Source organism: Apodemus sylvaticus, chromosome 22 (genome assembly GCF_947179515.1).
Source record: "Apodemus sylvaticus chromosome 22, mApoSyl1.1, whole genome shotgun sequence".
Classification (NCBI taxonomy): Eukaryota; Metazoa; Chordata; class Mammalia; order Rodentia; family Muridae; genus Apodemus; species Apodemus sylvaticus.
Window position 1 is genome coordinate 4,431,817 of NC_067493.1, and position 140,173 is coordinate 4,571,989.

The 140,173-nt window shown below is 39.4% G+C and overlaps 1 pseudogene; it reads left to right on the plus strand.

The window, feature by feature from the left end:
* The first annotated feature begins 40,282 nt into the window (after positions 1 to 40,282).
* Positions 40,283 to 120,481, plus strand: LOC127673166 (zinc finger protein 709-like; annotated as a pseudogene).
* The last annotated feature ends 19,692 nt before the right edge of the window (positions 120,482 to 140,173 follow it).

The window sequence follows — 140,173 nt, forward strand, 5'->3', positions numbered from 1 at the left end:
TACAGGATTTCCTCACAATGGCTTTTAGGAATGGTGAAGTGTATCCTGTTTATATGAAGACATGATGTGGTTTTTGTTTTTGAAAATATATGTGATTACTATTACATGATTGGATTGAACTCAGAAGAGACTTTGAACTTTGAACTCCTTTAACATTTTTGAGAGTGCTATAGAGGACAGGGACTTTTGAAGTAGGAACTCATGTATTCTGCATGTTTCAGTATGATCCCTATGCACTCATGTGTTTGTACAATCATATGGGTGCCAGGCAGTGGAATGTAGTAATTTAAGTATGCTAAGCTAAGTGGGTGACATTATGAGGTAGAATGGCCTTGTTGGAGGAAGTACATCACTGTGGGTTTGGGCTTTGAAATTCCTACCAGTGCTGAAGAGACCCCCATATTAGGTCCCTGGAAGACAGTCTCTTCCTAGCTGCCACTGGATAAAGATGCAGAACTCTCAGCTTCTTCTCCAACATCATGTCTGTTTGCCTGCCTACCATTCTTCCTGCTCTGATGAAAATTGGCTAACCCTCTGAAACTATAAGCCAGCCCCAATTAAACTGTTGCTTTTATAGGAGTTGCCTTGTTCATTATGACTTTTCATAGCAATGGGCATGATAAGACAGAAACACCGTGAATTCTTTTAATGTGGTCAAGACTTTGCACAATTCTGTAGTCTTCATTTTCATGAAAGAATGTGTGTTAGATAGAAACTTTATGAATGTGTTTAGTATAATGAAACCTTTGTACACCTCTATAGTCTTCATCATTACGAAACTATTCATACTGGAGAGAAATTTTATCAATGTTCACAAGGTGGTAAAGTCTTTATGTTATGGGAACCACTGAGTTCCATCACATTCAAACACTAGGAAAATGCATATGATAAGAATCTTTTGTAGTCAAATATTTAGTGATTAAAGCATCCTTGAAAAACTATATTAATTTTTCTGAATCACCCATTACATCTCCACCCTGTGCCAGAATCTGATATATATTCCAAACCTGAAAACCACAAACATCCATGCTAAGTTACAACTTTATTTCCCACCAATGAGGATTTTCTTCACTTGTTACTCTAGGTTAAATGATACAGAATGTAAGTTTTATGGTTTAGCATATAACACCCACTGGTTATTTTGTAGTTAGGAACAGGACTTTTATTTTAAGGAGTAAAACATGGGTAACAGAAATTATTGCTAAGAACAGTCATTATGTTTTGGGGAATAAAACAAATGATGAAAGCTTGCCAAATATTTTTAAGTATGCAGGTCCCCTATGACCTGGGACTTGAACTTAGTTACAACTCATGATTAAATGGAGGTTGGCAACCAAAAGGCAGTTCTTAGAGCAAGTTTCTTTTGCCTGTTCCGAACCATTGTATATCATAGTCATCTTTGGATATATAACAGACCACATATTGAAGAGAAATCTTATAAATACAGTCAATGTGATAAAATATTTCACCATAGTTATATGTGAATGTATAAAAATACATCCTGGAGAGAAATGCTATGAATATGCCATTTGATAAAATCTTTGCATGGAGCAGTTCTCTGAGAAACCATAAGAACATGTTATAATGCAGAGAAACCTCATAAACAAAGGCAATGTGTTAAAAATTTTACTTTCTAGTATCTTTATAGAAGAGTAAACTCTTTTGCATGCAATTAATCTATTAAAGCCTTTGCATATCACAGTAGATTTTGAGAACCTCCAAGAATACCAAACGTAATCTGTGACTTAAAAGATTTTGGTAAGTTCTTTTCCAACACACCTATATTGAGTTACTCAATGTTATTTATTATGTTGAAAAAATGTGACAAGAGTCAAAAATCAATTAAAATTTTATATCTCTCTATTTGTAATTGCAAACTCATTTTTACCTAAAAGGCCACTAATTTTTATTTTCTTTTTTAGTTAACCATGTATCCAACAACACATTGCTGACAGTGTTCATCAGCTCTAGGGACTGCCTTTGTGAAGTGTTGGTTCACTAATGCAAACTATCATATCATGCCAAAGAAAGATAATTTTACTTTCTCCATATTACCTTCCTCTCCATCAGTTTTATTGCTCTAGCTAAACTTTCACATAATATAGTGAATAGAAAGTTATAGAGAGAATGGTCCACCTTGCCTAGTTTGGGATTTACTGGAATTAATTAGAATTTAACTCCAGTTAATTTAATTTTGGCTCTAGGTTTGCTGTAAAGAGACATTTTTATGTTTAGGCATGTCTCTTGTATTCTAAATCACTCCATGAATTTTGTCAAAAAGTGGTGTTGAATAATGTCAGAGAATTGATCTCTGAGATGATCAATTCTTATTTTTTCTTACACTTTAATCCCAGTATGCTGAATCATCAATGTGTTTCTAGAATAAAGCCTTCCTCATTTATCATGATGGATGATCTTTTGATGTGTTTTATATTTTATTCTATTTTTATATCTATTAAGTATTTTTACATATGTGGTTTGAAGGATAATTGGTCTGTAATTCTCTTTAATTGCTTAGTCTTTCCTGACAGGATATATTAGTAATCAGGGGGTTCAGAAAATAAATTGACTAATATTTATTTTACTTCTATATTGTTGAGTACACTGAATTCTTGTTAAATCCTGTTTGGAAATCTGGTAGGATTCTACCCTAAAACTCGTGTATGTGGGCTCATATTGGTGGTGTATTTTTCATGAATTCTGTTTTCTTTCATGTTTATGTCTGTTCAAGTACATTTTCTTAGTTTAATTTTGGTATGTGGAATCTTTTGAGGAAATGATCCATTTGTTTTATAGTTTTCAAATTGGTGGAGTGCACCATTTTTAAAACTATGTCTTTACCATTCTCTGTATTTTTTATTGTTTTTTATCTAATCACCAATTTCATTTTAGATTTCATCAATTTGTATAGTTTATATTTTAATAAGTGTTTGTTTATCTTGTCTAATAAAAGGACCAAAAGACTAACTCCATGTTTCATTAATTATTTGAATTGTTTCTATTTTATTGATTTCAGGCTCCAGCTTGAAAATTTCTTGATGTCTCCTCATTGTTTTCTTTGCTCCCTCACTTCTTTTTGTTATAGCCTTTAAAACATGCTGTTAAATTGCCAGCATGGGAGTTCTCCATTTTTTTCATGTAGGCATTTTGTGCTGTGAACTTTCTTTTAGCTCCACTTTCATTTTCTTTGTGTTCCATGAGATTGTGCATGTTACATATTCATTTCCATTGAACTCTAGAAAGTCTCTGATTTCTTCCTTTTTTCTGTGTAGACCCATTTTCTCTCAAACATTAGTTTGTAGTCAGTTAGCTGTCCTCCCCCATCTCTTACAACACTGAGCCATCAACAGGTTTTTGGCCCAGATAATATATTTTGTCTCATCAGAGAGTGTGGGGACTCCTGGGTCTGGTGCAATCAAGGACATGAGGAACCCAATTTCTAGGAGCCACCCACTGGGCTTTCTTGTTGCTCTCTGGGATGGAGTTTAGTCCTTCCCCATCAGATCGGTCCTCTCCTTACAAATGGACCCATGGATATGAGAGGTAACAATAGCACACCAGCCATGTGTGTCTTGTCTTTTCTCAGCTCTAATGACATTTTCAGAGCTGCCAGTTCAGCTTCCTGGGCTGACATTCCTGCCAGGTGTGGTCCTCCACATGTTTTCTCAGTATTTGACACTACCGCTGCCCCAGCATACCCCTGTCCATTCTGAATGGGGCAGTTGCCATTGGTGAACCCTGTTACCCCTACTTCTATTTGAGCAGTCATACAGAGGCCCATCCAGCGAGATCAGGGTCCATCAGCTGGCAATGAGTCCTTCTGGTATCATTTTTACCCAGAAGCCATTGTGACTCAGGTGTAAATAGAGTGGTTGTTAGCTTGTGCCAATTGGTTACACATTGGCCATTGTCTAACGCCAGGACCCCTGGTCTGAGTATGCAGTCCACAGGTCGACAAAGGTCACCTGAAGTTGGCAAAGTAAGGCTTTTTTTTAGCAGAGTCTTAAATAGTCTGATTTTTTAAGGCATCTACGAAGTACTCCATGCTTGTTTTGTTTCTGTAGCCACTGGGAAGTCACTTGTAAACTGGTGAAGAAATTCTATCTGTCTGTTTTAGCAAAACGGAATGTTGAATTTTATCAACAAAAACTGGTGGGTTTACATTTCACTTTTAGGGTTACCCTGATCTTGTGGTGGGGCAGTTTTGATTCTCAGATCCCCCTCATCTCCTTTATTGAGGCTCCAGTCTGTTGCTTCTGTCCTCCCATCTGCGTCTCCTCTGCAGTCTGTCCTCCATTAAATACTCTCTTTGCCACTGTCCTTAAATCTCTTAGACAACTCTTTCCTAACTACTCCACCCTCTGGGGCTTTGTCTTCATAGCTGGTGTTCCCTGATTGACAAAATCTCAGGCCACTGCTGCCTTTGCTTCTGGTGATTCAGGATCCATGGGGGTGTATTGTCAAAAATGTCTCCATGACACAATCTAAAAAAGCTGTAAGGCTTTTATTTTCTCTCTTTATTTTTTCATACACTCTGGCCAAATTTGTGAGCCATCTTGTGGCTACCTTGAGATCTGCCAGCATAGCCGGACTGTGGACAAAGGGCCTCCTCTTAACTTCAGTGTTGTTGCAATAACAGTTTGGGTGAGTTAGGGTAATGCAAGCATATTGGGGCCAGTAACCAGCTCATGTACCAAACCCAGACACTATTGTGGATGCCAACAAGTGCTTGCTGACAGGAACCGGATATAGCTGTGTCCTGAGAGTCTCTGCCAGTGCATGACACACACAGAGGGGGACACTCTCAGCCAGCCATTGAACTCAGCACAAGGTCAACAATGGAGGAGCTAGAGAAAGGACCCAAGGAGCTGAAGGTGTTTGCAGCCCCATAGGAGGAACAACAATATGAACCAAGCAGAAGCCCCAGAGCTCCCAGGGACGAAACCACCAACCAAAGAGTACACATGGAGGGACCCATGGCTCCAGCCACAGGGGTAGCAGAGGATGGCCTGGTCGGACATCCATGAGAGGAGAGGCCTTTGGACCCATGAAGTCTCATTGCCCCTGGGTAGGGGAATACCAGGTCAGGGAAGCAGGAGTGGATGGGTTAGTGAGCATGGGGAGGGAGGATGGGATAGAGGGTTTTCAGAGGGAAAACGAGGAAAGGGGACAACATTTGAAATGTAAATAAAATATAAATATAAACATATGAATATATAATATAAAATATATAAAAGTATAAATAAATATAAAAATAAAAAAATTTAAAAAAGCACTTGGGAAGCAGAGGCAGGTGGATTTCTGAGTTTGAGGTCAGCATGATCTGCAGAGTGAGTTTCAGGACAGTCAGGACTACACAGAGAAACCCTGTCTCAAAAAAGAAAAACAAACAAAAAAAATAAATGTAAATAAGAAAATATCTAATAAAAAATTCTTTAAACAAAACACAAAATTACCTCTCATAGTGACCTTGAATGGATAAAGGTCAATTCACAAGAACCTTAATCACTGCTGCTGCTTTGATAAAATACTCTGTCAGGAGAACTGGTTTATTCCAGCTCACGGTTCACAGTAAAGTCCCTCATGGTGGGCAATGCCACTCTGAAGTGTGAAGCAGCTGCTCACTCACATCAGGTGTGTAAATAATCAGGACGCCAAGAGCAATGAATGCCTGCTGTTGCTCAGACCCTTTACACACACTGCCCAGGATACCACCCAGGGAATGGTGCTGCCCACAGTGGGTGGGGCTTCCCATACCAGTTAAGATGACCAAGGCGGTCCCTTGCAGGCACGCCCTGAGAAACCTCCCCCTTGTTAGGATTCTGTCTAAGCTCCACCCCACAGTTACCTGGCAACAGCCAGAAATGCCCCAACCCACCGTTACCTGGCAACAGCCAGGTCGGTCTGGTGCACTATAAAAGGGTCTGCTTGCCCCTCACCCTCTCTTATCCTCTCACTCTCAGCTTCTCTCTTGCCCCTTCTTGGGCTCCCCTCCCTTCCTCTTCCCTCCCCCCTCTCTCCACATGGTCATGGCCGCCTCTGCTTCTCTACTCTATCCCTCCCTCTGCCTTTCTCTGCCTCTACTTCCCTCTTAACTCCCCTCTCCATGCCCTGAATAAACTCTATTCTGTACTATACCATCTTGTGTCTGGTAACCTCAGGAGGAAGGGGTGCCTTGGCGTGGGCCCAGTGAGGCATGCCCTTCCCCCACACCGTGGTTAGAACACAGTCTCTCTCCTCTTTCTCTTTTTATGATCACAACACCCCTGGCCACTCTAGATCTTATCAAGTAGACAGTTGAGGTTAACCATCACTGTAGGTTTGAAACTCGGGCTATTTATCTAGACATTGCGGTCCTCTGTCTTGCCTTGCAAGAGTATATGCAATCATTTTCTCAGATTAACTATAATATATAATAATATATATAATGATATATAATATATTATAATATGTAATAATATATATTATATAATATATTATAATATAATATATATAATTAATAATATAACATAATAGATTTTATATTAAAATATTTTATATTTCTAAAATCTATTTATTAGAATTTGTGCTTGTACTAACTTTTCCACCAGATATTAAATGTATTGTGTGACTGTGCCTGACAAAATAGACATTCAAAAGTTAAGGGGCGGGGTGGGTACAAACCAGGCCTAGAGACTCCTATATATTGTGCTCCTTGCTGGCCTCTCATTTCCCTCCTCACCAGGGGTAGTATTTTCCTTCATTACTGTAATCAATATGGCTGCCCAGTGGCTTCGTTCCACATAGATCAAAGTTCTTCATAAGCTTTACCTTGGTTTCTCCCCTTGGTCTGGGAGGTGCAAATTGCTAGTTAGCCTAGGATGACCCCTCCCACTCCACAGATGAGATGAGAACAAGGGCAAGGACTCAGGAACTGACCCGTGGGTGGAGGGAGCTCCTGGTGGCAGCCCTGCCAGGGAAACATGGCTCCCTAAGGACTGTGTGGGTGACTTGGGTTTCCCAGATGGCATTGCCACTGTGAGCAAAAATGGTGTCACCCTCCACTCTTTCCCCATAGTGACTCCACTGTTGACTTCTTCACATCTCTGGGTAGGGTTGTCAGTGTTGTGTTTTGTAACAGGAAGTCAAGGATGTGTTTGGTGGAGGTGCAGTGTGGTGTGCGGGAAGGGGGTGACACTGCGGACCATGCTAAGGCACTACTTCCCCCTGAAGGACGAGACACAGGATGGTATAGTGTAGAATAGAGATTATTTAGGGCATGGGGAGGGGCGATGAGGGAGTAGATACAGAAAGGGCAGAGACAGACAGAGAGAGACCGAGAGGAAGAGGAGGAGGAGGACTGGTTTTTCTTGTGGCTTAAAATGTAGATATGCCTGTGCAAGAATCAATTTCTAAGACCAACTCCCTTCCCCCGTTCTCCTTCCCGGGGCATCAAGTCTGTACAGTGTTAGGTTTGTAGTCTCCCTCTGAGTACACACAATGCCGTTCTCACCCACATGTGTTTCTGGGACCGTGCACCAGCCCATGTGTGTTCTCAAAGTGATGGCTTAGTCCCTGGGAGTCCCCAGGGATTTGGTTTACTTGGTCCTCTTGGTCTTCTTAAGGGAGTGGCTTCCCCACAGCTCCTTCAATCCTTCCCCTTACTCTGCATAGGGATCCGTGACCTGACTCCAGTGGATGACTGTAAATATCTGTATCTGTCTCAGTTAGTTGCTGGTAGAGCCTCTCAGAGGTCAGCCATGCTAGGCACATGTCCACAAGTCCATAGATATTTTTCCTTCTCAAATGGCTGTCACCCAAAGTAGTCTTTCCAATGTGGCAGAACTATGCATTTCTCAAATAAAAAATGGGGTTTACAGGCACACCAGGGCTTAATGTTGATTATAACTCTGTAATGACACTTTGAGCAGCTTGCTACTGACCTGTTTATTATTATTATTATTATTATTATTATTATTATTATTATTATTGCTGTGAGCATGTGCAAAATGACTGGTTGTGCACCACAGTTGTCTCCTTTATTACAGTTTGGAGACAGATTTCTAGACAAACCTGGTGAACAAACTTAAGAATCCTAACATCCTACTCTAACTGGCCTGCTTATCATACTATCTGTGGGGTGTTTTAACTCAGGCCTCTATCAGAAAAATGCTACTTACATCAGCTAATGTTATAATTTTCTAAGCTTGGTAAGTACTTTACATCATCAAATATTTTCTTCTACTTCTCAGTTTAATATTACAGTGCCAAGCAACACATGAGAGGCCTTTTAAATGCTCCACAAAATTAATTGCAGGTGGATCTTACATCTTAGAGGTAAATGCCAAGGGCAGAACTTGTAGAAAATTCAAGAGAAACTAGGGCTGTCCAAGTTTGGCAACCTGCCCATGACATTTCTTTAATCAATTCCTGGTCGAAATGTTTTGAGCAGATTCAGCCCTAATAGTGAAGTTATTCAGAGGTCACTGCCTTATCTAGCACGTGAAGAACACCACAAGGGACCTCTCAGATGCAAACATCTGGATACATCTGGCTAATTTTCCAATCCATCCCCAGAGATTGCCCGACACACAAGATCTTGCTTCCCATCTCCCTTCTCTTCATCAACACGGGCAGAGAGCCTGTGCTCAACATGTCTCAAAAACAGAACTCACTTGAAGTTCTTTCACACTACTCAACAGCAGGACTCAATGCAGGACAGAGAACCATTCAAGCCTGTGCAGCCAGGCATCTGGAAGACCCGCCTCTCAGTCTGACTGGCAGGTCTGACTGGTGTCTTGATTGGCCAGTGAGTCTTACCCCTCCTCAAGGTTAGAGTGTGCTTCCAGTCCTGGGCCAGACCTCTCATATATCTCGGGTCAGGTTTGCACTCCCATAGCATTTGTGCCTGTCCTCCAAGAACCTCATCCATCTGCACTCCCACCCAGCACTGGAGGACACACCATTGCAACTGAGGCTGTGAGGGGTGGTTCAGCTGCTTTCTCCTCCCTTTGTGGGCAGTGATCCTGCACTCATCATGACCTGACTTCATAGCTTGCTTGAGAATTCATCACAGCACTTCCCCTTCTTCTTCTTCCTAAAATCAAGGAGGATAACCTGTTACTCGACTTGCATGGGTGATATAAAGCTGTCCCATCAGTGGATCAGTTCTCAGGCTTTTAACATTAAAGAGGGATTTTAGGAAACACATGTTTTGCTTTGCGGCTTCATACAATTCCATTCCACCAGATGATAGGTATGAAACAACACCAGGAGAAAACCAGGAAACAGATGACAACAACTGTGGACCACCGTTGTTAGTCAGCAAATCTTTTTCAATGGCACGGTTGGGAAACACCCACAGTTGTGTTAGCACATGCTTTCTATATCAACATATCTCAAATAGAGAGTGAATTTTTCTGTGTATGTAGGAAGATTTATTATAATGTCTCAGAGACTTTTGTCCTTTTCTTCCAATAATGGCTGTCTGCCAAGGGAAACTTCAAAATCAAGGACTTATCTTCTGGTTAAAGGGAGCTGCAATTTCCCTGAGTTCAGCATGAAGCCAAAAAACAAAAATCCTGTTTTCTAAAGTCACCCCTTAAAGTTAATAGCCTGAGCACCCTTCCGCTTGTGGGTCAGATTGATACCTCCACTGCACCTGAGGAATGGGGCTATGCAAGCTATTCACTTTGATTACAGGAAGAGGAAGGCAAGTGCTGTGAGGAAAGCTCAGGCAAGGTTTGAATTTAGGTCTTCGTAAGTGCAGGGTCATTGCTTATAAGGAGAGGAGCAGGCAGCTTAGTAGTCTGTGCTGGAATTGGGGGTTGTCCCCTAGGGCTGAATGGTGTGAGAGTCCTCTTGCAAGGCAGGCACAACAAATGCTAAGGGAGTGCAAACCACTCCTAAGATCTGGAAAAGAGTTTGGGCCTGAACTTGAAGCACATTTTAACCTTGAGGACTGGTAAGGCATACTGGCTAATCCAGACCTCTGTCAATCGAAGAAAGTGGAGGGATCTTTCGGGAAATTTTGTGCAAATTCCCCGTGGCTGTGCAGGCCTGAATAGATCGCTGTTTCCTGCTGTGAAATCTGCTGTTCGGTGCTGTGCTGTGAGGGGACCCCAGGGAAGCTCTGAAATCGAGACATGGTAAGCACAGGCTATCTGCCCACAGTGGGGAGGAACAGGTGGCTGAGCAGTGGGTGCTAACGTGCAGGGTCCTACCAGGGGTTGAATGGGAAATTTTAGCCACATATGACTGTGTGAGGTTTCTACTGGTGCTTTTTACTTGCTAAATCAGGCAGTGACCTCTAAATATCTTCCCTATTAGGGCTGAATCTTCCCAAATCATTTGGACCACTGGTTTCCTTTTAGAAATATCACAGATGCTATATATATATATATATATATATATATATATATATATATATATATATATATATATATATACATATATATATATATATTCTGCAGCACATTTCCAAAACTTTTTGTGTTTTACACTACACACTGAAAGGGCTGATATGAATCTAATAGGTTTATTTTAATATGTGACTCGTTTTTCTTTTGTTTTGTTTCACAATATTCCTATTTCTTTCCATGTATAGTTTTTTGAATATTGGGTGGCATGGGGACGGGGACATTTTTTGTTCCAATCTGTTCGGTATTTTGGATTCTTTTTGTACCTTAATAGGAATCAAAGTTTTAGTTTAGAAATCATTCATTTAGGATTTCATTAAAACTACTTATGTGTCCTCTGAGCTGATATTCATCTTCTATAACAGTCAACTATAGAATTTGCTTTTGATATGTTGCAGTGGTCCTGGTTATTGAGTACAAGGAAACTTTTAGACTCCAAATATTTTATGACCAATATGTCCATTTATTCTATTTTTCTCCTTTCCTGTTTGGTATGTGAACCTTGCCTCAGTAGTGGTATCAGAGCAGGCAATTTCAATGGCCTGCTCTCAGGGACTTAGCACCTGCTTAAATCATTACCTGCCTCCATCAAATGCTGCTGTTGTCAGGTGTGCTCTATATACATGGAGCACTAGCTTCAGCTGCTCTCTATATTTGTTCCCTGTTTCTGTTATCTTCACAAGCCCCCTCTATAGTCTTTCTCTACTCTCAACCCACTCTCTCTGCTCCCTATATGTGTTACAGTCTGTAGGTCCTCTTGTGTACCTCTATCCCTTCCCCAGGTTCTCACTCCTGTCCTTTCAAAAAAACAACCTCTTTTGTATCAGATGTCTTGCGTGTTTTAACTTTTGTAGACCTGCTGTGATAGGATAAATTGGATTTCTTGGTGAAATATTTCCCTGGCTTTTCTTCATTATGTTCCAATGCTGATGTATAAGTACCTGGGTTTGAGGTGATAATAGGTCTAGATACTGGTCTCTGGGTTTGTCTTGCTTGGGTGGTAATTTTATTCCTGAGTTACTTTTTTTGTCTGTATTTTCACTGGATGTTGGCTGAGTGTAGCCCCTTTTACTGACCTGTTTTGTAGGTATGTTCAAGAGGGAATGCTTGCTAATGTTGAAAGTTTGAAGAAGTGGCAGGCAGGAAGATATTGTCTTAGCAATCCACCAGGAGACATAGTCAGGAGAAAGGTTAACCTGTCTCTGGTGTTTGTATACTGTTAGGGAGAACTGTGTAAATTGCATGTGGGTTAATAAATAGTATGGTAAATCTTATAGAAATCCTACTTTGTCTCCTGGCAGGCATGGCATGTGGTTGAAAAAGGAGTGTACATTCCTGTCTACTGGAAGAGGAAGGGGTATTCTGTACCCTTGTATGATGGAAAGATAGGACTTACTTTCTGATTTTAAAAGATTCGACTTTCAAGATATTACTTTGAGTGTCAGATATTTGACACTTTAGACATTTGAACCATGTAGGAGCTCCTGCAGACTATTAGGATCACTGTAGACTAAATGCATTTTCATCACAGGATAAACATGAGCTTATAGCATCCAGGGTCAGAATGGAGTTGATTGGGTCTCCTGGATATCCCCACACTGTGGGTCTTCAAGTTTCTGCTGGGTTAAGAGCATCCTCTCAAAATGAGGCCTGATATTGGAATTCAGTTAAAGGAACAGTTACCAAAGATATGCAGCAGCTTTAGGGACACCGCCTGTTCCATTTGTTGGAGGACCCTCATGAAGACTAACCTGAACTTCTGCTACTTATGTGCCAGGGGCTTTAGTCCAGCCAGTGTCAGCTATTTGGTTGGTGGCTCAGTCTCTCAGTATTCCCATGGTTAAAGGTTCATTGAGTCTGCTAGACTCCCTGTGGAGATCCTACCATCTTCAGGGCATTGAATATTTCCACAACTCTTTATTAGCAATCTCCAAGCTCCCTCCCATGTTTCACTGTGGTTCTCTGCATCCATTTCAGTCAGCTGCTGGGTGAAGCCTCTCATTGGTCACTTATGAAAGTCTCCTGTCTGGAAGCATAACATTATATCCATAATGATGTCATGGATTGGAGATTGCCCATAAGGTGTGTCTCCAGTTGTGCGAGTTTTCATTGGGCATTCCCTCATTCTGTGTTTCAGGTGTGCCCTTGCCTTTCTTTTAGATGGGACAAATTTTGTTCTATGTGTCTACTGTGCTGTAGTTGAAACTGATCCATCAGGTTTCTTCACATGCTCCCATACAGTCAACATTTGTACTCTGTCCATAAATCACATAAAATGCTTTAAACCCATTTGCATTTAATGCTAAGCTATTTTTCAAGACCAGTGATTTAATATTTTTTAAATATTATTTCTTTGTTTTTGTTTTTCAAGACAAAATCTCTCTGTAAAATCCTTACTCTCCTGATAGTCGATATAGGAACCACATAAGCCATCTGACATGGTTTTGAAAAATAAGGATATACTTTCGTGGAACTTTTAATGCTCATGTATCACTATGAAATTTGGCCAAATATATAGGTTATATTCTATTTCTCAAGTTGATATATGTTCATTATGTCAATACTACCTGGGCTTTCAGGGTCCTTGGATTCCAGGTGTATGATGTACTTCCTCACACTTGTGATTGTTCTGAGATGTTTGAATAAATTATATTTTGCCTATGTGTATGAATATGTATATCATGTCTCTTCTTTACTCTTGTCATAAAGTGGCCTCAGAACTCTTGATCTTGAAGTAGTTGTTGTAGTAGTAGTAGTTATTGGCCCCCATGTGTATGTGAGAAATTGACGAACACAATGTGGAAGACCAGCTAGAGCTTTCCACTGCTGAGCTTTCTCCTGCACTACATTGCTTATTTATGATCAAAATTTATTTTACTATATTTTGATCTATTCCTTTGTATCTGTTTAAGCATGCATTTCCTTTTAGTAAAACTTTTATTAATATTATAGTTTAAACTGTGGCACTTCATGTATCTAAAAGATGAATATGGATCTGAAGTTAATGTATAATCATTTGTGGGATCTTTTAGCAAAGAACTGTGAGTTCTCTATCATTTTTGTTTCTTTGGTTGATTTTTGTAGGAATTGAGGGACTTAATATATAACTTTTCCTCTCCTAGAGCACATTACATAGGCCATGCCGGCATCCAGTTCTGTGACATACACCTTCCTGTACCTCTGTGATTACAGACATGGGCAAATACACCTGGCTTGTCACAACTTTTGTAGTTAGTAATTGTTCTTACAATTTTTCAGATGCATGCCCAGTATTATGGAATTTCCTGTGCATTTCTCTCTCAATTTGCATTTCTCTTGCAAGGCTGTATCCTATTCAAAGTGTCCAAATGAAACACAGGTGAATCTTATTATTGAAACTCCTTCTAAAATGACACAGTGATTGTAAATTCTGAGTTAGTATATAAGTGGAGCAATGCCAATATTATATGAATACGTTTTTGAAGAGACATGCATTTCCTTTACATTGATGTTAGTATCATGCTGTGTGTTGTACATATATATGGGATATTTAGGATGCAGTGACTTTTGATGATGTGCATGTGAACTTCACTGAGGATGAGTGGAATTTGCTGGATCCTTCCCAGAAGAATATCTACAAAGATGTGATGTTGGAAACCTACCTGAACCTCAAAGCTATAGGTTAGATTTATTTTTTTCTAAAGAAAACAAATGTTTATTGTTTATTGATGGTCTTCAATTATTTTAATTGTGAATAATGAGGATAGAACTGAATAATTCAGTTTCACTAAATTTTCAATGTATCTCTCATTGTGCAGTGAAAATTCACAGTACCTTGAATTTTTTCCTAATTTCCAAAAGAATATTTAATTTCTAATATTGTGTTTTAGGCTATAACTGGGAAGACCATCACCTTGAAGAACATTTTCAAAGTAGTTCAAGACATGAAAGGTAATTTTCGAGTGGAAGATGATACAAATTTGCCTCCAAGGAATTTTTCATATCTTTTGGAATTTCCAGAGAAAAGCAAAAGTATAAAATATCAGTCCTTTAAGTGTAACTATGATTATAAGAGCCAATATCTGATTTGTTTATCCCTTTGATAAGTAGCTACGGTAGAGCTGTGCTGTGGACCTGCCAATTTATATAGTCCCATAGTACTTAGATATTGCACATGGAATATTGATAAATTTATATCCTAAACATTCTAGTAAGCAAAGAGTCCATAGTAAAATTGGTGATGCTCATATTCTTTTAGTAATGTGGTTAAGTTTTGTGAGATGGCATTTTATGAGAACCAAGAATGCTGTTGTGGAGAAACATTAATCTATATTGCACATGTTATGAGGAATACAAAATCAAACAGTGTAAATGCAATGTGTAAGCTTTTCATTTGTCAATTTTTTCAATGAGGTATATCATGTGTCCCGATGGATAGAAAGCATGTGAGCATAGGGATATTGTGAGAAGCAACATATTTTTTTTTCTAAAACAATGAGAAGATATGGAGTATTCTGCTTTTGATAGACATAAGGAATATGACAGATATTTGAAATTAATTGTTTTTCTAGTTTTATGGAGAACATCCCCAAACTCATAGTATAGAAAAAGTCGATGTGTACTAGGAATTTGGAAATTCTGTGTGTCCTGCTTCACAGTCAAATGTGTTGTATTTCACATTACAGTTAAAACTATGAATATAGTCAGTGTTATAAAGACCAGATTTGTTCAAAGTTTATTCAAAAAGCTGAAATGCATCATATAAAAATCCCATATTAAAATAGCATGTTATAAATATGAGCCATGTAATAACCATCACATGTGTCTTGACTAATTCATGATGAGGGAGAGCACCATGAACATACAAAGTGCTAAAACCATAAGATCTAATGCTTCCTTACCATTAGACCAAATTGTAAACATAATTCATATTGATTACATGATTGGTCATAATAATGAATGTACTAAAGATTTCACATTTGTTAATTATCGTTGCAGTGTCATAAGAAGTCATAGTGGAGAGAAACCCTATGAGTGTAATCAATGTGGTAAAGCCTTTGCAAGACCGAGTGATCTCGAAAGACATAAACTGACACATACTGGAGAGAAACCTTATGAATGTAATCAATGTGGTAAAGCCTTTGCTAGACCCAGTCATCTCCAAAATCATAAAAGAACACATACTGGAGAGAACCCTTATGAATGTAATCAATGTTTTAAAGCCTTTTCACATCACAGTAATCTCCAAAGACATAAACTGACACATACTGGAGAGAAACCTTATGAATGTAACAAATGTGGTAAAGCCTTTGCAGGTCACAGTAGTCTCCAATATCATAAAAGAACACATACTGGAGAGAAACCTTATGAATGTAATCAGTGTTTTAAAGCCTTTTCACGTCACAGTAATCTCCAAAGACATAAACTGACACATACTGGAGAGAAACCTTATGAATGTAACCAATGTGGTAAAGCCTTTACAAGACATAGTGATCTCCAAAATCATAAAAGAACACATACTGGAGAGAAACTTTATGAATGTAATCAATGTGGTAAAGCCTTTTCACGTCACAGTAATCTCCAAAGACATAAGAAAACACACACTCGAGAGAAACCTTATGAATATAATCAATGCAGTAAAACCATTGCAACACCCATTCATTTCCACTATGATCAAAGAACACATACCAGACCGACATTTCTTTAATGTAATCAATGTGGTAAATTATATTCAGAAGGGCAATATCTGCAAATTCTCTGTGCTAGAAAGAAACCTACTGAAAATAATCATGAACTAAGTGGGAGTCAGGGGGCTATCATATTAGGAATATGATAGACATTGGTACTTGGGATTATTTCCACTCTGGAGATGGTTCTTTGGATTCCTTGGCAAAGACGATCTGCGTTTTAACCTTGTCTGAAGGTTATAATCCTTGAGGTTATGTGAAAGAGATTTTTTTGACAACGTAAGTCATTAAAATCCCCACAAAGAATTTGGCCTTACAGTTTTTAACAAGTATACAAAACTAAGAAATGAAAAATACAAAATGTAAGGTTCAAAATGCAAGGCATCATCAGGACATTGAAGGAAGCTAAATCCTGTGATCAGGGATATTCAATGGTTTTAAAAGAATGGTTGCATTAGGGCAAGGTTCCAGCTAAACATATGGATTTGCAGTTGTATGAAAGTGAACTATATCATTTTAGGAATTATTATTATTACCTGGTTATTGTTTTCATATGTAGATATGACGATACAAGTATGTGTCAAACTGAGACGGGAACTTGATTGCTATTCTGGGTTTTCAATTTAATATCTGAAAGGAAAAGCTTAGGTCCAGGCATGGTATTGCATGATTTTTATCCCAGAGATCAGGAGACAGAGCCTGGAGATCTCTGAGTTCAAGGTTATTCTACTGAGCAAATTCCAGGACTGCCAAGTTTTGACTGAAATTTTTGAAGAATAGAAATTGGGTGATAATATAATAGAAGTGTCGAGGTTTCAGCCACATCAAGTGGGAGAACTCAGCAGCTTTGTCTATGTGGCCCTGGATTTAGAGGCAAGAATAGCAGGGACTAAGGAGACAATTAATGCTGGATAGCTGTAATTCAAGAATTAGCGGTGATGGGGAAGAAATAAGCATCTCTGAGGTAACATCTTCTGGGTAGTTTTTCTGAGTGAAAAAGAGGGTATGTTCCAGAGATAGTCAAGGTTGGACTTAGTGGTGCAGCTGGACTTGTTCGTGTGTAAGAATCACCCAAGAGGTACTGGTTTTGAATGCATGAAATTGATATGCAGAGAAGCTGAGGCTTGGCATCATTCAGTGATCATAGGGAGGCTATGGGTTATGCATTTTTGCAGCAGGAGAACCCAGCATCCTGAAGATGCAAGTACCATGGGATGAGCAGCAAGAACAGCAGGAGCAGGAGAGTGGAGTCAACCAGAACTTAGAGTGATAGAGAGGGCAGAGCTGTAAAAGATACCCAGTCTCTTTAGAGGACCTGAGATGATCATGTGTGGATCCGAGCCATTGAAACCAGAAACTGTGATATTGAAATTACCATGTGAATACTAATATTTTGAGATGTTAAAACTGTGTCACCTGCTCAGGAAAACTGCTTTAAGGGAATAAAACCACTCAAACTGAAACAATTGTGCTTCAGTAAACAATGAAGAAGTGAGTTATAGATCAGAAGAATGCTTTGACATCAGACCTGGACTTGCAGAGTTTAGAGATTTCTCAGCTGGCTTTTAGTCTTTTTTTAGGTACAGGATTTCCTCACAATGACTTTTAGGAATGGTGAAGTGAATCCTGTTTATATGAAGACATAATATATGGGTTTTTTTTTTTTGAAAATAAATGTGATTACTATTACATGATTGGATTGAACTCAGAAGAGACTTTGAACTTTGAACCCCTTTAACATTTTTGAGAGTGCTATAGAGGACAGGGACTTTTGAAGTAGGAACTCATGTATTCTGCATGGTTCAGTATGATCCCTATGCACTCATGTGTTTGAACAATCATATGGGTGACAGGCAGTGGAATGTAGTAATTTAAGTATGCTAAGCTAAGTGGGTGACATTATGAGGTAGAATGGCCTTGTTGGAGGAAGTGCATCACTGTGGGTTTGGGCTTTGAAATTCCTACCAGTGCTGAAGAGACCCCCCATATTAGGTCCCTGGAAGACAGTCTCTACCTAGCTGCCACTGGATAAAGATGCAGAACTCTCAGCTTCTTCTCCAACATCGTGTCTGTTTGCCTGCCTGACATTCTTCCTGCTCTGATGTAAATTGGCTAACCCTCTGAAACTATAAGTTGGCCCCAATTAAATTGTTGCTTTTATACGAGTTGCCTTGTTCATTATGACTTTTCATAGCAATGGACATGACAGGACAGAAACACTGTGAATTCTTTTAATGTGGTCAAGACTTTGCACAATTCTGTAGTCTTCATTTTCATGAAAGAATATGTGTTAGAGAGAAACTTTGTGAATGTGTTTAGTATAATGAAGCCTTTGTACACCTCTATAGTCCTCATCATTATGAAACTATCCATACTGGAGAGAAATTCTATGAATGTTAGCAATGTGGTAAAGCCTTTATGTTACAGGATCCACTGACTTCCAATACAATTCAAACACCAGAACAATGCAAATGATTAGAAGCTTTTGTAGTCAAATCGATACTGATCAATACATCATTGAAAATTATATTAAGAAGCTTATCTGAATCACTCCATTCCATCCCCACCCTGAGCCAGAATCTGATATAGATTTCACACCTGAAAATCAGAAACATTCATGCTAAGATACAGCTATAATTCTCACCAATCAGGATTTTCTTCTGTTGTTATTCTATGTGAAATGATAGAGAATGTGGGTTTTATGGTTTACCTTCTCACAACCACTGAATCTTTTGTAGTTAGGAACAGGCATTTTATTTTGAGGAATAAAACATGAATAACAGAAATTAGGGTTAGAAACAGTCATTATATTTCAGGGAACAAAACAAATCATGAAATCTTGCCAGATATTGTTATGTATGCAGGTCCCCTATGACCTGTGACTTGAACTTAGTTTCAACTTATGATTAAATGTATGTCAGAAACAAAAAGGCAGTCCTTAGAACAAGTTTTTTTTGCTTGTTCCCAACATTTGTGTTTCATAGACATTGTTGAATATATAACAGAACACACACTGAAGAAAAATCTTACAATTATAATCATGTGATACAATATTTTCATAACAGTTATCTATGAATGCATAAAAGATACATCCTGGACAGAATGCTATGAATATGCCAGTTGGTAAAGAAAGCCTTTGAATGCAGCAGTAGTCTCAGAAACCATAAGCAAATATCATAATGCAGAGAAACCTCATAGACATAATCAATGTGTTAAAGTTTTGTTCCTTCTAGTATCTTTAGACAAGAGTAAACTCTTTTGCATTTAATTAATCTTTTAAAGAATGTGCATATCATAGTTTTTTAGAACTATCAAGAATACCAAAAATAATTTGTGATTAAAAAGATTTTGGTACGTTCTTAGCCAACACACCTTTATTTAATTACTCTGGGTTATTTATTTTGTAGAAAAAATGTGACAAGTGTCAACAATCAATTCAAATTTTATGTTATCTCTCTATTTTATTTACTCTTGCAAACTCATTTTTACATACAAAGGCCACTAATGTTTATTTTCATTTTTAGTTAATCATAAATCCAACAACTTTGCTGAGAGTACTCATCTGCTCTAGGAACTGCCTTTGTGAAGTTTTCCTCACTTATACAAACTATCATATCTTCTTCAAAGAAAAAGTATTTTAGTTCTGCCTTTGTAATTTGTATTACCTTCTAACTTCCTTATTGCTCTAGCTAAACTTTTACATAATATATTCAATATATAGATATAGAGAGAATGGACCACCTTGTCTAGTTTTGGAATTACTGGAATTAATTTGAATTTCTCTCCAGTTAATTTAATGTTGGCTATAGGTTTGATTTAAAGAGACATGTTTGTGTTTAGACATGTCCCTTGTATCTTTCATCACACTAAGAATTTTATCATAATGTATTTATATAAGAATATAATAATCTTATGAAATGTTTTATATTTTATTTTATTTGTTTTGTCTATTAAGTATTTTTGTATCTGTGGTTTTAGGGATAACTGGTCTATAATTCTCTTTTATTGCTCAGTCTTTCATGACTTGATATATGAGTAATCATGGGTTCAGAAAGTAAATTGGCTAATATTTCTGTTGTTTCTATATTGTTGCATACACTAAATTCATGTTGAATCCTCTTTGAAAGACTGGTAGGATTCTACCTTAAAATTCATGGACATGGGCTCAACTTGGTGGCATATCTGTAATGAATTAAGTTTTCCTAGGTGTTTATTTCTGTTTAAGTTGGTTTTCTTAGTTTCCTTTAATTTTGGTATGTAGAATCCATTAAGGAAATTATCCATTTCTTTTTTTTATTTTCCAGTTTGGTGGAGTTCACCCTTTTTAATCTATGTCTTTACCACTCTCTAGATGTCTTCATTGCATGTTATTTTGTCCCTATTTCATTTTAGGTTTCATTAATTTGGATATCTTTATATTTTAATAAAGGTTAATGAATCTTGTCTAATAAAAGGCTCAAAAGACCAACTCAATGTTTTATTGATTCTTCTTCTTCTATTTCTATTTTATTGGTTTTAGCTCGCAAAGTGATAATTTCTTGATTTCTCTTCCCTGTTTTCATTGCTTCCTCAATTCTTTCTGTTGTAGCCTTTAAATCATGCTGTTAATTTACCAGCATGAAAGCTTGTTTTTACATGTAGGAATTTTATGCTGTGAACTTTCTTCTTAGCTCCACTTTCATGTTCTTTATGTTCCAGGAGATTGTGCATGTTGCATATTCATTTACATTGAACTCTAGAAAGTCTCTAATTTCTTTCTTTATTTCTATGTAGAATCATTTTATCTCATAGAGTTAGTTAGTAGTCAGTTAGCTGTTCTTCCACATCTCTTACAACACTGAGACATCAACAGGTTTTTGGCCCAGATCACATGTTTTTTCTGATCAGAAAGTTTGGGGTCTCCTGGTTCTGTTGTAATCAAGGACATGAAAAGCCCAGTTTATTGGGGCCACCCACTGGGCTGATTTTTTGTCTCTCTGGCATGGAGTTTAGTCCTTTCTCATCAGGAGGCTCCTCTCCTTATAAAGGCTCCATGGATATGAAAGCAATGGCAGACCAGCCATCTGTGTCATGTTTTTTCTCAGTTCTAGTGATGTTTTCAGAGCTGCCAGTTCAGCTTTCTGGGCTGACATTCCTACTGGGTGTGGTTCTGCACATGTGATCTCAGTATTTGACACCACCGTTGTCCCAGCACACATCTGTCCATCCTGAATGAGGCTGCTGCCTTTGGTGAATCTCGTTACCCCTGCATCTATCTGAGCAGCCATACAGAGGCTCATCCAGTGAGGTGTGGGTGTGGCAGCAGGTCAGTTGCGAAGTTATCCTGGCGGCATTCAAGGAGGGAGGCTGGCAATGAGACGTTCTGCCATCATCTTTAACCAGGAGGTCAATTGGTCATCCATAAGATATCAGTAATTGGAACTGAACACAAATCAATCAGTAACCGATCATCCATCGATCAGTATTCAGTCAGGGGCCAATCAAATGTCCACCTGCCAATCAGTCACTTGATTGGTGATCAATAACAGACAGGCAGTCGATGACCAGCCAGTAATGAGCTACCAATCTGTCAAGGAATCAATGATCAATAAATAGTAACCAATTGATTGAATATTAATCAATGATCAATATTTAACACATGGTGAATCAATTGATAATTTATCAACAATCAATATAATTAAACAACTGACAATTACTCAATTACTTTGGTCTTCACTATACCAAAAACTGACTCGATTGATTGCTGATTGATTGTGAACTGCAGGTTCGTGCGTGACTATAGGTTGATTGATTGATTAATTGGTGTCACATTGGCCATTGGCTTATGACAGGAGCCCTGGTCTAAGTATTCATTCCCCAGGTCTACAAAGGTCACCTGTAGTTGGTAGAGTAAGGCCCTTTTCAGCAGTGTCTTAAATAATCTGAATTTTTCAAGGCAAATAAGAAGTCCTGCATTTTTATTTTGATTCTGTTGCCACTGATAATTCATTTATAAAGTGATGAAGAGAGTCTATCTGTAGGTTTTAGTAAGACATAATGTTGAACTTTATCAACAAAAGTGGGTGGGTTTCCATTTTACTTTTAGTGTAACCCTGGTCTTGTGGTGGGGCCACTTTTGATTCTCAGGGCCCCCTTATCTCCTTTTTAGGCATCACTTATGGTCTTCTGATTTGGCCTTGGCTGACAACAGGGTCTTTCCCAGGTCTCCAGTCTGTTGCTTCTGTCCTCTCATCTGTGTCTCCTGTGCAGTCTGTCCTCCATTAAATACTCTCTTTGCCACTGTCCTCAAATCTCTTAGACAACTCTGTCCTAACTACTCCACCCTCTAGGGCTTTGTCTCCATAGCTGGACTTCCCTGACTGACAAAAGCTCGAGCCACTTCTGCCTTTGCTTCTGGTGATTCAGGGTCCATGGGTGTGTATTGTCAAAAATGTCTCCATGACCCTGTATAAAAAAGCTGTAGGGATTTATTTTCTCTCTATCTAATATTATTCACTCTGAAAAAATTTGTGAGCCATCTTGTGGCCACCTTGAGACCTGCCAGCAGAGATGGACGGTGGACAAAAGGCCTCCTCTTACACTCAATAGTGTTGGAAATTCAGTCTGCGTGAGTTAGGGTAAAGCAAGCATATTGGGGGGACTCCCTGCTGGGGCCAGGAACTAGCTCCGTGACCTCTTGTGTAGTGAAGGGAACCTGAGAAATATGGTAGATGTAGACTGTCTCACATTATAATATGCATCAAGTCAAAGTCAGTTTATCAAGTCACCTCATCTAAGTCCCTAGGCAAGGTTATCCCTTAAACTCATATTTTCAAAGTCATCTTGTTCTGAGAAACACAAATGCAGCACACAAAAACACAAATAAAAACTTCCCTCTTTAAAAGAGATACAAGAAAGAACAAGAAAATGGCACTCATGAGAAAGACCTCTCCCCAAACACAAGTCCATCTTTTTCTCTATCAGGCAGACATGAGAAATAACCAGGAAGTGGTGCACACCCATAAGAAAAGAACCAGAGTGGTGGGCATCTCTCTACTGCCCTGAGCCCAGGATAAATTAATGAATTTGCATGAATCATTTAATTTGAATAAATTTGCATATATTAGTAGCTTTTACTAAATGTATGTGGTATGTGTGAGCATGTGTGTGAGGCTGGGGCATGACAGTGAGCAAGGGGCAAGAAGTGAGTTAATGATTAATCAATAACCAACAATTGACCAATTAATAATCAATACCTAGTCAAAGATCATTGATCAATAACCAATAATCAATCAATTGATAATCAATACCTAATTGATGATCAGCCGATATTCACGTACCTCAGACTGAGTCTCAGGATTCCCCCCTTGTCCTGTCATAGCCACAGCTCCCAGATATGTCTTTACTCACTGACACCTGCCACAGAGACAAAATCAAGGCCTCGTTCCCAGAAGGATGTGACACTGTGTAGAATCAGGGAACAGATAAAGGCACAACCAGAGACAAAATTCAACCACAACCATAAAAATACTCAGCTTGTAATAACACAACCACCCAGCAGGTGGCGCTCACAGAAAACGAATGTGGCACCACTGAGCCCTGGGTGGAAAGGATACAGCCTGCAGTAACAAGGACCAACCAGCAGGTGGAGCTCACGCACACATTAATTCTTACAGAATGTGTATGTATTTGCATATATATGCAACATATATTGGTGTGTGTATATATTTGCATATATATATTGGTGTGTGTATATATTTGCATATATATATATTGGTGTGTGTATATTTGCATATATATATATTGGTGTGTGTATATATTTGCATATATATATATATATATATATATACTGTAAAATTGCATATATTTATCTTCTGATGGTCACATAGCAGTAAAATAACTCTTAAATTCATTCTGCTGTACTTAAATATCAGGGTCTTGATCAGCCACCATCAGAGAATTTTCCTTCTGTAATCGATCAGATCAAATTCACAACCCATAGCCAGACAATTTTTAGGATGTGAAAGAATTGTGAACATACACTCACAACTGGGATGTCTCTATAAAATCCCTTTCCTCAGGACTCAGGATATATTGGGGAAGTGTAGGTTGAAGTATTATTATCCATGCCAGAGGGGATTGAAAACATGGAAACCAGGGTTTCTAAAACAACAAAGATGGACGCACATGTGAAATTACAGAGACCGCGGCAGCACGCACAGGGCCTGCACGGCTCTGTTCAAGATGGTGTCTCAATATCGAGAGGGGAACAGAACTGCACCCCCCTTCCAATCCGGTTGACATCCATTTACATAAATCAATATTAATAGTTTCTACAATATATAAAATGCTCTGTGAAATGAAGGATGACGCCGTACTTTGGCGTCTCTCCCATGAAGTTGACGATGACATCCTCTGTGTAGACATCACTTTCTAGAACCATCATGGCCGCCGGACGAATGAAAAAGGAGACATGAAAGTTCCCGTCTGGATTAAACACATTTTAACACACTTGCGTTCTGGTGTGGTTGACAAGAATCTCTTGTCTCACATGCGGATCATGGTTTCCCGGGTCGCCTGGAAGGGAAACTGAGGCTGGGGACGGGGCGACTGGAGAAACATGGAGGCAAGACGAGATTTCCTGCTGCAGACACAAAGTTTCATGGCTGACTGAGAATCTAGAGTTTGGGGCCGAGACCCTTCCCCCCCAGGTCCGAGAGACATGGTGGGTGGGCGTCGGCTGCCACGCTGCCCCACAATGCTCTGCGTTGGGCGGGCGGCCTGCTGAGTTCAGGAAACTGCAGATCTGGAAGAGCAATGGACTTCTCCTTTTTCCATGCTCTCCACCCCAGGTGGGGGAGGCTGGGGGGAAACTGAGGCCTGGAAATTTCCGCTAAGAAGGCTGAGGGGGAGGGTGTGGTCTCTGAGCCACTCCCCCATCTTCCCCTTCACCTCCCCATCTCTTCTAGCTGTCTCTCTGTCTCTCTGTGTCTCTGTGTCTCTGTCTCTCCCCCGTTCCTTCTCCCTCCCTCTCCCCGCCTTTACCCCACTCACTCCTCCCCTCCCCACACCCTAAAAACACTCTACTCCACCCCACACCTGTCCTACGGTCTGGGTCTAGATGGGCGGGACTCTGTGTAGACACGCCACATTCTGAGCCCCGCCCACCTCCCCTGTCAGTGATGCCCACAATGACGTCCAGTCTCACTGAACCCCACCCCATCCCCTGTAAGTGACGCCCACAATGATGCCCAGTAGCGCTGAGCCCTGCCCACCTCCCCTGTCAGTGACACCCACAATCACGTCCAGTCTCACTGAACCCCACCCCCATCCCCTATAAGTGACGCCCACAATGATGCTCAATAGAGCTGAGCCCCGCCCACCTCCCCTGTCAGTGATGCCCACAAAGACTGCGAGATACACTGAGACCCGCCCACCTTCTCTGTCAGTGACGCCCACAATGACACCCAGTTGTGCTGAGCCCCGCCCACCTCCACTGTCAGTGACGCCCACAATCATGGTGGTTCTGTCATTTTCTGGAACTCGGTGAACTGTGCACACCCAAAAAATGCTTGTGTGTGGTGATGGCGATGTGTGGACACGGTTGATGTGTCCCCGTGCATCCAGTGCACGCACTGAATACGTGCAGTTTTAGCTAAACTGTCGCCACGAGTCGCCTTCCAGATATTCAGTGGATATCTACGGAGACACGCCAGGCATTCAGTCAAATTTTAGTTTGTATATAATATTTATACATAATATTTATATATAATATTTACATGTAATATATTATATGAATATATAATATTTATATATAATATTTATATAGATTTTTTGTATGCTAATAAAATATGTAAATAGGCACAATTTAAATAGTGGCAGGAGACTGTCGCTATTTATGGAATATGGAATATATATATACATATATATGTATATGTGTGTGTGTGTATGTAAATGTATAATAAATCTTTAAAATAAAAAAGAAGGTATCAAAGTTGTGCTGCAGAGGTCTTGCAGAAGCCATGCCTCATGCTAAATAAAGCTCTTAAGAATAATGTATATATTTACATTTTGATCCAAATATACATTTATGTGTTTATGTATTTCTGTATTTTATATATATTTATATTTATATATTTTATATTTTAAATAAATTATAAATATAAAAACATAATTATGAAATATAAATATATATAAATGTAAAGTGTATTTTAATAAAAATATAAATATAAAAATATATAAATGTTTTAAAATAAATATTTAAAATGAAAGAAAAACTATGTATAAATGCTGTGGTGGGGAGGTCTTGAAGAAGCCATGCATTATGCTGAATAAAGCTCTTAAGTATAGCATATATATTTACATATTTATTCATATCTTCATTTATGTAATTGTGTATTATATACATTTGTATTTATTATGTATTTTATATTTTAAATGTAATTATGAAATATAAATATATTTATATAATATATTTATAAATATATAAATATAAAATATATTTTTATAAAAACATAAATATAAAAATATATAAGTCTTTTGAAATACAACTTTAAAATGAAAAAAGTATGTGTCTAAGTTGTGATGGAGGTTTTGCAGAAGCCATGTCATAGACTAAGTAAAGCTCTTAAGAATAGCATCTTGTGAACTACTTACAGAGGGAAAAAGGAAATGGGAGACTTCTATGAAGACAGCAGAAACAATCAAACAATAGGACACACTGGGTGGGGGAGTCTCAACAATGCTGCACTAGGAGAATACACCATATCTCAACAACATTACTACCCAAGCCTACAGTGGCCTTAGGACTGACAACCGCAGCCCCATATGGTGGACAGAGTTGGGCTCTGAGGATATAAAATGTCCTGAAGGCCCTGGCCCCAGACCATTACCTGCTCTCCTAGCATATTCCTGGCTTTAGACAAGGAGCTCTATTTTATTCTCAGTACATTGTGGCCTCAGGAAAAGCTCCCAAGGCCCAGGCCCCAGGCTGTTATTGTCTCTGCCAAGTGTGTGCCTGGGTTTGAGAAGAGCTATCTCAGTCTACATACATGAATACCTTATGGAAAGACATGCTGGATAAGGCTAGCCCTCCATACAATAGTCTCTCTCTCTCTCTCTCTCTCTCTCTCTCTCTCTCTCTCTCTCTCTCTCTCTCTCTCTCTCTCTCCTCTCTCTCCAAACCCCTCTCAATTGTTTTTTTACTTACATTACAAATGTCGCCCAACTCTCCTGTTCCACCTCCCAGCATTCTTTACCCCATCCCCCTCCACTTTTACTCTAAGAGGTGCTCCAACACCCCAGCCTCCTGGAATGTTGTCATTTCCTGTCTTCTATTTTATGAATGAAAGAGGGCTGGGAGTTTGAATGTGCTCGTTGGTCAGAGGTGTGGCAGAGGCCAGAAGGAGGTGAGCGCGCGCATTTTGCGACTGCTGCGATTGCTGAGCTTCCCGGGCTCTGAGCAGCCGGGTCTGGAATTGTGGAAAGGGACCACATTCCCAAGCGCATCCGGATGAAGATAGTGCTGCATGCTGCGGGTGTCTGTGAGCTCTCAAGTCACACCGCGCTATCCTCCCGTCGTCTCCACAGAAGCAGTCTTTAAGTTTGGAGAGGCCCAGCAAGACGCGGGCTTCCTGCTCTGTAAAGTTTACAGTGGGGCGGAGTCCAAACCCTCTCTGTGTTCTGGGCAGGGACAGTGGACGGGCAAGGTGTGGGCTTCCCGCTCTGGAAAGTTTGCAGTGGGGCGGAGTGCAAACCCTCTCTGTGCTACTGCAAGCAGGGACAATGGCCGGGCAAGGAGCAAGCTTCCCGCTCTGCTCTGGAAAGTTTGCAGCAGGACAGAGTACAAATTCTCTCTGTGCTCCAGGTGTGGACAGTGTACGGGCAAGGCGCAGGCTTCCCACTCTGGAAAGTTTGCAGTGGGGCAGAGTGCAAACCCTCTCTGTGCTCCAGGCGGCGACAGTGGACGGGCAAGGCGCGGGCTTCCCGCTATGGAAAGTTTGCAGCAGGGAGGAGTGCAAACCCTCTCTGTGCTCCTCCAGGCAGGCACAGTGGCCTCCTAGCAAGGCCCTCCTGTGGGAACCGAAGCCGAGCCTGGCCGCCATGGATCGCTGGGCTGTGCGCCTGTCTCTGGCTTCTGCCTGTGAGCTGGTGAGACAGGTAGGGGATTCACAGGCCAATAAACTGCATCCTGATCTTTAATGACACAGGCTGGGCTGTGACATGACAAAGACCTGGTAGAGTTTACAGAGGTCTGGGCTGGCGCTTTCACAAGGAACATAAATAATCAGGTTGGAGCTGGCTGGGGTGAAAGGCTGTGGGATGGACGTGGCTAGGTCCCAGGCTATTTTTTTTTTCTTTAGTTTTGTAAGTTATTTATGTAGTAATTATTTATATTGTTTTCCTTTGATGTTTGCTGTTTTGATTACTGTGCAGCAAGGACACTTTTCTACAATCTGTTTGATATTTTGGATACTTTTTTTACATTAACAGGCACCTCCATTAGTTTAAGAAAGTTTTCATTTATGGTTTTATTTGGAAATGTTTTCTAGACGTTTATGCTGATTCGGCGTTTTCCCTGTGGCTGTGCAGCTTGAATGCTTCTCTGTGTCCTGCTCTGAGCTCTGCTGTTGTGTGTTGTGAGGGGACCTCAGGGAAGCTCTGAAATCAAGACATGGTGAGTACAGGATATCTGCCCACAATGGGGAGGAACATGTGGTTGAGCAGTGTGTCCTCTACGGGCTTGGATTGGAATGATCATCCAGATGTGAACACCTGTGAGGTTTCTAGTGGTTCTTCTTACTTGATAGTTCAGGACATGATCTCTGAATAATTTCAGTATCATGGCTGATTTTTAATTCTGTCCAAAACATCTGGACCAGTTGCTTTCTTGTAGAAGCATGGGTGGCCTCTGAGACTATGCAGCTGCTTTTTGTCTTTTATAATATACAAGAAGAAAGCAGGAATAGACCTGGAGAGATGGCTCAGAGGTTAAGAGCTGTGGCTGTTCCTACACAGTTCATGAGTTCAATTCTTAGCAACCACATGGTGGCTCACAACCGTATGTAATGGGATCCGTTGCCCTCTTCTGGCCTGCAGGAATACATGCAGGGAGAACATTGTGTGTGTAATGAATTAATTCCTTAAAAATAAGATGGATATTCAGCTAATAGTTGTGATTTAATACATTTCTAGATTTTGTTTTGTTTAGTTTGTTAAATTTTTCTGCTGCAGTTTTTTTTTAATATTTCCTTATCTTATATGTTTAGTATTTTGATTATTATGTTTCAAAGGGACTTTTTCTCAATCTGTTTAGTATTTTTGATGGTTCTTGTACATTACCAGACACCTTCTTTAGTTTAGCAAAATTTTCATTTATGATTTTATTGGAAATATTTTCCAGACTTTATCCTCCTCCTGCTTCTTCTCCTCTTCCTCCTCCTCCTCTTCTTTTTCTTCTTTTTCCTTTTCTTCTTCTTCTTCTTCTTCTTCTTCTTCTTCTTCTTCTTCTTCTTCTTCTTCTTCTTCTTCTTCTTCTTCTTCTTCTCCTTCTTCTTCTTCTCCTTCTTCTCCTTCTCCTCCTTCTCCTCCTTCTTTCTTTTCTTCTTCCCCTTCTCCTTCTTCTTCTTCCTCTCCTTCTTCCTTTCTCCAATTGTTTGTAACTTTGCTTTCTCATATGTTACAGAACTCTTTGTTGTTTAGTCCCAGTAAGGTTTGATAATCCAGATTTATTTTTGACCATTGTATCCAATTTTTTTCTATTCATTTTTTTCTTTTTTATAATATATTCTTTATTTACATTTCAAATTTGGTCCCCTGTCCTGGTTCCCCCTCCCCCAAAAATCCATTAAGCCATCTTCCCTCACCAATCAACCCTAAACTGCTCCTCTTTTCTGATATTCCTCTACACTATGGCATCAAGTTTTTCCAGGGCCAAGGGCCTTTCCTCCCTTTGGTGTCTAACAATACCATCCTCTGCTGCCTATGCATCTGGAGCCATGAGTAATTCCATGTGTACTCTTTGGTTGATATTTTGTCCCTGGGAGGTCTGGGAGTACTGGGTGACTCATTACTGTTCCTTCTGTGGCACTGCAAAGCCCTTCAGCTCCGTGGGTCCTTTCTCTAGCTCCCCCATTGCAGACAAATGATATCTCACAGTTATTAACAGGAACTATACAAAATAGTCTGTCCAACTCTAGTGCTTTAAATCTTATTATAAATACCAAGTCTTTTGTGTCTTTTACTTGGAATACTTATCATTCAATTGTGGTAAAAAATAATAATAATATTTACCGCAAAAAGGTGGCTTAAATTATTGTTTCTGTCCAATGATTGGGATGAAAAATAAGATGGCCAATGATACTCATTAGTCTTGGCTCTTTTTCTTTCTAGAAAATGTACTTTCAGAAAGCTTTTTAAGAAGAGAAAAGGATGGCCTTGAACTACAACTATATAGGATCAGAATAGAAGACATAGAAGTCTCTATATATCAATACTTCTTTTTTAAGACGGTTAAATGTTAAAACCAAAAGTTAAAATAGTTTTAACAAATAAATCCACAATTTATTGTCAGAACATTAATTCAGGAGTGGGGAATAAAATATTTTTATTCCCCTTTTCTAAGTTTCAATGATACCACATTTTAAACATATCATAGTTTATCAAAGGATAAAAGGTAAAATTATTGTTTTTCCCTAAAGAAAATTGACCAAGCATTTCTTTAAGAACAGATGTATTTATTTATTTCATATATGGGAGCATAATATCCCTGTATTCAGACACAGAAGAAGAGGGCATATGATCCTGTGACATATGGTAGTGATCCACCTTGTGGTTGTTGGGAATTGAACTCAGAACCTCTCAAAGAACAGCCAGCGCTCTTAAATGCTGAGCCTTCTCTCCAGCCCTGAATTACAACCTATACATCGAAAACAATTTACTCAGGATATCTTTAGACAAATTCACATAATCTAACTAGTTATTCCCCCTACAAATTATAGAAATATTGGCCACACATGTCCTCTCATTTCACAGACTTTTATTAACATTTAAAAAGACCTTCTGTGATTATATTAATTCAAGGGAGTTGAAGATATGAAAATGGTTGTTGTTTAATTTAGACAATAAGTCAGAAGCCCTGTGCTGATCTTTCTATCTTAGTATATTTATTGGTTTTTAATGAGGCATTTTGGGAAATAAATATTGTTTAAATTATTAAAGTGTTTTTGTCTATACAAATATTTACACGTGTATATTTCATTTTCAAAAGCACTCATGTATCATTCTTACATTGAGTGAAGACAATATCCAATATAAAAAACAAATCCTGCTCTAGGAAAACAAAAATCTTCAAAACTAATTTAGAACCCTAAGGGATAGTGACCATGTTGTGTACTAGAATTGGGATAGGGTTCATAGAGATATCACTGTGACCAGATCTGTATGTTTACATATATCAGGTACTTAAAAGTAGACATTACAATTTAAATATATATCCTCATGTTATCCATTACAAATAAAGATTCAGAGACATAATATCATTTCATATTTATTTTACCTGTGGGGATTTATTGATTAAATATACATTTGTCTATTCATATTAATTTTTAAGTTTTATTTATTCCTAATAAAAATAACTTAGTCTACGTTAACCAGTTTACTTTACTTGTAATCTATTTGGTATTAAGAAAAAGATGTGAAGAATAAACCATGATCCCATGTGGATATTCTATATATAAGTAATAAAAGACAAATTTCATTAAGCCACAAATTTATGTTTATTGCTTGTCCAAGACTTTTTCCATAATTTTCATGATCATTTTGTGAAAACTTCACAAAAAAATCTTTAGTAAGCATATTTTTAATTTGGACAGAAAGTAAACCATACATTTCTAGAGCAGAAGAGTACTGAAGGCCATTTTATCACTAAGGGGATTTAGCTGCATAAATAACTGACACTGAGACCCAACACAGAGTAGCACAGATATCCTTTGCTGGCAGCAGTCGGTCTTGCCCTTGGCAACTTGTCCCTTGCTTATCTGTCTGATTTTGTGAATATCAGAGTCATCACTTCCTTTTTCAGTATGCTAGTTTGGAAGTGGTATGGATAAACTTTTAGGTTCTTTAGAGAAACCATTGAGTGAATAAGGTAGAAGCTATCAGAGTAAGAACAGAACAAAACATTAAGATATAAAATGAATAGCTTATAGTTGTGGTATTTTGTGTAATTGGCTTCCTATTGACTCAGTAAGACCAGCAAGTGTAATGATGGAGACCATTTTGTCTTGTACAATTTGGTTATATTTACTAAAGCTGTGGTGAAGACAAATGGCCCAAGCAATACTTATGATATTACCAAAGAGGGGCACCAAGTCCCATGATTTTGTACATCTTATGAGGATCCCCAGATGAAACTTAGAAAAACTAAAGGAGTAGTGGTTTTCTGTTGTCTGTGAACAGGACCTCATAATAATACAAAGATATTTCCCATCTGGGAATTCTAGATTCATGGATAACTCACTTTCCACTTCACTGCGACAGGAAAGATTTTGATATCATAAAAAATGAGGACTAGGAAGGCAGATGAGCAAAAAGATAGAAACTGAGTTCACATACAACAACAAACAAATCCTTTGACCTGATCCTGAGACTGACCACAACCCTAACATTTCTTCGTTGTGTAACAGGGATACGATTGACTCAGTGGGACCATCAAGAATAATGGGGGCCACCTTAACCCTAACCCTGAGGCTAACCCAGGAACTTTTCCTAAATCTCTAATCCTATCTTAACCCCTTAATTTCCTAAGCATCCTAACCCTAACAACCCTTGTCCTGATCCTAACCAGAACCCCCTAATCCCCTAACCCTAACTCTCACCCTGCTTAATCTGGGGGATGTTTCTTAATTATACATTTTGAAGTGAGAAACCCTTTCTTAATCTTGATCTTTTGAGATGTTCTTATCTACTTTTGATCTAGGCTATATGTGTTTTTTGCAACCTACCTATAGAAGTGTCATGAAAAAGCAGTTCTTTTGTTTTGGTACTTGTACTATTTAATCTTATAAAACAAAGGTGATTTGTTTCTTTTTTTTTTTTTTAAACTGGCATTAGAAAGTACTTATATCTTAAATATGCTGGCATACACTGAAGATCAGCTGTAATAATCTGCAACATGAAATCCACCAGTCCTTGATTTTTCTAACTCCCCTTGACTGACAGCCTTTATCAGGACATCTGTTAACTACCGTTTCTATATACATAGAAAGATTCATTTTTCTCTATGATTTGAGATAGGCTTATCTATAAAATCTGTACTAATCCAACTGTATTTTGTTTTTTAATTTGCCACTGTTGAAAATGTGCTGACTAGTAATAGTGCTCAAGAGTGTTTCCCTTATTTTTCGCTTATGTTTCTGGCTTTTCTTATGGTGTTGTTTGGGAAGGGAGCTTCAGTTTCCCTGAGCCCAGGATTTAGACAAAACAGAACAAAACAAACAAAACAAACCCCACTTGGTTTGTTTTTGTTATTTTTCTTTCTTTCTTTCTTTTTTTTTTGGGGGGGGGGAGACAAGTGCTTCTCTGTATAGCAGAGGCTGACCTGGACCTCCCTCTATAGACCAGGCTGGTGTTACATTGGGTCATCAATTCCTGGGTCAGATTGATACATCCAATGAACCTTCAGTACTGGAACCTTCAAACTTTTCATCATTTTTATGGAAAGAAGACAAGTGCTTTGAGGAAAGCTCAAGCACAGGTACTGGTAAATGCAGGGTCCTGGCATCAGAGGGGGAGAAGCAAGAAGCTGACCAGCCTAAGCTGGAATGTTGTTCCTCCCTCAGGGCTGTGTGGGGTGTGATGCCTCTTGATGTCTTATTTCAAATGTTAATGGAATGCAAACCACTCCTGAGATCTTGAGTAGGTGTGGTCCTGAATAGGAAGCACACTTTAACCTGAGACTCACTGGCCAATCAAAGGGCACCAGGCAGACCTGCCAGGCAGAAAAAGAGGTGGGATCTTCAGGGTGCCTTTTGGTGTGTTCCCTGTGGCTATGCAGTTTGAATGATTCTCTGTGTCCTGCTCTGACCTCTGCTGTTGTTTGCTGTGAGGGGGACCTCAGAGAAACGCTGAAATCAAGACATGGTGAGTACAAGATATCTGCCCTCAATGGGAAGGAACATGGGGCTGAGCTGTATGCACTGGGGTGGTGGGTCCTCTATGGGGTTGGATCAGAAACATCAGCCAGATGTGACTACCTGTGAGGTTTGTAGTGGTGCTTCTATCCTGCTAGTTCAGGCAATGACCTCATAATAGCTTCAGTATCACGGCTGATTGTAATTCTGTCCAAAACATCTGGACTAGTTGCTTTCTTGTAGAATCTTGGGTGGGTTCTGTGACTATGCAGCAACTGTGTCCAAAGCTTTTTGTCTTTTACAATATACATTAAGAAGGCAGGTTTAGGCCTGGAGAGATGGCTCAGAGGTTAAGAGCTCTGGCTGTTCTTACACAGGCCATGAGTTCAATTCTCAGCAGCCACATGGTGTTCCATGATCATATGTAATGGGACCTGGTGCCCTCTTCTGGCCTGCAGTAATACATGCAGGGAGAACATTGAATAAGGAATGAATTTATTCCTTAAGAAAAAGAACACAGATATGAATCTAATATTTCTGATTTCAAACAATACTAGTTTTTCTTTTGCTTGGTTTGTTAATTTTTTTCTGCTGTATTTTTTTTTTTGTTTCTTTAACTAATATGTTTATTGTTTTGATTATGATATGGCAAATGTCTCTTTCCCAATCTGGTATTGTTGATGCTTCTTGTACATTAATAGACACCTTCCCTTAGTCAATGAAAGCTTTCATTTGTGGTTTTCTTGGAAATATTTTCTTTATGCTGATTTTCTTCTTCTTCTTCTTCTTCTTCTTCTTCTTCTTCTTCTTCTTCTTCTTCTTCTTCTTCTTCTTCTTCTTCTTCTTCTTCTTCTTCTGCTTCTTCTTGTTCTTCTTCTTCTTGTTCTTCTTCTTCTTCTTCTTCTTCTTCTTCTTCTTCTTCTTCTTCTTCTTCTTCTTCTTCTTCTTCTTCTTCTTCTTCTTCTCTTCTTCTTCTTCTCTTCTTCTCCTTCTCCTTCTCCTCCTCCTCCTCCTCCTCCTCCTCCTCCTCCTCCTCCTCCTCCTCCTCCTCCTTCTCCTCCTCCTCCTCCTCCTCCTCCTCCCACCTCCTCCTCCTCTTCCCCTTCCTCTTCCTCCTCTTCCTCCTCTTTCTCTAACATGTATTAAGAACTTAAAACACACAAGAGCTCTGATACAAAAGTGTTTTTTTTGTGGAAAAGGAGAAGAGTGAGAGCCTGAAGATGGTGACTTATTTTCCTGGCTGGTATTACAGATCTTTCTATGCTGGTCCTAGGTATTTGCATTTTTGGTGATTATTGGTCTAGGTACTAGGTTCTCAGTTTGTCTTGTTTTTGAGGGAGTGTTATTCCTGTGTTACAGTTTTCTTTGTAGATTTTTAGAGTGTTGGCTGAGTGCTGGCTCTTTTACTGACCTGTTTGTTATGTTCAAGAGAGATTGCTTGTTGATGTTGGAAGCTAGGAGAGGAGGTGGGCCGGGTAAGAAAATCCTAGCAATCTATAAGGAAACATAATCAGGAGAGAGGTGAAGTTGATAGCATTTCAACCTTTCAGAGCTACAGTCATCTGAAGGATGAAGTGAGTACAAACATGCATGTCCCTTTGGGTCTGGGATAGTTAACTTAGGATGATAGTATTTAGTTGTATCCATTTGCCTGCAAGATTCATAATGTTCTTGTTTTTACTAGCTGAATAGAATTCCATTTTGTAAATGAACGACATAATCTTTATCCATATTTTGGTTGAGGGACATCTTGATTTTTTTCACTTTCTAGCTGTTATAAGTGGACCAGGTGAGGCAGAGTCCATCACCTTAGAAGCCAAACTTAAGGGGATCTTTCATATGGTTTGGCTTCTGAAAACTGATAGATGATAAATTCGAGATCCTGGATTCTTCCTGTATGGTTTCAATTTGGCCCGATTCCAGCCATCTTTTGGTGGAGTCAGAGCTATAGGGAAGACTCCATGAGAGTTCATTGCACTGAAATTATGAGGATGATTCTTGAGTTGCATTTTGCGACCACAGCTTGTTGAGATAACTAAGACATTGGTAAATCTGCCATGGAGAGATGTATACAAGGAGAGGATGTACCCAAGCTGTTACAAAAGGTGACCTTCAAGATTTTGCCTTGTGTGTCAGAAGAGACTTTAGATGTTTGAACAGTGTAGGAGCTCCTGCAGACTGTTAGGATCCCTGAAGAAAGACTGAATGCATTTTCATCACAGGATGAATATTTGCCCATAGTGTCAAGGGTCAGGATGCAGTTGATTGAAACAAAAAGCTTCTAGATAGGATGATGTCTTTGGCTGCTTGTCTGTCCTGTCTGGCTTTCTTTGTGAAGCTTGTGGAAGATCTTCTGGTAGGAGCCATTCCAGATACCTTCCAGGATAATGTTTATAGAATGAAAATTTTATTTTTTCTCTCTATTTTGCTTTTCCAATAATTTATTTATTCATTGTCACCCTTATCACTATCCCCATTATATGTCCCTTGCTATGGCAGAGTCCCTCCCCCAGTCTCCTCTGTTTTTCTTTGAGAGGTTGTGGGGCCCCCATGTATTCCGAAAATTGGTACATCAATTCTCTTGTGAGTTAAGTACATCCTCTCTCACTGAGGCCAGACATGGCAGCCCAGTTAAGGAAACAGATTCAAAAGATATCCCACCCCCACAGCTATAGTGAAAGCCCTTGCTACAGTTGTTAGACGACCTTCTGAGCCTGTTAGCTGCACATCTGCTATATATGTGCCAGGGGACGTAGTCCATCCTGTGTATGCTATTTGGTTGGTGGCTTAGTCTCTGAGTGTCCCCATGGGTGCTTGTTACTTGAGTCTCTTGGTCTTCCTGTGGAGTTCCTATCCTCCTCAGGGGTTTCAATCTTCCTGCCAACTCCTGCCCAAGACTCCCCAAGGTTCATGCAAGGTTTGACTCTGGATCTCTGCAGCTTTTTCAGTCAGCTGGTGGGTGGATCCTCTCAATGGACAATTGCTCAAGGATTCAGTATGGGAGCATAACAGAGTGTCATTAATAATGTCATGGATTGGTGCCTGTCCATAGGATGGCACTCTCAAGTCGGGCAAATTTTCATTGGCCATTTCTTCAGTCTCTGCTCCAGATTTAACCCACCATTTCTATTAGAGGGGAAATATTGTGTTAATGGTGTCTACTGTGTTGTGGTTGAAACTGACACTTCAGCTTTCATCTCATGCTCCCAAACCTTCACTAAAATCTCTTTCCTTAAATTATATAAAATACAGTAGAAACATTTGCTATTCAATAATAATCTATTTATTAGTCTGGTTGTTTTATATTTTTAAATTTGTGTTATTTTTTTGCTTTTCTTTTCCAAAACATATTTCTCTGTGAACCTCGTCTCTCTTTAACGTAGTAAGAGAAACCGCAAAAGACACATGTCTTGTGCTTGCAATATAAGCATATTTTCGTGCGATTTTTTCCTCCCCATCTTTAGTGTTGAAATTTGGCCAAATATATAGATTATATTCTATTTCTCATAATGGCATATATTCATGGCATCAATATTATCTGAGGATTCAGGTTCGTTAGGTTTCACATGAATGCTGTTCTTTCTCAGTCTTGTGTTTGTTCTCAAATGTTTGAATAAATGGAAATATTTTGCCTGTGTGCATGAATATGAATACCATCTTTGTATCATCTTTAGTGTTATCAGAGGATAGCCTCAGAACTCCTGATCTTGAAGTAATGAGTAGCTGTTGGTCCCACCATTATGTGGAAGCAGCACGTGCTTTCCAATGCTGAGCTCTCATACCCTAAGTTGCTTATTTATGATCAACATTTATATTACTATTATTTTATCTGTCCATTTGTAACAACTTAAGCATGTATTCTCTTTTAGTAAAATTTTATTAATGTTATAGTTTAAATTGTTACACTTCCTGTTTCTGCCAGATGAATTCAGATGTGCAGTGAATGTATAATTCTTTGCAGGAACTTTAGTAAAGAACTGTGATTTCTATATCACTTTTATTTCCTTGGCTGATTTTTGTATGGATTGAGGGTTTTGAAATATAGCTTTTAGTCTCCTAGAACACATTACAAAGGTCGTGTCAGTGTCAAGTTATTAGACATACACCTGCCTGTGCCTCTGTGATTAAAGACATGAGCAAATACACCCAGCTTGCCCATCATGTTTGTAGTTAGTAAATGTTCATACAATGTTTCAGGTGTGTTCTCAGTACTGTGGATCTGTTTCCCCTGCATGTCCCTCTCAGATGGCATTTCTCTAGCAAGGTTGTGTCCTATTCAAAGTGTTCAAAAGTGACAGAGGTGTCACTTATAATTAAAAATCCTTCTAAAATGACACAGTAATTATAAATTCTGAGTCAGAAAATAAGCAGAGCAAGCACGAGAATTATGTGAGTACATATTTGAAAAAGCATATATTTATTTTCCAGTGATGTTAGTATCATGCTTTGTGTTGTACATGTATTTGATATTTAGGATGAAGTGACTTTTGATGTTGTGCATGTGAAATTCACTGAGGAGGAGTGGAATTTGCTGGATCCTTCCCAGAAGAGTCTCTATAAAAATGTGATGTTGGAAACCTACCTGAACCTCAAAGCTATAGGTAAGACTATATTTTTTCTGAAGGAACCAAATGTTTCTTGGTTAGTGACGATCTTCTATTATTTTAATTGTATAAAAATTGAGCTGAATAATTCTGTTTCACTGAATTTTCACTGTAACTATCACGGTGCAGTTAAAATTCACAGTACCTTTAATTTTGCCTATTTTCCAATACTATATCATTCATTATCTATTACTGTGTTTTAGGCTATAATTGTGAAAAGTGTCAACTTGAAGAACATTGTCAAAATAATAGAAGTCATGAAAGGTAATTTTCATGTGCAAGCTGTTACAAATTTGTCTCTGAGGAAATTTTAATATTTTATGGAATCTCCAGCAAAAAGCAAAAGTGTAAAATAACAGTCCTTTAAGTGTAGATATGATTAAAATATTCTTTCAAAACCATGGACCTCAAGATCCGATATGTGATTTGTGTATCCATTTGATAAGTAGCTCCATTAGACCTGTGCTGTGGATCTGCCAATCTGTATAGTCTCATAGTATTTAGAAATTACACATTGAATAGTGATAAATTTATATCCAAAACATTCTAATAAGCAAATAGTCCATAGAAAATTTGGTGATACTAATATTCTTGTAGTAATATGGTTCAGTTTGGTGAGAGGGCATTTTATGAGAATCAAGAATATTGTTGTGAAGAAACATTAGTCCATATTGCACACGTTATGAGAAACAAAAATTCAAACAGTGTGAATGCAATGCATAAACCTTTCATTTATTAGGAATATCATGTGTCACAATGGATAATAATCATGTGAGCATAGGGATATGGAAAGAAGAAACATAATTTTTTTGTTCTAAAACAAGAAGATATGTATTATTCTGCCTTTGAAAGAAATTAGGAATATGAAATACATTTGTAATTAGTTGGGTTTTTAGCTTTACAGGGAATATCCCAAAACTCATAGTGTAAAAAAAATCTTTATGGGTACTAGGAATTTGGAAATTCTTCTGTATGTCCTGGTTCCTAGGCACATGTGTTTTAATTCACACTAGAGGAAAAATATGAATACAATCAGTGTTATACAAATCAGAGTTTTTCTAACTTTATTCAGATAGCTAAAATACATTATATAAAAAGAGGGTATTATAAATATGAGCCATGTAATAATCATCACAGGTGTCTTGAACAACTCATGATGAGGGAGAAAAACATGAACATATAAAGTGCTAAAACCTTAAGATCGGTTCTTTACCATTAGATAAATTGTAAACATAATTCATATTAATTAGATGATTGATCAGAGTAATGAATGTGGTAAAGATATCACATGTGCTAATTATCATTGCAGGCATGTAAGAAGATATACTGGAGTGAAACCCTATGAGTGTAATATATGTGGTAAAGCCTTTAAAAGATGCAGAAATCTCCAATATCATAAATCAACACATACTGGAGAGAATCCTTATGTATGCAATCAATGTGGGAAAACCTTTGCATGTCACAGTACTTTCCAATATCATAAAGTAACACATACTGGAGAGAAACATTATGAATGTAATCAATGTGGTAAAGCCTTTGCACGGCACAGTGTTCTCCAATATCATAAAAGAACACATACTGGAGAGAAACCATATGAATGTAATCAATGTGGTAAAGCCTTTTCACAGCGCAGTCATCTCCAATATCATAAAAGAACACATACTGGAGAGAAACCTTATGAATGTAAACAATGTGGTAAAACATTTGCATGTCACAGTTCTCTCCAATATCATAAAAGAACACATACCGGAGAGAAACCTTATGAATGTAATCAATGTGGTAAAGCCTTTGCAAGACCCAGTGATCTCCAAAGACATAAAAGAACACATACTGGAGAGAAACCTTATGAATGTAATCAATGTGGTAAAACCTTTTCAAGACCCAGTCATCTCCAGTATCATAAAAGAACACACAGCGGACAGAAAACTTATTAATTCAATGTGGTAAAGTGTTTTCACTAGGAATAAGTCTTCAAATTCTGTGTGCTGGAGAGAAACATAATGAATATGATCATGAATTAAGTGGGAATTAGGGGGGTATCATAGTAGGATATGATAGACATGGGTGCTTGGGATTATTTCCACTCTGGAGATTTTTTTTTTTTTTATGCTTTTGCAAAGAAGTTTGCTGCCCTCATCTGAAGAGTTTCCTTGAGGTTAAGGTAAAGATGTTTACATTAATTGTATTGACAAAGTAAGTCACGGAAATCACTGCATAGTAATTGGCATGAATATTTTTAACAAACATAGAAACTAAGAAAGGAAAAATAAAAAAGATAGGTTCAAAATAAAAGGCATCATCAGGAAGTTGAATGCCATTTAATCTTGTGATCAAGGATATTCAATGGCATTAAAGGAATGGTTCTACTAGGACAAGATTACATTCAACTAAACATATGGATTTGCAGTTGTATGAAAGAGAACTGTATCATGTTAGGAATTATTATTACCTGGTTATTGTTTTGATGTAGACATATGAACATACAAGTATGTATCAAATGGCCAAGGGATATACATACAAGTATGTATCAAATGGCCAAGGGATATATTTGAATTCTGGGTTCTGAGTTTAAAATATAAACAGAAAAGCTTAGTTCCAGGCATGGTGTTACATGCTTTTTAACCCACCATTCACGACACAAGAGTCATGCAGATCTTTGAGATCAAGGTAGATCTCTAAGCAAGTTCCATGAAAGTCAAGATTAGGCAGTGATATATTTGAAATATTGAAAGCTGCTGATAATGGAATAGGAGGAGCCATGTTCCAGCCCCAGTAAACACCAGAACTCCGAGAATTTTATCATGAAGTGGTGTTGAATATTGTCAGAGAATTTTATATTACCTCATGAGTTGATCAATTCTTGATTTTTTTTTTACACTTTAATCCCATTGTGTTGAACCATCACTGTTTCTAGAATGAAGCCTTCCTCACTGTTAATGGTGAACGATCTTTTGATGTGTTTTGTATTTTATTTTATTTATCTTTTAAGTATTTTGAATCTGTGGTTTTAGGGATAATTGGTCTGTAATTCTCTTTAATTGCTCAGTCTTTCCTGACTGGATATATGAGTAATCAGGGGTTCAGAAAATAAATTGACTAATATTTATTTTGTTTCTATATTGTTGAATACACTGAATTCTTGTTAAATCCTCTTTGAAAGTCTGGTAGGACTCTACCCTAAAACTCATAGACGTGGGCTCATATTGGGGACATATTTTTAGTGAATTCTGTTTTCCTTCATGTTTATGTCAGTTTAAGTTGTTTTTCTCTAGTTTAATTTTGGGATGTGGAATCTATTGAGGAAGTTAGCTATTTCTTTTAGAATTTCCAAGTTGGTGGAATGCATCCTTTTTAAACTATGTCTTTACTACTCTCTGGATTTCTTCATTACCTGTTAATTAATCCCCCATTTCATTTTAGATTTCATTAATTTGTATATTCTTTATCTTTTAATAAGGGTTTGTTTATCTTGTCTAATAAAAGGATCAAAAGACCAACTCCATGTTTCATTAATTCTTTGAATTGTTCTCTTTCTATTTTATCAATTTCATCCCCAACTTGAAAATTTCTTGATGTCTCCTCCTCATTTTCTTTGCTCCCTCACTTCTTTTTGTTGTAACCTTTAAAACATGCTGTTAAATTGCCTGCATGAGAGTTCTCCAATTTTTTCATGTAGGCATTTTGTGCTGTGAACTTCTTTTAGCTCCACTTTCATTTTCTTTGTGTTCCATGAGATTGTGCATGTTGCATATTCATTTCCAATGAACTCTAGGAAGTCTCTGATTTCTTCCCTTTTTTCTGTGTAGACCCATTTTCTCTCAAACATAGTTTGTAGTCAGTTAGCTGTCCTCCCTCATCTCTTACAACACTGAGACATCAACAGGTTTTTGGCCCAGATCATATATTTTGTCTCATCAGAGAGTGTGGGGACTCCTGGGTCTGGTGCAATCAAGGACATGAGGAACCCAATTTCTAGGGCCCACCCACTGGGCTTTCTTGTTGCTCTCTGGGGTGCAATTTAGTCCTTCCCCATCAGATCGGTCCTCTCCTTACAAATGGCCCCATGGGTATGAGAGGTAACAATAGCACACCAGCCATTTGTGTCTTGTCTTTTCTCAGCTCTAATGTCATTTCAGAGCTGCCAGTTCAGCTTTCAGGGCTGACATTCCTGCCAGGTGTGGTCCTCCACATGTGATCTCGGTATTTGACACCACCACTGCCCCAGCACACTCCTCTCCATCCTGAATGAGGCAGTTGCCATTGGTGAACCCTGTTACCCCTACTTCTATTTGAGCAGTCATACAGAGGTCCATCCAGCAAGGTCAGGGTCCAACAGCAGGGCAGCTGAGTAGATTCTCTGGGGAGATTCAAGAATGGTGGCTGGTAATGAGTCCTTCTGGTATTATTTTTACCCAGAAGCCATTGTGACAGAGGTGTAAATAGAGTGGTTGTTAGCTTGTGCCAATTGGTGACACATGGGCCATTGGCTAAGGCCAGGACCCCTGGTCTGAGTAGGCAGTCCACAGGTCTACAAAGGTCACCTGAAGTTGGCAGAGTAAGGCTTTTTTTCTTTGCAGAGGCTTAATTAGCCTCAATTTTAAGGCATCTAAGAGGCCCTCCATTTTTGTTTTCTTCTGTAGCCACTGGAAAGTCATTTATAAACTGATGAAGAGACTCTATATGTAGGTTTTAGTACAATATAGTATTGAACTGTATCAACAAAAGATGATGGGTGTCCATTTTACTTTTAGGGTTACCCTGGTCTTGTGGTGGGGACACTTTTGAGTCTCAGGGCCCCCTTATCTCCTTTTTAGGCATCACTCATGGTCTTCTGATTTGGCCTTGGCTGACCACAGGGTCTTTCCCAGGTCTCCAGTCTGTTGCTTCTGTCCTCTCATCTGCGTCTCCTCTGCAGTCAGTCCTCCATTAAACACTCTCTGTGCCACTGTCCTCAAATCTCTTAGACAACTCTGTCCTAACTACTCCACCCTCTGGGGCTTTGTCTTCATAGATGGTGTTCCCTGATTGACAAAAGCTCAAGCCACTGCCGACTTTGCTTCTGGGGAATCAGGGTCCATGGGTGTGTATTGTCAAAAATGTCTCCATGACCCTGTCTAAAAATGCTGCAGGGCTTTTATTTTCTCTCTTTTATTTTTTCATACACTCTGGCCAAATTTGTGAGCCATCTTGTGGCTACCTCGAGACCTGCCAGCATAGCCGGACTGTGGACAAAGGGCCTCCTCTTACCTTCAGTGTTGTTGCAATAACAGTTTGGGTGAGTTAGGGTAATGCAAGCATATTGTGGCCAGTAACCAGCTCATATACCAAACCCAGACACTATTGTGGATGCCAACAAGTGCTTGCTGACGGGAGCCTGATATAGTTGTCTCCTGAGAGTCTCTGCCAGTGCATGACAAACATGGAGGTTTGGCATTCAGTCAACAATTGAAGTGAGCACAGGGTCATAAATTGAGGAGCTAGAGAAAGGACCCAAGGACCTGAAGGGGTTTGCAGCACCACAGGAGGAGCAACAATATGAACCATGCAGTACCCCCAGAGCTCCCAGGGACTAAACCACCAACCGAAGAATACACATGGAGGGACCCATGGCTCCAGCCACATGGGTAGCAGAGGATGGCCTTGTTGGACATCCATGAGAGTAGAGGCCCTTGGACCCATGAAGGCTCATTGCCCCAGGGTAGGAGTATACCAGGTCAGGGAAGCAGGAGTGGGTGGGTTAGTGAGCATGGGGAGGAGGGATGGGATAGAGGGTTTTCAGAGGGAAAACTAGGAAAGGGGATATTTGAAATGTAAATAAAATATAAATAGAAACATATGTATATATAATATAAAATATATAAAAAATATAAATAAATAAGTAAATTTAAAAATAAAAAAAAAAATTAAAAAAGCACTTGGGAAGCAGAGGCAGGTGGATTTCTGTGTTTGAGGCCAGCCTGATTTACAGAGTGAGTTCCAGGACAGCCAGGTCTACACAGAGAAACCCTGTCTCAAAAAACCAAAAGCAAAAAAATAAATGTAAATAAGAAAATATCTAATTAAAAAATTATTTAAACAAAACACAACATTACCTCTCATTGTGACCACCTTGATTGGATAAAGGACAATTCACAAGTATCTTAATCACTGCTGTTGCTTTGATAAAACACTCTGTCAGGAGAACAGGTTTATTCCAGCTCACGGTTCACAGTAAAGTCCCTCATGGTGGGCAATGCCACTCTGAAGTCTGAAGCAGCTGCGCACTCACATCAGGTGTGTAAATAATCAGGACACCAAGAGCAATGAACGCCTGCTGCTGCTCAGCCCCTTTCCACACACTGCCCGGGATCCTAGCCAGGGAATGGTGCCGCCCACAGTGGGTGGTGCTTCCCACACCAGTTAAGATAATCAAGGCAGTCCCTTAGAGCCACGCCCTGAGGCACCTCCCCCTTATTAGGATTCTGTCTAAGCTCCACCCCACAGTTACCTGGCAACAGCCAGTTATGCCCCTCCCCACTGTTACCTGGCAACAGCCAGGTAGGTCTGGTGCACTATAAAAGGTGCTGCTTGCCCCTCCCACCTCTCTTATCCTCTCACTCTCAGCTTCACTCTTGCTACTTCCTGGGCTCCCCTCCCTTCCTCTCCCCTCCCCCTCTCTCTCCACATGGTCATGGCCGCCTCTGTTTCTCTACTCTCTCCCTCTCTCTGCCTTTCTCTGCCTCTACTACCCTCTTGACTCCCCTCTCCATGCCCTGAATAAACTCTATTCTGTACTATACCGTCTTGTGTCTGGTAACCTCAGGAGGAAGGGATGCCTTGGCGTGGGCCCAGTGAGGCACGCCCTTCTCCCACACCGTGGTTAGAACACAGTCTCTCTCCTCTTTCTCTTTTTATGATCACAACACCCCTGGCCACTCTAGATCTTATCAAGTAGACAGTTGAGGTTAACCATCATGGTAGGTTTGAAACTCGGGCTATTTATCTAGACATTGCGGTCCTCTGTCTTGCCTTGCAAGAGTGTATGCAACCATTTTCTCAGATTAACTATAATATATAATAATATATATAATGATATATAATATATTATAATATATAATAATATATATTATATAATATATTATAATATAATATATATAATTAATAATATAACATAATAGATTTTATATTAAAATATTTTATATTTCTAAAATCTATTTATTGGAATTTGTGCTTGTACTAACTTTTCCACCAGATATTAAATATTGAGTGACTGTGCCTCACAAAATAGACATTCAAAAGTTAAGGGGCGGGGTGGGTACAAACCAGGCCTAGAGACTCCTATATATTCTGCTCCTTGCTCCCCTCTCATTTCCCTCCTCACCAGGGGTAGTATTTTCCTTCATTACTGTAATCAATATGGCTGCCCAGTGGCTTCCTTCCACATAGATCAAAGCTCTTCATAAGCTTTACCTCGGTTTCTCCCCTTGGTCTGGGAGGTGCAAATTGCTAGTTAGCCTAGGATGACCCCTCCCACTCCACAGATGAGATGAGAACAAGGGCAAGGACTCAGGAACTGACCCGTGGGTGGAGGGAGCTCCTGGTGGCAGCCCTGCCAGGGAAACATGGCTCCCTAAGGACTGTGTGGGTGACTTGGGTTTCCCAGATGGCATTGCCACTGTGAGCAAAAATGGTGTCACCCTCCACTCTTTCCCCATAGTGACTCCAATGTTGACTTCTTCACATCTCTGGGTAGGCTTGTCAGTGTTGTGTTTTGTAACAGGAAGTCAAGGGTGTGTTTGGTGGAGGTGCGGTGTGGTGTGGGGGAAGGGGGAGCCTCCGCGGACAATGCTGAGCACCACTCCCCCTGAAGGACCAGATACAGGATGGTATAGTGTAGAATAGAGTTTATTTAGGGCATGGGGAGGGGCGATGAGGGATTAGAGATAGAAATGGCAGAGACAGAGACAGAGAGGAAGAGGAGGAGGAGGACTGGCTTTTCTTGGGGCTTAAAATGTAGACATCCCTGTGCAAGAATCAATTTCTAATACCAACTCCCTCCCCCATTCTCCTTCCCGGGGCATCAAGTCTCTACAGTGTTAGGTTTGTAGTCTCCCACTGAGTACACACAATGCAGTTCTCAGCCACATGTGTTTCTGGGACCGTGCACCAGCCCATGTGTGTTCTCAATGTGATGGCTTCGTCTCTGGGAGTCCCCAGGGTTTGGTTTACTTGGTCCTCTTGGTCTTCTTAAGGGAGTGGCATCCCCACAGCTCCTTCATTCCTTCCCCTTACTCTGCGTAGGGATCCATGACCTGACTCCAGTGGATGGCTGTGAATATCTGTATCTGTCTCAGTTAGTTGCTGGTGGAGCCTCTCAGAGGACAGCCATGCTAGGCTCATGTCTACAAGTCCATAGATGTTTTTTCTTCTCAAATGGCTGTCACCCAATGTAATCTTTCCCATGTGGCAGAACTATGCATTTCTCAAATAGAAAATGGGGGTTTCAGGCACACCAGGCCTTAATGTTGATTATGATTCTATAAGGACACTTTGAGCAGCTTGCTACTGACCTGTTTATTATTATTATTATTATTATTATTATTATTATTATTATTGCTGTGATTATGTGCAAAGTGACTGGTTGTGCACCACAGGTGTCTCCTTTGTTACGGTTTGGAGACAGATTTCTAGACAAACCTGGTGAACGAACTTGAGAATCCCAACATCCTACTCTAACTGGCCTGCTTAGCATACTATCTGTGGGGTGTTTTAACTCAGTCCTCCATCAGCAAAATGCTACTTACATCAGCTAATGCTACAATTTTCTATGCTTGGTAAGTCCTTTACATCATAATATATTTTCTTCTACTTCTCAGTTTAATATTACAGTGCCAAGCAACACATGAGATGCCTTTTAAATGCTCCACAAACTTAATTGCAGGTGGATCTTACACCCTAGTGGTAAATGCCAAGGGCAGAACTTATAGAAAATTCAAGAGAAACTAAATCTGTCCAAGTTTGGCAACCTGCCCATGACATTTCTTCAATCAATTCCTGGTTGAAATGTTTTGAGCAGACTCAGCCCTCATAGTGAAGTTATTCAGAGGTCACAGCCTGATCTAGCACGTGAGGAGCACCACAAGGGACCTCTCAGATGCAAACATCTGGCTACATCTGGCTAATGCTTCCCATCCATCCCCAGAGAATGCCCGACACACAAGCTCTTACTTCCCATCTCCCTTCTCTTCTTCATCATGGGCAGAGAGCCTGTGCTCAACATGTCTCAAAAACAGAACTTACTTGAATTTCTTTCACACTACCCAACAGCAGGACTCAATGCAGGACAGAGAACCATTCAAGCTTGTGCAGCCACAATGAACTTGCAGCAAGGCACCTGGAGGGACTCTCCTATTAGACTGGAAGGTGCACATGGGGTCCTCGATTGGTCAGTGAGTCTTACCCCTCCTCAAGGTTAGAGTGTGCTTTCAGTCCTGGGCCAGACCTCTCATATATCTCAGGTCAGTTTTGAACTCCTATAGCGTTTGTGCCTGTCCTCCAAGAACCTCTCCATTTGTACTCACACCCAGCACTGGAGGAGGAAACACCATTGCAAATGAGGCTGTTCAACTGCTTTCTCTTCCCCTTTGTGGGCAGTGATCCTGCACTCATCACGACCTGACAACACAGCTTGTTTGAGAATTCCGCACAGCATTTTCCCTTCTTCTTTCTGATATCTAGGGGGATAACCTGTTACTTGACTTCCACTGGAGGTATAAAGCTGGCCCATCAGAAGAAGAAGCCCAGTTAAGAGCCAAGGCTCTTAACATTAAAGAGGGATTTTAGGAAACATGTGCTTGCTATGTGGCTTCATACAATTCCCTTCTACTAGATGATACATATGAATAAAACCCGGGAGAAAACAAGGAAACAGATGACAAACTGTGTGGAACACTACTTATAGTCAGCACATCTTTCCCCATGGCAAGGTGGGGAAAAACCCACAGTTGTGTTAGCACAGATTCTCTAGATCAAAATATCTCATAGAGAGGGTGAATTTTTCTGTGTATGTAGAAAGAAGGTTTATTATAATGTCTCAGAGATGGTTGTCCTCTTCTTTTAATAATGGCTGTCTGCCAAGGCCAAGGGAAACTTCAAAATCAAGGACTTATCTTCCAGTGAAAGGGAGCTGCAATTTCCCTGAGCCCAGCATGAAGTCAGAAAAGAAAACTCTTGTTTCCGAGAGTCACTACTTAAAGTTAATAGCCTGGGCACCCTTCCCCGTGTGAGTCAGATTGATATCTTCAGTGCACCTGAGGAATGGGCTATGCAACTTATTAACCTTGATTACATGAAGGGGAAGGCAAGTGCTCTGAGGAAAGCTCAGTCAAGGTCTGAATTTAGGTCCTGTCAAGTGCAGGGTCATTGCTAACAAGGAGAGTAGCAGGCAGCTGAATAGCCTGAGGTGGAATAGTGGGGTCCTTCCATAGGGCTGCTTGGTGTGAAAGTCCTCTTGCAAGGCAGGGCACAAATGCTAAGTGAGTGCAAACCACTCCTAAGATCTGTAAAAAATTTCACCCTGGACTAGAGGCACAATTTAACTGTAAGGAGTGGTCAGGCTTACTGGCCAATCCAGAACTCAAGCCAGACCTGCCATTCAAAGAAAGAGGCGGGATCTTCCGGGTACCTTTCTTCAAGTTCCCTGTGGCTTTGCAGACCGGGATTATTCACTGTTTCCTGATCTGAGCTCTGCTGTTCTGTGTTATGCTGTGAGGGGACCTCGGGGAAGCCCTGAAATCTGAACATGGTAAGCACAGTATATCTTCCCACAATGGGGAGGAACAGGTGGCTGATCAGAGGGTGCTGAGGTGCAGGGTCCTATCAATGGTTGGATGGGAAACATCAGCTAGATGTGACTACCTGTGTGGTTTCTAGTGATGCTTCTTACTTGCTAAATAAGATGGTGACCTCTGAATATCATTACTATCAAGGCTGGATCTTCCCACATCATTTGTACCATTGGTTTGCTTGTAGAAGCATCATGGATGCTTTTCTTGATTCTGAAGGATCTGTCCAAAACACTTTGTGTTTTACACTACACATTGAGAGGGCAGGTATGAAACTAATAGGTCTATTTTAACCTATGATTTGTTTTTGTTTCATTTTTTATTGCAGTATTCGTATTTCTGTACATGTATAGTGTGTTGGATATTTTGTGGCAAGGGAACTTTTTTTGTTTCACTATATTTGGTATTTTGGCTGCTTCATGTGCCTTAATAGGAATCTTTATCTTTAGTTTAGAAATTATTCATGCAAGATTTCATTAAAACTATTGTCTTGACCTTTGAGCTGTTATTCTTTTATTACAGTCAATTGAAGTCTTTGCTTTTGATACATTGCAGTGTTCCTAGTTATTTAGTGCCAGTAAAATTTTATACACAAATTATTTTTTGACCAATAAGTCCCTTTATTCTATTTATCTTACTTTCTTGTTCGGTGTGTGTGAACCTTGCCTCTGTAGTTGTCAACGTGCAGGCAATTTCAATGGCCTGCTCTCAGGGACTGACCACCTGCTTAAGTCATTACCTGCCTCCATCAGCTGGTGCTGTTGTCAGGTGTGCTTTATATACATGGAGCACTAGCTTCAGCTGCTCTCTATATTTGTTCCCTGTTTCTGTTCTCTACACAAGCCCCGGCTATAGTCTTTCTCTACCCTCATCCCAGGCTCTCTGCTCCCTATATGTGTTCCAGTCCACAGGTCCTCTTGTGCACCCCTATCCCTTCCCCAGGTTCTCACTCCTCTCCTTTCCACAAAACAACTTCTTTTATATCAGAACTCTTGCACGTTTTAATTTTTGAGGACCTGCTGTGACAGGACACCTTGTATTTCCTGTTGACGTATTTTCATGGCTTATGCTAATTATATTCCTATGCTGATATCTAAGTATCTGGGTTTGTGGTTATATGTCTAGATACTTCTCTCTGGGTTTGTCTTGTTTAATGGTAATTTTATTCCCAGGGTATTGTTTGCTGTCTGTATTTTCAGAGAATGTTGACTGCCTTTTTCCCATTTTACTGACCTGTTTGGTGGGTATGTTCAAGAGGGAATGCTTGCTCATATTGAAAGCTGGCAGAAGTCTCAGGCAGGAAATTATGATCTTAACAATCCCCCAGGAGACTTAGTCAGGAGAGAGGTTATGTTGTCTCTGGTTTTTGTACAGTGTTAGGTAGAGCTTTGTAAATTGCTTTCTGATTTTAAACGATTTGACTTTCAATATATTGTCTTGAGTGTCAGTCGACACTTTAGACATTTGAGACATCTAGGAGCTTCTGCAGACTATTAGCTTCACTGTAGATTGAATGCATTTTCATCACAGAATAAACATGAGCCTATAGCATCCAGGTTCAGAATGGAATTGATTGGATTCCCTGGGTATCCCCACACCGTTTCTGCTGGGTTAAGTGCATCCTCTCCACTGAGGCCAGACTTTGGAGTACAGTTAAAGGAACAGACATCAAAGATAGGCAGTAGCTTTAGGGGAAGCCCCTGTTCCAGTTGTTGCAGGACCCTCATGGAGTATAACCTGAACTTTTGCTACTTATGTGCCAGGGGCTTTAGTTCAGCCGGTATCTGCTATTTTGTTGATGGTTCAGTCTCTCAAGATTAAAGGGTCATTGAGTCTGTTAGACTACCTATGGAATTCTACCATCTTCAGGGCATTCAATACTTCTCCAAGTCTTCATTAGGAATCTCCAAGATCCATCCCATGTTTCACTGTGGTTCTCTGCATCTATTTCAGTCAGCTGCTGGGTGAAGCCTCTCATTGAAGACTTACCAAAGTCTCCTGTCTGGGAGCATATCACTGTATCCATAATAATGTTAAAGATTGGAGATTGCCCACAAGGTTGGTCTCCAGCTGGGCGATGTTCATTGGGCATACCCTCAGTGTCTACTCCAGGTGTGTCCCTGCTTTTTAGGACAGGACATATTTTGTTCTGTGTGTCTACTGTGCTGTAGTTGAACCTGATCATTCAGGTTTCTTCTCATGCTCTCATACATTCATCATTTGGACTCTGCCCCTAAACACATAAGATGCTTTAGCCCCATTTGCATTTAATGCTAAGCTATTTTGCAAGCCTGGTGGTTTAATATTTTTAATTGCATTCCTCTTGTTTTCATTTTCAAGGCAAATTTTCTCTGTGAAGCTATTTCTGTCGTCTTGAGAGTCAATGTAGAAACCACATAAACGAGGTGGCATGCACAATAAGCAATAAGTTTCTCAAGATGACATATGTTCATGACATCAGTACTACCTGAGGCTTCAGTGTCATTGGATTCCAAAGATAGGCATCAGTTTTAGGGATAGTCCCTGCTCCAGTTGTTGGAGAACCCCCATGAAGAATTCCCTTAAATTCTGCTACTTATGTGCTAGGTGGCCTTAATACAACCGATGTATGCTAATTGCATTTGTATGTATGTATAATGTTCTTCCTCACTCTTTTGGTTGTTCTGGAAATTTTGAATGAATAGGAGTGAGCATGAATGCGAGTATCATGAATTCCTCATCTTTACTGTTGTCAGAAGATGTCCACAGAACTCCTGATCTTGAAGTAATGGGTAGTTGTTGATATCCATGCATATGGTAGAAATTAACCCCCATTATGTAGAAGACCAACGAGAGCTCTCCACTGCTGAGCTCTCTCTCCTGCCCTACATTGCATATTTATGATCAACGTTTACACTGCTAGTATTTTCATCTGTCTATTTGTAACTGTTTAAACATGCATACACTTTTAGTAAAATTTTATTAATGTTGCAGTTTAAACTGTTGTACTTCAGGTTGCTGCAAGACGAATAAAGAACTTCAGTGAATGTACAATTCTTTGTAGGAAAATAAGCAAAGAATAGCATGTTATCTATCCTTTTTGTTTCCTTGGTTGATTGTTGCAGGGGAATGAAGGCCTGGATACATAACTTAATCTGTCCTGTAACACATTACATAGATATGCTGGCATCCAACTTAATGACATACACCATTTTGTACCTCTTTAATTAAAGACATGAGCAAATAAACCCAACTTGCCCATCATATTTGTAGTTAGTAATTGTTCCTACAATTTTTGCAAATGTGTGCTCAGTATTGTCGATCTGTTTCCTCTGCCTCTCCCTCTCAATCGGCATTTATCTGGCAAGGTTGTATCCTATTCAACAAGTTCAAAAGTGAAACAGGTATATCTTATAATTCAAGCTCCTTCTAAAATGGCACTGTGATGATAACTTTTGAGACAGCAAATAAGTGGATCAAGACAAAAATTATATGAATGTTTTTGAGAAATCATATATTTCCTTTACAGTGATGTTAGTATCATGCTTTGTGTTGTACACATGTATGGGTTATTTAGGATGCAGTGACTTTTGATGATGTGCATGTGAACTTCACCGAGGAAGAGTGGAATTTGTTGGATCCTTCCCAGAAAAATCTCTACAAAGATGTGATGATGGAAACCTACCTGAATCTCAAAAGTATAGGTAAGACTGTTATTTTTCCTAAAGAAAACAAATGTTTCTAGGTTATTGATGATCTTTAATTATTTAATTGCAAATAATGTAGATTCACCTGAATAATTCACTTTCACTGAATTTTCATTGTAACTTTCACAGTGCAGTGAAAATTCACAGAAACATTCATTTTCCTGTATTGTGTTTTAGGATATAATTGGGAAGACCATCATCTTGAAGAACATTGCCAAAGTAGAAGAAGACATGAAAGGTAATTTTCTTGTGAAAGCTAATACAAATTTGCATCTGAGGAAATTTTAATATCTTCTGGAACCTCAACCAAAAAGCAAGAGTATTAAATAACAGTCCTTTAAGTGTAGATATGATTATAATATTTTTATAAAACCATGTACCTCAAGAGCTGTTATGTGATATGTGTATCCATTTGATATGTAGCTTCATTAGAGATATTCTGTGGAACTACAAATCTCTATATTAGTACTTAGATATTGCACATTGAATACTGATAAATTTATATCCAAAATATTCAAAGAACTAGGCCAGATAGACCATAGTAAATTTGAGATACACATATTCTTGCAGTAATATGGTTAAGTTTCGTGAGAGGGAATTTTATGAGAAACAAGAATGTTGTTGTGGAGAATCATTAATCTATATTGCACATGTTATGAGAAACAAAATTTAAACAGTGTGAATGCAATGTGTAAGCATTTCATTTGTCATTCTTTTTTATTAGGTATATTATGTGTCATGTTTCACAATGGATAAAAATCATGGGAGTATAGGGTTATTGAAAGAACAAACAAAGTATTTGTTCTAAAACAATGAGAAGATATGTAGTATTCTGCTTTTGAGAAAAATTAGTAATATGATAGACATTTGAAATTAATTGGTTTTCTAGTTTTACAGAGAACATCCCCAAACTCACAGGGTAGAAAATCTTTATGGGTACTAGGAATTCAAAATGTTTTTCTATGTGTCCTGGTTCACAGTCAAATGTGTTATAATTCACAGTACCAGAAAAATTATGAATACAATAACTGTTATAAACATCAGAGTTGTTCAACTTTCTTCAGATAGCTAAAAATATATTATATAAAAATCCCATATAAAATGAGGGTGTTATACATATGAGCCATGTAATAACCAACACAGGTGTCTTGAACAACTCATGATGAGGGAGAACACCATGAACATGCAAAGTGCAATAAACCTTAAGATCTCGTGATTCTTTACCATTAGACCAAATTGTAAACATAATCCATATTGATTACATGATTGATCAGAGTAATGAATATGGTAAAGTTTCTCACATGCTAATTATCATTGTAGGCATGTAAGAAGTCACAGTGGAGAGAAACCATATGAATGTAATCAACGTGGTAAAACCTTTGCAAGACTGAGTAATCTTCAATGTCATAAAAGAACACATAGTGGAGAGAAACCTTATAAATGTAGTCAATGCGGTAAAGCCTTTGCAAGACTGAGTTATCTCCAGTCTCATAAAATAATACATACCGGAGAGAAACCTTACAAATGTAGTCAATGTGGAAAATCCTTTACACAGCACAGTACTTTACAATATCATAAAAGGACACATACTGGAGAGAAACCTTATGAATGCGATGAATGTGGTAAAGCTTTTGGAAGACCCAGTCATCTCCAAAGACATAAAATGACACACAATGGCGAGAAACCTTTTGAATGTAATCAATGTGGTAAAACCTTTGCAATACTGAGTAATCTCCAATGTCATAAAAGAATACATACTGGAGAGAAACCTTATAAATGTAGTCAATGTGGTAAAGCCTTTACACAGCAGAGTGCTTTCCAATATCATAAAAGAACACATACTGGAGAGAAACCTTATGAATGCAATCAATGTGGTAAAGCTTTTGCACAGCACAGTAATCTCCAATATCATAAAAGAACACATACTGGAGAGAAACCTTATGAATGTAATCAATGTGGTAAAGCCTTTGCACAGTGCAGTGCTCTCCAAGGACATAAAATAACACATACTGGAGAGAAACCTTATGAATGTAATCAATGTGGTAAAGCCTTTGCAAGACCCAGTCATCTCAAAAGACATAAAATGACACATACAGGAGAGAAACCATATGAATGTAATCAATGTGGTAAAGCCTTTGCAAGACCCAGTCATCTCCAGTATCATAAAAGAACACATACTGGAGAGAAACCTTATGAATGTAATCAATGTGGTAAAGCCTTTTCATTTCAGAGTAATCTCCAAAGACATAAAAGAACACATAACAGACAGAAACCTTATTAATGTAATCAATGTGGAAAAGTATATTCACAAGTGAGAAGTCTCCTAATTCTCTGTTCCAGAGATAAACCTAATGAATTCAATCATGAATTAAGTGGGAGGTTCAAAACATAAGACTTCATCAGGAAGTTGAATGAAGTTAAATCCTGTGATCAAGAATATTCATTGGTATTAAAGGAATGGTTACATTATGGCAAGATTCCATCCAGGTAAACAAATGGATTTGCAGTTGTATGAAAGTAAACTTTATCATGTTAGGAATCATTATTACTTGGTTATTGTTTTCATGTTGAAGTATGAAGATTCAAGTATGTGTCAATCTGACAAGGGATGGATATTGATTGCTATTCTGGGTTTTCAAATTAAGATCTAAAAGGAAAAGCTTCTGTCTAGGTTGGGTGTTGAATGCTTTTTATCCCAGCATTCATGAGACAGAGCCCTGCAGATCTCTGAGATCAAGGTAGATTTCTGAGTATGTTCCAGGACATCAAAGCTTATGGTTATGGATCAAGCCTCGTTGCAACAAAAGACCACAACACACTAAACATGCAAGGACCATGGGTTGATAAGCTAGAATAGACGGAGCAGTAGATTGAACTCAATTACAGCATAGGGTTATAAAGAGGGGAGATCTGGAGAAGAGACCCAATCTCTTTGGAGGATCAGAGATGATCATTTGTGTATCCTGGACATTGAAAGAAGAAGCTATGATATTGAAGTTACTTTTGGTACCTCAAGTTTTTGAGATGTTAGAACTGTGTGATAACTGCCCAATAATGGAATAAGACCAGTCTACGAGAAAGAATTGTACTTTAGTGAACAAAGCAGCAAGGAGTTGTAGATCTGAAGAACACGTTGACATTGGACATGGAAGATGCAGAGTTTTGAGATTGCTCAGCTGGCTTTGGTCTTCCTTAGCTCCAACATTTCTTCATTATTACCTTTAGGAATGATATAGTATATCCTTTGAATTTTAAGGTATATAATGTTCTTTTTGTTTTTGAATGTATGGATAACACTTGCATGATAGGATTTATCACAGAAGAGACTTTGACCATTGGACTTTTAACATTTTTGAAACTTTGACCAATAATGGTGCCTTTTGAGCACTAGGGACTTCTAAATTATTAATGAATTTATTGTTCCTTTACAACTTACATTATTCCTTTATTCCTGGCAGAGAGCCAGCACAGAGGCATTCAGATTTCTTGGAATGGGTTTGAACTTGCTGGCTTTGGCTTTGTTGGAGTAGGCATGGAATTTTAGAATTAGATGTGTCCCCGTTGGAGTGGGTGTGGCCTTGTTGTAGTTGGTGTGTCCCTTTCCTTTGGGTATGATCTTGTTGGAGTGGGGTAGCCAGGTTGTGGTGGGTGTGGCCTTGTTTTAGTGGGCATGTCCTTGTTGGATTATATGTGGCACTTTTGGTGTGGGTGTGTCCTTTTTGGAGAGACAGTGGCCTTGTTGGAGTAGCTGTGTAAGTGTGGGTGTGGGCTTAAGACCCTCTCACCCTAGCTGCCTGGAAGTCAGTCCTCCATCTCCAGCCTTGAGATGAAGATATAGAACTCTCAGCTTCTCCTTGCTCCTCACCTGCCTGGATGCTGCCATGCGCCCGCCTTGATAACAGACTGACCCCTGACCTGTGAGCTGCTCCGATTAAATGTTGGCCTTTTAAGAGTCGCCTCACTCACGGTGTCTGTGCACAGCAGTGAAAGCCCTACTGAGACACATGTCTTTCTTTTCCTTTTCAGAAAATGCTTTTTTTTATAAGAAAATTGTTTTTAATAATAAAATAAACAAGCTGGTCACTCAGAATGTGAATAAACATATTTTAAAAAAATTTTTTATGGTATGTGCATTGCTGTTTTGCCTGCATGTACATGTGAGGGTGTCATAAGTGCCTAGTAATTTCATATATACACAATGGAAAAGAAATCTATCTTCATTAAATAGTGCTGGTCTAACCAGCAATCTGTATGTAGTAAAATGAAAATAAACCCATATTTGTTATTTTGGACAAAGCTTAAGCCCAGGTGGATGAAGTACCTCTACATAAAACTGGATACACATATAATAATAAAAGAAAAAATTGGAAAGAGGCTTGAATTCACTGGCACAGGGGTATATTTCCTAAACAGAACTTCAACTGCTCAGGCACAAAGATCAAGAATTCATAAGTGGGGCCTCATGAAACTGGAAAGATTTGGTAAGGCAAAGGGCATAGTCAAGAGGACAAATAGGAAACCTACTGATTGGGAAAAAGTCTTCACTATCCTCCATCTCAATTTTATCAGAAAATGTTTCTAGTTTATTTTTCAATCACTTTAGGAATTTTTTATGTCTACTGTTTATCTGTATTGTTTTTCAATTAAAACCTTCATTATTTCAAGTTCTACTTTATTTTTTCACACATTTTCAGTGAATGTTTCTACTACCTTTTTCAATTAGTTTAGAAATAGTTTATATGTCTAATATTTTATCTGTATTATCTTTTCTGACATCTTCAATTATAATACATTTCCTGTATATTACTTCAATTGTATTAGAAATATTTTCCATCAAAATCTTCATTTTATCAAAAATTTTTCTAGGTTATTGGACAATGTTCTAGGTATATTTTCTATGTTTACTATTTTACTCTTATTATTTTCCAATTAATTCTTCAATTTGAACACACACATATATCTTCAATATCACTACAGATATTAGTTAAGATAAACTTTAATTTTATCAGAAAATATTTCTATATAAATTTTCAATTATTTAGAGATGTTTTATGTACACAAAATTATCTGAATAATTTCCAGTGAAAATCTTCAATTTAACACTATTTTCTATATATTGTTTCAGTTATATTAGAAACAAATTCCTTGAAAATCATGAATTTTATGAGAAAATGCTTCTAGGTGCTTGATTTAGTTCGTGGAGGGAGAGGTAGGCAAGTTGTGTCAGAAATGGACACAAACACAGTCATCCTACATCCATTCTTCTCTCTTCAGCCTTCATACTCACACTTTCAAGTAGACAATTAATTGGCAAGAGTGCATATGTTAAAATTATAAGGGACATTTATTTAAGTTTTATATTAAAATGCCAAAGAGCACAGTCTTAGAGTTCCATTGCTGTGAAGACACCCCACGACTATAGCAAATCTTTTTGCAGACAAAACCTGGCTCATAGAAATAATAACAATCACAATGACACAGTTATGTCAATTTCTTGCTCCACATCCAGATTAAAGGCCTTTGTCTTTCAAGATCAAAGAGATCTGCTTTGATTGGAGTGTTCCTACTTCAAAGAACCTGATTACATTTTACAAATTAAACAATAAATCCCTTGAAGTTGTGTCCTTAAGTTTTGGATTTTGCATAATTTGTGATGTAATCAAGTAAAAGCGATTTTGAGAACAGCCCTGGTTACACAGAGAAATACACTCTGTGGTCTCTACTGTTCTCTCCCAGAGAATGAACCTGGCCAGGAAATGAGTCTGGCCAGAAAGATAAATGTTTCTTGGCTCTGAGCTGCAAGCCAATAACTATTTCAACTTGAGACTTGCAGCCTAGCTAAATTCCACTAGGCTGTCAACAACTCCACCCTGAAATTCCATAATGATTTCAAACCTCACAGGTGATTTTCTTTCTAGGTGCTATCCTTTTGCCAATGAGATCAGACCCTACCAGGCAGGAAGCAGTGGGATTCTGTCCAAACCCAAGATCTGGAACCCATGCACCAATACACTGACCAAAATTCTTGGTATCCTACTGTGAGTGTGCAGGAGATGTGATGCTGTGCTGTCAGCAGGCTGAGAGTAAATCAGACCTTGATTGCAAACAACATAGTTGATTTTGTTTCTATGTGCTTTACTCTTCAAATGGATCCAGACTTTACCAGGGAGGCTCTAGTGAGATCCTTTGTAAACCCATTTCCAGGGTTTACAAGGTGTGGAGGAAACCCTGGATGAAACCCCTGGCGCCCATGTGCCAGTATACAAGAAATGTGATCAAACATAATTTCATTTTGTTTTCAGGTCCTCTCTGTTTGCCATCATTTCTAGATATCTCTGGGGTGTGTTGAATCTCTAAACTCTCAGAATAGTTGTCATCCATGTTGATTCAGCACAGGCGTTTCTCAAAGTTCTCAAGGTTTCTCCCTGTGTGCTGGTTATATTATGTTCCAGGACACATGAGAACCAGGTTTCCTAAGACTACCTGAAAACTTCTGTTTAATAGAATCACCATTTAGTCCTGTGACCTAGGCTTAAAAGTTAAAACAAGCAAGAAAAAGGTATGTGACACTTCTCAAAGTAAGATCCTATCACTCTGGATGCAGATGTCTAGAGTAAAACATAATAGAAAACTAATTAGATGCAAAGGAAAATGGATAATTGGCCAACAAATCTATTTGGGGTGTCTAGTTTAGAGAACAGTGTATCCTGATGTGTTTCCACTCCACACTTCACCTTTTACATAGGTCCATTTCAAGAATACAAATTTGCAGCATTTCAAGACTTTTATTAAGAAAGCTGTAAAAAACAAAAAAACAAAAAACAAACAAACAAACAAACAAAAAACATGTAGTAGATGGCTGCAAAGATACAGCTGCCTTGTGAGTTCCTTTGCTGTAATAAAGGAGCTGACAGAAGATCCCTAATTGCAAGTCTTAGCAGGCATCAAGGTTCCTGGGCCCCAAACAGAGTTCTTGGTGAATTTTTTCACTTCTTCTTCTGGCCGAAAGCCCTTTGATAGCATGCCCAGCAGCCTAGATTCCTGTAAATATCAGAAGCAGGATCCTGGTCAGTGCAGCCTCCACCATCACAGTTCTCAAGTTCCAGGCCTTTCTCCCTGAGCAAACTTGTCAAGGGTTGGTCTGGATCCTCTATACCTTTGTCTGTTTTTGTCCACATCACTTAAGAACACTTGTAGCTCCCTCTGACTCTTAGTCTGGAAGACCTCTGAGCCCTTCATGGCACAATTCAATCTTCTGCTGTATCTCAGGTTGTCCAAGCTGTCAAATACATAGTAAAATGAGTATAGACCACAATCAACAATCCAGCCATCCTTAAAGCCGTGTTTTGGCTCTCCACAGAAATTAAGTGGCTGAGACATGGAAGATCCTGTACTCAGGTTTGGTAAATGCAGTCAGTAGTCCATGCTCTTTAGAATCTGCTGAATTTTTGAAAAATTGAGACAGTACTCCCTCTGAACCTTCAGGTTATCCATGGAATGCCGAGGGCAAGTTTTTGACCTGATACAGAGAAATCTCCAGTTAGTTAATTATACCCTCCCAAGCATTACACTGTGGAAAATTTGGTGGTAAACCCAAAATACTAGCTTCTATTTGTATTGCCTAATGAGTCAAGATTCTGCCATGTCTGGTGGTGCAAGACTTTAGTCTCAGCACCTATAAGAAAGAAGCAGATTGGGGATAGAAGCAGAAGCAGTTGGATCTCTGATCTCAAAGCCAACCTGGTAGTCAGACCTAGTTTCAAGCCAGCTAGGCCTACAGAGGAAAACCTAGGCTCAAAAATCAAAACAAGCAAACAAGAAAGAAGTGAAGCTTCTCAAATTAAGATCCTATGGCTATGGGTTGTCCCAGGGGAGGTGTGTAATATGGAACTGTCAGTGGATGGAACATGAGGGTGATAAAAATGGACTGTAAAAATAGATTAAGAATACATTTAAAAAAGAAGAAGAAGAAAGAGTCCATTGCACTCAGTGTAGATATTTTTGAGGAAAAATATAAGGTAGTTCAAAAATTCACAAAATTAAATTCAATGCTCCATCTGTGTCACTCCTTGTAGCCTAACCAAGTTACATAAATTAGCATAACAGACATACATGTGTGTTGTTGCGATCTTACAGAAGGCAGGACTGTTTCAAAACAAAGACCAACTAAACATGAATTGAAAATAGAATTTATATACTAATATTAGCAATAAAATTCTCTCTCATAAATGACACCCAAATTCTTTCATTCCTTTGAGTAAAATGTATGAAATTCTTCTCAATCATTAATCAGCAATGTTGCATCAAATGCCATTTATTGCCAGGGACTGATTATCAGGCAAAAGATCAGCATAATATCTCAGTGAATGTCTGCACAGGTACTGATATTGGACAGAATGGGTGTTGAATATTTATAATGGAGTCATTTTGGATTTAGCATAATCACATATTCTCCACATGACAGGAATCACAGTAAGTTTGAAGATATTTTGTAAACATGACTAGCACATGATAGTATATGAACAACAGAGAGAATGTTCAACACCTTGCTCAATTTTTCATGTGAGGCTGTGCTTCCCTACACTAGATAGTGTAAGACATAATGTCCCATGATTCTTCTCAGAGTGTGAATGATATTGAACTTTTATTATCTTCTAAACTCTTGTCTATGAAAGTGCTGTTGAAATTCATTGTGTTTTTCCATATGGCTGTTGACATGTATTCTGGTCCAATCTGCCCAAGAGTCCTTGGGAATTATTCAATGCATATGAATGAAATCATGGCACCTGAGCATGGAGGAAATGATCTCCAAAACATGCTTTCAGAAATATGAATGAAATCATGGCACCTGAGGATGGGGAACGTGATCTCCAAACTATGTTTTCAGAAATGTTTTGATCAAAATTTTCAGACTTCAGACGTAGAGCTTGAGGCCAGAATTTTTCTCAAGATATCCAGGGACCATGCCATAGTTTGAATGGAAAGGAATTGTAAATAAGATTATGTGGGTCTCCAGACAGCAGTAGCCTTAAAACAGACACTTAGTTGTAAATGTCTGTGTGATTTCTGTCTTTATAAGAAATGGATTTCACAATTGCTCCATCTGAGAGCCTGCCTAGCAGACATGAAGAAGCCTTGTGCATTTACTATTTAATTTTTGTTCCTAAAATTTTCTTTCATCCTGTGCTGTTTGACAAGACCATTTTGCTTTTGACCATTTTGCTTTTGGAGGATAAAGAATAGTGAAGATAATGATGGAGATTTGAGAAGTGACTGTGGGTTTTTCCTTAGGCCAATGGAGGTAATTGGAGACAATTTTTATAATGAAGTTATTGATTTTAGGTAAATCATTAATTTTTTTCATGCATCAGAAATCTTTAGCTGTGTACACAAACTGTTGGTTCTTTCCTGTTTCTCCACCTATAACTTTAGAAAACACTAAAATTTAATTATAACATCAATAACTCTTTTAATAGATTCAAATGTGTCATGGTTTAGTTTGAATTTAATACATTGGGCTCCAGTTCACAATTCTGGAAAATGAGACTGTCTGGATTCTCTCTGTTGAGACTTTGTCAATATCATATGTCAAATATCTGCCTTGATTTCACAATTTCCACTTTTGTCAAGGGCCCAATATGAAAAAACACTGCATCACAGACTATATTCAATTGTCGGCCAATGATTTCTGTGTGAGCACGTATCAAAGTGTCTTCATAAAATGGTATCTAATTTTGGCAACATTATCCAACACTTGGGGACACATTAATTAATTCAAACATTTGTGTATGTATTGGTATATGATACTCAATTATATGCATGTATATGTATATATATATATATATATATGTGTGTGTGTGTGTGTGTGTGTGTGTGAATATAAATATACTTTGCTTTATAAAATAGTCTTTAAATGAGCCCCACCTTCAATTCTAGATTTGATACTGAATGTGGCAAAAGACTGCCAGGGTTCATATTCTGTTATGACAATAATCTTTTTGTCCAAGTGTACTACTGCCCAGTCACAGATTAGGCTTATTATCAAAATCAAATTTCTGGACAATATTTCTATTAACTTTTGAATAAATATACATCAGAGAAAATCAAGGAGATTAAATATACTTCTATTGTCGTAAGAAGCTATTCTCAATATCTGAGATCTCAAGTGTGAGATATTATCATTTGTCCTTGAAGATCTTGAGGGAAGATGTGTTGAAATATCTTATCTTTTAGCTAATCAATATGTTTGCGACTCCTTTCTTTCATGAACCAAGTTTTCCTGTGCTTTTCTGTTTGTGACTCTCATCCCATCTCTTACTTAATGTTCATGTCTTTGGTATTTAAAGAATATATTTTCCAGTTGGTAGCCACAGTGCACAGTACACATTGCTAGTGATGGCTAATTCACATTATTCTTCTGTGTTAGGTTAGCTGTTTAATCCACCTCCTTGCTCATACTGAACTGGAAGCCCAGGTTTAAAGACACCTCACCCCAGGACAGCACAGTCTCTGAAGTCCTGATCCCAGTGTATCCTTCCCTGCTCTGGGCCAGGTGCCCTCCTCATTTTCTTCTGGTTGAGCCACAACTCTGCCTCTCTCTTGTGTTAGCAGGGCAACCTGTAACTGATATGGTTATCTGTCGAATTTGAAAGTGGATAGAAAAAAATATCACATGAATACATACATTCACACATATCCCTTTCTACCTTACATTTTTATATGTGTGTAACAGCAATGGGAAAACAAGTGGAACCAATAATAGAATATTAAAATAAATTTCAGAGGGGAATTTAAGTTCCACTTTTGGGTTTTCTCTTTTTCATCTGTATTTATTCATTTTCTGTATCAAGCCTAGACTCCTTGTCAGTTTAATCAAAGGCATAAACTGTGACAAATAGTCTACACAACTTGAGTGCCTTCAATGTGTAATAATTTCATTCTTATCCCAATGCATTTTTAAAACATTATTTACTAAATACACATTTGTGGTCCAGCTGCAGAAGTCACATATGGATCTGGAGGGTCTCTAGTAGGAGAACACCAAGAAAATCTGCATTGTAAAAGATAACTCACACAATGGCCAGCATGAGATTTTTAGTTTTTTCATTAAGCAGCAGCAAAGGCTGCATCATAACAAGACACTGACTTTGCTTCTCGGAAGAAAAGCTTAGTAAGGTGAAAGCAGAGCTTGAGAGATGGAGAAAAAACATCTGAATATGAGCAAGGAATCAGAAGCCTGTAGAGCAGTTCATAGATGACAGGTCAGCAGTGGGGTGAACAGTGAAGAGAGGAGGCAGCTAGGTATAAAGGTGACTTAGTGCCATCCTTACCTCAGCAGATGAGCACATCTGTGGAACATGGTGTGCAGTTACTGATCTAGTAAACACCTTTTTCTATTAATTTGGATTCACTGGAAACCAATAAGTGCATCAAAATTAAAAAAAAAAATCCAACTAAAATTTAGCAATCTTCTAATTGAGTAAAATGCTTAAGAATATAGTGGTGTAGGGTACACAGTGACATTAATTAGACGGTGAAAGATAAGTCATTGCACTTGGTCACTCCAACAACAATAAAAGAAGCACAACAGGTAGTGTGCTTATCAGGACTCTGGAGACACCACACTCCTCACTTGGATTTGTTACCCCAGCCAGTATACCGAGGAGCCCAGAAAGCTTCTGGCTTTCTGTTGTTGTCTAAACATAGGAGAAGGCACAGTAACAGGACCAGGCTGCTGTGCAGGCTGCCCTACCAGTTTCATTGTCAGTTAGAAATGTTGTTTGGAGCCCTTGTCTGGACCTTATTGTGAACCATATGTTTTGAATATTGGACCAGTGCTCTATCATCATTGCTTCAATCCAACCATTTTTTATTTTGAAGACACGTCTTAGCCTGCTATTCCATCTTAGTGGAAATTGAGTACATTGAGCCAGGGGAATACTAGTAATACCACCACCCCCACCCCTGAAATATCACTCTGGAGATGATCTGATGGAACTCAAAACAGGGTCCTTATTCTATTAGATCTAGCTTGGGATCCCTCCTCCTATGCACCACCATTGCACATTATGGTTTTGTGGGGGTGTCCCTAATGTCTATAGGGGCAAGGCTTTATGGTAAGCGTCAAGCAGGGAGTACATTTGCAAGCATCTAATTGGAAAGCTACTGTGGCCTTTAACATAATTGACCAGTGCTGGGAGTCATATCATAAACTTGACTTCTGTTCCCATCTTCATTGAGAGCCTTTAGGCAAGGTATGGGCCTGTAACCTGGGATGTAGGTTTGTTGTGGGGAATATACTGAGACCACCGGTCTTGTTGAGGGTGTGACCTGGAAACTCTGGTCTTGTTGGGGATTAACCTACAGCTCAGGCTTTGTTGGGGGCAACTTGGAAACTAGTGCTAGATATCAGTCTCTGAGTTTACCTGAGTTCAAACATATGTGTGGTTCTCTAAAATGAATTCTGACATGAAAATATTTGGAACTTTAGTGAGGAATGGAATAGCAAATGTTTTAGCTATTGTAGGCCAAGAACTGGCACCACACTCACCTCACATTAAATCAGGTGACAATAGATTCTTGTTATCCATGATTTTACAGCAACAGTCTGGAGACACACAAGATCTCTTTTCCTATGCATTGACTCTCTGATTCGCTGTCAGTCTCAGCAATAAGATTCTTTCTAGGGATCTTCACAAGAAGAGATCACTGGAATAAACAGTTAAAAAGATAAAGATATTTTATATGAACATTTTTTGTCTGTATAAAAATTCATAAATGTATATGTCATAATTTAAACCATAGATATGTTATGAGTGAGGATGTGTCCGATATGAATAACATCTCCTAGTCTAGGAGGTGTCAACTTTTTAAAATTAATTTAGAACCTTAAGCAATACAGACTGTGGTGTGGACATATAAATGTGATATTTATATGTTTATATATAAATATATGTAAAGTAGACATTAAAATTTAAAAATATATCCTTATGTTACCTATTCAAAAACTGAGGACCATATTATTTTACCTATGTTGATGTATTTATTAAATATGTTTTCATCTTTCCATATAAATTTATAATTTTAATGTCATAGGGAACAAAATGAAATAGGGCCACATGAGCAAGTTTAATTTACTTGTAATCCATTTGCTATTATGTACATTATATTAAATACAAACATGATCTCATGTTTAAACTCTCTACATAATTAATAAAAGGGCATATTTTAGTAAGCCATGAATTTGTGTTTATTGCTTGTTGGAATTCACTTTCAATAATTTTTAGTGTCAATTGAAAATTTCACATACTTTTCTTTAGTAAACACATTGTTAGTCAGGGCAGAAAGTTAACTTGACATCTCTAGAACAGAAGCATACAAAAGGGCATTTTATCTCAGAGAAAAATTAGCTGCAGAAGTAGCTGACAGTAAGATCCAGCATAGAGTAGTGCAAGTGGTCATTGCTGGAAGCAGTCTGTCTGGCACTAGGCAACTAACTCTTTGATTATCAGTTGGGTTCTCTGAATATCAAAGTTTCTACATCTTATGTTAGTATCCAACTGAAAGACTAAAGTCTTTCCTGAGCTGGAAAAAGTATCCAGTCTTGGATTCTGTGAGTTGTTTCGTTGCGTTAGAGATTTTCAGGCAGTCAATCTGCTGATTCAGGAAACTCAGGGTGTCATTCTCATGGATAAGTTTGTCAGAAGAGGTCTTAGAATGTAAGGCCTCAAAAGAATATTTTGCTATGAGTTACTGTAATTTAATAGCCACTGTACCTAGAAAAATAAGCTGGGAGTTGAACTGATATGAACTCAGACATATCATTTCCCACCTGACGCTTTATGGTCTACTTATGTCCGAGGTTACACCTGAATGACCAGTAAAGGGGAAAATATAAAAATTCACAGCCAGAATACCTGTGGAATAGCCTGCTCCTGTCTATGGGAATGGACAATCAAATGTACTAGAATACTTGCCTTTCAGTAATTATGATAATCAGGAAAGTTCACGAGCTTCACAGTGGCACCATTTCCTGTTACACACTCCTGGGAGTAGAGGCTCACAGATGCCTACTTCAGGAATTTTCACCTCACTGATCCATGAGGCACTGTGCCTTTCCCAGGACCACATCTTCATTGCTGGTTTACAGTGAGATGGAAAGTCAGCTTCCTTTGGCCTCTTAATTCTCTAAGATCTCTATCCTTTCTCTCAAGCAGACTCCTCCTCCATCTTGCAGACATAAATATGGGTGAATTCTCTAGGGACTAATTGAAAGCCCTGAGAGCAGTGGGTGCTGTGACATCACTGGTGACATCACAGGGATGCCTAGAACACTCCAGGATTCACTAGAATGTTCAGACAAGGGCAACAGGCTTTGCCTTCCTGCTAATGCTCTCCCTCTACTGAACAGAAGCTGAGGGGCCCATTCCGGGAGACTGTCCTGGGACACAAATGTTGATAACCCCCCTTTCAAGAGCCAGAGGTCTCAGCCACTGAGATTTGTCAGTGTCAGAACAATGGGAAAGTGCTGTGCTTTATTTCCAAATGTGTTAGCTGTGGAGAACTGGGACAGGATGGAGAGAAGAGCCAGCCCATCACGTTAGCAGCAGAAGACTTGAGATGTCCACTTTCTTCCTAGGCTTTGGCTGCATGAACTTGTTAGAAGGCAGTTCCAGGGTCACCTTCAGCATGTGGAGATTCAGGACAGGAGGGACGTTCTCAGGACAGTCTTGCTTGGAGATGATGGCTGCGGGCAGGGATCAGGAAAACACAGTTACTCAGATCTGACACTGTGACTGAGAGATGAAAATAAAGGGTATAGTGCATTCTCTGTATTCTATGCTCTGTAAGTCAGGCTGTGAGAGACTCATCTCACCAGACACTCCCAAACAGTCGTGTGTCCAAATTTGTTTACAAATGTCCAAATTCTCCATTTCCCAAACATCTCAATGTTTGTTTTTATAGGAGATGCCTTGTTCATGATGTCTCTTTATATCAATAGAAATGTGAAGACAGAAACCCCGTGTGTGGTTTTAATATGGTGAAACCTTTGCACATACCTGTAGACTTCTTTATCATGTAATAATTTGTATTGGGGAGAAACCATGTGAATATATTCCGTATACTAAAGCTTTTGCACACCTGTATCGGCTTCATCTTTATGACACTATTCAAACTGGAGAGAAATTCAATGAATTTCAGCAATGTGATAAAATCTTTAAGAGGTCCACTGAGGTCCAACACAATTACAATACCATTACAATGCAAATGATAAGAATTTTTTTTTTTTGTAGACAACTTGCTACTGACTAAATAGGATCATACCAATATAGTCAGAAGGTTAGTTGCATCAACACACCCCTCCCTTTCCCTAAGCCAGAAAGTGATATAGATTTCAAATCTGAAAAGCAAAAACATCCATGCCAAGTTAGAGCCATGTTTACCCCCCAATCAGGATGTCTTTTTCCTGTTAATCTAAGTCAAATGATACAGAATGCAGGTTTTATGGTCAAGCCTATCATAGTCATTTGTTCTTTTGTGGTTAGGAAAAAATAGTTCATTTTTAGGAATAAACAAGAATGCCAGAAAATTATGATTAGGAACAAAACATGAATAAAAAAAATTTTGGCCAGATATTGTTAAGTACGTAGGTCCCCTTAGACCAGAGACTTATACTTAGTTTCACTCATGATTAAATGGATGTTGGCAAGAAAAAGGCAGTCTTTAGGTCAAGTTTCTTTTACTTGTTCCCAACCTATATATAACAAAGTCATCTTTGAATATATAACAGAATACATATTGAAAATAAATCTTAGAAATGTAATCAATGTGATAAAAACTTTTCAATACACAGTTATCTATGAATACATAAAAGAACATATCCTGACTGAAAGGCTATAATAATCAGTGTGGTAAAGCCTTTGTCTGTAGCAGTAGTCTTAGAGACCATACGAATAATTCATAACACAGAGAAACCCTATAAACAACAAATATTTGTGTAGAGGATAAATATTCTCAAGATAGAACAGTTGACCCAAGGTGAGGATATTCTATATACCTGTTCCATATCAATCAGCTCTCTAAACCGTGCCTGAGCACAGATCTACCAAAATTTTTTTTTTTTTATTCTCAAGGCTGACGAGGCTGACAAGACCAAGCTGTGAGGGATAACAGTCTCCATCACATTTAGCAACGCTTAGTCCAAATCCCACAAAATTATCTGTTGGGAAAGAGGCAGGAGGCATAAAATAAGGGCTAAAGATTGTGCAGTCGAAAAACAAAGGCAGAAACGACCATTCCACAACTGCTGGGCTCCTGAAAGGCACTTAGCATTAGAAGCATTTCTTCTTCTTGAGCTTCCTGTGGTTTCTCCGAGGCTTCATTGTTCTCATTTTCTAATCTCTAGGTGTGATATTACCTGCTTATGACCTAACTTCAGCTACTCATAGAAAGAATATGCCCTGTGATAGGACAAGTCCCTAGGAGTGTAGGCTCCCATGAACACTGGCCTAAAACATCACAACAGCACAGGTTGGTCCTCAAATAATTCATACCATGGGTGAAATATCCTTGGTCCAGTGTACTGTCAAATTATCCTATCCTGACACTAGGCAGATGAAAGATATGTATCCAACTGGAGGATTCCGGGTTGCATGAGGTCAGTCATTAGGATTTGTAATGCAGTGTATCCGATTATGTTCTCAGAACAAAGTCAGTTTGAAAGTGCAAACTATTGTGGGGATGCAAACCACAAACAATACAATAGCTAAGTGTTTAAAGTGTACCAAAGTACAAGTTATTGTGGGGATCAAAACCAAGAACAAGGCAACTCCATAAACTGCTAAGGGAGTGCAAATTACACCAAGGTACACAGTTCCTTGGAGAAGCATTTATGGATATGGAATTAGGTATAGTGACATCCTGGAGGTGCCGCAACTTAAAACAGAAGACTTCAAAAGTATAAGATGAGTGAGGCATTGGAGACCCAAGAAAGACACCATGAGATTTGTAACAATGAATAACTACAGTCCAATAATCCATCAATGATAAAAGCCAGGCAATCTTGCTGGTCTTTTCTCTTACTTGGCATCTGGTGAGTGTTCAGATTCTCCATTTACTTTTCCTGCTTCTTGGTAACAATAGTTGGAAGGGGGAGCTTTGGGGACTACCCCTGCCTCTGTAGCTAGAGGAACACAAGTGCACTTGCAAAGTGAGAAGGCATAGAGAATGCACAGAACAGGCTGAGGAACAAACAGAAAGAAAGCACACCTGGAATCCAGTGAGACATCAAAGACTTTGGCACAGGCTTGAAATGCGTGCTCTGTGGCTCTCAGCTCTTCCATCATCCTGTAGAGATTTGGGTATCTAAGCAGCCAGGGGTTTTGTCTTCCTACCTATACAGTCTTATGATGTCCAAAGAGATGGCCTCTCCAGGCTTGTTAACATCTGCACAGGGTACAACTTGGCTTCAGAGCCCCCAATCATGAAGCTACAGAAACCAGGAAAAATGGCACAGTCTCCAAGCACTCATATGTAGTGTTCATAAGCAGCTGCCCTGTCATGTTTTCTAGGATCAGGACTGTGGATTAAATAGTTGCATATGAAAAAAACATCATCAAAAGACTGAAATGTTCATCTAGCTGGAAGACTAACACAATCATAAACTGGAAAAAGTATCCAGTCTCTGATTCTGACGGTTGTTTGGCTGCATTAGAGATATAGCTGACACCCAATCTGCTGATTCATGATGGTGTCTTAGCTTTCTTCAGACAGGAACAATTCTGGTTTAAAGTTTTGATATGGACAGGTGGGCCCGCCCCTCAATTGGTGCCCAGGCCTATCTATGGGCGTGGTCTCTACGGGTTCCGTCTCCCCTTTGTAAGATACTGTGGCTGACGTCATTCCCCTTGGGCCCTGGGAACCTCTCACTTCCCTGGTATCTGGGACTTTCTAGAGGCCAATCCCTCTGCTAGGGCGTTTCCCCTTCCTCCAGTGTGACATATTTATATTATTTCCTGACCCTCTGTCTGTCTCTCATCTCTTTGTGCACCTGATCCTGACCACTTTTTTGTGTGTCCCCCTGCCCACTCCCTCCTAGGTACCCACAGAGTGATGTCATTGGAAAATTTCACTTCAGGGAATGGCTGCTTGCCTTGCAGTGTAAACAAATATTTTGTTGCTTCTTCCATACAAGACTTTTTAGGACTTTTAATCATTATGTGTATATTATTCATTACATAGATATTTCATTAGCTGATCCCTCTGTAATCCCTGAGCCTGGGAATCCTGACCCCATCACCCTGCCTGAGCACTGCCCATCAACTCCCCGCTAGTGCCTGACCCTGTGATATTATCGTGGGTGACCCCCGTTGTCAAATATCAAAGCCTCTGAGCAAAATTAATGAAATTCTTAATGATGAAGTAACATTGGAAAATAGAAACAAATAAGATATTAGAGGAGTGGCACATAAAGAAAACAAAATAAAAAATTAACACCAACAATTGACTTAAAAAATAAATATATTTTAAAAAACACATAGTTATACTAACTTTGAAATAGAGCAGGCATTCCCTGGTAGAGGGAATGACATTAATAAGACAGTATTTGACCTTGTCCCTATGTGCAATGTTACTGCAGACAAACACAGCACAGCCAATGGTTTGTGTCTCAAATTTCTGAGCTGTCTTAACTATACCTGTGAGCATTCCATATGTCTCCGCAGAAGAGTCCCAAAATTGGTAATTCAATATTCAATGGCTCAAACTACTCTACCCAAATTGTACACCCCCACAATCTTGTCTGTTTTCCATCACATCAGTTGACATTCTTAAATTTTAAACTGTGATGTAGCTATTGCCTATCCTACTTCACCGTGCTGTGTACACAGAAACCTGATTCTCATGTCCTGTTCTGAAGGTAAAAGCCATGTTTCACTTGCAAATCCATTTTTGTTGCTGCAATGCACACTTCACTACTTGATTCCAATGGGTAATTTTAAAACTCTGTTGTGGTAAACGGATTTTTTACCTAAAGAATGCAGGAAGTTTAATAAAGAGGAAAACAAGGTGATTTCCCTGGGGAGCGTCATGCTGGTATGCAGGTGACCTGAGTCATCATAATGTTTTTTGGAAATATTTTACTAAAAGGCTGAAGATACAACTGTCTTAGAATTAATATAATTTCACATGGAGAAATCACTATATATAAAATTAAATATTACTTAAAAATGTCTTTAATGACAGCATGAATGTGGCTCTGGCTAATGCCATTTTAGTTTTAGGACCCACGTTATACTTCAGAAAATTGAAAAGGGATAGGATATTGCAAGTGTAGTCAACTAGGGAAACAGAATATTCACACAGAAAAGATATTCCAGAAATTATTTCTAAATTTTATGAATACCCTAATACAAAATGTCATTCTTCAGTCACAGGGTCATAAGTCAGAAGTGTCAGATGATGGAAAAGAGAAAAAGTATAAGGTAAGATATATAAATGTTGTGGGAAGGTCTTAGAGAAATGATGCCTTATGCTAAGAAAAGCTCCTAAGAATAGCATCTTGTGAACGTCTTACAGAGGGAAAATGGAAAGAAATTGGAGACTTCTAGGAAGCCAGCAGGAGCTATCAAACAATAGGACAAACTTCGGGGGAGTCTCATAGGCAATGCTGCACTAGGAGATTACACCATATGTCAGGAACATCACTGACCAAGCCTACGGTGGCCTTAGGACTGACAACCGCAGCCCCATATGGTGGACAGCGTTGGGCTCTGAGGATATAAAATGTCCTGAAGGCCCTGGCCCCAGACCATTACCAGCTCTCCCAGCACATTCCTGGCTTTAGAAAAGGAGCTCTATTTTATTCTCAGTACATTGTTGCCTCAGGAAAAGATCCCAAGGCCCAGGCCCCATGCTGTTATTGTCTCTGCCAAGTGTGTGCCTGGGTTTGAGAAGAGCTATGTCAGTCTACATACATGAGGACCTTATGGAAAGACATGCTGGATAAGGCTAGCCCTCCATACAATACTCTCTCTGTCTCTCTCTCTCTCTCTCTCTCTCTCTCTCTCTCTCTCTCTCTCTCTCTCTGTATGTGTGTCTGTCTCTCTCTCTCCAAAAAAACACTCTCAATTGTTTTGTTTTGTTTTTGTTTTTGTTTTGTTTTTTTGTTTTTTTTGATTTGGTTTTTTTTTTTTTCAATACAGGGTTTCTCTGTGTAGCCCTGGCTGTCCTGGAACTCACTCTGTAGACCAGGCTGGCCTCGAACTCAGAGATCAGCCGGCCTCTGCCTCCCAGAGTGCTGGGATTACAGGTGTGCGCCACCACTGCCCGGCTTCAATTGTTTTTTTACTTACATTACAAATGTCGCCCAACTCTCCTGTTCCACCTCCCAGCATTCTTTACCCCATGCCCCTCCCCTTTTACTTTGAGAGGGTGCTCCATCACCCCACCTTCACTCCTGCTATCCACGTACCCAGAACCACGTCACATCTGCCGTTCTCCTTGATGACATCAAGTCTCTGCAGGATTAGGTTATAGTCTCCCACTGAGTACACACAATGCGGACCTCTGCTACATATGTTCCTGGGGCCATGCACCCGTCCATACATGCTCTGTGGTGGATTACTTAGTCTCTGTGAGCTCCCAGGGATCTGGGTTACTAGACACTGTTGGTCTTCTTAAGGGATTGGCGTCTCTCAGAGCCTCTTCATTCCTTCCCCTAAGTCTTCCCCTGACTCTGACCTGAGTCCAATGATTGGCTGTAAGTATTTGCATCTGTCTCAGTTGTTGTTAGAGCCTTTCAGAAGACAGTCGTGCTCAGCTCCTGACTGCGAGTGCATAGGTGTTTTTCCCTCTCAAATGGCTGTCAGCTAGTGTAGTCTTTCCACTGAGGCAGAACTATGCTTTTCTCAATTAGAAAATGGGCACTTGAGGCACACCAGGCGTTAATGTTGGTTATGAAGTTGTAATGACTCATGGAAATGTTTATTACTGTCCTGATTTTTGCTATGTGCATGTGCCAAGCAAATGGACATTTGTGTTGTACATTACAGTTGTCCTACCTGCTACAGTTTGCAGCCATATATTTAGACAAACCTGGTGAACAAATATGTGAATCCTAGCATCCTAGTTTCTAGCCGGCCTGCTTAGCACACTACTCATCTGTGGGGTGTTTTTGAGGCAGTCGCTATCAAGTAAATGCGACTTATTGTCACTATTTCCTAAGCTTGGTAAGTCCTTTAATTATAAATTCTACTCTTCTCCATCACAGGTTAATATGGTAGTGCTCCCCAATATATGAGATGCCTTTTAACAGCTCTACACAATAAACTGCACGTGGATCTTACACATCAGTGGCAAATGCTGAGGGCAGAACTTGTTTAAGAATCAAGAGAAACTAGGGATATCCATGTTAGGCATCCTGCCCATGACATTTCTACAAACAAGCCCCTGGTCCAAATGTTTTGAGCAGATTCAGTCATGGTAGTGAAGTTATTCAGAGGTCACTACCTGATGTACCAAATGAGGAGCACCACAAGGGACCTCACAGATGGCCACTCTGACTACATACGACTGATGCTTCCCATCCAGCGCCAGGGAGGACCCACAACCCAGATCCAGTGCTCACCCACATTCTCCTCGTTATGGGCAGAGACCCTGTGCTCAAAATGTCTTAAAACCAGAACGTACTTGAGGCCACCACACAGAACCCAAGAGCAGGACTCAAGTCAGGACACAGAGGCCTGTTCAAGCCTGTTAAGTCAAAATAAACTTCAACAAGGCACCAGGGAGAAACCTCCTCTTAGTCTGACTGGCATGTTTGCCTGGTGTCCTTGATTGGCCAGTGAGTCTTACCTGTACTCAAGGTTAGAGTGTGCTTCCAGTCCTGTGCTAGAACTTTCTTATATCTCAGGTCAAGTTTGCACTCCCATAGCATTTGTGCCTTTCCTCCAAGAATGTCATCCATCTGCACTCCCACCCAGGCCTGGAGGAGGACACACCATTGCAACTGAGGCTGTGAGGGGTTGTTCAGCTGCTTTCTCTTCCCCTTTGTGGGCAGTGATCCTGCACTCATCATGACCTGTCTTCATAGCTTGTTTGAGAACTCCGCACAGCATTTTCCCTTCTTCTTTCTGATATCTAGGGGGATAACCTGTTACTTGACTTCCACTAGAGGTATAAAGCTGGCTCATCAGAAAAAGGAGCCCAGTTAAGAGCCCAGTTCCAGGCTCTTAACATTAAAGAGGGATTTTAGGAAAAATGTGTTTGCTATGTGGCTTCATACAATTCCCTTCTACTATAATATTCATATGAATAAAACCAAGGGGAAAACCAGGAAACAGGTAACAAACAGTGTGGAACACTACTTATAGTCAGCAAATCTTTCTCCATGGCAATTTGGGGAAAAAAAACACAGTTGTGTTAGCACAGATTCTCTAGAACAAAATATCTCATAGAGAGGGTGAATTTTTCTGTGTATGTAGAAAGAAGATGTATTATAATGTCTCAGAGACAGTTGTCCTCTTCTTCTAATATTGGCTTTTGTCAAGGGAAACTTCAAAATCAAGGACATATCTTCCAGTGAAAGGGAGCTGCAATTTCCCTGAGCCCGGCATGAAGCCAGAAAAGAAAACTCTTGTTTCCTAAAGTCACTACTTAAAGTTAATAGCCTGGGCACCCTTCCCCTTGTGAGTCAGATAGATATCTTCAGTGCACCTGAGGAATGGGCTATGCAACTTATTAACCTTGATTACATGAAGGGGAAGGCAAGTGCTCTGAGGAAAGCTCAAGCAAGGTCTGAATTTAGGTCCTGTCAAGTGCATGGTCATTGCTAACAAGGAGAGTAGCAGGCGGGATCTTCCGGGTACCTTTCTTCAAGTTCCCTGTGGCTTTGCAGACCAGGATAGTTCACTGTTTCCTGATCTGAGCTCTGCTGTTCTGTGTTGTGCTTTGAGGGCACGTCGGGGAAGCCCTGAAATCTGAACATGGTAAGCACAGTATATCTGCCCACAATGGGGAGGAACAGGTGGCTGATCAGAGGATGCTGAGGTTCAGGCTCCTATCAGTGGTTGGATGGGAATCATCAGCTAGATGTGACTACCTGTGCGGTTTCTAGTGATGCTTCTTACTTGCTAAATAAGATGGTGACCTCTGAATAACATTACTATCAAGGCTGGATCTTCCCAAATCATTTCTACCATTGGTTTGCTTGTAGAAGCATCATGGATGCTTTTCTTGATTCTGAAGGATATGTCCAAAACATTTTGTGCTTTACACTACACATTGAGAGGGCAGGTATGAAACTAATAGGTCTATTTTAACCTATGACTTGTTTTTGTTTAATTTTTATTGCAGTTTTCATATTTCTTTACATGTATAGTGTTTTGGATATTTTGTGGCAAGGGCACTTTTTTTGTTTCACTCTATTTGGTATTTTGGATGCTTCATGTACCTTAATAGGACTCTTTATCTTTAGTTTAGAAATTATTCATGTAAGAATTCATTAAAACTCTTTTCTTGATCTTTGAGCTGATATTCTTTTATTACAGTCAATTGAAGTCTTTGCTTTTGATACATTGTGGTGTTCCTCGATATTTAGTGCCAGTAAAATTTTATACACAAGTGCTGTGAGGAAAGCTCAGGCAAGGTTTGAATTTAGGTCCGGGTGAGTGCAGGGTCATTGCTTATAAGGAGAGGAGCAGGCAGCTTAATAGCCTGTGCTGGAATTGTGGGTTGTCCCCTAGGTCTGGATGGTGTGAGAGTCCTCTTGCAAGGCAGGCACAACAAATGTTAAGGGAGTGCAAACCACTGTTAAGATCAAGAAAAAGTTTGGCCCTGGTCTAAAAGCACACTTTAATTTTGAGGATTTGTAATGGATATTAGCTAATTCAGACCTCCAAGCTGTGAACCTTTCTGCAAGTTCACTGTGACTGTGCAGGTCAGAATAGTTCACTGTTTCCTGCTCTGAAATCATCTGTTCTGTGCTGTGCTGTGAGGGGACCTCAGGGAAGTTCTCAAATCGAGATATGGTAAGAACAGGATATCTGCCCACAGTGGGGAGGAACAGGTGGCTAAGCAGTGGGTGCTGGGGTAGAGGGTCCTATCAGGTGTTGGATGGGAAACATCAGCTAGATGTGGCTCTGTGTGAGGTTTCTAGTGGTGCTTCTTACATTCTCAATAAGGCAGTGTCCTGTGAATATTCACTATCATGGCTAAATCTTCCCAAATCAGTTGGACCATTGGTTTGCTTGTAGAAACATCAAGGCTGCTTTTTTTGATTCTGCAACACATGTCCAAAACATTTTGTGTTTTACACGGCACATTGAGAGGGCAGGTATGAATCTAATAGTCCCATTTAACCTGTGGCTTCTTTTTGCAGTATTTACAATTCTTTACATGTATAGTGTTTTGAATATTGTGTGGCAAGGGTATTTTTTTTTTTCAATCTATTTGATATTTTGGATGTTTCGTGTACCTTAATAGGAATCTTTGTCTTTAGTTTAGAAATTGTTCATTAATGATTTCATTACAACTATTTTCTTGACCTTTGAGCTGATATTCTTCTTCTATTACAGTCAATTGTAGTATTTGCTTTTGGTTTTTTGCAGTGTTCCTGGTTATTTATTGCCTGGAATCTTTTAGATTCCAAATATTTTTTGACCAATAGGTACAGTTACACTATTTATCTTCCTTTCCCTGTTGGGTGTGTGAAACTTGCCTCTGTAGTTTTCCATGTGCTAGCAATTTCAATGGTCTGCACTCAGGAACTTAGCACCTTCTTAAGTCATTACTTGCCTACATTAACTGCTGCAGTTTTCAGGTGTGCTTTATATACATGGAGCACTAGCTTCAGCTGCTCTCTATGTTTGTTCCCTGTTTCTGTTCTCTACACACGCCCCCTCTATAGAACTCTCATCATGTTCTCTCTGCTCCCTATATGTGTTCCAGTCTGCTGGCCCTCTTGTGTACCTCTATCACTTCCCCAGGTTCTCACTACTGTCCTTTCCATAAAACAACCTCTTTTGTATCAGATCTCTTGCATGTTTTAATTTTTGAGGATCTGCCGAGACAGGACAAATTGGATTACTTGGTGGCATATTTCCCTGGCTTGTCTTTATTATGTTCCAATGATGATGTATAAGTACCTGGTTTGGGGGCAATAACAGGTCTAGATACTGGTCTCTGGGTTTGTCTGGTTTGGGTGGTAATTTTATTCCTGAGTTACTTTTTGTTGTCTGTATTTTTACTGGATATTGGCTGAGTGTAGCCCCTTTTACTGACCTGTTTGGTGGGTATGTTCAAGAGGGAATGCTTGATAATGTTGAAAGTTGGGAGAAGTGTCAGGCAGGAAGATATGATCTTAGCAATCCACCAGGAGACATAGTCAGGAGAGAGGGTAAGCTATCACTGGCATTTGTTAGGGACAACTGTGTAAGTTGCATGTGGGATAAAAATAGTGTTGTAAATTTTATAGAAACATACTTTGTTTCCTGGCAGGCATGTCATATGTTTGAACAAGAAGTGTATATTCCTGGCTAATGTAAGGCGAAGGTGTATTCTGAACCATTGTACTTAACAAAGACATGACTTGCTTTTTGATTTTATAAGATTTGACTTTCGAGATATTGCCTTGAGTGTCAGTTGACACTTTAGACATTTGAACTGTGTAGGAGCTCCTGCAAACTATTAGGATCACTGTAGACTCAATGCATTTTCATCAAGGGATGAACATAAGTGTATAGCATCCCGGATCAGAATGGAATTGATTGGGTCCCCTGGGTATCCCCACACCGTGGGGTTTCAAGTTTCTGCCTGGTTAAGTGCATCCTCTCCCACTGAGGCCAGATTTTGGAGTACAGTTAAAGGATTCACATTGGAGTCCAGTTACCAGATACCAAAGATATGCAGCAGCTTTAGGGGCAGCCCATATTCCAGTTGTTGGAGGACCCTCATGGAGACTAACCTGAACTTCTGCAACTTATGTGCTAGGAGCTCTTCATCCAGCTTTTGGGTGCTATTTAGTTGATGTCTCTGTCTCTCTGTGTCCCCAATAATCCAGGTTAGTTGAGATTTTTGGTCTTCTTGTGGAGTTCCTATCTTCTTCAGCGCCTTCATTCCTTCCTCCGACTCCTTCATACGAGTCCCTCCAGTACATTCAATATTTGACTCTGGATCTCGGCATCTGTTTCAGGCCATTGCTGAGTGGATCCTCTCAATGGATAATTATCAAGGCTCATTTGTGTGAGCATAGCAGAGTATCCATAATAATGTCATGGATTGGAGCTTGCCCTTAAGATGGTTTTTCTGTTAGGCAAGTTTCCCTTGGGCATTCCCTCAGTCTCTGCTCCATGTGTCCCCCTGCATTTCTTTTGGACAAGATAATTATTTTCTTTGTGTCTACTGTGTTGTGATAGAAACAGATCCTTCTGCTTTTTTCTCATGCTCCCATGCAGTCACCATTTGGACTGTGTCCCTAAAATACAGTATAAACATTTGCTATTTCAGTCTAAACTATTTTGCAAGCCTAGTGGCTTAATATTTTTAATTTTATTCCTTTTGGTTTTGTTTTTCAAATTTTTTCTCTGTGAAGCCCTTCCTGTCCTGATAGTTGATATAGAAAGTACAAAAGCCAACTGAAATGCTTTTGCACAATAAGCATATGCTTTTGTGCAACTCTTCATCCACACCTTTAATTTTGAAATTTTGTCAATTACATTGTTTATATTCTATTTCTCAAGATAGCATATCTTCATTACATCAGTACTAACTGAGGCTTCAGAATCATTGTTTCCAGGTGTATAATATTCTGCCTCACTCTTGTTTATTTTTTCTGGAATATTTGAATAAATTTTAGTATTTACTCTGTGTGCATGGATATGAATATCATGTATGCCTCATCTTTATTTTTGACAGAAGATGGTCTCAGAACCCTTGATATTAAAGTAATGGGTATTTAGTTATTCATTCCTATGTGTATGGTAGAAATTGACAACCATTATGTGGAAGATCAGAAAGAATATTCGACTGCTAAGCTCTCTCTCCTGCCCTCTGTTGCTTATTTATGATCAACGTTTTCATTACTAGTATTTTCATCTGTCCATTTGGAACTGTTTACACATGCATTCCATTTTGGTAAAATTGTATTAATGGTGCAGTTTAAACTAGTGCAATTAACAGTTCTGAAAAATGAATACAGAACTCCAGTGAATGTATAATTTTTTGTAGGAAGGTAAGTAAGGAACAGTGAGTTCTCTATCATTTTTGTTTCCTTGTTTGATTTTTTTGCAGGGGATTGAAGGTCTGAATATATAACTTTCTCTGTCCTGTAACACATAGACCATGCTTGTATCCAACTCAATGATATAAACCTGTCTGCACCTCTGTGATTAAAGACATGAAAAATTACACCCAGCTTGCCCATCATTTTTATATTTAGTAATTGTTCATACAAGTTTTCAGATGTGTGCTCAATACTGTTGATATGTTTCCCTTGCATCTCCCTCTCAATTGCATTTCTCTTGAAGGGCTATATGCTATTCCGAGTATTCACAAGCAACACAGGTGAATCTTATAATGCAAGTTGGTTCAAAAATGACATGGTGACTAGATGATAAATTCTGAGTCATAAAATAAGTGAAGGAAGCACTAGAACTAAATTAATATATTTTCAAAAAAGCATACATTTACAGTAATGTCCATATACTTCTTTCTGTTGTACACATATATGGGATATTTTAGGATGCAGTGACTTTGGATGATGTGCTTGTGACCTTCACTGTGGAAGAGTGGGATATGCTGGATTCTTCCCAGAAGAGTCTCTACAAAGATGTGATGTTGGAGACATACCTGAATCTCACTGCTATAGGTAAGACTGTGAATTCATCTTCCAAATAAGGAAACAAATGTTTCTTGGTTATTGATGACCTTCTGTTATTTCAATTGGTAACAATAAAGATTGAGCTGAATAAATTGTTTTTGCTGAGTTTTCATGATAGCTTTCACAACGCTGTGAAAATTCACAGAACTGGAATTTTACCTTTTTTCTAATAATATATCATTCATTTTCTGCTATGGTCTTTTAGGCTACAATTGGGAAGACCATCATATTGAAGAACATTGTGAAAATTCTAGAAGACATGAAAGGTAATTTTCATGTGCAAGCTGTTACACGTATGCCTCTGCAGAAAAGTTAATATGTTCTGGAAGCTCTGAAAAAAGCAAAAATTAAAAAAAATCAATTGTTTAAGTGTAGCTATAAATATACTATTTTTACCAAACTATGTACCTCAGATTCAGTTATCTGTTTTGTTTATCAATTTGATGTGTAGCTCCATTAAAACTATGCTGTGAACTTGCCGATCTGTGTAGTCTCATAATACTTAGATATTGCACATTTAATAGTGATAAATTTGTAGCTGAAACTTTCTAATAAGCAAATAGTCCATGGTAAAGATGGTGATACTCACATTCTTGTAGTGACATTGTCAAGTTTGTTGAGAGGGCAGTTTATGAGAATCAAGAATAGTGTAGTGGTGAGACATTAAACTAGATACTGCATTCAATGAGAAACAAAAATTCAAATTGTGTGAATGCAATGTGGAAACCTTTCAGTTGTTATTCTTCTTTTATTAAATATATCATGTATCACAATGAATAAATTTCATGTAACCATAGGGATATTGAAAGAAACAAACTACATTTTTATTCAAAAAGATTAAGAAGATATGTAGCCTTCTGCCTTTGATATATTTTCTGAATTTCTTAGACATTTGCAATTAATTGGCTTTTGAATTTTACTGGGAAAGTCCCCAAAATCATACCGTAGAAAACCTTTATGAGGACTATGAACATGGAAATTTTTCTGTTTGGCCTGGTTCAGAGTCAAATGTGGTGTAATTTGCACCAAAGGAAAAAAAATATGAATGCAACCAGTGTTATAAAGCTCTGGGTTTTTCCAGTTTTCTCCAGATAGGTGAAATACATCATAGAGAAATTCCATATAAAAAAGTATGTTATAATAGGAGCCATGTAATAACCATCACACATATCTTGTGCAACCCCAAAAGAGATAGAGATCACCATGAACATATGAAGTGATAAAACCTTAAGATCTAATGCATCTTTACCATTAGACAAAACTATAATCTTAAATCATATTGATAAAACGATTGATCACGTTAATGAATATTGTAAAGATTCAACATGTGTCAATTATCATTGCAGGCATGTAAGAAGTCATATTGGAGAGAAACCATATGAATGTAATCAATGTGGTAAAGTCTTAGGAAATCTCAGGAATCTACAAAGACATAAAATGTTACATACTGGAGAGAAACCTTACGAATGTAATCAATGTGGTAAAGCCTTTTCAGGTCACAGTAGTCTCCAAACAAATAAAAGAACACATACTGGAGAGAAACTTTATGAATGTAATCAATGTGATAGAACCTTTGCAAAACTGAGTAATTTCCAATGTCATAAAATAACACATACTGGAGAGCAACCTTATAAATGTAGTCAATGTGGTAAAGCCTTTGCACAGCACAGTACTTTCCAATATCATAAAAGGAAACATACTGGAGATAAACCTTACGAATGCAATCAATGTGGTAAAGCCTTTGCAATACCCAGTCATCTCCAAAGACATAAAAGAACACATATTGGAGAGAAACCATATGAATGTAATCAATGTGATAGAACCTTTGCAACAACCAGTCATCTCCAATATCATAAAAGAACACATACTGGAGAGAAACCTTATGCATGTAATCAATGTGGTAAAGCCTTTTCAGGTCACAGTACTCTCCAAACACATAAAAGAACACATACTGGAGAGAAACCTTATGAGTGTAATCAATGTGGTAAAACCTTTGCACAGCAGAGTACTTTTCAATATCATAAAAGGAAACATACTGGAGAGAAACCTTACAAATGCAATCAATGTGGTAAAGCCTTTGCAAGACCCGGCGATCTCCAAAGACATAAAAGAACACATACTGGAAAGAAACCTTATGAATGTAATCAATGTGATAGAACCTTTGCAACAACCAGTCATCTCCAATATCATAAAAGAACACATACTGGTGAGAAACCTTATGCATGTAATCAATGTGGTAAAGCCTTTTCAGGTCACAGTACTCTCCAAACACATAAAAGAACACATACTGGAGAGAAACCTTATGAATGTAATCAATGTGGTAAAGCCTTTTCACATCAGAGTAGTCTCCCAAGACATAAAAGAACACATACTGGAGAGAAAACTTATAAATGTAATCAATGTGGTAAAGCCTTTGCAGCATGCAGTCATCTCCAAAGACATGAAAGAACACAGGCTGGAGAAGAATCTAATGAATGTAATCATGAATTAAGTGGGAGTTAAGAGGCCATTGGATTAGGATTAAGGTAGAGATTTGTGGTTAGGATTATTTCAACTCTAGAGATGGTTCTTATGATGATTTGGTAAAGAATGTTGCCTATTTCCCTTGTTTGAATAGTCTCCTAGAGATTAAGGTAAAGAGGTTTACATTAATTGCATTGACAAAGGAAGTATCCAAAAACAACCCACATAGAATTTGGCCTGACAATTTTGGTCAAACATAGCAAACATTTAAAGGAAAAATACAAAAAGTAGGTTTCAAAGAGCAAAGCATCACCAGGAAGTTGAATTAATCTAAATCCTATTATTAAGGATATTCTATGGTATTAAATATATGGTTACATTAGGACAAGATTCCATGTAGCTAAGCTTATGGATGTGTAGTTGTATGAAACACAAGTGTATCATGTTAGGAATTGTTATTACCTGGTAATTGTTTTCCTGTGGACATACGAAGATTTATGTTTGTGTCAAAGTCAGAAGGGATAGATTATGTTTGTGATTCTAGGTTTTCAATTTCAGATCTAAAGACGTCCAGGCATGGTGTTTCATGATTTTTACCACAGCATTCAGGAAATGGAGTCATGGACATCTCTCAGTTCAATGTTAATCTACTGAGCAAGTTCTAGGACAGCCAAGCTTAGGCAGTAAATTGTTTGAAAAAGAAACTGGTAATAATGTAATAGAAGGGGACATGTTTCAGCACCAGCAAGCAGCAGAACTCAGCAGCTTTGTCTACATTGCTCTGGATTCAGCAGCAAGATATAAGGGACTAGTGAGACAATTATTGCTGAACAGCTGTAGATAAAAAATTAGAGACTATGGAGAATAAATAAATATCACTGGAGTAAAATCTGCTGGGTAGTGTTTTTGGATTGACAAAGAAGTTGTGTCAGAGATTAACAAGTTTGGACCTAGTTGAGCAGCTAGACTCGGTCATATGTAAGAATCACACAGGTGGTACTGGTTTCAAATGCATGATGTTGTCATGCAGAGCAGGTGAGGCTTGACATCATTGAGTTAGCATAAGGGAGGCTATTGGTCAAGCTTAGTTGCAGTAGAAGAACCCAGCATAGTGAAGATGCATGTACAATGTGATGAGCAGCAAGAACAAAAGGAATAGGAGAGTGGAGTCAAACAGAGCTTAGAGTGATACAGAGGGCAGAGCTGGAGAAGTGACCCAATCTTTTTGAAGGAGTAGAGATGAGCATGTGTGGATCCTGGACATTGAATCAAGAAGACCCCAAAATTATGTGATGTTAGGACTGTGTGTTACCTGCTCAGGAAAACTGCTCTCCGGGAATAAAAACTACACAAAAAAATTCTTCTGCATTGAACAAAGCAGAAAGGAGTTGGAGATCTGAAGAACACTTGGACAACACATATGGAGATGAAGAGTTTGGAGACTGTTGAGCTGGCTTGGGTCTTATTTAATTCCACTATTTTTTCATGCTGCCTTTAGGAATGGTGAAGTGTATACTGTGATTTGGAGGTATATGATGTGCTTTTATGTTTTTGAACATGATTACATGATAGGATTCATATCAGCAGACTCTTTGTCCTTTGGACTCTTAACATTTTTGAGACTGCTCTAGATAATGGGGACTTTTAAAGCTGTCACTCATGTATTCTACATGTTTAAATATGATCCCCAAAGACTCATTCGTTTGAAAAATAATATGAGGCCAGGCAGTGGAATAGGGTAATTTAAATATGACACCTATGTGAGTGGCATTATGCTGCCATGTGGCCTTGTTGGAGGTAGTGCATTGCTGTGTGGTTGGGCTTTGGAATTCCTACAGGTGCTGAAGAGCTGAAGGTCCCTGGAAGACAGTCTCTTCCTAGTTGCCATTGGCTCAAGATGCAGAACTCCCAGCTTCCTCTCCAGCATCAATGTCTGCCTTCAATCCTGGCATTCTTCCTGCTATGATGAAATGGACTAAACCTCTGAAACTGTAAACCAGCCCCAATTAGATGATCGCTTTCATATGAGTTGTCTTGTTCATTGTGACTTTACATAGCAATGGAAATGGTAAGACAGGAGCACTGCGAGTGAATTTAATGCGGTCAAGAATTTGCACAGTTCTGTAGTCTTAATTTTCTTGAAAGAATGTGTTAGAGAGAGACCTCATGAATGTGTTTAGTATAATGAAGCCTTTGTACACCTCTATAGTCTTCATCATTATGAAATTATTCATTCTGTAGAGAAATACTTTGAATGTTAGCAAAGTGGTAAAACCTTTATGTTATGGGATCCCCTGAGTTCCAACATAATTCAAACACAAGGACATGGCAAATAATAAAAATCTTTTGTAGTCAAGTAGTTAATGATTAATCTGGACTAGAATAATATATTTAGAAGCTAATCTGAATCACCCGATCCTGTCCCTGCCTTGAGCCAGAAAGTGATAGAGATTTCAAAACTAAAAACTATGAACATACATGCTGTTACAGATATATTTCCTATCAATCGGGATTTTCTACTGTTGTTATTCGAGGTCAAATGATACAGAATGTAGGTATATGGTTTATCTTATCACACCGAGTTGTTCTTTTGTAGTTAATAACACGCCTTTTATTTTTAGGAATAAAACATGAATAACAGAAATTATGGTTAGGAACAGTCATTATGTTTTGAGGAACAAAAGTAAAACATGAAAGCTTGCTGAATATTGTTAAATTATGCAGGTCCCCTTTGACCTGGGACTTGAAATTTGTTTCAATTCATGATTAAATGGAGGTTGGCAACAAAATTGCGGTACTTAGAACAAGTTTCTTTTGCTTGTTCCCAACATTTGTATATCATAGTAATCTTTAAATATATTATAGAGCACATATTGAAGAGAAATTTTATAAATATTATCAGTATGATACAACATTTTCATAGCAGTAATCTTAGAATGCATAAAAGAACATATCCTGGAGAGAAATGCTATGAATGTGCAATTTGGTAAAGAAAGCCTTTGTATGTAGCAGTAATCTTAGAAACCATAAGAAAAATTCATAATGCAGAGAAACATCATAAATGTAGTTAATGGATTAAAGTTTTGTGTTTTCTACTATCTTTATACAAGAGTAAACTCTTTAGCATGTAACAAATCTATTAAAGCCTTTGCTTATCACAGTAGTTTTTGAGAACCTTCACAAATCTGTGACTAAAAATATTTTGGTATGTACTTAGCCAACACACCTATATTGAGTTACTCAAGGTTATTTATTATGTAAAAAATTTGAGAAGTGTCAACAATAAATTCAAATTTTATGATATCTCTCCATTTTATTTGCACTTGCAAGCTCATTTTTACATACAAAGGCCACTAATTTGTATTTTCTTTTTTAGTTATTCATGTATCCAACAACTTTGCTGACAGTGTTCATCAGCTCTAGCAATTGCCTTTGTGAAGTTTTGGTTCAATTATGGAAAATAACATATCAGCTACAAAGAAAGATAATTTTACTTCCTCCTTTCTAATTTATATTATCTTCCTCTCCTTCAGTTTTATTGCTCTACCTAACTTTTACATAATATATTGAATAGATAGTTATAGAGAGAATGTAACATCTTGTCTAGTTTAGGAATTAGTGGAATTAATTTGAATTTCTCTCCAGTTAATTTAAGGTTGGCTCTAGACTTGCTATAAAGTGACATTTTTATGTTCAGGCATGCCCCTTGTATCCTTAATCTCTGCATGAATTTTATCATAAATTGGTGTTGAATATTGTCAGAGAATTTTACATCATGTCATGAGATGATCAGTTCTTCTTTTTTTCTTACATTTTAATTCCATTATGTTGAATCATCACTGTGTTTCTTGAATGAAGCCTTCCTCATTGATCACAGTGGATGATCTTCTGATGTGATTTGTATTTGTATTTTATTTTATTTGTTTTTTCTCTTAAGTATTTTTGCTTTTATGGTTTTATGGAAAATTGGTCTGTAATTCTGTTTTATTGCTTAGTCTTTACTGACAGGATATATGAGTCATCATGGGTTCAGAAAATAAATTGCCTAATATTTCTTTTGCTTTTATATTGTTAAATACACTGACGTGTATTCTTGTTAAAACATCTTTGAAAGTCTTGTAGGATTCCACCCTAAAACTCATGGCCTTTGATTATATTGGTGGCATATTTGTGATGAATTCTGTTTTCCTAGTTCATGTTTGTTGAAGTTGGTTCTCTTAGTTTAATTTATTTTTGGAATGTGGAATCTATTGAGGAAATTAATCCTTTTTTTTAGAATTTCCAATTTGGTGGAGTGCACCCTTTTTAAACCTATGTCATTACCATTCTCTGGATTTCTTAATTGTCTGTTATTTTATCTCCAATTTCATTTTAGATTTCATAAAATTGTATATTCTTTATCTTTTAATAAAGGTTTGTTTATCTTGTCAAATAAAAGACTCAAAAGACTTACTCCATGTTTCATTAATTCTTTGAATTGTTCCTTTTCTATTTTATTGATTTCAGCCCCAAAATTTATAATTTCTGGATGTCTCCTCCTTGTTTTCATTACTCCCTCATTTTCTTCTGTTATAGTCTTTAAAGTGTGCAGTTAAATTACTAACATGAAAGCTCTGAAATTTTTTTCATGTAGGCATTTTGTTCTGTGAACTTTCTTCTTAGCTCCACTTTCATGTTCTTTGTGTTCCATGAGACTGTGCATGTTGTATATTCACTTTCATTGAACTCTATAAAGTCTCTAATTTCTTCCTCTATTTCTGTGCAGACCCATTTTCTCTCACACAATTAGTTAGTAGTCAGTTAGCTGTCCTCCCTCACCTCCTACAGCAGTGAAACATCAACGGGTTTTTGGCCCAGATGGCGTCTTTTGTCTGATCATATAGTGTGGGGTCTCCTGGGTCTGGTGCAGTCGAGGACATGAGGAGCCCAATTTCTAGGAGCCACTCTTGGGGCTGTCTTGTTGCTCTCTGCAATGGAGTCTGTCCTTGCTCATCAGAAGGCTCCTTTCCTCCCCGTGGATATGAGAGGGAACAATGGCACACCAGCCCCATCTGTGTCTAGACTGTGGTGAAAAGATAACCTGACCACAATGTGGAGGGCATGCCTAAGTCTATGAACCCACAGGAATCAGACACATCAGAACTGGAAGTGACCATTTGAAGTAAGTGACTGTACTACACCGGGAAGTGGCAGTGATGTGACAGGCAGTGACTGGTCCTAATCGGACATGAGTGTACATCACAGGAAGTGGCTCGCTTTAAGAGGAAGTGCCCATGCAATGGCCGTAAGTGACCACCACTGTCATAGGAAGTGGCTGTGTCTTGACAGAATGTGACTGTGATATAATAGGAAGTCATCGTACACCATAGGAAGTGGCTTTAATGTCGTTAATATCCTTTTTTAGCATTAATGTCATTTTCAGAGCTGCCAGTTCAGCTTTCTGGGCTGACATTCCTGCTGGGTGTGGTCTGCCCATGTGATCTCGGTATTTGACACCACCGTTGTCCCAGCATACCTCTGTCCATCCAGAATGAGGCTGCTGCCTTTGGTGAATCTCGTTACCCCTGCATCTATCTGAGCAGCCATACAGAGGCCCATCCAGTGAGGTCTGGGTGTGGCAGCACGTCAGTTGGGAAGTTATCCTGGGGGGCATTCAAGGAGGGAGGCTGGCAATGAGACATTATGACATCATCTTTAACCAGGAGGTCAATTGGTCATCCATAAGAAATCAGTAATTGGAAATGAACACAAATCAATCAGTAACCGATCATCCACTGATCAGTATTCAATCAGGGGCCACTCAAATGTCCAGCTGCCAATCAGTCACTTGATTGGTGATCAATAACAGACAGGCAGTCGATGACTAGCCAATCAGTTAAGGAATCAATGATCAATAAATAGTAACCAATTGATTGAATATTAATCAATGATCAATATTTAACACATGCTGAATCAATTGATAATTTATCAACTATCAATATAATTTAACAACTGACAATTACTCAATTACTTTGGTCTTCACTGGACCAAAAACTGACTCTATTGGTTGCTGATTGATTGTGAACTGCAGGTTCGTGACTGACTATAGGTTGATTGATTGATTAATTGGTGTCGCATTGGCCATTGGCTTATGACAGGAGCCCTGGTCTGAGTATGCATTCCCCAGGTCTACAAAGGTCAGCTGAAGTTGGTAGAGTAAGGCCCTTTTCAGCAGTGTCTTAAATAATCTGAATTTTTCAAGGCAAATAAGAAGTCCTGCATTTTTATTTTGATTCTGTTGCCACTGATAATTCATTTATAAACTGATGAAGAGACTCTATCTGTAGGTTTTAGTAAGACATAATGTTGAACTTTATCAACAAAAGTGCGTGGGTTTCCATTTTACTTTTAGGGTAACCCTGGTCTTGTGGTGTGGGCACTTTTGATTCTCAGGGCCCCCTTATCTCCTTTTTAGGCATCACTCATGGTCTTCTGATTTGGCCGTGGCTGACAACAGGGTCTTTCCCAGGTCTCCAGTCTGTTGCTTCTGTCCTCCCATCTGTGTCTCCTCTGCAGTCTGTCCTCCATTAAACACTCTCTTTGCCACTGTCCTTAAATCTCTTAGACAACTCTGTGCTAACTACTCCACCCTCTGGGGCTTTGTCTTCATAGCTGGTGTTCCCTGATTGACAAAAGCTTGAGCCACTGCTGCCTTTGCTTCTGGTGATTCAGGGTCCATGGGCGTGTATTGTCAAAAATGTCTCCATGACACAGTCTAAAAAAGCTGTAGGGCTTTTATTTTCTCTCTTTTATTTTTTCATACACTCTGGCCAAATTTGTGAGCCATCTTGTGGCTACCTCGAGACCTGCCAGCATAGCTGGACTTTGGACAAAGGGCTTCCTCTTACCTTCAGTGTTGTTGCAATAACAGTTTGGGTGAGTTAGGGTAATGCAAGCATATTGGGGCCAGTAACCAGCTCATGTACCAAACCCAGACACTATTGTGGGTGCCAACAAGTGCTTGCTGACAGGAGCCTGATATAGCTGTCTCCTGAGAGTCTCTGCCAGTGCCTGACAAACACAGAGGGGGATGCTCTCAGCCAGCCATTGAACTGTGCACAGGGTCAACAATGGAGGAGCTAGAGAAAGGACACAAGGAACCGAAGGGGTTTTGCAGCCCCATAGGAGAATCAATAATATTAACCAATTAATAACCCCAGAGCTCCCAGGGACTAAACCACCAACCGAAGTGTGCATATGGAGGGACCTATGGCTCCAGCCACATGGGTAGCAGAGGATGGCCTGGTCAGACATCCATGAGAGGAGAGGCCCTTGGACCCATGAAAGCTCATTGCCCCAGGGTAGGGGAATAGCAGTTCAGGGAAGCAGGAGAGGGTGGGTTAGTGAGCATGGGGAGGGGGGATGGGATAGAGGATTTCCAGAGAGGAAAGGAGGAAAGGGGACAACATTTAAAATGTAAATAAAATATAAATATAAACATATGAATATATAACATAAAATATATAAAAATATAAATAAATATAAAAATTTAAAAAAAAAAATTAAAATAGCACTTGGAAAGCAGAGGCAGGTGGATCTCTGAGTTCGAGGCCAGCCTGATCTACAGAGTGAGTTCCAGGACAGCCAGGACTACACAGAGAAACCCTGTCTCAAAAAAAAAGCAAAAACAAAAAAATAAATGTAAATAAGAAAATATCTAATTAAAAAATTCTTTAAACAAAACACAACATTACCTCTCATTGTGACCACCTTGAATGGGTAAAGGTCAATTTACAAGTATCTTAATCACTGCTGTTGTTTGATAAAATACTCTGTCAGGAGAACAGGTTTATTCCAGCTCACGGTTCACAGTAAAGTCCCTCATGGTGGGGAAGCCACTCTGAAGTGTGAAGCAGCTGCTCACTCACATCAGGTGTATAAATAATCAGGACACCAAGAGCAATGAACGCCTGCTGCTGCTCAGCCCCTTTCCACACAGTGCCTGGGATCCTAGCCAGGGAATGGTGCCGCCCACAGTGGGTGGGGCTTCCCACACCAGTTAAGATGACCAAGGCCATCCCTTACAGCCACGCCCCGAGGAACCTCCCCCTTGTTAGTATTCTGTCTAAGCTCCACCCCCAGTTACCTGGCAACAGCCAGTTATGCCCCTCCCCACCGTTACCTGGCAACAGTCAGGTAGGTCTGGTGCACTATAAAATGGGCTGCTTGCCCCTCCCCCTCTCTCATTCTCTCACTCTCAGCTTCTCTCTTGCCCCTTCTTGGGCTGCCCTCCCTTCCTCTCCCCTCCCCCCTCTCTCCACATGGTCATGGCTGCCTCTGCTTCTCTACACTCTCTCTCTCTCTGCCTTTCTCTGCCTCTACTTCCCTCTTGACTCCCCTCTCCATGCCCTGAATAAACTCTATTCTGTACTATACCATCTTGTGTCTGGTAACCTCAGGAGGAAGGGATGCTTTGGCATGGGCTGACAGAAGATCTCCTAATTACAAGTCTTAGCAAGCGTCAGGTTTCCAAGACTACAGAGTTCTGGGTGAGGATTTTTCACTTCTTCTTCTAACTGAAAGCCCTTTGAAGCCATGCCCAGCATCCTAGGTTCCTGGGACGGTCAGAAGCAGGATTCTGGTCAGGGCAGTCTACACCATCACAGGTCGCAAGTTCCAGCATTTTCTCCCTGAGCAAGCTTCCTGAGGGTTGGTCTGGCTCCTCTATACCTTTGTCTTAAATGTTGTCCACATCTCTTGGGGACACTTATTGCTTCCTCTGACACTCAGTCTGCAAGACCTCTGTGCCCTTCATGACACAATTCAATCTGCTGCTGTGTCTCAGGTTGTCTAAGCTCTCAAATACATAGTAAAAGGGGTGTAGATCCCAATCAACAATCCAGCCATCATCAAAGGTGTGGTTTGTCTCGCCACAGAAAGAAAGATGCTGAGACGTGGAAGATCCTGAACTCACAGCTGACAAATCACGTGCACTCGATTGTCCATGCTCTTCGTAATCTGCTGTGTTTTTGACAAAACTAAGACAGTACTCCCTCAGAACCTTCAGATTATCCATGGAATGCTGAGAGTAAGTCCTTGACCTTCTCATATAGAGAAGTCTCCAGTTAGTTAATTACACCCTCCCAAGCATTGCACTGTGGTAAATTGGATGTTAAATCCACAATACTAACATTTATTTGCATTGCCATAGGAGGCAAGATTGTGCCCAGTCTGGTGGTGCGAGACTTTAATCTCAGCACCTATAGGAATGAAGCAGATTGGGGATAGAAGCAGAAGCAGGTGGATCTCTGATCTCAAGGCCAGCCTGGTAGTCAGACCTACTTTAAGGACAGCCAGGGCTATACAGGATAACATAGGCTCAAAGAATAAAACATGCAAACACAAAAGGAGTGAAGCTTCTCAACATAAAATGCTATCACTCTAGATGCTGTAATGGTATTTGATTTAAAAATGAGCTAATACATTCCTCACCCACAATAAATGCAGGAGAAACAGCCAGTCGGCTCAGTGAGGTCCTTGGCAGAGGCAGCAATCTAGCTCTTTGGTAGGGTCAAGCCAGGCTATCAAGAATCTGGTCACTGCCTCGGACTCTCTAGAGCAGTCTGGGCCACGTTGGGCATCTCTCTTGCCTCACATGACACTTACCTTGTCTCCACAGTGTCTCCTTCAGAGGTGCTCTCACTTTTGACTCTGAGGCAATCTCTTCCAACTAGCTTTCTCAGCATCTCTGCTGAGTTCTCTCTCTGCCCTATGCAGGGGACCCAAGTTTCACACATGTCACACTACCCATGGGACACCAGTTCTGTTGGTTTCCCAAACAAGGTGCTTCAAATTACCCGGAAGAACAGACTCTCAACATTTAATTAGTTAATTTGCCAATTAGATTTAAGTATATTTTTAACAAGTTCAAGATGTCAATAAGATAATAGCAAAGACATCTGTGATAGTAAAAGTTCTATCCCAATAGTCTCACCTTTAGATATGTTTAACTCTGATTCCATCTTGGCACGCTGTATCTCTACCCTCTCCCACTCATGGCTCCTGCATGCATCTCTCTGTGTTTCTCTCCCTAGCTCCTCCTCCTCACTCCCTTCTAATCACTAGCCTCTCACCACCTCAATGTGAATGGATAGGAAATATCTTTCAGCATCACACAATTGTCTAGAGTTAAACATTATAGGCAACTGATTAGACAGGCAATGGGGAAAGTGCTCATGGGCCAGGGAGTCTATTTGGGGTGCCTTCTTTCAAGAGAAAAAGATCACATAAAATGAACTCTCACTCACTGTCTCTTTCCTGTTAGGGCGATATATTAGATTGAATTACAGGATGCAGCCTGCCTTATTCCACAAGAGGTGGATAGGATGCAAGGTCCAAGCATCCAGAAGATCTCAGTCCCCAAAACTTGATATCTCACCTGATCTTCAGTAGAAAATGGAATCACAGCCAAGCAAGCTCTAATGCCAGCTAAGCAATATGACTTGCTAGCTAGGAGAGAGCAAGCAGGCAATGTGAAAACTTGCTTCCTCTGCGTTCTTATGTAGGCCTCAAGATGAAGGTGTGGCACAAATTAAAGGTGTGTGTTCCAGATTCAATCTCTGGATTAAAGGTGGGTATCTTCGGCTGGGAGTGGTGACTCAGGCTTTTAATCCAACCACTATAGGAGTGAATCATGCAGGTGGATCTTTGTGAGTAGCCAGGTCTACACAGTGTGTTCCTATACAACCAGTGGTATTGCAGACAAACCCTGGCTCATAGAAACAATAACAATCACAATGACACAGTTATGTGGCTATCTTGCTCCATATCCAGATTAAAGCCCTGTGCCTTTCAAAGTCACAGAGACATGCATTTAATGATAGTGTTCCTACTTCAAAGACCCTGATTACCTTCTACAAATTAAACAATAAATCCCTTGAAGGTGTGTCCTCAGTTTTGGATTTTGCATAATTCAAGATGTAATCAAGTTGACAACACAGAATAGAGTCCACAGAGTGTATCTCTCTGTGTAACCATGGCTGTTCTGAAAATCGCTATGTAGACCAAAGTGACCACCAATCAAAGATTTTCCTGCCTCTGCCTCCCTGGTTCCGAGATTGAAGGCACATGTCAACATGTTCTGACTGGAAATCCTATTAAAACTACTTTCTTTTGCTGGCATCATGAGCAGTTGCTAATCCTGTATTCCCAGCAGAGAGATGGTTGCGGGGAAACAGCTACGTGTAGAGATGAAACTTCAGGACACAGACTCTCCTCTCCACACCCCACTACCCAGCCTCTCTGTCTGTCTCACATTTTATGCTCTGCCTTTGAAATGAATAAACAAAACTTTTACATCCTGTAGTCTCTGTCTGCACAGAAGGCAGGCAGGGATCTCCTGGAATAGCTGGGCTCCAGGCTTCCCTGAACTACAGTGGGTGTGTGGATTTCTGCTTTCTGTGTTCAGGCGGAACTCTCCCTGCGAGGGTGAGTGACCCCAAGTACATGGAAAAATAAACTTCATGCTCTTGCATCAATCTTTCATCAAGCTGTGTGCTGAGGGGTTGTGCACCCCAGCTCAATCCCTGGGGGGTCTGTTGAGTTACAGCAATCTTTGCACCCTGTTGTTTCTAAATGCTGAAAATTCGTCTGCTTTCTTTCCATTGTTGAATACATGATAAAGCTGTCTTTGACAAAGGCACCCTTTAGGCTCTGCACTTGTACAGAATCAGCTGCCTAACGGCCTCGCTGCCCACCTCTGGAGGTCGACAAAACTGCTCTCTGCCAGAATCTCAACTGGAGCTGCATTTCTTTCCTTGTGAAGAGGTTTTTCCAGGACAGCACAGTCCAGGACACCAAAGCTCTGCTCTCTGAGCTGACTTTCTCGAGCTTGGCTTCCTTTCTGCAGTCACTCCGTGGCTATGTTCCTGGTGAACACTTGTCCAGTGTGTAACATGCCAGAAGATGCTAACTGATGGCTTCTCACTCACACATGCAGGGTTTGAGGCCAGCTTTGTGATCCTAGTTAAGTCCATAATTAATCTGCCCACTCCTTTGTCTGTAGTGTCAGGGAGATGTTAGTGATCTCCAAAACACAGACAGGAGCCGATTGATGCAGCTCACAGCAGGGTATTTATTCCAGCTAGCTTGCAGTCATCCCTGCCTCGCACCACCTTCACTCAGGACAGTGTGTGTGTGTGTGTGTGTGTGTGTGTGTGTGTGTTTGTGTGTGTTGGAAGGGAAACCATGTATGTTTCTCAGGACAAAGTTTTATAGAAAGCTGTAAGCAGGGAGTCCAGGTGTAAGCATCTAATTGGAAAGCTTCTGTTGCCTTTAACAAGTTGCCTGGTGCTGGGAGTCATATCATAAACTTAATTTATGTTTTCCTCTGTGTTGGTGGAGGTTAGGCAAGGGGTTGGCTTGTAACCTGGGGGTGTGGGTTTGTTGGGGGAATGATCTGAAGTTGCAGGTCTTGTCGAAAGTGTAACCTGGAAATGGTGGACTTGTTGAGGATTAGCCTGGGGACAGAGTTTTGTTGGGGGGAGGGCGGACAATGTGGAAGCTAATGTTAGGTATAAGCCTGTTACTTTACCTGTGTTTAAGCACAGGTCAGGTTCTCTAAATTGGATCTGAACTTAAATGATTTGGCATCTCATGGCCACACTGGTGGTAGTTAGAAAAAGAGCCTGGCCAATGAATAAGTCTGCCCAGAAGCATGAATGTTTCTTGGCTCCAAGCTCCAAGCCTGTGACTGCTTCCAGTAGAGGGCGCGCAGGAGCTAGCACTGTGCACTGTCACAGTTCCCCCTGGTCATCTTTATCCATGAGTATTTGAGACTTACTGACTATGCAATTTCCACTAGGCGGTCAACAACCTCTGAGTTTAAATCTGTTAGCAATTTCAAACCTTATACATGATTTTGTTTCTAGGTGCTTTCGTTTTACTGACAGGATCAGACACTGCCAGGCAGGCCACAGTGAGATTTTGTTTGAACCCCATGTGCCTAGACACCAAACAGCATGCTCAGCATTAGAGTGTGTGTGTGCAGGAGATGTGATACTATGCTGTCAGCGGGCTGAGCCTAAATCATACCTTGATTGCAGACAACATAGATTAAATGGTTGTGTCAGCACTCATTTACCTATTGAATCATATAAACTGGTCATGGGAGAAGGATTTGCATGTGGAGCATGGTTTCTGCCTTCAGAGCAGAATAAGAGGACTTGCTTGTGTATGTTCTTAGTGCCTGCAGTCTTAGTGTCCTGTTCAGAAACTGGTTTCCTGTGGCAGTGAGTGGAAGTTTGTTCTCCACTTTTTATTCTACCACATTGCTGTTAAGATCTTTGAACCACATAGACTTCAGATTAATTTAGTATCATACACATGTTGCATCATTCCGACATGTAGACATTCAATCTGAACTGCATCATTTTTTAAAGATCCATTCAGGGACATGAGAAAGCTTAAAATAAAGATGGTCTTATTTCCCTGAATTCATTTATATATAGTCCAGGAATGTTATCGTTATCCTAGAGGTATTTGTTTGCTTGTTTGTTTGTTTTTACCTATGAAATTGAGTACGGTCCTTGAAAAGTCTAAAAAAATTTGAGTTGAAATATTGAGGGGGCTTGTATTCAATCTGCTCATTGCTTTTAGTTTACTGACCTTATATTATGTTAAGTTTACATATTCTTGAACATGGGAGATCTATCAGTTTTATTTATTTATTTATTTTAGTTTTTATTACTTTCATTTTTTTCAGTCCAGTTGTTACTTCTCTCTGTACACACTATCCCAGAAGTTCCCATCACTTTCCTCTTCCCCACTGTCTCCAATAGCATGTCCCAACCCTCCAACACACAGTCCAAAGTACTAGAAAAAGATCTTCTATAACATCATTAAAAAATCCTTCTCCGACTTAAAAAATGGGATGGCCAAACATATACACGAAGCCTATAGATCCCCAAACAATTTAGACTAAAAAATAAAATTTTCTTGTCACACAAAATTCAAAACACTAAATGTGAGTGCTGATCCTGTGCCACAGTTCTCCATACTCAAATACTACAGTGTGAGAGAGGGTCTCCCAGGAGTTCTGACAAGCCTGTGAGTACAGGTAATAATACCACTTCAGCTCACAGGTAAGAACCCCTACAGAGCACTGAGTTCAAAAGAGCTGAGGACATTCTCCATCTGCACCCAGAGCTGATCCTGTGCCACAGTGTTCCATATCCAAATACTGTGGGGAGGGAGCTGATCTCCCAGGAGTCACACCACACCTGCAAACATAGGTAAGACTCCACTTCTTATTAAAATTCCAGGCCCAAGAGGGATCCACCCAGAGCTATCAGGACACAGAAACCAAATCACAGCTGGGGACAGGATCCTTCTGTAGCTCCACCTAGGAGCTGGCTGACTATGTGCAAATTATCCCCATACCAAAATTCCTCCTGGAGAGAACTGTTCTCAGGAGTACTGACACACAGGCTTGCAGGAGAGAGAAACCTCAGTCACACACACATCAGCTATCACCAGAGACAACCAGAAAGTGAGACACAAGGACAAAAACAAAAGCAACAGAACCCAAGGCAAATTGGGATAATCAAAATCTAGTTCTCTCACCACAGCATGCCCTGGATACCCCAACACACCAGAAAAGCAATGATGTTGTGAGTCATATTTATTCTTCTGTTGTATGTGAACTGGGCCCCATAATAATGTAAAGATAGTTCCCATGTGGGAATTCTAGGTTCATGGATAACTCACTGACCTATTTCTTTGGGGACAAGAAAGAAGATTTTGATATTATGAAAACGAGCACTAGGAAAGCAGAGGAGAGCAGGTGGGCAGCCAGAGATCATCTTTTCAATCCACAAGGGGACATAGTCAGGAGAGAGGTGAATCTGCCAGCATTTCTCCATGTCAGAGCTACGTTCATCTGAAGGAGCCTCAGTTGAGGGTGTGCTGTCATCAGAATGGCGGTTGTTATGTCTGTGTGAGGTAGTGTTCATGATTCTGAATGTGACAATATTCATAAGCAAGTGGGCCTGAGCTGGATAAGAGAGCTACCTGAGCATGGGACAATGCCCAAGCAGGAGAGCAAGCCAGGAGACACAGCTTGTCCATGTTTTTACCTTCAGTTTGTAGCTCCAGTTTCATAAAACAGGCCTAAGCAGACACAAAAAGTTTGAAGATAATCCCATGCGACCTATCACATCACCAAAGACTTCGGCTGGGTTTGAAATAATAAGAGAAGTCCCACAACAACATGGATGCTGAACAACACCCTACTCAATGATAACTTGGACAAGGAAGAATTAAAGAAAAAACTATTAGAGTTTAGTGAAAATGAAGGCGAAACAAATCCAAACCTTTCACATATCAAATGATTCCCAAGAAGAAGGAAGGAGAGGTCCCTGGTCCTGGAAAGGCTTGATGCTGCATTGTAGGGGATTACCAGGACAGGGAAGTAGGAGGGGGTTTGATCTGAGAATGGGCAGAGGGAAGAGGGCTTATGTGACTTTTGGGGAGGGGGAACTGGGAAACAGAAAATCATTTGGAATTTAAACAAAGAATATAGAAAATAAAAAATTTTAAAAAGAAAACAAGAAAAGGTCTCACCTTCCCCTTACATAGCTTTGAATCTTCTACCTCAAAGGCAACAAGATATGCTGACGTGGGTGTTCCTCTGCCCCTCCCCCCTGCCCCCCTGGTATAAAGGCAATACATACCAACCAAGTAGAGCATCTTTGAGGTAAGCCATGGCCTCTATCCTGCAGAAGTGCTCAATCAAATCTACGAGTGAATACACGCTGACATTAAAAGGCCACTTCTTCCAAGTAAGCGAACTGTCAGGTGAGCCACGGTGGACGGAATCGTGGCATCGTGGAAGTACGAGTTAGTGCAGTCATGACAGGAGTGCCTGGAGCCACGCGCAGCCTGGAGGAGAGTGTGACCAGAGGCCCTGAGCCCAGAGTGACTACACGCCACACAGCACAGGATGCTCCGGGCTGCCCCGGGCTGCCCGTGCTCATGAAAGGGCACAGAGAGAACCTCAGGAAGGAAATGGATGTGTGAGGTGAGGTGCAGTGCTACAAGGTGCCCTCGAGCTGTGCAAGGCAGGACCCAAGCTGCAGGAGACCAGCCTCAGAGCGCTAAGGTCTGGGGAAGAGGGAAGGGGGTGAGGACCATCAGAAGGCACCGTTCACACTCGAAGCCCTCTGTGTCCTCATCTTGCCCAAATGCAAATGTCACTGAAGGGGTGCCCTGGCATAGAACCACACACTCACAACGTCTTGTTCTCAGAGCACAATCCAGGGCACCCCTGGGTGACAAACTTCACATAGGACAGTCACTGAGAGGACTTGGGGATCCAGCCATCTAAGAATTCATTTGCCTGAGAATATGGGGAACCACACCCACCATTGTTTGACAGAAAGTGAATATTCCCATCTGCAGAAGATGAACAGAAATACCCATCAGATGCTTCACTGTGTATGAGTTTTCATGGTTGTGGTGTTTTATCACGACAATAGAAACATCACCTAACACATGAAACAACAAAATTCACGCCAAAGAGTTCTATACAGCCAAGATGTCAGTCCACAGAACCAGGCCTCTGTGAGGCTGCTGGGAGAGCTCCCAGGGGTCTGGGATACTTGATATTGTTGGCCTTCTTAAGGGACTGACATCCCATCCCCTCATTCAATCGGAAGTGGTGGAATTTCAGACATGGCTGTCACCATGACGGCAGCTTGGACTGGTCTCCGCCCCTCTTTGCCCTGCTAGGACTTCTCAACAGGTGTGGGTGGTGTGGTGTTGGCAATGACTTTGGAACACAGCCTCAGAAAAGTAGCTCTGGACTGAAAGCCAGCCAACTTATCATGCCAGGGCCATGAGTTCTAGAATGCATTCTATTCCCACCTTGGAACAGACCAGGCAGTGTTGCTGACTGAACTGTGCTTTAAGGTCAGCCAATGGTCAAGCCTGTGTGGTAGCAGGGACCTTTCTTCTGCAGGAGGGGAACCTGGTCACAATGTAACGAGTAAGTCCCATTGTGTGTTCATTGTGTATCCAGAATGGCTTTCACTCAAAGCATTCTGACCACAGAGTCTTTCTGTGGGACTTCACACTCATGAGATGTGTGATTCTTGAGGCCTCTCTGCTGACAAATATTCAAGAGCTCACCTTGTGTTTCCATCGGGGTGTGTACAGAAAGCAGATGCCGTGAGAAGATTTGTTGAGGAGGGTTCTCCTGACCCCGTGACTGTTTAGGAAGGTGTGTGGTCAGGTCCACACAGGATTAAACAGCTACTTGTGAGTCGCCTGTTCTACAAAGTGAGTTCCATCGAGGTGAGAAGAGATTTGTGGTGCTAGGGAAATGTTAGTGATCTACAAAATAACAGACAGGAGCCGAACTGGTGTAACTTATATAATGGTTGTTATTTATTTTATTTTATTTTATTTTATTTTATTTTATTTTATTTTATTTTATTTTATTTTATTTTATTTTATTTTATTTTATTCGAGTTATCTTGGTCCCTTCCAAGGAACCACTCGCATGCAGGATGGTTGTGGTGTTTGAGGGCAATGCAGGAACCAGAGTCAAGGAATGAGGCCTGGCAAGAAGGCTAAAGTCTCCATGGGCAGACCCTCAGTCCTCCTACAGAGCTGCAGTCCAGAAAGTTCTTCACCACATGGGGTGCTGTGGCACTGGATATCCAGGTGATGGGGACCTCAGTGCTCCCCCTGTGAATCCGCTTCTCTAGTAGCTATGACTGGTCCCTCAAGCCATCTTCCTTAGGCTGTCAGCAGGCCCGAGTTGTTTTCCGAAGGTGATTTGAAACCACATGTGTGCTTTTGTTCCTCCGAACATTCACTGTGCTGACAGGATTATGCTCTGCCAGGAGAACAGAGGTGCAATTCTGCAGGAGCTCTGGTTCTGGAAGGTGTGCTCCAAAAACAAAAACCCCTGGCACGTTTGATCAAGAATGGTGATGCATTGCAGGTGCCACGGATGTGCAATGGAGGAGTGTCCTTCTTTCTCCACATCCTCTCCAGCATTTTCTGTCCTCTGTGTTTTTCATCTTGGTCATTCTGACTGGTGTTAGGTGGAATCTCAGGGTTGTTTTGATTTAAATTTCCTGATGATTAAGGATGCTGGACATTTATTTAGGTGTCTCTCAGCCATCCAGTATTCCTCAGTTGGGAGACTCTCCTGGGACAGAGATGTTGATCACCTCCCTTTCAAAATCCAGAGGTCTCAGCCACTGAGATTTGTCAGTGTCAGAACAATGGGAAAGTGCTGTGCTTTATTTCCAAATGTGCTAGCTGTAGAGACCTGGGTCAGGATGGAGAGAAGAGCCAGCCCATCACGTCGGCAGCAGAAGACTTGAGATGTCCACTTTCTTCCTAGGCTTTGGCCGCACGAACTTGTTAGAAGGCAGTTCCTTTGACACTATTCAAACTGGAGAGAAATTCAATGAATTTCAGCAATGTGATAAAATCTTTATGAGGTCCACTGAAGTCCAACACAATTACAATACCATTACAATACAAATGATAAGAATTATTTTTGTAGACAACTTGCTACTGACTAAATAGGACCCTACCAATATACTCAGAAGAATAGCTGCATCAACCCACCCCTCCCTCTCCCTAAGCCACAAACTGATATAGATTCCAAATCTGAAAAGCAAAAACATCCATGCCAAGTTAGAGCCATGTTTACCACCAATCAGGATGTCCTTTTCCTGTTAATCTAAGTCAAATGATACAGAATGCAAATTTTATGGTCTAGCCTTTCATAGTCATTTGTTCTTTTGTGGTTAGAAAAAAATAGTTCATTTTTAGGAATAAAACAAGAATACCAGAAAATTATGATTAGGAACAAAACATGAATAAAAAAATTTGGCCAGATATTGTTAAGTACATAGGTCCCCTAAGACCTGAGACTTATACTTAATTTCAACTCATGATTAAATGTAGGTTGGCAAGAAAAAGGCAGCCCTTAGGTCAAGCTTCTTTAACTTGTTCCCAACCTATATATAGCAAAATCATCTTTGAATATATAACAGAATACATATTGAAAATAAATCTTAGAAATGTAATCAATGTGATAAAAACTTTTCACCACACAGTTATCTATGAATACATAATAGAACTATCCAGAGTGAATGGCTATAATAATCAGTGTGGTAAAGCCTTTGTCTGTAGTAGTAGTCTTAGAGACCATAAGAATACTTCGTAACACAGAGAAATCCTATAAACAACAAATAATTGTGTAGAGGATAAATATTCACAAGATAGAACAGTTGACCCAAGGTGAGGATATTCTACATAACTGTTCCATATCTGTCAGATCTCTAAACCGTGCCTGAGCCCAGATCTACCACACATTTTTTGTTGTTGTTGTTGTTTTCTTTTCTTTTTTTCATTTCTTTTTTTTTGATATATTTTTTTATTTACATTTCAAATGTTTTCCCCCTTTCTGGCCCCCCACTCCCCAAAAATTCATGAAATTCTTAGGTAAATAGATGGAGTTGGGGAACATCATACTAAGTGAGGTAACCCAGTCTCAAAAGATCATTCATGGTATGAACTCACTGATAAGTGGATATAAGCCTGGAAAACTGGAATACCAAAAACATAATCCATACATCAAATGAGGTACAAGAAGTGGCACCTTGTTCTGGAAACACACTTTTTTTTTTATTCTCAAGGCTGTTGAGGCTGACAAGACCAAGCTGGGAGGGATAACAGTCTCCGTCACATTTAGCAATGCTTAGTCCAAATCCCACAAAGTTATCTGTTGGGAAAGAGGCAGGAGGCATAAAATAAGGGCTATAGATTGTGCAGTCTAAAAACAAAGGCAGAAATGACCATTCCACATCTGGTGGGCTCCTGAAAGGCACTTAGCATTAGAAGCATTTCTTCTTCTTGAGCTTCTTGTGGTTTCTCCGAGGCTTCATTGTTCTCATTTTCTAATCTCTAGGTGTGATATTACCTGCTTATGACCTAACTTCAGCTACTCATAGAAAGAATATGCCCTGTGATAGGACAACTCCCTAGGAGTGTAGACTCCCGTGAACACTGGCCTAAAACATCACATCAGCACAGGTTGGTCTTCAAAGAACTCATACCATGGGTGAAATATCCTTGGTCCTGTGTACTGTCAAATTATCCTATCATGACACTAGGCAGATGAAAGATATGTATCCAACTGGAGGATTCCGGGTTGCATGAGGTCAGTAATTAAGATTTGTAATGCAGTGTATCTGATTATGTTCTCAGGAACAAAGTCAGTTTGAAAGTGCAAGCTATTGTGGGGATGCAAACCACAAACAATACAATAGCTAAGTGTTTAAAGTGTACCAAAGTACAAGTTATTGTGGGGATTAAAACCAAGAACAAGGCAACTCCATAAACTGCTACGGGAGTGCAAATTACACCAAGGTACACACTTCCTTGGAGAAGCATGTATGGATATGAAATTAGGTATAGTGACATCCTGGAGGGGCTGCAACTTAAAACAAAGGACGTGAAAAGTATGAGTGAGGCATTGGAGACCCAAGAAAGACACCATGAGATTTGTAACAATGAATAACTATAGTCTAATAATCCATCAATGATAAAAAGCCAGGCAATCTTTCTGGTCTTTTCTCTTCCTGGGCATCTGGTGAGTGTTTAGATTCTCCATTTACTTTTCTTGCTTCTTGCTAACAATAGTTGGAAGAGGGAGTTTTGGGGACTATCCCTGCCTCTGTAGCTAGAGGAACACAAGTGCACTTGCAAAGTGAGAAGGCATAGAGAATGCCCAGAACAGGCTGAGGAAGAAACAGATAGAGAGCACACCTGGAATCCAGTGAGGCATCAAAGACTTTGCACAGGCTTGAAATGCCTGCTCTGTGGATCTCAGCTCTTCCATCATCCATAGAGATTTGGGTATCTAAGCAGCCAGGGGTTTTGTCTGCCTACCTACACATTCTTCTGATGTCCAAAGAGATGGCTTCTCCAGACTTGTTAACAACTGCACAGGGTACAACTTGGCTTCAGAGCCCCCAATCATGAAGCTACAGAAACCAAGAAAAATGGCACAGTCCCCAAGCACTCATATGTAGTGTTCATAAGCAGCTACCCTGTCATGGATTCTAGGATCATGACTGTGGATTAAATAGTTGCATATAGAAAACCATCATCAAAAGACTGAAATATTCATCTAGCTGGAAGACTAACACAAACATAAACTGGAAAAAGTATCCAGTCTCTGATTCTGACAGTTGTTTGGCTGCATTAAAGATATGGCTGACAACCAATCTGCTGATTCATGAAGCTTAGGGTGTCATTCTGAGGGATATGGTTGTCAGAGGAGGTCTGAGAATGTAAGGTGTCAAAAGAATATTTTGCTCTGAGTTACTATAGTCTGATAGACACTGTACCTAGAAAAACAAACTAGGAGTAAAGAGTTGAACTGGCATAAACTGGGAAATTTTTCCTACCTGACTCTTTATGATTTCATTATATCCCTATGTGACACCCCCATGGAAGTGAGAGGAAAAGAAATATATATATATATATATATATATATATATATATATATATATATATATATATATATATATTAAAAATATAAAACATAGAAATTCACAGTATATTAGTTTTGGATTAGCCAGCTCCTCTCTTTGGGGATAGAAGAAAAATGTACTGGATTCCTCACCTTTCAGGAATTATGGTAAGCAGGAAAGTTCATTAGCATCACAGTGGCACTACTGCCTGTTACCCACTCCTGGGAAGCCAGGCTCAAGTGTGCCTACTCCAGGAATTTTAACATCACTCTTCCATGACTCACTGAGCCATTTCCAGGACAACATCTTCCTTGTTGGTTTACAGTGAGATGGAAATTCAGCTTCTTTGACCTCACATTACTCTAAGCTCCCCATTATCATGCTCAAGTATATTCCCCTCCACCTTGCAGGCATAAATATGGGTGAACTCTCTAGGGACTAATTGAAAGCCCTGAGAACAGTGGGTGTTGTGACATCACTGGTGACATCACAGGGGATGCCTAGAGCTCTCCTGAATTCACTAGAATGTTCAGACAAGGGATTGTTTATGTCACGGGGAACAGGCTTTTTCTTCCTGTTAATGCTCTTCCTCTACTGAACAGAAGCTGAGGAGCCCATCCCAGGAGACTCCCCTGGGACACAAATGTTGATCTCCTCCATTTCAAAAGCCAGAGGTCTCAGACACTGAGATTTGTCAGTGTCAGAACAATGGGAAAGTGCTGTGCTTTATTTCCAAATGTGTTAGCTGTGGAGACCTGGGACAGGATGGAGAGAAGGGCCAGCCCATCAAGTAGGTAGTAGAAGACTTGAGATGTCTTCTACTACCAATTTTAATCATATTCATATTATATTTATAATTGAATAATACTATTCAATTTTTAGAATGTGAAAAAAATTGCAATCCACATTCATAACTGGGATGTTTCCATAAAATCCCTTGCTTCAGGTCCTAGGAAACACTGGGGAAATATAGGCTGAAGTATTATCAGATTGTGAACACCCACCATGGAAAACAGGAGTTCCAAAACTAGAAACATTGATGCACATATGAAATTACAGAGACTGTGGCATCACGCACAGGGCCTGCATGGTTCTGTTCAAAATAGGGTCTCAATATCGAAAGGGAAGTGGAACAGCACCCCCATTCCAACCCAGTTCATAGCCATTTACAAAAAACAATATTAATTGTTTCTATAATATAAAATGCTCTACGAAATGAGGAATGATGCCATACTTTGACTTCTCTCCCATGAAGTTGAGGATGGCATCCTATGTGTAGCAATCATTTTCTAGAAACATAATGGCCGCCAGACGAATATAAAAGGAGACATTAAACTTCCTGTCTATATTAAAATGATTTATTACACTTGCTTTCAGGTATGATTTATTTTTTCAAGAGATGTGCTCAATAATACGACATTCACAGGGTATACAAACTGCTCTGAAAGGCAAACCTTTTGCCCAGCATCAGATGGGAAATACAAAACAAACTCAAATAGATTGTTAACAATTCGTTGTTTCATAATGCTTTCCAGGACTTTTATATTTGTTTGGTTTTTGTGTTCATTTTTTGTGTTTTCATTTTTGTTTTTACCTCAAATTTCTTTTATAAGTATTTTGTATCCTATATTTTTGTGATTTTATGTAAATTCTTTTTTGTGAATTTGAGTTTGTGGATGTTTAGGTTTCTTAGACATTTTCTTTATCTTTTTTTTTTCTTCTGTTTATTTTTCATTTTGTCCTATTGCAGGATTTTGACTTTCATAAATAATAATAATAACAATAATAATAACAATAATAATGATAATAATTTAGATGTTAGTCTAGGAAAAGAAAGCAAGGGTATGAATTTGAATGAGTAGCATGGTAACAGAAAATTTTGAAACAGTTGGACAAGGAGAGACGTAATCAGAATGTCACTTATGAAAAATATCTATGCTCAATAATAGAAAAAAGAGGTAAAAGATAAGACCCCAATGAACATTGTACCACCCCATTCCTGGGAGGAATCAAATAAAATGATCTATGACATTAAGCATGACACCATACCTTGGCATCCATCCCTTCATGAAGTTCTCTAGGATGGCATCCTACATGTAGAAACATGACAGCCCCCTCCCATGTCCTCCCTCCACACATTCCTCATTCCATTCCCCTCTCCTCTTTGCCTCCACCCACTCACCCACTCCAGCCTCGATGCTCTAGCACCGCCCTACATTGGGGCACTGAGCCTCCACAGGACCGAGGCCTCCATCGCACCGATGCCAGATAAGGCTCATCCCTGCTACCTACGCAGCTGAAGCCATGGGCCCCGCCCTGTGCACTCTGTGGTTGGTTATTTGATCCCTGGCTGCTCTCTGTGTGGTCCGATTAGTTGATATTGCTCTTCCTGTAGGACTGCAATCCCCTTCAGCTCCTTCAGTCCTTCCCCTGACTCTTCTGATGGTGTCTTAGCTTTCCTCAGACAGGAACAATTCTGGTTTAAAGTTTTGATATGGACAGGTGGGCCCGCCCCTCAATTGGTGCCCAGGCCTATCTATTGGGCGTGGTCTCTACGGGTTCTGTCTCCCCTTTGTCAGATACTGTGGCTGACGTCTTTCCCCTTGGGCCCTGGGAATCTCTCACTTCCCTGGTATCTGGGACTTTCTAGAGGCCAATCCCTCTGCTAGGGCGTTTCCCCAGTGTGACACATTTTTATTATTTCCTGACACTCTGTGTGTCTCTCATCTCTTTGTTCACCTGATCCTGATCACCTTTTTTGTGTGTCCCCCTGCCCACTTCCTCCTAGGTACCCACGGAGTGATGTCATTAGAAAGTTTCGCCTCAGGGAATGGCTGATTGCCTTGCACTGTGTAAACAAATAATTTTGTTGCTTCTTCCATACAACGCATTTTAGGACTTTTAATCATTATGTGTATATTATTCATTTCATAGATATTTCATTAGCTGATCCCTCTGTAATCCCTAACTCTGTGATTCCTGACCATGCAACCCCTGACCCCATCACTGTGACTGAGCACTGCCCATCAGCTCCCCACCAGTTCCTGACCCTGTGATAGTGTGGGTGACCCCCGTTGTCAAATATCAAATCCCTGAGCAAAAGAAATGAAAATCCTAATGATGAAGAAACATTGGGTAATAGAAACAAATAAGAGATTAGAGGAGTGACACATAAAGAAAACTAAATAAAAAAGTAATACAAACAATTGACTTAAAAATAAATATATTTTAAAAGACACATAGGTATACTAATTTTGAAATAGAGCAGGCATTCCCTGGTAGAGGGAATGACATTAATAAGACAGTATTTGACCTTGTCCCTATGTGCACTGTTACGGCAGATATACACAGCACAGCCAATGGATTGTGTCTCAAATTTCTGAGCTGTCTTAACTATATCAGTGAGCATTCCATATGTCTCCACAGGAGAGTCCCAAAATTGGTATTTAAATATTCAATGGCTCAAACTACCCTACCCAAATTGTACACCCCCACAGTCTTTTCTGTTTTCCATCACATCAGCTGACTTTCTTAAACTTGAAATTGTGATGTAGCTATGGCCTATTCTACTTCACCGTGCTGTGTACACAGTAACCTGATTCTCATGTCCTGTTCTGAAGGTAGAAGCCATGTTTGACTTGCACATCCATTTCCTGTTGCTGCAATGGACAATTCACTAATTGAGTCCAATGGGTAATCTTAAAACTCTGCTGTGGTACACAGGCTTTTTACTAAAGAATGCAGGAAGTTTAATAAAAAGGAAAGCAAGGTGATTTCCCTGGGGAGCGTCATACTGGTACCCAGGTGACCTGAGTCTTCATAATGTTTTTTGGAAACATTTTTTTTTAAAGACTGAAAATACATCTGACTTATAATAAATATGCTTTCACAGGGAGAAATCACTGTTCATACAATTAAATGTTACTTATATCTTTAATGACAGCATGAATTTGTCTCTGGCTAATGCTCTTTTAGTTTTAGGCCTGATGTTATAGTTTAGACAATTAAAAAGGGGCAGGAGATTGCAAGTCTAGGCAATTAGGGAGATGGAAGATTTACACAGCAAAGATATTGCAGAAATTATTTCCACATTACACGAGTACCCTAATACAAAGGTCATTCTTCAGTGACAGGGTCATAAGTCAGAGGATTCAGATGATGGAAAAGAGAAAAAGTATAGGTTAAGATATATAAATGTTGTTGTGGGGAGGTCTTAGAGAAACCATGCCTTATGCTAAGAAAAGGTTTTAAGAATAGCATCTTGTGAACATCTTACAGAGTGAAAATGGAAAGAAATTGGAGACGTCTATAAAGCCAGCAGGAGCTATCATACAATAGGACAAACTTCGGGGGAGTCTCATAGGCAATGCTGCACTAGGAGAATACACCTTATCTCAAGAGCATTACTGCCCAAGCCATGACTTATGCTAAGAAAAGCTCTTCAGAATAGCATCTTGTGAACTACTTACAGAGGGAAAATGGAAAGAAATTGGAGACTTCCATGAAGCCAGCAGAAACTATCATACAATAGGACAAACTTGGGGGGGGGGTCTCATAAACAATGCTTCAAAAGTAGAATACACCATATCTCAACAACATTACAAGCCAAGCCTACAGTGGCCTTAGGACTGACGACCGCAGCCCCATATGGTGGACAGAGTTGGGCTCTGAGGATATAAAATGTCCTGAAGGCCCTGGCCCCAGACCATTACCAGCTCTCCTAGCATATTCCTGGCTTTAGACAAGGAGCTCTATTTTATTATCAGTACATTGTGGCCTCAGGAAAAGCTCCCAAGGCCCAGGCCCCAGGCTGTTATTGTCTCTGCCAAGTGTGTGCCTGGGTTTGAGAAGAGCCATGTCAGTCTACATACATGAGGACCTTATGGAGAGACATGATGGATAAGGCTAGCCCTCCATACATTAGTCTCTCTCTCTCTCTCTCTCTCTCTCTCTCTCTCTCTCTCTCTCTCTCTCTCTCTCTCTCTCTCTCTCTCTTTCTCTCTCTCCAAACCCCATCTCAATTGTGATTTTTTTACTTACATTACAAATGTCGCCCAACTCTCCTGTTCCACCTCCCAGCATTCTTTACCCCATCCTCCTCCCCTTTTACTGTGAGAGGTGCTCCATCACCCCACCTCCACTCCTGCTATCCACACACCCAGAACCACCTCACATCCGCCATTCTCCTCGATGACATCAAGTCTCTGCAGGATTAGGTGTATAGTCTCCCACTGAGTACACACAATGCGGTCCTCTGCTATATATGTTCCTGTGGCCATGCACCCGTCCATACATGCTCTGTGGGGGATTGCTTAGTCTCTGTGAGCTCCCAGGGATCTGGGTCACTAGACACTGTTGGTCTTCTTAAGGGATTGGCGTCTCTCAGAGCCTCTCCATTCCTTCCCCTAAGTCTTCCCCTGACTCTGACCTGAGTCCAATGATTGGTTGTAAGTATTTGTATCTGTCTCAGTTGTTGTTAGAGCCTTTCAGAAGACAGTCGTGCTCAGCTCCTGACTGCGAGTGCATAGGTGTTTTTCCCTCTCAAATGGCTGTCAGCTAGTGTAGTCTTTCCACTGAGGCAGAACTATGCTTTTCTCAATTAGAAAATGGGCACTTGAGGCACACCAGGCCTTACTGTTGGTTATGATGTTGTAATGACCCATGGAAATGCTTATTACAGTCCTGATTTTTGCTATGTGCATGTGCCAAGGAAATGGACATTTGTGTTGTACATTAGAGTTGTCCCACCTGTTATGGTTTGCAGCCATATATTTAGACACACCTGGTGAACAAAAATGTGAATCCTAGCATCCTAGTCTCTAGCTGAATTCCTTAGTGCACTACTCATCTGTGGGGTGTTTTTGAGGCAGTCCTCTATCAAATAAATTCTACTTACTGTCATTATTTCCTAAGCTTGGTAAGTCCTTTAATTATAAATGCTACTCTTCTGCATCACAGGTTAATATGGTAGTGCTCCCCAATATATGAGATGCCTTTTAACAGCTCTACACAATTAACTGCAGGTCGATCTTACACATAAGTGGCAAATGCTGAGGGCAGGACTTGTATAAGAATCAAGACAAACTGGGGCTGTCCATGTTTGGCATCCTGCCCATGACATTTCTAAAACCAAGCCCATGGTCCAAATGATTTGAGCAGATTCAGCCCTGGTAGTGAAGTTATTCAGAGGTCACCACCTGATGTACCAAATGAGGAGCACCACAAGGGACCTCAAAGATGGCCACATCTGGCTACATGTGACTGATGCTTCCCATCCAGCACCAGGTAGGACCCACCACCCCAGCTCCAGTGCTCACCCACTTTCTCCTCTTCATGGAGATAGACCCTGTGCTCAATGTGTGTCAAAAGTCGAACTTTCTTGAGGTCACCACACAGCAGCCAAGAACATCATTCAAAGCAGGACACAGAGAGTCATTCAAGCTGGTTAAGCTAAAACAAACTTTAACAAGGCACCAGGAAGAACCTCCCTCTCAGTGTGATTGGCAGGTCTGCCTGGTGTCCTTGATTGGCCGGTGAGTCTTACCTGTCCTCAAGGTTGGAGTGTGCTTCCAGTCCTGGGCTAGAATTTTCTTATATCTGAGGTCAGGTTTGCAATCACATAGCATTTGTGCCTGTCCTCCAAGAATGTCACCCATCTGCACTCCCACCCAGCCCTGGAGGAGGACACACCATTGCAACTGAGGCTGTGAGGGGTTGTTCAGCTGCTTTCTCTTCCCCTTTGTGGACAGTGATCCTGCACTCATCATGACCTGACTTCATAGCTTGTTTGAGAATTCCGCACAGTGTTTTCCCTTCTTCTTTCTGATATCTAGGGGGATAACCTGTTACTTGACTTGCACTGAAGGTATAAAGCTGGCCCATCAGAAGAAGAAGCCCAGTTAAGAGCCCAGGCTCTTAACATTAAAGAGGGATTTTAGGAAACATGTGTTTGCTATGTGGCTTCATACAATTCCATTCTACTATATTATTCATATGAATAAAACCCAGGAGAAAACCAGGAAACAAATAACAAACAGCGTGGAACACTACTTATAGTCAGCAAATCTTTCTCCATGGCAAGGTGGGAAAAAAACACAGTTGTGTTAGCACAGATTCTCTAGATCATATATCTCATAGAGAGGGTGAATTTTTCTGTGTATGTAGAAAGAAGATTTATTATAATGTCTCAGAGACAATTGTCCTCTTCTTCTAATAATGGCTGTCTGCCAAGCCCAAGGGAAATTTCAAAATCAAGGACTTATCTTCCAGTGAAAGGGAGCTGCAATTTCCCTGAGCCCAGCATGAAGCCAGAAAAGAAAACTCTTGTTTCCTAAGTCACTACTTAAAGTTAATAGCCTGGGCACCCTTCCCCTTGTGAGTCAGATTGATATCTTCAGTGCACCTGAGGAATGGGCTATGCAACTTACTAACCTTGATTACTTGAAGGAGAAGGCAAGTGCTCTGAGGAAAGCTCAAGGAAGGTCTAAATTTAGGTCCTGTCATGTGCAGGGTCAGTGCTAACAAGGAGAGTAGCAGGCAGCTGAATAGCCTGAGGTGGAATAGTGGGGTCCTTCCATAGGGCTGCTTGGTGTGAAAGTCCTCTTGCACGGCAGGGCACAAATGCTAAGTGAGTGCAATCCACTCCTAAGATCTGTAAAAAATTTCACCCTGGACTAGAGGCACAATTTAACTGTAAGGAGTGGTAAGGCTTACTGGCCAATCTAGAACTCAAGCCAGACCTGCCATTCAAAGAAAGAGGTGGGATCTCCCGGGTACCTTTCTTCAAGTTCCCTGTGGCTTTGCAGACCGGGATAGTTCACTGTTTCCTGATCTGAGCTCTGCTGTTCTGTGTTGTGCTGTGAGGGGACCTCGGGGAAGCCCTGAAATCTGAACATGGTAAGCACAGTATATCTTCCCACAATGGGGAGGAACAGGTGGCTGATCAGAGGGTGCTGAGGTGCAGGCTCCTATCAGTGGTTGGATGGGAAACATCAGCTAGATGTGACTACCTGTGCGGTTTCTAGTGATGCTTCTTACTTGCTAAATAAGATGGTGACCTCTGAATAACATTACTATCAAGGCTGAATCTTTCCAAATCATTTGTACCATTGGTTTGCTTGTAGAAGCATCATGGATGTTTTTCTTGATTCTGAAGGATATGTCCAAAACATTTTGTGTTTTACACTACACATTGAGAGGGCAGGTATGAAACTAATAGGTCTATTTTAACCTATGATTTGTTTTTGTTTCATTTTGATTGCAGTTTTCATATTTCTTTACATGTATAGTGTTTTGGATATTTTGTGGCAAGGGCAGTTTGTTTTGTTTCACTCTATTTGGTATTTTGGATTCTTCATGTACCTTAATAGGAATCTTTATCTTATTTTAGAAATTATTCATGTAAGATTTCATTAAAACTGTTTTCTTGACCTTTGAGCTGATATTCTTTTATTACAGTCAATTGAAGTCTTTGCTTTTGATACATTGCGGTGTCCCTCATTATTTATTGCCAGTAAAATTTTATACACAAATTACTTTTGACCAATAAGTCCATTTATTCTATTTATCTTACTTTCTTGTTCAGTGTGTGTGAACCTTGCCTCTGTAGTTGTCAACGTGCAGGCAATTTCAATGGCCTGCTCTCAGGGACTGAGCACCTGCTTAAGTCATTACCTGCCTCCATCAGCTGCTGCTGCTGCTGTCAGGTGTGCTTTATATACATGGAGCACTAGCTTTAGCTGCTCTCTATATTTGTTCCCTGTTTCTGTTCTCTACACAAGCCCTCTCTATAGTCTTTCTCTAATCACATCCCAGGCTCTCTGCTCCCTATATGTGTTCCACTCTACAGGTCCTCTTGGGCATCCCTATCCCTTTCCCAGGTTCTCACTCCTCTCCTTTCCACAAAGCAACCTCTTTTTTATCAGAACTCTTGCACGTTTTAATTTTTGAGGACCTGCTGTGACAGGACACCTTGTATTTCTTGTTGACATATTTTCCTGGCTTATGCGAATTATATTCCTATGCTGATAACTAAGTATCTGGGTTTGTGGTGATAATATGTCTAGATAATTGTCTCTGGGTTTGTCTTGTTTAGGTGATAATTTTATTCCCAAGGTATTGTTTGCTGTCTGTATTTTCAGAGAATGTTGACTGCGTTTTTCCTATTTTACTGACCTGTTTGGTGGGTATGTTCAAGAGGGAATGCTTGCTCATGTTGAAAGCTGGCAGAAGTCTCAGACAGGAAATTATGATCTTAACAATCCACCAGGAGACTTAGTCAGGAGAGAGGTTATGCTGTCTCTGGTTTTTGTACAGTGTTAGGTAGAGCTGTGTAAATTGCATGTGGGATAATAAATAGTGTGGTGAATCTTATGGAAAGCCTAACTTTACTCCTGGCAGGCATGGCATGTGGTTGAAAAAGGAGTGTACACTCCTGTTTACTGGAAGAGGAAGGGTTTGTTCTGTACCATTTTTATATTGGAAAGATAGGACTTGCTTTCTGATTTTAAAAGATTCGACTTTCTAGATATTGCCTTGAGTGTCAGAAGAAACTTTAGACATTTGAACCATGTAGGAGCTCCTGCAGACTATTAGGATCACTGTAGACTGAATGCATTTTAATCAGAGGATAAACATGAGCCTATAGCATCCAGGGTCAGAATGCAGTTCTTGGGTCCCCTGGGTATCCCCACAACGTGGGGCTTCAATTGTCTGCTGGGTTAAGTGCATCCTCTCCCAATGAAGCCAGACATTGGAGTACAGTTAAAGGAACAGATACCAAAGATAGGCAGCAGCTTTAGGGACAGCGTCTGTTCCAGTTGATGGAGGACCATCATGGATACTAACCTGGACTTCTGCTACTTATGTGCCAGGGGCCTTAGGCCAGCCTTGTGTCTGCTATTTGGTTGATGGCTCTGTCTGTAAATGTCCCCAAGGTTAAAGGTTCATTGAGTCTGCTACACTACCTGTGGAGTTCCTACCATCTTCAGGACCTTCAATCCTTCCCCAACTCTTCCTTAAGCATCTACAAGGTCCATCCCTTGTTCACTTTGGTTCTATCTATTTCAGTCAGCTGCTGGGTGAAGTCTCTCATTGGACACTTATGAAAGTCTCCTGTCTGGGAGCATAACAATGTATCCTTAATAATGTTAAGGATTGGAGATTGCCCATAAGGTGTGTCTCTAGCTGGACAAGTTTTCATTGGGCATTCAATCATTCTGTGCTCTAGGTGTGTTCCTGACTTTCTATTAGGCGGAAAACATTTTGTTCTGTGTGTCTACTATGCTGTAGTTGAAACTGATCCTTCAGCTTTCTTCTCATGCTCCCATACAGTCAATATTTAAACTCTGTCCCTGAATCACATAAGATGCTTTAGCCCTATTTGCAATTAATGCTAAGTTATTTTGCAAGCCTGGGGGCTCAATTTTTTAATTTTATTCCTTTGTTTTTGTTTTTCAACACAAATTCTCTCTGTGAAATCCTTCCTGTCCTCATAGTCGACATAGAGACCACATAAGCCACCTGACATATTTTTTCACAATAAGTATATATTTTTGTGCAACTTTTAACCCTCATGTTTCACTTTGAAATTTGGCCAAATATATAGGTTATATACTATTTCTCAAGTTGATACGTGTTCATTACATCAATACTACCGGAGTCTTCAGAGTCCTTGGATTCCAGGTGTGTGATGTTCTTCCGCACACTTGTGATTGTTCTGAAATATTTGAATAAATAATATTTTTCAAATTCCTATGTATAGGAATATGTATATCATATGTCTCTTCTTTACTGTTGTCATAAGATGGTCTCAGAATTCTTGATCTTGAAGTAATGAGTAGTTGATGGTCCCCATGTGTATCTGAGAAATTGACAAGCACAATGTGGAAGACCAGCTAGAGCTTTCCACTGCTGAGCTCTTTCTCCTGCCTTACATTGCTTATTTATGATCAAAATTTATATTATTATAGTTTCATCTGTTTATTTGTAACTGTTTAAGCATGCATTGCCTTTTAATAAAATTTTATTAATGTTATAGTTTAAACTGTTGCACTTCATGCTTGTACAAGATGAGTACGGGTCTGAAGTAAATGTATAGTTTTTGGTGGGATCTTTTAGTAAAGAACTGTGAGTTCTCTATCATTTTTGTATCCTTGATTGATTTTTGTTGGGATTAAGGGTCTTAATATATAACTTTTGGTCTCATAGAACATATTACATAGGCCATGCCAGCATCCAGCTGTATGACATACACCTGCCTATACCTAGTGTACATTCCTGTCTACTTCAAGAGGAAGAGGTATTCTGTACCATCGTGTGTTGAAAAGATATGATTTATTTCTGACTTTAAAAGATTTGATTTACAAAGTTTTGCCTTGAGAGGCAGACGATTTTAGACTTTAGATTGAGATGATGTAGACATATTTGTTATTCAGTGCTAAGATATATTGCAAGCCTAGTGGTTTAATATTTTTTTTAATTTTATCCCTTTGTTTCTGTTTTTGAATAGAAAATTTCTCTGTGAAGCTCTTCCTGTCCTGATAGTCGATATAGAAACCACATAAGCCAGCTGAATTGGTTTTTAACAGTAAGCATATGCTTGTGTGCAGCTCTTCATCCACACATTTACTTTTCAATTTTTTCAAATTACATTGGTTATATTCTATTTCTCAAGATAGCATATCTTCATGACATAAATACTACCTGAGTCTTCAGAATCATTGTATTCCGGGTGTATGATATTCTGCCTCACTCTTGTTTTTTTTGTTTCTGAAATATTTGAATAAATTGTAGTATTTGCCCTGTGTGCATGGATATGAATATCATGTATGCCTCATCTTTATTTTTGTCAGAAGATGGTCTCAGATCCCTTGATCTTGAAGTAAGGGGTAGTTGTATATCCCTATGTGTATGGTAGAAATTGACAACCATTATGTGAAAGACCAGCAAGAACTTTCTACTGCTGAGCTATCTCTGTACCTCTGTTGCTTATTTATGATCAAAATTTTCATTATTAGTATTTTCATCTGTCCATTTGGAACTGTTTAAACATGCATTCCATTTTGGTAAAATTGTATTAATATTGCAGTTTAAACTAGTGTACTTCACATTTCTGCAAGATGAATATAGAACTGCAGTGAATGTATATTTTTTATAGGAATGTAATTAAATAAGAGTGAGTTCCCTAACATTTTTGTTTCCTTGGTTGATTTTTGCAGGGGGTTGAAGGTCTGTATATATAACATTCTCTGTCCTTTAACACATTACATAGATCATGCTCGTATCCAGCTCAATGATATAAACCTCCCTGCACCTCTGTGATTAAAGGCATGAGCAAGTACATTCAGCTTGCCCATCATGATTGTAGTTAGTAATTGTTCATACAATTTTTCAGATGTGTGCACAGTACCGTTTATCTCTTTCCCTTGCATCTCCCTCTTAGTTGGCATTTATCTTGTGAGGCTATATGCTATTCAGAGTGTTCAGAAGCAACACAGGTGAATCTTATAACTCAAGTTGCTTCTAAAATGACATGGTAACTATATCATAAGTTCAGAGTCATAAAATAAGTGGAGGAAGCACTAGAACTAAGTTAATCTATTTTCTTCTAAGTATACATTTACTTTACAGTAATGTCCATATAATTCTTTCTGTTTTACACATATATGGGATAATTTAGGATGCAGTAACTTTGGATGATGTGCTTGTGACCTTCACTGTGGAAGAGTGGGATATGCTGGATTCTTCCCAGAAGAGTCTCTACAAAGATGTGATGTTGGAGACCTACCTGAATCTCACTGCTATAGGTAAGAATGTGAAAGCTTTTTCCATATAAGGAAACAAATGTTTCTTGGTTATTGATGATCTTCTGTTATTTCAATTGGTAACAATAAAGATTGAGCTGAATAAATTGGGTTTGCTGAGTTTTCATGATAGCTTTTACAGCACTGAGAAAATTCACAGAACTTGAATTTTACCTTATTTCTAATAATATATCATTCATTTTCTGGTACGGTCTTTTAGGCTACAATTGGGAAGACCATCATTTTGAAGAACATTGTGAACATTCTAGAAGACATGAAAGGTAATTTTCATGTGCAAGCTGATACACTTATGACTCTGCAGAAAAGTTAATATATTCTGGAAGCTCTGAAAAAGCAAAAATTAAAAAAAAATCAATTGTTTAGGTGTAGCTATAAATATACTATTTTTACCAAACTTTGTACCTCAAATTCAGTTATCTGTCTTGTTTATCAATTTGATGTGTTGCTCCGTTAAAAGGATGCTGTGAAGTTGCCGATCTGTATAGTCTCATAATTGTTAGATATTGCACATTGAATAGTGATAAAATTATAGCTGAAACTTTCTAATAAGCAAATAGTCCATGGTAAAGTTCGTGATACTCACATTCTTGTAGTGACATTGTCAAGTTTGTTGAGAGAGCAGTTTATGAGAATCAAGAATAGTGTAGTGGTGAGACATTAAACTAGATAATGCATTTTACGAGAAACAAAAATTCAAATTTGTGAATGCATTGCAGAAACCTTTCATTTGTTATTCTTCTTTTATTAGATATAGCATGTATCACAATGAATAAATTTCATGTAACCATAGGGATATTGAAAGAAACGAACTACATTTTGATTCGAAAAGATTACGAAGATATGTAGCCTTCTGCCTTTGATAGATTTTCTGAATTTCTTAGACATTTGCAACTAATTGGCTTTTGAATTTTACTGGGAAACTCCCCATAATCATATCGTAGAAAACCTTTATGAGGACTATGAACTTGGAAATTTTTCTGTTTGGCCTGGTTCAGAGTCAAATGTGGTGTAATTTACACCAAAGGAAAAAATTATGAATGCAACCAGTGTTATAAAACTCTGGGTTTTTCCAGTCTTCTTCAGATAGGTGAAATACATCATAGAGAAATTCCATATAAAAAAGTATGTTATAATAGGAGCCATGTAATAACCATCACACATATCTTGTGCAACCCCAAAAGAGAGAGATCACCATGAACATATGAAGTAATAAAACCTTAAGATCTAATACATCTTTACCATTAGACAAAACTATAATCTTAAATAATATTGATAAAATGATTGATCATGTTAATGAATATTGTAAAGATTCAAAATGTGTCAAATATCATTGCAGGCATGTAAGAAGTCATATTGGGGAGAAACCATATGAATGTAATCAATGTGGTAAAGTCTTAGCAAATCTCAGGAATCTACAAAGACATAAAATGTTACATACTGGAGAGAAACCTTATGAATGTCATCAATGCAGTAAAGCCTTTGCAAGACTGAGTTATCTCCAATATCATAAAAGAACACATACTGGAGAGAAACCTTATGCATGTAATCAATGTGGTAAAGCCTTTGCAAAACTGAGTAATCTCCAATGTCATAAAAGAACACATACTGGAGAGAAACCTTATAAATGTAGTCAATGTGGTAAAGCCTTTGCACAGCAGAGTGCTTTCCAATATCATAAAAGGAAACATACTGGAGTTAAACTTTACGAATGCAATCAATGTGGTAAAGCCTTTGCAATACGCAGTCATCTTCAAAGACATAAAAGAACACATACTGGAGAGAAACCTTATGAATGTAATCAATGTGATAGAACCTTTGCAACAACCAGTCATCTCCAATATCATAAAAGAACACATACTGGAGAGAAACCTTATGCATGTAATCAATGTGGTAAAGCCTTTTCAGGTCACAGTAGTCTCCAAAGACATAAAAGAACACATACTGGGGAGAAACCTTATGAGTGTAATCAATGTGGTAAAACCTTTGCACAGCACAGTACTTTCCAATATCATAAAAGGAAACATACTGGAGAGAAACCTTACAAATGCAATCAGTGTGGAAAAGCCTTTGCAAGACCCAGTGATCTCCAAATACATAAAAGAACACATACTGGAGAGAAACCTTATGCATGTAATCAATGTGGTAAAGCCTTTGCACAGCTCAGTACTCTCCAATATCATAAAAGAACACATACTGGAGAGAAACCTTATGAATGTAATCAATGTGATCGAACCTTTGCATCAACCAGTCATCTCCAATATCATAAAAGAACACATACTGGAGAGAAACCTTATGCATGTAATCAATGTGGTAAAGCCTTTACAGGTCACAGTACTCTGCAAAGACATAAAAGAACACATACTGGAGAGAAACCTTATAAATGTTGTCAATGTGGTAAACCCTTTGCAACATGCAGTCATCTCCAAAGACATGAAAGAACACAGGCTGGAGAAGAATCTAATGAATGTAATCATGAATTAATTGGGAGTTAAGAGGACATTGGATTAGGATTAAGGTAGAGATCGGTGGTTAGGATTATTTCAACTCTAGAGATGGTTTTTATGATGATTTGGAAAAGAATGTTGCCTATTTCCCTTGTTTGAATAGTCTCCTAGAATTTAAGGTAAAGAGGTTTACATTAATTGCATTGACAAAGGAAATATCAAAAAACAACCCACATAGAATTTGGCCTGACAATTTTGATCAAACATAGCAAATTTTTAAAGGAAAAATACAAAAAGGAGGTTTCAAAGAGCAAAGCATCACCAGGAAGTTGAATTAATCTAAATCCTGCTATTAAGGATATTCTATGATATTAAATATATGGTTACATTAGGACAAGTTTCCATGTAGCTAAGCTTATGGATGTGTAGTTGTATGAAACACAAGTGTATCATGTTAGGAATTATTATTACCTGGTAATGGTTTTCCTGTGGACATACGAAGATATATGTTTGTGTCAAAGTCAGAAGGGATAGATTATGTTTGTGATTCTGGGTTTTCAATTTCAGATCTAAAAAGGTTCAGGCATGGTGTTTCATGATTTTTACCACAGCATTCAGGAAATGGAGTCATGGACATCTCTCAGTTCAGTGTTAATCTACTGAGCAAGTTCTAGGACAGCCAAGCTTAGGCAGTGAATGGTTTGAAAAATAGAAACTGGTAATAATGTAATGGAAAGGGCCATGTTTCAGTGCCAGCAAGCAGCAGAACTCAGCAGCTTTGTCTATGTTTGCTCTGGATATAAGGGACTAGTGAGACAATTATTGCTGAATAGCTGTAGATAAAGAATTAGAGGTTATGCAGAATAAATCAATATCACTGGGGTAAAATCTTCTTTGTAGTATTATCAGAGTGACAAAGAAGATGTGTTAGAGATTAAAGAAAGATAATTTTACTTCCTCCTTTCTAATTTATATTATCTTCCTCTCCTTCAGTTTTATTGCTCTACCTAACTTTTACATAATATATTGAATAGATAGTTATAGAGAGAATGGAACATCTTGTCTAGTTTAGGAATTAGTGGAATTAATTTGAATTTCTCTCCAGTTAATTTAAGGTTGGCTCTAGACTTGCTGTAAAGTGACAGTTTTATGTTCAGGCATGCCCCTTGTATCCTTAATCTCTGCATGAATTTTATCATAAAGTGGTGTTGAATATTGTCAGAGAATTTTACATCATCTCATGAGAAGATCAGTTCTTCTTTTTCCTTACATTTTAATTCCATTATGTTGAATCATCACTGTGTTTCTTGAATGAACCCTTCTTCATTGATCACAGTGGATGATCTTCTGATGTGATTTGTATTTTATTTTATTTGTTTTTTCTCTTAAGTATTTTTGCTTCTATAGTTTTATGGAAAATTGGTCTGTAATTCTGTTTTATTGCTCAGTCTTTACTGACAGGATATATGAGTCATCATGGGTTCAGAAAATAAATTGCCTAATATTTCTTTTGCTTTTATATTGTTCAATACACTGACAAGTATTCTTGTTAAAACCTCTTTGAAAGTCTTGTAGGATTCCACCCTAAAACTCATGTCCTTTGATTGTATTGGTGGCATATTTGTGATGAATTCTGTTTTCCTAGTTTATGTCTGGTGAAGTTGGTTCTCTTAGTCTCATTTATTTTTGGTATATGGAACCGATTGAGGAAATTATCCATTTCTTTTTGAATTTCCAATTTGGTGGAGTGCACCCTTTTTAAAACTATGTCATTACCATTCTCTGGATTTCTTAATTGTCTGTTATTTTATCTCCAATTTCATTTTAGATTTCATAAAATTGTATATTCTTTATCTTTTAATAAAGGTTTGTTTATCTTGTCAAATAAAAGGCTCAAAAGACTAACTCCATGTTTCATTAATTCTTTGAATTGTTCCTTTTCTATTTTATTGATTTCAGCCCCCAAATTTATAATTTCTTGATGTCTCTTCCTTGTTTTCATTACTCCCTCATTTTCTTCTGTTGTAGCCTTTAAAGTGTGCAGTTAAATTACTAGCATGAAAGCTCTGAATTTTTTTCATGTAGGCATTTTGTTCTGTGAACTTTCTTCTTAGCTCCACTTTCATGTTCTTTATGTTCCATGAGATTGTGCATGTTGCACATTCATTTCCATTGAACTCTAGAAAGTCTCTAATTTCTTCCTCTATTTATCTGTAGACCTATTTTCTCTCATACAATTAGTTAGTAGTCAGTTATCTGTCCTCCCTCACCTCCTACAGCACTGAAACATCAACGGGTTTTTTGTCTGATCTTACAGTGTGGGGTCTCCTGGGTCTGGTGCAGTCTAGGACATGAGGAGCCCAATTTCTAGGCGCCACTCTCGGGGCTGTCTTGTTGCTATCTGGGATGGAGTTTGTCCTTGCTCATCAGAAGGCTCCTTTCCTCCCCGTGGATATGAGAGGTAGCAATGGCACACCAGCCATCTGTGTCTTGACTGTGGCGAAAAGATAACCTGACCACAATGTGGAGGGCATGCCTAAGTCTATGAACCCACAGGAAGCAGACACATCAGAACTGGAAGTGACCATTTGAAGTAAGTGACTCTACTACACCTGGAAGTGGCAGTGATGTGACAGGCAGTGACTGGCCATAATCGGACGTTAGTGTACATCACAGGAAGTGGCTTGCTTTAAGAGGAAGTGCCCATTCAATGGCCGTAAGTGACCACCACTGTCATAGGAAGTGGCTGTGTCTTGACAGAATTTGACTGGAATATAATAGGAAGTCATTGTACACCACAGGAAGTGGCTTTAATGTCGTTAATATCCTTTTTTAGCACCAATGTCTTTTTCAGAGCTGCCAGTTCAGCTTTCTGGACTGACATTCCTGCTGGGTGTGGTTCTGCCCATGTGATCTAAGTATTTGACACCACCGTTGTCCCAGCATACCTCTGTCCATCCTGAAAGAGTCTGCTACCTTTGGTGAATCTCGTTACCCCTGCATCTATCTGAGCAGTCATACAGAGGCTCATCCAGTGAGGTCTGGGTGTGGCAGCACGTCAGTTGGGAAGTTATCCTGGGGGCATTCAAGGAGGGAGGATGTCAATTAGACATTCTGCCATTATCTTTAACTAGGAGGTCAATTGGTCATCCATAAGAGATCAGTAATTGGAAATGAACACAAATCAATCAGTAACTGATCATCCATCGATCAGTATTCAGTCAGGGGCCAATCAAATGTCCACCTGCCAATCAGTCACTTGATTGGTGATCAATAACAGACAGGCAGTCGATGACCAGCCAGTAATGAGCTGCCAATCAGTCAAGGAATCAATGATCAATAAATAGTAACCAAGTGATTGAATATTAATCAATGATCAATATTTAACACATGATGAATCAATTGATAATTTATCAACAATCAATGTAATTAAACAACTGACAATTTCTCAATTACTTTGGTCTTCACTGGACCAAAAACTGACTCGATTGATTACTGATTGATTGTGAACTGCAGGTTCGTGACTGACTATAGGTTGATTGATTGATTAATTGGTGTCACATTGGCAATTGGCTTATGACAGGAGCCCTGGTCTGAGTATGCATTCCCCAGGTCTACAAAGGTCAGCTAAAGTTGGTAGAGTAAGGCCCTTTTCAGCAGTGTCTTAAATAATCTGAATTTTCCAAGGCAAATAAGAAGTCTTGCATTTTTATTTTGATCTTGTTGCCACTGATAATTCATTTATAAACTGATAAAGAGACTCAATCTGTAAGTTTTAGTAAGACATAATGTTGAACTTTATCAACAAAAGTGAGTGGGTTTCCATTTTGCTTTTAGGGTAGCCCTGGTCTTGTGGTGGGGATACTTTTGATTCTCAGGGCCCCCTTATCTCCTTTTTAGGCATCACTCATGGTCTTCTGATTTGGCCTTGGCTGACAACAGGGTCTTTCCCAGGCCTCCAGTCTGTTGCTTCTGTCCTCCCATCTGTGTCTCCTCTGCAGTCTATCCTCCATTAAATACTCTCTTTGCCACTGTCCTTAAATCTCTTACACAACTCTTTCCTAACTACTCCATCCTCTGGGCTTTGTCTTCATAGCTGGTGTTCCCTGATTGACAAAAGCTCAAGCCATTGCTGCCTTTGCTTCTGGTGATTCAGGATCCATGTGGGTGTATTGTCAAAAATGTCTCCATGACACAATCTAAAAAAGCTGTAGGGCTTTTATTTTCTCTCTTTTAGTTTTTCATACACTCTGGCCAAATTTGTGAGCCATCTTGTGGCCACCTCGAGATCTGCCAGCATAGCCGGACTGTGGACAAAAGGCCTCCTCTTACCTTCAGTGTTGTTGCAATAACAGTCTGGGTGAGTTAGGGTACAGCAAGCATATTGGGCAGACTCCCTGGTGGGGCCAGGAACCAGATCCATGGACTCTTCTGTAGTTAAGGCAACCTGGGAAATATGGTAGATGTAGACTGTCTCTCATTATAATATGCATCAAGTCAAAGTCACTTTATCAAGTCACCTCATCAAAGTCACTAGGCAAGGTTACCCCTTAAACTCACATTTTCAAAGTCATCTTGTTCTGAGAAACACAAACACAGCACACAAAAATACAAATAAAACCTTCCCTCTCTAAAAGAGATACAAGAAACAACGAGAAAGTGGCACTCATGAGAAGGACCTCTCCCCAAACACAATCCATTTTTTTCTTTACATCAGGTAGACATGAGAAAGAACCGGGAAGTTGTTCACACCCATAAGAAAAGAACCAGAGTGGTGGGCGTCTCTCTACTGCCCTGAGCCCAGGATAAATTAATGAATTTGCATGAATCATTTAATTTGAATAAATTTGCATATATTAGTAGCTTTTACTAAATGTATGTGGTGTGTGTGAGCACGTGTGTGAGGCTGGGGTATGACGGTGAGCAAGAGGCAAGAAGAGAATTGATGATTGATCAATAACCAACAATTAACCAATTAATAATCAATACCTAGTCAAAGATCATTGATCAATAACCAATAATCAATCGATTGATGATCAATACATAATTAATGATCGGTCGATATTCACGTACTTCCGACTGAGTCTCAGGATTCCCCCCTGGTCCTGCCATAGCCACAGCTCCCAGATATGTCTTTACTCACTGAAACCTGCCACAGATACAAAATCAAGGCCTCGTTCCCAGAAGGATGTGACACTGTGTAGAATCAGGGAACAGATAAAGGCACAACCAGAAACAAAATTCAACCATAACCATAAAAATACTCAGCTTGTAATAACGCAACCAACCAGCAGGTGGCGCTCACAGAAAACCACTGTGGCCACTGAGCCCTGGATGGAAAGGATACAGCCTGCAGTAACAAGAACCAACCAGCAGGTGGAGCTCACACACACATTAATTCTTACAGAATGTGTATATATTTGCATATATATGCAACATATATTGGTGTGTGTATATATTTGCCTATATATATTAGTGTGTGTATATATTTGCATATATATATATATATATATATATATATATATACAGAGAGAGAGAGAGAGAGAGAGAGAGAGAGAGAGAGAGAGACTGTAAAATTGCATATATTTATCTTCTGATGGTCACATAGCAGTAAAATAACTCTTAAATACATTCTGCTGTACTTAAATATCAGGGTCTTGCTCAGCCACCATCAGAGAATTTTCCTTCTGTAATCGATCAGATCAAATTCACAACCCATAGGCAGACAATATTTAGGATGTGAAGGAATTGTGAACACACACTCACAACTGGGATGTCTCTATAAAATCCCTTTCCTCAGGACTCAGGATATATTGGGGAAGTGTAGGTAGAAGTATTATTATCCTTGCCAGAGGGGATTGAGAACATGGAAAACAGGGTTTCTAAAACAAGAAAGATGGACACGCATGTGAAATTACAGAGACCGCGGCAGCACGCACAGGGCCTGCACAGCTCTGTTCAAGATGGCGTCTCAATATCGAGAGGGGAACGGAACTGCACCCCCATTCCAATCCGGTTGACATCCATTTACATAAATCAATATTAATAGTTTCTACAATATATAAAATGCTCTGTGAAATGAAGGATGACACCGTACTTTGGCGTCTCTCCCGTGAAGTTGAGGATGACATCCTCTGTGTAGACATCACTTTCTAGAACCATCATGGCTGCCGGACAAATGAAAAAGGAGACATGAAAGTTCCCGTCTGGATTAAACATATTTTAACACACTTGCGTTCAGATGTGGTTGACAAGAATCTCTTGTCTCACGTGCGGGTCATGGTTTCCCGGGTCACCTGGAAGGGAAACTGAGGCTGGGGACGGGGCGACGGGAGGAACATGGAGGCAAGACGAGATTTCCTGCTCCAGACACAAAGTTGCATGGCTGACTGAGAATCTAGAGTTTGGGGGCGACACCCCTCCCCCCCAGGTCCGAGAGACATGGTGGGTGGGCGTCGGCTGCCTCGCTGACCCACAATGCTCTGCGGCGGGTGGCCTGCAGAGTTCAGGAAACTGCAGATCTGGAAGAGCAATGGACTTCTCCTTTTTCCATGCTCTCCGCCCCAGGTGGGGGAGGCTGGGGGAAAACTGAGGCCTGGAAATTCCCGCTAAGAATGTGGAGGGGGAGGGTGTGGTCTCTGAGACACTCCTCCATCTTCCCCTTCCCCTCCCCACCTCCTCTCTCTGTCTCTCTGTGTCTCTGTGTCTCTCTGTCTCTCTGTCTCACCCCCTTTCCTTCTGCCTCCCTCTCCCTGCCTTTACCCCACTCACTCCTCCCCTCCCCACACCCTAAAAACACTCTACTCCACCCCACACCTGTCCTATGGTCTGGGCCTGGATGGGCGGGACTCTGTGTAGACTGGCCACATGCTGAGCCCCGCCCACCTCCCCTGTCAGTGGCGCCCACAGTGACGTCCAGTCTCACTGAACCCCGCCCCTGTCCCCTATAAGTGACGCCCACAATGATCAGTAGTGCTGATCCCCGCCCAACTAGCCTGTCAGTGACGCCCTCCAAGACTGCCAGGTACACTGAGCCCCACCCACCCGCTCTGTCAGTGACGCCCACAAGGACACTCAGTTGCACTGAGCCCCGCCCATCTCCCCTGTCAGTGACACCCACAATCATGGTGGTTCTGTCATTTTCCAGGAACGCCCTGCGCTGTCCATACCCTTAAATGGTTGTGTGTGGTGAAGGCGATGTGTGGACACAGGGGATGGGTCCCCGCACATCCAGTGCACGCACTGAATATGTGTGATTTTACCTAAAGTGTCACCATGCTGAGGCGCCTTCCAGATATTCAGTGGATATCTGCAGAGACTCGCCACGCCTCCCGTCAGATTTTAGTTTGTATATAATATTTATATACATAATATTTATATATACTATTTACATATATGTAATGTTTGTATATATAATATTTATATATAATATTTATTTAGATTTTATTTTGTATGCTAATAAAATATTTAAATAGGCACAATTTAAATAGGGGCATGAGACTGTCTCTATTTGTGGCATATATATATATATATATATATCATATATATGTGTGTGTGTGTGTGTGTGTGTGTGTGTGTGTGTGTATGTGTATGTGTACAATAAATCTTTAAAATAAAAAAGAATGTGTCAAAGTTGTGGTACAGAGGTCTTGCAGAAGCCATGCCTTATGCTAAATAAAGCTCTTAAGAATATTGTATATATTTACGTATTTATTCAAACATACAGCTTTCTTCTCATGCTCCCATACAGTCAATATTTAAACTCTGTCCCGGAATCACGTAAGATGCTTTAGCCCTATTTGTAATTAATGCTAAGTTATTTTGCAAGCCTGGGGGCTTAATTTTTAATTTTATTCCTTTGTTTTTGTTTTTCAACACAAATTCTCTCTGTGAAATTCTTCCTGTCCTCATAGTCGACATTGTGACCACATAAGCCACCTGACATGTTTTTGCACAATAAGTATATATTTTTGTGCAACTTTTAATCCTCATGTTTCACTTTGAAATTTGGCCAATTATATAGGTTATATACTATTTCTCAAGTTGATATGTGTTCATTACATCAATACTACCGGAGACTTCAGAGTCCTTGGATTCCAGGTGTGTGATGTTATTCCGCACACTTGTGATTGTTCTGAAATGTTTGAATAAATAATATTTTGCCTATGTATAGGAATATGTATATCATATGTTTCTTCTTTACACTTCTCATAAGATGGTCTCAGAATTCTTGATCTTGAAGTAATTAGTAGTTGAGAGTCCCCATGTGAATCTGAGAAATTTACAAACACAATGTGGAAGGCCAGATAGAGCTTTCCACTGCTGAGCTCTTTCTCCTGCCTTACATTGCTTATTTATGATCAAAATTTATATTATTATAGTTTCATCTGTTTATTTGTAACTGTTTAAGTATGCATTGCCTTTTAATAAAATTTTATTAATGTTATAGTTTTAACTGTTGCACTTCATGCTTGTACAAGATGAGTACAGATCCGAAGTGAATGTATAGTTCTTGGTGGGTACTTTTAGTAAAGAACTGTGAGTTCTCTATCATTTTTGTTTCCTTGGTTGATTTTTGAAGGGATTAAGGGTCTTAATATATAACTTTTGGTCTCATAGAACAAATTACATAGGCCATGCCAGCATCCAGCTGTATGACATACACCTGCCTGTACCTCTATGACTAAGGACATGTGCAAATACACCCAGTTTACCCATCAGATTTGTAGTTAGTAACTGTTCATACAATTTTTCAGATATCTGATCAGTATTGTGGATGTTTCCTGTGCACTTCCATCTCAATTGGCATTTCCCTGTCAGGGCTGTATGTTATTCAAATTGTTCAAAAGCAAGACACATGAATTTTATAATTCAAGCTCCTTCTAAAATGACACAGTGATTGTAAATTCTGATTCAAAATATAAGTGGATTGCCAAAATTATATGAATATGTTTTCAAGGAAACATTTGTTTTCTTTACTTTGATGTTAGTATCATGCTTTGTGTTGTACACATGTATGGGATATTTAGGATGCAGTGACTTTTGATGATGTGCATGTGAACTTCACTGAGGAAGAGTGGAATTTGCTGGATCCTTCCCAGAAGAATCTCTACAAAGATGTGATGTTGGAAACCTACCTGAATCTTAACGCTATAGGTAAGACTGTTAAATTATCTAAAGGAAACAAATGTTTATTGGTTATTGATGATCTATCATTTTATTTGTGAATAGTGAAGATTGAGCTGAATAATTCAGTTTCACTAAATTTTCATTGTAACTTTCATGGTGCAGTGAAAATCCACAGTACCTTGATTATTTCCTAATTTCCAATAGTATATCATTCATTTCTGGTACTGTATTTTAGGCTATAATTTGGAAGACCATCATCTTGAAGAACATTTTCAAAGTATTAGAAGACATGAAAGGTAATTTTCATGTGCAAACTGATACAAATTTGTCTCTGAGGAAATTTTAATATCTTAAGGAATCTCCAGCAAAAACAAGAGTGTAAAATAACAGTCCTTTAACTGTAGTTATGGTTATAATATTCTTACAAAACCAAGTACCTCAAGGTCCGATACCTGATTTGGGTATCCATTTGATAAGTAGCTTCTTTAGAGATATGCTGTGGACCTACCAATCTGTAGCATCTCATAGTATTTAGAAACTGCACATTGAATAGTGATAAATTTATATCCAAAACATTTTAATAAGAAAATCATCCACAGAAAATTTGGTGATACTCATATTCTTGTATTAATATGGTTTAGCTTGGTGAGAGGGAATTTTATGAGAATCAAGAATATTGTTGTGGAGATACATTAGTCCATCTTGCACATGTTATGAGAAACAAAAATTCAAACAGTGTGAATGCAATACATAAACCTTTCATTTATCATCCTTTTATTAGGTATATTATATGTCACAATGGATAATAATCATGTGAGCATAGGGATATATAAGGAAGAAACATAAAATTTTTGTTCTAAAACAAGAAGATATGTAGTATTCTGCCTTTGAAAGTAATTAGGAATATGAAAGACATTTGCAATTAGTTGTTTTTTTAGCTTTACAGGGAATATCCCAAAATTCATAGTGTAAAAAATCTTTATGGGTACTAGGAATTTGGAAATTCTTCTGTATGTCCTGGTTCCCAGTCACATGTGTTGTAATTCACACTAGAGGAAAAATATGAATACAATCAGTGTTATACAAATCAGAGTCTTTCTAAGTTTCTTCATATAGCTAAATATATCATATAAAAAAGAGGGTGTTATAAATATGAGCCATGTAATAACCATCACAGGTGTCTTGAACAACTCATAATGAGAGAGAAAAACATGAACACATAAAGAGCTAAAACCTTAAGATCTGATGCTTCTTTAGCATTAGAGAAATTGTAAACATAATTCATATTGATTACATGATTGATCAGAGTAATGAATGTGGTAATGATTTCACATGTGTTAATTATCATTGCAGGCATGTAAGAAGTCATAGTGGAGAGAAACCCTATGAGTGTAATATATGTGGTAAAGCCTTTACAAGATGCAGTAATCTCAAATATCATAAAAGAACATATACTGGAGAGAAACTTCATGAATGTAATCAATGTGGTAAAGCCTTTACAACATCCAGTCATCTCCAAAGACATAAAATGACACATACAGGAGAGAAACCTTATGAATGCGATCAATGTGGTAAAGCCTTTGCACAGCGCAGTAATTTTCAATATCATAAAAGAACACATACAGGAGAGAAACCTTATGAATGCGATCAATGTGGTAAAGCCTTTGCACAGCACAGTAATTTTCAATATCATAAAAGAACACATACTGGAGAGAAACCTTATATATGCAATCAATGTGGAAAAGCCTTTGCATGTCACAGTACTTTCCAATATCATAAAGTAACACACACTGGAGAGAAACCTTATGAATGTAATGAATGTGGTAAAGCCTTTGCACAGCACAGTACTCTCCAATATCATAAAAGAACACATACTGGAGAGAAACCTTATGAATGTAATCAATGTGGTAAAGCCTTTGCACAGCGCAGTGATCTCCAAAGACATAAGAGAACACATACTGGAGAGAAACGTTATGAATGCGATCAATATGGTAAAGCCTTTGCACAGCGCAGTAATTTTCAATATCATAAAAGAACACATACTGGAGAGAAACCTTATGTATGCAATCAATGTGGAAAAGCCTTTGCATGTCACAGTACTTTCCGATATCATAAAGTAACACACACTGGAGAGAAACCTTATGAATGTAATCAATGCGGTAAAGCCTTTGCACAGCGCAGTGATCTCCAAAGACATAAAAGAACACATACTGGAGAGAAACCTTATGAGTGCAATCAATGTGGTAAAGCCTTTGCACAGCGCAGTCATCTCCAGTGTCATAAAAGAACACACACCGGACAGAAAACTTATTAATGTAATCAATGTGGTAAAGTGTTTTCACCAGGGATAAGTACCCAAATTCTGTGTGCTGGAGAGAAAATTAATGAATATGATCATGAATTAAGTGGGAATTAGGAAGGTATCATAGTAGGATATGATAGACATGGGTACTTGTGATTATTTCCACTATGGAGAATTTTTTTTTTTTTTTTATGTTTTTGCAAAGAAGTTTGCTGCCCTTGTCTGAAGAGTTCCCTTGAGGTTAAGGTAAAAATGTTTACATTAATTGTATTGACAAAGTAAGTCATGAAAATCACCGCATAGAATTTGGCATGAAGATTTTTAACAAACATAGAAACTAAGAAAGGAAAATAAAAAAGAAAAGTTCAAAATACAAGGCTTTATCAGGAAGTTGAATGAAGTTTAATCTTGTGATCAAGGATATTCAATAGCATTAAAGGAATGGTTACATTAGGACAAGATTACATTCAGCTAAACATATGGATTTGCAGTTGTATGAAAGAGAACTGTATCATGTTAGGAATTATTATTACCTGGTTATTGTTTTGATGTAGACATATGAAGATACAATTATGTGTCAAATTGCCAGGGGATATATTTGGATTCTGGGTTCTGAATTTAAAATAAAAACAGAAAAGCTTAGCTCCAGGCATGGTGTTACATGCTTTTTAACCCACCATTCACGAGACAGAGTCATGCAGATCTTTGAGATCAAGATAGATCTCTAAGCAAGTTCCAGGAAAGCCAAGATTAGGCAATGATGTATTTGAAATATTGAAAGCTGCTGATAATGGAATGGAAGGAGCCATGTTCCAGTCCCAGTAAGCAGCAGAACTCCGAGAATTTTATCATGAAGTGGTGTTGAATATTGTCAGAGAATTTTACATTACCTCATGAGATGATCAATTCTTGGTTTTTCTTACACTTTAATCCCATTTTGTTGAACCATTGCAGTTTCTAGAATGAAGCCTTTCTCATTGTTAATGGTGGATGATCTTCTGATGTGTTTTATATTTTATTTTATTTTATTTGTTTTATCTTTTAAGTATTTTTGAATCTGTGGTATTAGGGTAATTGGTCTGTAATTCTTTTTTTTATCACACAGTCTTTCTTGACAGGATATTTGAGGAATCAGGAGTTCAGAAAATAAATTGACTAATATTTACTTTGATTCTATATTGTTGAATACACTGAATTCTTGTTAAATCCTCTTTGAAAGTCTGGTAGAACGCACCCTAAAACTCATAGACGTGGGCTCATATTGGGGACATAGTTTTAATGAATTCTGTTTTCCTTCATGTTTATGTCAGTTTAAGTTGTTTTTCTCTGGTTTAATTTTGGGATGTGGAATCTATTGAGGAAGTTAGTTATTTCTTTTAAAATTTCCAAGTTGGTGGAATGCACCCTTTTAAACTATGTCTTTACTACTCTCTGGATTTCTTCATTACATGTTAATTAATCCCCCATTTCATTTTAGATTTCATTAATTTGTATATTCTTTATTTTTTAATAGGGGTTTGTTTATCTTGTCTAATAAAAGGATCAAAAGACCAACTCCATGTTTCATTAATTCTCTGAATTGTTCTCTTTCTATTTTATCAATTTCATCCCCCAACTTGAAAATTTCTTGATGTCTCCTTCCTTTGCTTCTGCTGATTCAGGGTCCATGGGTGTGTATTGTCAAAAATGCCTCCATGACCCTGAATAAAAAATCTGTAGGGCTTTTATTTTCTCTCTGCCTAATATACACTCTGGTCAAATTTTCAAGCCATCGTGTGACCACCTTGAGACCAGGCAGCAGAGATGGACGGTGGACAAATGGCCTCCTCTTACCTTCAGTGTTGTTGCAATAACAGTTTGGGCGAGTTAGGGTAAAGCAAACATATTGGGGTCAGTAACCAGCTCATATACCAATCCCAGACACTATTGTGGATGCCAACCAGTGCTTGCTGACAGGAGCCTGATATATCTGTCTCCTGAGAGTCTCTGCCAGTGCCTGACAAACACAGAGGGGGACACTCTCAGCCAGTCATTGAACTGAGCACAGGGTCCCCAATGGAGGAGCTAGAGAAAGGACCCAAAGAAATGAAGGTGTTTGTAGCTCCATAGGAGAATCAATAATAATAACCAATTAGTAACCCCAGAGCTCCCAGGGACCTAACCACCAAAGAAAGAGTACACATGGAGGGACCCAGGGCTCCAGCCACTTGGGTAGCAGAGGATGGCCTGGTCGGACATCCATGAGAGGAGAGGCCCTTGGACCTGTGAAGTCTCATTGCCCCAGGGTAGGGGAATACCAGGTCAGGGAAGCAGGAGTGGGTGGGTGAGTGAGCATGGGGAGGGGGGATGGGATAGATGGTTTTCAGAGGGGAAATGTGGAAAGGGGACAATATTTGAAATGTAAATAAAATATAAATATAAACATATGAATATATAATATAAAATATATAAAAATATAAATAAATTTAAAAATAAAAAAAAATTAAAAAAAGCACTTGGGAGGCAGAGGCAGGTGGATTTCTGAGTTTGAGGCCAGCCTGATCTACAGAGTGAGTTCCAGTACAGCCAGGACTATACAGAGAAATCCTGTCTCAAAAAACAAAAGCATAAAAATAAATGTAAATAAGAAAATATCTAATAAAAAATTCTTTAAACAAAACACAACATTACCTCTCATTGTGACCACCTTGAATGGATAAAGGTCAATTCACAAGTATCTTAATCACTGCTGTTGTTTGATAAAACACTCTGTCAGGAGAACAGGTTTATTCCAGCTCACGGTTCACAGTAAAGTCCCTCATGGTGGGGATGCCACTCTGAAGTGTGAAGCAGCTGCTCACTCACATCAGGTGTGTAAATAATCAGGACACCAAGAGCAATGAACGCCTGCTGCTGCTCAGCCCCTTTCCACACACTGCCTGGGATCCTAGCCAGGGAATGGTGCCGCCCACAGTGGGTGGGGCTTCCCACACCAGTTAAGATAACCAAGGCTGTCACTTACAGCCACGCCCCGAGGCACCTCCCCCTGTTAGGATTCTGTCTAAGCTCCACCCCACAGTTACCTGGCAACAGCCAGCTATGCCCCTCCCCACTGTTACCTGGCAGCAGCCAGGTCGGTCTGGCGCACTATAAAAGGGGCTGCATGCCCCTCCCCCTCTCTTATTCTCTCACTCTCAGCTTCTCTCTTGCCCCTTCTTGGGCTCCCCTCCCTTCCTCTCCCCTCCCCCCCTCTCTCCACATGGTCATGGCCACCTCTGCTTCTCTACTCTCTCCCTCTCTCTGCCTTTCTCTGCCTCTACTACCATCTTGACTCCCCTCTCCATGCCTTGAATAAACTCTATTCTGTACTATACTGTCTTGTGTCTGCTAACCTCAGGAGGAAGGGATGCGTCCTCCTAGCTGCGTGGAAGTCATTCCTTTATTACCAGCCTTCAGTTGAAGATGGAGAACTCTCAGGTCCTCCTACTCCATGCCTGCCTGGAGGCTGCCATGCTCCCACCTTGATGATAATGGACTGACCTGTGAGCTGCCCTGATTAAATGTTGTCCTTATAAGGGTTGCCTAGTTCACAATGTCTGTGCACAGCAGTGAAACCCCAACTAAGAAAAATAGAATTCTTTTTCTTTTGAGAAAATAAATTTATTAAGAACAAAAATGCTTTTAATAAAAAAAATGGGCACGATGGACACTCAGATTGTGAATCAACTTTTCTTTTAAATATAATTTTATTTTATGTACATTGGTGTTTTGCCTTCATGTATATGTGAGGGTGTTAGAAGTGTCAGAAGTAACTAGTAATGTCACACACACACACACACACACATATATATATATATATATATATATATATATATGTATTTTTATATACATGAAATTACTATTCATATAGTGATATGAATAAATATACATAATTGTATATATATATGTGTGTGTGTATATAAATACTATATATAATTTATATATAATATATATGCATATATATATCATATATATACAACAGTACATATATAATATAATTATAAATAATATATAGTATAATATATAATAATATATATTATATGAAATTATATATACATACATCATATATATGAAATGTGTGTGTGTGTGTATATATATATATATATATATATATATGTATATATATATATGTATATATATATATATACATATATATATGATTTGTTTTCATTTTTCAATACATTGTGTAGCCTTGGAACTTATTCAGCAGTCCAGGCTGACATCAAACTTAGGAGACACACTTGCTTCTGCTCCCTAAATGCGTGGGTCAAAGGCATGCACCTCTACCACCTCGCATATTTGCATTTTATTCTTAAAATAAAATACATTAAGATAGAAACCATCCCATGCAAGTTAGGCAGTGTGACCCCATAGAAGGAAAGAAACCTGAGAGCACAAGAATGAGAGGCCTTTTTTCCAACATAAATAATCCCACAATAACTGCCAGGTCCCCTGAACCCTACTCACATCCTGTGTCAGTGATGCCCACAAAGATTCCCAGTCACGCTGAGCCCCACCCACTTCCCCTGTCAGTGATGTCCACAATGATCACCCATTACAAAGCTCACATGTGTTTTTCTCTGCTAGGATACAGGTCCGGCCATTGTTTCAGACACTGCAGATGATTTGTGGTTTTTAAATGAGACCATGTCAGAGCCATGAGGGGTTTGGAATAAGAGTTGAAGCTGTGGTTGCCGAGCAGGCGAGTGATGTAGGGAACACAGTGATGGGAATGTGTGTCCCACCATTCTCCCTCCATATCCGTGTTCTAGAATCACCTTCAGGGGTTGAATGTTTCTTGACACCCCGTGTGTTGAGGAATAAATTGTTAGATATGGCTGCCTCAGAAATGAGCTGGGTTTTTTTTTTTTTAATTAGGTATATATTTTCACTTACATTTCAAATGTTGTCCACTTTCCTGGTTCACCCCTACCCCCAAAATCCCATGAGCCATCTCTCCTTCCCCAATCAATTCTCCCCCCCCCCCACTTCCCTGGCCTCTCATTCCTCTACACTAAGGCATCAAGTCTTTCCAGGACCAGGGGCCTCTCCCCCATTTGGTGTCTAACAAGTTCATCCTCTGTTGCTGATGTGTCTGGGGCCATAGGTAACTAACTCCCTGTGCACTCTTTGGTTGATGGTTTTGTCCCTGGGAGCTCTGGGGGTACTGGGTGACACATATTGTTGTTCCTCCTGTGCTGCTGCAAACCCCTTCAGCTCCTTGGGTCCTTTCTCTAGCTCCCCCATTGGGGACCCTGTGCTCAGTGCAATGGCCGGATGAGAGTGTCCCCCTCTGTGTTTGTCATGCACTAGCAGAGCCTCCCAGGTGACAGCTGTATCCGGCTCCTGTCACCCAGCACTTGTGGGCACCCACAATAGTGTCTGGGTTGTGTAACTGTACATGGGATGCATCCCTGGGCGGGGCAGTCTCTGGCTGGTCTTTCCCTCAGACTCTGCTCAAACTTTTGTCCCTGTATCTCATTCTGTGGGTATTTATTTCCCTTCATCAAAGGACCCAAGGATCCATACTTTATTCTTCCTATGTCTTGGGCATCATTTGTTATGTGAATTGTGTCTTGGGTATTCCACGCGTCTAGGCTTTTCTATCAAAATCTTCAATTTGATCAATTTTTTCTATGTCCTTAGACAAATTGTATAGGTATATTTTCTATGTAAACTCTTTTACCATTTTGATTTTCCAACTAATCTTTCAATTTTAACACTTTTATATTTTTATGTACACAATTTCATCTGAATTGTTTTCCATGAAAATTTTCAACTTAGCAATTCTTCTCTATATATCTTCAAAATTTATCAGAAATATTTTCCATGAGAATCATCACTTTTATCAGAAATCTTTTGTATGTGCTTGATCATTTAGTAAAATATATTTTCTGTTTATCATTTTACCATTATTGTTTTCCAATAAATTCTTCAATTTTAACACTTTATTTTTCAATTAATCCTAAAATTTACCTGTGCACTAATTTTAGATATGCTTTCTTTGTCATTCTTTTAATGTGTTTTAATTTCAATGCCAAATCTCAATTTGAAATATTTTTCTATATATTTCTTTGATTTTATCAGAAATATATTCCATGAAAGCTATCAATTTGATTAGAAATCTTTTAATATGGTTTATCAGTTTTGATGTGTTATCTATGTGTATAATTTCATGTGTATTATTTTTCATCAAATTCTTCAATTTTAACATATATATTTATATAAATCTCCAATTTCATCCGAAAGGTATTCTATGAAACTCTTTTTTTTTTCAGAAAATTTTCTTCCTACTCTTTCAATTTGTAAAGGTTTTCAATGATTACTATTTTATAAATATCAATTTCCAATAAAATCTTCAATTTTAACATTTTTCTATATATTTTTTCAATTTTATCAGATATTTTCCATGATATCTCCTATTTTATCTCAAAATTGTTCTACAAACTTTGTCAGTTTGCATTAATACATATTGTATTATGACCATTTTATGTGGAAGTTATTTTCCAAGCAATATTTCAATGTCAACCTGTTTTTCTATATATTTCTTCAGTTTCTTCACTGTGATGGACAGTGGGGCACTGTGTTGGGACAGTGGAGCACAGTGATGGGGCAGTGGGGCAGTGTGATGGGACAGTGGGGCACTGTGATGGATAGTGGGGCACTGTGATGGACAGTGGGACACTGTGATGGGACAGTGGGGCACTGTGATGGACATTGGGACACTGTGATGGACAGTGGGGCACTGTGATGGACAGTGGGGCACTGTGATGGACAGTGAGGCACTGTGATGGACAGTGGGGCATTGTGATGGACAGTGGGGCAGTGTGATGGTCAGTGGGGCAGTGTGATGGACAGTGGGGCAGTGTGATGGACAGTGGGACAATGTGATGGACAGTGGGGCAGTGTGATGGACAGTGGGGCAGTGTGATGGACAGTGGGGCAGTGTGATGGACAGTGGGGCACTGTGATGGAGTGGGGCAGTGTGATGGACAGTGGGGCAGTGTGATGGACAGTGGTGCACTGTGATGGGACAGTGGGGCACTGTGATGGACAGTGGGGCAGTGTGATGGACAGTGGGGCAGTGTGATGGACAGTGGGGCAGTGTGATGGACAGTGGGGCACTGTGATGGACAGTGGGGCAGTGTGATGGACAGTGGGGCACTGTGATGGACAGTGGGGCACTGTGATGGACAGTGGGGCAGTGTGATGGACAGTGGGGCACTGTGATGGGACAGTGGGGCAGTGTGATGGGACAGTGGGGCAGTGTGATGGACAGTGGGGCAGTGTGATGGACAGTGGGGCACTGTGATGAAGCCCTCAGTCACAGGGTGGGGTCGGGTGCTGCTACAGGCATTCTGCCAGCATGGACAGCGACTTTGCTCAACATGTCTCAAAAATGGAGCTTACTTGATGTTCCCTCACAGCACCTCAAATTTATTAGGATTATTTTCCATGTAAATCTCCAATTTTATCAAAATTTTCTAATTCTCTCTTTGTTTAATTGAGAAATATTTTTATGTCTATCCTTTTAGAAGCATCGCTTTCCTTGTAAATCTTCAACTTTCACACTTTTTTCTATGTATTTCTTCAATTGTATCAGGAATATATTCCATGAAAATCTTGCCTTTCATCCCCAAATTTTTTTATATCCTTTATCAGTTAGTAAAGAGAAAATTGTCTATGTTGTTTTAATATTATTTTCCAATAAATTCATCAATTTTAACACATTTTTCTATATAGCTCTTTAATTTTATCAGAAATGTTTTATATGTAAACTCTCAATTTTATCAGAAAATGTTTCTACTTTATTTTTCATTCATTTTAGGAATTTTTATGTCTACCATTTATCTGTATTTTTTTCAATTTGATACCTTCAATATTTCAAGTTCCACCTCATTTTTTATAAATATTATCAATAAATGTTTCTACTACCCTTTTCAATTAGTTTAGAAATATTTTATATGTCTAACATTTTATCTGTATTATTTTTCTGATATCCTGAATTTTAATACATCTTCTACATATTACTTCAATTGTATTAGAAATATTTTCGACCAAAATCTTCAATTTTATCAAATTTTTTCAAGGTTCTTGGACAATGTTCTAGGTATATTTTCTTTGTTTACTATTTTACTATTATTATTTTCCAATTAATTCTTCAATATGAACACACATATCTTCAACATCACTACAGATATTAGTTAAGATAAACTTTAATTTTATCAGAAAATATTTCTATATAATTTTTCAATTATTTTGAGATGTTTTATGTATACAAAATTATCTGA